The sequence below is a fragment of the Branchiostoma belcheri genome, unplaced genomic scaffold, assembly GCF_001625305.1.
Source record: "Branchiostoma belcheri isolate BF01 breed outbred unplaced genomic scaffold, Haploidv18h27 scaffold37, whole genome shotgun sequence".
NCBI lineage: Eukaryota > Metazoa > Chordata > Leptocardii > Amphioxiformes > Branchiostomatidae > Branchiostoma > Branchiostoma belcheri.
The window spans coordinates 1,942-143,270 of NW_017803987.1; the positions used below are offsets into that span (position 1 = coordinate 1,942).

At 40.0% G+C, this 141,329-nt stretch overlaps 4 protein-coding genes across 4 annotated transcripts in view; 3 read left to right on the forward strand and 1 right to left on the reverse strand.

Moving 5' to 3' along the window:
- The first annotated feature begins 6,790 nt into the window (after nt 1-6,790).
- On the forward strand, nt 6,791-18,905 carry LOC109476213 (receptor-type tyrosine-protein phosphatase eta-like). Its single transcript, XM_019777096.1, has 8 exons — nt 6,791-6,917; nt 8,063-8,209; nt 9,036-9,125; nt 12,011-12,304; nt 12,736-13,029; nt 15,656-15,946; nt 17,801-18,097; nt 18,532-18,905. The coding sequence occupies exons 1-8, from the start codon at nt 6,863-6,865 to the stop codon at nt 18,903-18,905; spliced, it is 1,842 nt and encodes a 613-aa protein (XP_019632655.1). The 5' UTR covers nt 6,791-6,862.
- Nucleotides 18,906-20,081: 1,176 nt separating this feature from the next.
- Nucleotides 20,082-53,361, forward strand: LOC109476214. Its single transcript, XM_019777097.1, has 55 exons — nt 20,082-20,262; nt 20,698-20,988; nt 22,150-22,443; nt 22,893-23,189; nt 23,594-23,887; nt 24,673-24,879; nt 25,425-25,883; nt 26,835-27,011; nt 27,384-27,500; nt 27,690-27,836; nt 28,348-28,464; nt 28,729-28,839; nt 29,228-29,341; nt 29,828-29,944; nt 30,190-30,303; nt 30,687-30,818; nt 31,058-31,200; nt 31,544-31,726; nt 32,055-32,219; nt 32,636-33,056; nt 33,517-33,660; nt 33,828-33,947; nt 34,261-34,469; nt 34,972-35,059; nt 35,467-35,640; nt 36,212-36,325; nt 36,700-36,957; nt 37,445-37,635; nt 38,253-38,433; nt 39,129-39,251; nt 39,608-39,727; nt 40,504-40,749; nt 41,651-41,779; nt 42,168-42,290; nt 42,634-42,762; nt 42,968-43,090; nt 43,517-43,633; nt 43,951-44,070; nt 44,397-44,522; nt 44,798-44,923; nt 45,371-45,499; nt 45,769-45,891; nt 46,248-46,370; nt 46,746-46,868; nt 47,286-47,525; nt 48,148-48,270; nt 48,489-48,611; nt 48,963-49,028; nt 49,249-49,364; nt 50,002-50,060; nt 50,734-50,915; nt 51,749-51,920; nt 52,172-52,348; nt 52,726-52,852; nt 53,221-53,361. The coding sequence occupies exons 1-55, from the start codon at nt 20,082-20,084 to the stop codon at nt 53,359-53,361; spliced, it is 9,066 nt and encodes a 3,021-aa protein (XP_019632656.1).
- Nucleotides 53,362-59,132: 5,771 nt separating this feature from the next.
- Nucleotides 59,133-87,015, forward strand: LOC109476273 (coiled-coil domain-containing protein 60-like). Its single transcript, XM_019777160.1, has 17 exons — nt 59,133-59,394; nt 60,591-60,927; nt 69,718-69,828; nt 71,986-72,059; nt 73,326-73,529; nt 75,319-75,387; nt 75,788-75,949; nt 76,527-76,631; nt 77,334-77,433; nt 78,427-78,691; nt 80,971-81,130; nt 81,695-81,788; nt 83,040-83,140; nt 83,533-83,673; nt 84,157-84,315; nt 85,217-85,307; nt 86,753-87,015. Exons 2-17 carry the CDS (start codon nt 60,634-60,636, stop codon nt 86,858-86,860), a joined length of 2,238 nt encoding a protein of 745 aa, XP_019632719.1. The 5' UTR covers nt 59,133-59,394; nt 60,591-60,633; the 3' UTR covers nt 86,861-87,015.
- Nucleotides 87,016-105,386: 18,371 nt separating this feature from the next.
- The window catches only part of LOC109476272 (adenylate cyclase type 8-like), a 46,645-nt gene continuing 10,702 nt past the window's right edge, over nt 105,387-141,329 (reverse strand). Inside the window, exons 3-25 of the mRNA XM_019777159.1 lie at nt 135,656-137,591; nt 130,281-130,340; nt 129,272-129,961; nt 123,203-123,352; nt 122,347-122,483; nt 121,763-121,874; nt 120,078-120,205; nt 119,373-119,531; nt 118,605-118,770; nt 117,604-117,774; nt 116,769-116,969; nt 116,002-116,099; nt 115,375-115,576; nt 114,945-115,025; nt 112,196-112,371; nt 110,655-110,742; nt 110,066-110,107; nt 109,696-109,812; nt 108,692-108,832; nt 108,304-108,396; nt 107,666-107,780; nt 106,680-106,804; nt 105,387-106,286 (exon numbers count right to left, since the gene is read on the reverse strand). Of these exons, the coding sequence (XP_019632718.1) occupies nt 105,810-106,286; nt 106,680-106,804; nt 107,666-107,780; nt 108,304-108,396; nt 108,692-108,832; nt 109,696-109,812; nt 110,066-110,107; nt 110,655-110,742; nt 112,196-112,371; nt 114,945-115,025; nt 115,375-115,576; nt 116,002-116,099; nt 116,769-116,969; nt 117,604-117,774; nt 118,605-118,770; nt 119,373-119,531; nt 120,078-120,205; nt 121,763-121,874; nt 122,347-122,483; nt 123,203-123,352; nt 129,272-129,961; nt 130,281-130,340; nt 135,656-137,428 (5,502 nt within the window). The 5' untranslated portion in view covers nt 137,429-137,591 and the 3' untranslated portion in view covers nt 105,387-105,809. The remainder of the gene's footprint in view (nt 106,287-106,679; nt 106,805-107,665; nt 107,781-108,303; nt 108,397-108,691; nt 108,833-109,695; nt 109,813-110,065; nt 110,108-110,654; nt 110,743-112,195; nt 112,372-114,944; nt 115,026-115,374; nt 115,577-116,001; nt 116,100-116,768; nt 116,970-117,603; nt 117,775-118,604; nt 118,771-119,372; nt 119,532-120,077; nt 120,206-121,762; nt 121,875-122,346; nt 122,484-123,202; nt 123,353-129,271; nt 129,962-130,280; nt 130,341-135,655; nt 137,592-141,329) is intronic.

The window sequence follows — 141,329 nt, forward strand, 5'->3', positions numbered from 1 at the left end:
GCAAGCTTAATTCAGTGTAGGCTTAAATCGCACGCATCTGAATATCAAATACATAAAGCGATGTTTTATTCATCCTATAAAGATGGTAGCGTTCTGCGTATAACGAATTTCCTTGAATGAACTAGTAGCCATTATACCCAATGTTGTGTCAACAGAGACAACGTAACCTTAAACTTCCCCCCTCCCCCTCGCTTCGTATTAAACTTTCACGGTTGCGACGTGTCAAAAAAGTGAGAAAACTGGGCTAAAACACAACATTTTGACAAAACCCCTGGTAACACGTTGACTACCGGCGTTTCATCCACGTGCTCAGCGCTATTACACACGGACGGCAAACAGGACTTACCTTTAAACAATAAATCTGTGCGCCGGATTTTACGACATTGTTGACAGCGTCCGCCATGTTCTTGATCCCCACTCAACTTTGGGTCGCCTAGCAACAGGTGGAAAGCACACCGCCCAGAAGCGGCTCCTGTCGATCCTTATACGAACTGCAGGTAAGGCAGCCATAGCGTGCAATATGAAGTTTACTGTATCTAAAATGCTCAATAGATTGTTGTGATACTCATAAGGCCATGTTGATTTGATTATATGGATGACATCCTCCGGGAGCCCCAAAACCGATGCGCACGTGCGAATAAAAAAAAGTTTTGCAAAAAAAAAAGTTCTTTTCATTATGAAATCTACGTGGTCATGAGGGTTGAGCAAATGGCACAGAATATGGTTTAGCGAATAATCTAGTCTTCAAGTTCATTTCTTTACAATTTCGTCTTTTTTCGTTTGATTTTGGCATTCTACGACATTGGTATAGTTTTTGTTAATTTTTTTTGTAACTTATGGTATATTTTTGCTCATTTTGCAACTGTTTGGTACGATTTACAGTATGGTTGAAAACTTTTTTTTGGAAACGGTCGAAAATTCATGCGCGCGCGGATGTCATCCATATAATCAAATCAACATGGCCTTACTACATTTAAAAAATAACCAGAAACTGACTGAAATCCAGTTGTACTGCCCTAAAATCACTTTGGGTATCTTTTATATAAAAGGGTCAAGTTGAATACTCCAAAGGTTGGAAATTCTTAGAGGAATTTTATGTGCATGTATACAGGATGCTTATGCCCCCCCCCCCTCAATATATTGTGACCAAAAGCGAAATGGCTCCCCCTCTTTGAACTTGTAAGCATCCTACATCTAACCAAAACAATTCTGGTCAGATAAAATATATAATACGAAATGGCCTCCCCCTCTTTGAACTTGTAAGCATCCTACATCTAACCAAAACAATTCTGGTCAGATAAAATATATAAACTGCAGTTATATGACTACGTTGAAGGATAAACATGTTTATATAATATAAATATAAGGCCACACCAATTTGATTTCTTGGTTAATGGATTTGCCCGCTTCATTTTTTTCTGATTTGCAAATAAAAATAAAAGTTCAGAATCAACAGCAACATGCTCATATTTTGTTTGCCCTGAAAAGTTGAAAACAGTCCTTTTCATCCTAGTTGTTACAGTTATTCCATCTTTCAATGTAGTGGTATCATTAAAAGTTCAAAATTCATTGAATTTTGAACCAGCCTGGTGTGTTGACTTCATGGCGCCTATTGTACCATTTTGGGCCATAATAGGATGCCTAGGCCTGTTTTTATTTTTTTTCGCCCGCCCGCTCCATTATTTTTGCAGAAAAATCCGTTAACCAAGAAATTAAATTGGTGTGGCCTAAGCTGCCTTCTCGAAAAGGTAGACCACTTGCGAACAGTGCATGCCTGTGTATTTATTATACTGTATGTAGGGACTGTATTGGTCTCACAATGCTTTACACCTTGTTGATTTAAAGTGTAGAAGACAAAATAAATAAACAAAGATGATAAAAAAAACTCTAGACATCATTATTTCTGCATAAGGCCACAGCAAGTAATTTTCATTGATGACATCAATGCGTGCATTTAATTTTCGCCTGATTTTGGAAAAAAAAAATTTTGTTGCCTTTTTGTTGTTTAATCACAATTAACCGCCCCCCCCCCCACACCTCTTGTCTCGGATATATTGGAACCCCCCAAGTAGTGTCGGAGTCATGTATTTGGCAGGATCATATGTCTATGGCTTGACCCCGGAAGGTTGGCAAGTTTTAAACTCACGTGAGATCAACAGTTTGAGCGTATATCTTTGATTGACAATTAATCCTATCAAACTGAACGGGGCTTTGCGACTTGCGAACGTCAGCCGATCCCTAAAAATCACGCAATGGTACCGAGAGAGCACTGAATGTATTACTGATAAAAATGTTAATATTTTGGGCTCACATACATGTATATATACACGTTTTTTTAATGTTACAGTTAAAGCATGATTCAGTCAGGTTCGAAATGTGAGTGTGAGTGAAATGTTGATATTCTTATCGACCAAGTACAGTCAATGCGCCGACACTGAATCGTGGCATTCCTCATCTAATTTGCAGTTCGGTAGCTCCTTAAATACCAGGTTTAAAGCTGTGCGTGACTACACAGTAATAGATGTCCACCCCTTTCCTATTCCCAGTATGCATAGCGCCAGGAGGTCGACAATGCGATTTATATTGCATCCTGGGAATGGGAAAGGGTGAATGGTGACGTTTGTACATTGCTATTTCTTCCTCGTCAGGACATGGCTGTCTCTTCCGCGTTCTTCTTGAGATACAATGCAGTCTCTTGCAATATTAATGCGACATATGAATTAAACGACCATATGGTCCATGGCGTATATGACTAGTGCATTTGCCAACTGCATGAAATAGAACGTTGCATTGATCTAAAAAACCAGATGTCACACCCTTGCCTAACGTTGAACCAGGCTTTTAGTTTTACACCTCACCTGCTCTTCGCTTGCTTGCCACACAATTGTCACCGTCGTATTGAAGCACAGGACTTACTGTAGTAGACGTCGCGCTATTTCACTTAAAGTAAAACATCTGCCACTATTTTGTAATGTTCTGTTTATATATAATTCATCGCGCAATAGGTTTACGACATTGGCAGCGAGTTGAGGGCATTCTGGGGTCGGTTCTGTTATACATGTAGAATCTCAAAAACATCTCAACAAAGAATGTGACCGCGCACTGACCAGAACAAGTCACCTCAGATTTCTGTTGACGAAAACATCCAACCCTCTTTGTCTTCTTATACATGTACGTGCGTTCCGCAGATCTTTACTGTTCACACATGAGAAAAGTCCATGCTAATGAGAAAGTAGAAAGACATCTGTCGGTGAAAATCCGAGGGTATAGACGTGACGGAGGGGTATGACTGACCTTGGAAAAATTACGTTTTCTATATGTTCGGAGGACAACGTTAACTTGCCCTATGCATAACCTAATATTATTCTTTGATATCCAACGCACTGATCTGATCATAACTATTTCATACCATAATGTGTATAAGGTGTATCTTGAATTAACATCAACCTTTCACAGCAGTAAACAGTTCCCATATGCTAATGAGCGGTACGGTATGTGACTTGTGACACTGCTTTGCACGCACCATCTCATGAACACCACCAGAACACAACACGGAAACAATAGTTGACATTTTTTTCTCCATTTCCTCGAGTGCAGTAGTGGACATTTGTGCGTTTGTAGAAGTCGAAAAGGTTTCTTCAGGCACCTTTGCTACAGGTGACAACAGTAAGTCTCAACGGTGTCAGTAGTTGCAAGTTCAATCACAGGTACGTAAACACATACTTGCATGGGCGTTTGCGGGAGCGCGAGAGAGGTATAACGTTATATATTCTAGTAGCAGCAGACACTCAGGAAATAAGTAAAGTCTGTACTATGCATGGTAGATATATACCTTCATCTTTAATAGTTTCTGAATCTGTTCCGTTGGAGTAACAAAAGAGAATGTATTGATCACAAGAACATTACGAAAGAGACAGTCCTATCCTGGCGAGGAAGAAATACAAATGTATCTGTATCTGTATAGCCGGCTATAACCGCCCTTCGGCGTAACACACCAGCTTCTGTATCTGTATAGCAGGCATAACCGCCCTTCAGCGTAACACACCAGCTTCTGTATCTGTATAGCAGGCATAACCGCCCTTCGGCGCAACACACCAGCTTCTGTATCTGTATAGCAGGTATAACGGCCCTTCGGCGTAACACACCAGCTTCTGTATCTGTATAGCAGGTATAACGGCCCTTCGGCGTAACACACCAGCTCTGCAGGCACGCGGCGCGGCGGCAGCTGGCTACATTATACCAAACTACACCTAACCCTTAAATAACTAACACTAAACACTGCAAGCATCTCAACAATTTTATGACCACGTATTGACTAGAACACGTCATCTCAGAATTAGTGTGCTCCGCTTCAACAGATCTTTACATGGAAATCACATTGCGTTCAGACGCAAATCGCGATGCGGGAAAACCGATTCGAAACCACCTCTAGAAGTGGTTTGGGATCGAAGCGCTTTCAATGTGATTTGGAACGTTCAGATGGAGCCACTTGAGATCGGCTTCGGGGTAAACCACATGTAAAGCGCCTTCACTGACTTCACATGAACACGGCCTTAGAGCATGGGGTATTGCTACAAACGGGGGGCTGTGATTGGCTAGAAGTTGAGTAAACATGCACCGTGCACGTGAACAGAGTTTTCCAGAAATGGGGCTAGAACAGATTAGTTCCCGGTCATAAAACCTGTTTTTTTTACATGTTGAGAGGACACCGTTAACTTGCCCCATGTATAACATATAATATCATTATTTTATATCCAAGGCACTTTGTATCTAGATCTATTTCATACCATAAGTAGACTTTGTTTTCGGAAGATAACAGTCTTTTCAGGTGTATCTTGAATGAGAGCCAACCTTTCGCAGCAGTAAACAGTTCCCATATGCTAATGAGCGGCACGGTATGTGACTTGTGACACTGCTTTGCACGCACCATTTCAGCGCCCTAATGTACATCAAAATCACCCCCAGAACACAACAAGGAAACAAGTGTTAGTTTTAGTGCTCCATTTCCTCGAGCACTGCGCGATTCCTCTTTCCCAACTGGACATTATTGAGTTCGTTAAAGTCGAGGAGAATATTTCTGCAGGCGAATTTGCTACAGGTGACAACAGTACTACCCAGCAGGTACATTTTTGTACTACCGCTCTCTATGATAGATGTATAGTGTTCCGTTCCGTTTGTGCAGCACAAATAAAGCCCCTACGGGGGGTGGGGGGGGCAATTTGGTTCCAAGTGTGCAATCTAGTTCCAAGTTCACGGGTAGGTTTGCTTACTTGCGTGGGCAGGAACATGAGTCAAGTATTCTACTATATATACGTATTAGACACATAGATATATAACAAAATATATACTTTTGAAATAAAGTGTATAAAGCGTATTATCTTAAAAAGGTTTCCGTTCATAGCTTGGTGTAATATAGTATACACGAGTCTCACTATACGACACAAAACTTGGTAAGGCCTGGGAGTAACTTTTTTTGCAAAATAATAAGTAAGTTGGCCATGGCTTCTCACGAAGTGTGTACTTTGTCTATTACTAGTATTAGTAAACAAAAAGCCTAGTATTAGGGTAGGAATCCATTGACTGAACACCAAGCCAAATTCACCAAGTCAAATCTGCTTGTTTATTCCTCAGTCACTCACTAGACATCCTTCGTCTGAGAGGGCTTTTTGTCTTCTCTCGTTGCGCATGCGTGTTTGTCTACATGTTAACGATCCTATAACTATCAACACATGTTACAGAAAACCTTGGCGAATGTAATAATGAATATGTGATGGTAGATATATAGCGATTTCATGTCGTATTTACGCCATTGCTACCGTTGAGAACGGTGATAATGACGTCAAACACGTCATAATTGATACTTCACAATTTTCTGAGGATTTGGTAAGGCCACACCAAGTAAATTTTATGGATGACGTCCGCGCGCGCATTGATTTTGGCCTGTTCCTAGAAAAAAAAACAAGAAATTCCGCTTCCTGTAACAATGACTCGAACAGTCACGACAGTGCCACAAATTGTCAGATTGACGTGAAACCCGTAACGCGAAAACAGGACAGGACGACAACTTCTGTTCCACCTGATTTATTACTGTTTCGATGATGAATAAAAGACTTCTTGCTTGTTACACTGTGTCACCTTATTCAATTTGTGTCCTAACATTTGTCGTCTCTTAGTATTTTTCTCATCTAGGCATCTTGTTTTTTAGGGCCCTTCTTGTTTTTTTCTCGCCCTCTCGCATTAGATTTAGGGTCTGCAAAGGACGTCATCCATAAAATTTACTTGGTGTGGCCTAATCCTACGATAACTAGTTGTTGATACAGGGGGCGGGTCCTAAAAGCCCCCATCCCCACCCACCCGGTCCCAGCATGAACACACACCCGGGCTTGGACAGGGTTAAGGCAGACATGTTCTCAAGAACATATTGTGCAGTCATGCTCACATGTGCAGCTAACAGAACGGGCAATACACACACACACAACTTTTACTGCTCCTGACCACTCATCAAATGATCCGGCCCTTAGATATTTAACGTTTTTTTATATATCCTTATAACATTAAAATACATTTTCATTAATCATTTCATATTTTCCCCACAGAGAATCACACCATCAAATTGTGTCTTTAATATTGGTCGTAACTTCTATCTAGTCCACAATATTTAGCATTAACTGTGAAAGTTCTTATCAAGCGTCATATTTAGCAAAATGAAGACAGACGGAGAACTTTGAAGTGTTTAGTGTCGTTAAAGTGAAGGATGATTCTATTTTGTTTATTTTCTTTCTTTCAGGCCCAAAGTAGACCTCTGGAGGCTAAGGGAACAAATCAATGAATTGTTGAAACAGCACATATCACAGACACGAACATGAATACAGCATTATTACATGCAGAATTGAGACTGTTGCTGTTTGCCATTTATGGTAAGTGATTTATCACTTGCACTATAACTAGAGAAAACACATTGCCATGAATTATTATAAGTTTTGTAATGTTTTGTTTGTATATCTCTTTCGTCATTCATTTATCTGTCATCTTCTCCCTTTGGACTTATTCTATTTCATTACATACCATGGTGTGGATGATGTATGCTGTTTCCTCTCCTTCCCTTGTTGTTTTGTAAAATGATTCAACTTCTTTGGGTCAACTGATTTTTTTGAATTTGTCGTATAGAGGAACAGGGAACAAGTAATCACAGGCGTTTTTTTCTTTATTCAGGCCTTTGTAACCTCTTTTTTTATATCAATCATAAAATGTACATCTGAAATTTGATATGGGTGTGCCTTTATGATATATACCCACACAAATTGATTAACACTTTTGGCACACATTCCTTCAAAATTGTTCAAAGGAGGATGTTGTAACTGTATTTGGAAGGGATCTTTTTATGATTTGATCACTATTAGTTTTAATATTGTTGGGTTTCACTTCTTCTTTTGGGGCAGTATAAAACGAACTTACCCACTACTATAATATATGGATTCTTCTGTTTTACTAGTAAATTGTTTTCTTATGGTTAGGAATAGTGTGTGTGAATAGTGTTGATTTTTGTTATCATTATTAAAGGAAAAAGGTTGCTGGCTCAAATCCCGGTATTTCTGTTTAATTTAGTTATTTATCACTGCTAATTGATATCCAATTTTCATCTCTGTTGGGTTTTGGGAACACTTTGAAGTGTTGAAAAGCACTACATGGAATTTTGAAAATTATTACATTTGGAAAGTATTACATCATGGTGGTTGGTAAATCTTTTTGAATAGCAGTTTCATTCGTTCATTCGTCTGTCCAAATGAAATAAAATCCGCCTTGAATATACCTGAAATGTTGCTGTTTTTATTAAAGCGCTAAAATGTGTGTGAATTACTCTCAAGCGCGTTGAATGCTTATTCTAGAACATTCAAACCAAACAACTGATTCAAAGCGGCCTTAAATTCCCAAGAAAATATGCAATTTAATTTTGCATTATAAAAATATTGTAACAAAATTGAGATTTGACTAGGATAGTTTTATTGATTTAAAAGTTGAAGTGTTGCTATTAAAAACAAAAAAAATATCGCATGCATTGCAGCGGTCACAGCAGGGAATATGACTACAGCAGCGGCAACAACTGGACCGCCTACAGCACAAACTGAGCCACCAACAACGTCAACTGAGCCACCAACAACATCAATTGAGCCGCCAACAACACCAACTGAGCCGCCAACAACATTTTATGGTTTTCTAAACTCAAATTACAATATTTTGCTTGTGAAGTTCCCATCTTTTGTCAATATTTCAAGTCAACATGTCCACATTAATTATGCAAATGACCTCTATTTTAACATGATATATGCATATTACAGTTAACCTTTAAGTAACTTAAACAAGTCTCATGGTATAAAATTCCCATCATTCACCATTGACAAATCACAGAATTTTCAAATCAATTATGCAAATTAGGTCATTATTTACATAATCTGCCGTAGATTACATACATTACATGTACTATTATGTAAAACACTGTAATTACAGAATTTCTCTTTCATCAACATACTCTCTTTAATTATGCAAATCAAGTCGTCATTTGCATAATTTGCATTTGATTATGTAGAAATCTCTATAAGCAACCTACAAACAAAAAAATGATGAAAATACGTTGTTTCTTTTTGGACTTATCGGCTTTAAACGATTTCGTTAGAAACTCCCCTGCAATTCCAGAACAAGCTACTAGGGGGGACAAAACCCACACCACTTATTCCTGACAGGAAAAGCTATCTGTCACCAAAAATCCAAGACCATAGCATGTTCAGGACAAAAGATACAAAAGAAAAAAACGGAAGTTCTGCTGCAGTACCAAGGTCAGCCAACAGGAGGCCCATATTTGACCTTTGTCTTCCTACGAACTACCAACATACCAAATATCATCACAATCCATAAAGGCGTTTTAATTATGCTGACTACAAATGTGCGGAAACACAAACAAACACACAGACACACACATACACACAAGCACGCCAAAAACAATGCCTCCATTTTTTATGGAGGTAATGATCTACCCACAGGGCCAGGTGGGCCGACCACAACACTAGTGCCGATTGCAACAACCCAGCTATCAACGACAGCTACACCAGGAACAACGACTCGGATATCAAGTATGTTTAAACTTTACTTTCTTTCGTTACAATAGGATTATTTTAAGTGACTGATTTTGTGTAAAAGTGAATCTTCTGAGATCGTATTTGGGGCGATGGACTTAGGCCATGTTGATTTGATTATATGGATGACATCCGCGCGCGCATGAATTTTCGGCCGTTTCAAAAAAAAAGTTTTCAACCATACTGTAAATCGTACAAAACAGTTGCAAAATGAGCAAAAATATACCATAAGTTACAAAAAAATTAATAAAAACTATACCAATGTCGTAGAATGCCAAAATCAAACGAAAAAAGACGAAATTGTAAAGAAATGAACTTGAAGACTAGGTTATTCGCCAAACCATATTCTGTGCCATTTGCTCAACCCTCATGACCACGTAGATTTCATAATGAAAAGAACTTTTTTTTGCCAAAACTTTTTTTATTCGCACGCGCGCATCAGTTTTGGGGCTCCCGGAGGATGTCATTCATATAATCAAATCAACATGGCCTTACTTAAAATGATTTTGGTAGCAATCTATTCTAGATCTCACTCTTTGCACTACTTTCCGACGATAATGTCGACGATAATTCCAACAGCACTAGCAGAAGGCATTTGCAGATTCCATTGCTGCATGGGGGTATAGACTGTTGGAACACTTCATATTTAGTCGACATGATTGATTTAGGAACAATCCATTTGTGCGGGAGGGAGATGTGATGAAGCCACTTGCTGCATTTGCCCTAGAGCTCTAATTGGCCGAGTTTCAAGACGATTCTATATGCATATGTTGTAAGATTTCCGAGGTACTCGAACTAGGTCGTTTGTGACTCTAAAACCTATACTTGAGAGGTCTTTCAGTCTCTTCGATCTATGTTTCATCACAAGGCCCCTTCGAGTTCAAACCTTTCAAAAGATATCTAAAAATTGACCTGATAGAGAGGCCATCTACCACTTCTTGATTTGCTTTTGTTTTCCTTGTTTTCTTATGCTACGTTTATTTGATTTAGTGTTAATATTGCTTTCTTATGTTTATCCTTTGCTTTTATGCATAATAACTTTTAATAATGATTTGACTAATGAATTTTTTGTTCAATTTGACATATTTTTGATAGTCTTACTTTATTGTTTAGTCAATTAGATAGTTAGTTCGTCCTGTTATCTCTATATTTTTTTGTATCTATTTTGATTTAATTTGTTTCCTTGTCACTTATTTACAATACACGTGTGTATAAAGTGATCATAAAAACAATTGAATTTTAGGAGAACCCACTCGATAAACCGTTAGGTTTCCTGGGTTCTCCCGCACGTTTGGTTGTACATATTCATTACATACTGTTTTTATTTTTATGTGCAAACTGAAATAAACAAACATTAACAAACCTTGACATTGTATGTGGTATACTACCCCACACTAATTTTCTTTTGGCGTTTTGTCCCTAAGTGAGGCTTAAGTACTTCTGATGGTTCTAGTCGGTAGGAAACGGGTCTTGATCACGTGTGTGGCGAAAAAGCCACCTGTTAAGACATCTGTTCATGTCGCTTCTAATTACAGTAACTAGAATTTTGAGGTTTTAAGCTTTTGGTATACTGGCCTTGTCTAGAGCCCAAGTCGGATACCCACATTACATAACGACTGTGAAATGTGATGGTCCTCCTACTCTAAACCTTGAGAGTCAGTAATAATTAACTTCGCCAAGAAGGTTATGTTTTCAGAGGCGTTCGTGTATGTGTGTGTGTGTGTGTGTGTGTGTCTGTCTGTCTGTAAACACGATAACTCGAGAAGGCCTTGATGGATTGTCTTGATACTTGGTAGGTGGGTAGGTCTTGATGAGACCTCAAAATGATTAGATTTTGGACCCCCTAGCGGCTTGTTATGGTACTGCAGCTGAACTTCCGGTTTTTATATCTCATGATCTAGACATGCTATGGTGATGAAATTTGAATGGTAGGTAGCTCTTGTGCTTGGGAAGAAGTGACGTGAGTTTGGGCCCCCTAGCGGCTTGCTATGGAACTGCAGGGATATATTCTTGAAAATATTAAAAAGAGGATAACTCAAGAACCGGTTGACGGATCGTCGTGATTTTTGGTATGTAGGTAGCTTACGTGATGCTTAATACAATTATGTGACAATTATGCAAATATGGATGTAATTTGCATAATTTATGGGGAAATTATATAAATCAGCTGCATTCCATGATAAGACAATTGAAGCTTGTGACATTGGTAATTGACAACGAGAGAAACACAGGCAGATATTGATTATGTTAATAATGACTTAATTTGCATAATTAATGAAAAAATTATAATTATCTAATGATAACTGTCTGGAATTTCATACTTGTGGTATTTTAAAGTTAATTTGAGGTGAACATCATTAAACATAATTTATTCAAATCAGGACCTCATTCGCATAATTTATTAGGAAATACTAGAATGCATTGTTTGTTATTACAAGACTGTCTTTTGGTCGAGATTATGATAAAATGATATAATTCATGAAAATTAGGTTCCTATTTGTTACATCAGGGGGAATAATCTATTGTATAATTTGTCAGTCATAAAGATTAACATCATTTGGCGAAGGTATGAGATCGTGGAACTCTAGTTGTTTCTGCGCTGTTGCAGTGTACGGATAACCCCGAATTTATGCTCTAAGGGGTGATTAGAGTGGAAGTTTAGATATTGGCCAGTATGTGTGGGTTTGTGGTATATCTATACCTGCAGGGACTCGTCCTCTTCTACTGTTGATTGCACCAAAAACTGAGGTTAATGACCTATTGTCTTTCTCTTCAAATGTGAACATTTGAACATACAGGATCAAGATCGTTTACATGTTATGAGAACTCATGAGCGTACGCCTTCTAAAAATGATTTCCATCAATTCTCAATGTTTGTATAGTACCGAATGGTCCCCAGAGCTTCACTGGTGAAACTCAAGGTACAACTACCATTGGCCTGAGCTGGTCTCCACCTGACACAGCCAACAATGCAACATTTGCCAAGTACAGAATCACATCTACTCCATCTGGTGGCGCCAGTCAGACTACAGAGAGCTCTGACCCTACTGCCACCAGCACCAGTCTGACAGGACTGTCCCCAGGTGTTCTGTATAGCATCAGTCTTGTGGCTGTGAGTGCAGATGACAGTGTAGTCAGTGCAGAGGCAGCAGGAGGACCTCTGATTGTCCGGACAAGTAAGTTTTTCAGACTGTGCTCTACACTAGACGAGCCTTTAGGTTAACCTGCATGTCAGCTATGACTCAAGAGCCTGGCACCTTTTTGACTTTGCGGTAAATGAGACTGCAGCTCTCCGTATGCACAATGTCTTTAAATTCCTTTATTCCGACTATTATGGACTCTTGTTTCCCTATAATAAGGCTCTTTTTATCAACAATTTGGTGGGTAAGTTTCTTTTCCTTCCGATTTAAAACTTTCTTTGTTTGTTTGCCTTTCGTATCGATCCGGCATGCCTACTTATATTTGAATGTTCCAGATTCAACTGCCAAAGAACACTTAGATTTAATCATGCAAAATGTAGTGCGAACTTAATCTAACAGGCTGATTATCTATTATAAAGATTTGTAAAAAAATACATACATGATTTGTTGTGTACATGTGCATCTAGATCCAAATGCACCGGAAGACTTCGCTGTCACAACCTTTACCACAACAACCATTGATCTGAGCTGGACTTTGCCTGACAGTGCGAACAGTGCAACCTTTGCCAAGTACAGAATGACATACTCTGCAAATGGTTTTAATCAGACTGAAGAGATCTCTGGCACCACTGCCACCAGCACCAGTCTGACAGGACTGTCCCCAGGTGTTCTGTACAGCATCAGTCTTGTGGCTGTCAGTGAGGAACCCAGTCTTACAGTCAGTGCAGAGGCAGCAGGAGGACCTCTGACTGTCAGGACAAGTAAGTTTTTTCAGACTGTGCTCTACAGTAGATGAACCTTAATCTAAATTGCATGGCAGCTCTTAAAACAGAGTGTGATATCTTCCTTGCCACTTCTAACCAATAATGTTTCTAGATCCATCAGTATCTGGAATCACATGCAGCTTGTGCTACTGGAGGAGATACATTCAAAACTTCACTGCAAATTTACACATTTACCATACCTTGCACAATCGCAAAACCTGCTTTCGTTATTTTTGTTTGTCTGCCTGTTGTTAAATACAGCCTCTATCTCATAACACGATAATGAAAATCGGCCAAGGAAGGGTCTCAATTGGCTCAGTGCCACTAACTTTAATGTTCAACCATTGTCACAAGGTTGCTTAAAGCTAGCAATGCCAAATGTCAATTAGCAGTATTTTTTTGATATACCTGAATTGGATTTCCTATTCTTAATGTTTATATAGAACCAAATCCTCCTCAAAGCTACTTTGGTGACGCTCAAAGTTCAACAACCATTAGTCTGGGCTGGTTTGCTCCTGCCAGTGCCAACGGTGCAGAGTTTGACAAGTACAGAATCACATATACTCCATCCGGTGGCGTCAGTCAGACTGAAGAGATCGTTAACCCCGCTGTCACCAGTGTCAGTCTGACAAGACTGTCCCCAGGTGTTCTGTATAGCATCAGTGTTGTGGCTGTCAGTGCTGAGCCCAGTCTTACAGTCAGTGCAGAGGCAGCAGGAGGACCTCTGACTATCAGGACAGGTAAGTTTTTCAGACTGTGCTCTACAGTAGAGAAACCTAAGCTTAAACTGCATGTCAACTCTCTTTGTATATCCCTACACTATTCTCTCCTACTTTCTAATGGTTTTATGTAGCCATCAACGTCTGGTACTCATACGCAGTTTGTGCTACTACTGCAGTACTGGACGAGAAACTTCAATAATTCCCTCGCAAAATCTTGTCATTCTTCAAATACTGTTTTGTCTAAAATATACTTCCCTGTTGATAGTAAAGACCTTTACCCCGGAGTGACATTTATCTTTCCTGTATGAAAAGCACTTAACAGTCATCAAAACTTTGCTCTTACTGTCAATATCAAGTACTAGTATCAATCACCAGGATTGTTATACTTTTGTAACCAAAAATTATTTCAATCTATTCACAATGTTTGTATAGTGCCGAATGCTCCCCGGAGCTTCACTGGTGAAACTCAAGGTACAACTACCATTGGTCTGAGCTGGACTGTGCCTGACACTGCCAACAATGCAACATTTGCTAAGTACAGAATCACATATATCCCATCTGGTGGCGCCAGTCAGACTACAGAGATCTCTGACCCCACTGCCACCAGCATCAGTCTGACAGGACTGTCCCCAGGTGTTCTGTACAGCGTCAGTCTTGTGGCTGTCAGTGCTGAGCCCAGTCTTACAGTCAGTGCAGAGGCAGCAGGAGGACCTCTAACTATCAGGACAAGTAAGTTTTTCAGACTGTTCTCTAAAGTAGATGAACCTCAGATTAACCTGCATGTCAGCTATGAATCAAGAGCCTCGCACCTCCTTTCTAACTTCGCAGTAAATTAGACAGCAGCTTTCCGTATGCACAATGCCTTTAAATTCTTTATTCAAACTATTATGGACTCTTGTTTGCCTGTGATGAAGCTCTTTTTATTAACAATTTGGTAGGTAAGTTTCCTTTCCTTCTGATTCAAAATTTTAATTTCTCCACTTGTTTGCCTTTCATGTAGATCCGGCATGCCTGCGTATATTTGAATGTTCCAGATTCAACTGTCAAAGAACGGTTAAATTTAATTATGCATAATGTAGCACAGACTCGATCCATAAAAACTGATTATCTTTCATGAAGATATGTAAAAATGCATACATGATTTGTTGTGTATATGTTAATCTAGATCCAAATGCACCGGAAGACTTTGCTGTCACAACCTTTACCACAACAACCATTGGTCTGAGCTGGACTGTGCCAGACAGTACCAATGGTGCAACCTTCGCCAAGTACAGAATCATATATATCCCATCTGGTGGCGCCAGTCAGACTACAGAGATCTCTGACCCTACTGCCACCAGCGCCAGTCTGACAGGACTGTCCCCAGGTGTTCCGTACAGCATCCGTCTTGTGGCTGTCAGTGCTGAGCCCAGTCTTACAGTCAGTGCAGAGGCAGCAGGAGGACCCCTGACTGTCAGGACAAGTAAGTTTTTCAGACTGTGCTCTTCAGTAGATGAACCTCAGGTTAACCTGCATGTCAGCTATGACTCAAGAGTCTGACACCTCCTTTTAAACTTTGCGGTAGATGAGACTTCAGCTCTCCGTTTGCACAATGTCTTTACATTCCTTTATTCCGACTATCATGGACTCTTGTTTCCCTATAATAAAGATCTTCTTATTAACAATTTCGTGGTAAGTTTTCTTTCCTTCTCATTCGCGACATTCCCCACTTGTTTTCCTTTTGTGTAGATCTGGCATGCCTGCTTATTATTGTATGTTCCAAATTGAACTGTCAAAAAACTTTTAAATTTAATTATGCATAATGTAGCGCAGACTTAATCTAGCACGCTGATTATCTACTTTAAAGATTTGCAAAAAAAAATACATACATTACATGATTTGTTGTGTTTCTGTTCATCTAGATCCAAATGCGCCGGAAGACTTTGCTGTTACAACTATTACCACAACAACCATTGGTCTGAACTGGACTGAGCCTGACAGTGCCAACAATGCAACATTTGCCAAGTACAGAATGACATACGTTGCCAATGGTGACAGTCTGACTACAGAGATCACCAACTCTAGTACCACCAGCACCAGGCTGACAGGACTGTCCCCAGGTGTTCTGTACACCATCAGTCTTGTGGCTGTCAGTGCAGATGACAGTGTAGTCAGTGCAGAGGCAGCAGGAGGACCTCTGACTGTCAGGACAAGTAAGGTTTTGCAGACTGTGCTCTTCAGTAGATGAACCTTAATTTAAATTGCATGGCAGCTCTTAAAACAGAGTCTGATATCTTCCTTTTTACTTCTAACCAGTGCTGTTTGTAGATTTATCAGTATCTGGAATCACATGCAGCTTGTGCTACTGGATGAGATACATTTAAAACTTCACTGCAAATTTAAACATTTACCATACCTTGCACAATCGCAAAACCTGCTTTCGTTATTTGTCTGCCTGTTGTTAAATACAACCTCTATCTCATAACATAAGAAAGAAAATCGGCCAATGAAGGCTCTCAATTGGCTCAGTGCCACTAACTTTAATGTTTAACCATTGTCACAAGGTTGCTTAAGCTAGCAATGGCAAAGTGCAGTATCAATCTTGATATACCTGAATTTGATTTCCTATTCTTAATGTTTATATAGAACCAAATCCTCCACAGAGCTTCTTTGGTGAAGCTCAAAGTTCAACAACCATTCGTCTGAGCTGGTCTTCTCCTGCCAGTACCAACGGTGCAGCGTTTGACAACTACAGAATCACATATACTCCATCCGGTGGCGTCAGTCAGACTGAAGAGATCGTTGTCCCCGCTGTCACCAGTTTCAGTTTGACAGGACTTTCCCCAGGTGTTCTGTATAGCATCAGTCTTGTGGCTGTCAGTGCTGAGCCCAGTCTTACAGTCAGTGCAGAGGCAGCAGGAGGACCCCTGACTGTCAGGACAGGTACGTTTTTCAGACTGTGCTCTAAAGTAGAGAAACCTAAGCTTAAACTGCATGTCAACTCTCTTTGTATATATACACTATTCTCTCCTACTTTCTGATGGCTTTATGTAGTCATCAACGTCTGGTACTCATACGCAGTTTGTGCTACTACTGGACGAGAAACTTCAATAATTCCCTCGCAAAATCTAGTCATTCTTCAAATATTGTTTTGTCTAAAATATACTTCCCTGTTGATAGATAAGACCTTTACCCCGGAGTGACATTTATCTTTCCTGCATGAAAAGCACTTAACAGTCATCAAAACTTTGCTCTTACTGTCAATATCAAGTACTAGTATCAATCACCAGAATTTTTATACTTTTGTAACCAAAAATTATTTCAATCTATTCACAATGTTTGTATAGTGCCGAATGCTCCCCGGAGCTTCACTGGTGAAACTCAAGGTACAACTACCATTGGCCTGAGCTGGACTGTGCCTGACACTGCCAACAATGCAACATTTGCTAAGTACAGAATCACATATACCCCATCTGGTGGAGCCAGTCAGACTACAGAGATCTCTGACACCACTGCCACCAGCATCAGTCTGACAGGACTGTTCCCAGGTGTTCTGTACACCATCAGTCTTGTAGCTGTGAGTGAAGATGACAGTGTAGTCAGTGCAGAGGCAGCAGGAGTGACTGTCAGGACAAGTAAGTTTTGCAGACTGTGCTCTTCAGTAGATGAACCTCAGGTTAACCTGCATGTCAGCTATGAATCAAGAGCCTCGCACCTCCTTTCTAACTTCGCAGTAAATTAGACAGCAGCTTTCCGTATGCACAATGCCTTTAAATTTCTTTATTCAAACTATTATGGACTCTTGTTTGCCTGTGATGAAGCTCTTTTTATTAACAATTTGGTAGGTAAGTTTCCTTTCCTTCTGATTCAAAATTTTCTCCACTTGTTTGCCTTTCATGTAGATCCGGCATGCCTGCGTATATTTGAATGTTCCAGATTCAACTGTCAAAGAACGGTTAAATTTAATTATGCATAATGTAGCACAGACTCGATCCATAAAAACTGATTATCTATCATGAAGATATGTAAAAATGCATACATGATTTGTTGTGTATATGTTTATCTAGATCCAAATGCACCGGAAGACTTTGCTGTCACAACCTTTACCACAACAACCATTGGTCTGAGCTGGACTGTGCCAGACAGTACCAATGGTGCAACCTTTGCCAAGTACAGAATCATATATATCCCATCTGGTGGCGCCAGTCAGACTACAGAGATCTCTGACCCTACTGCCACCAGCACCAGTCTGACAGGACTGTCCCCAGGTGTTCTGTACAGCATCCGTCTTGTGGCTGTCAGTGCTGAGCCCAGTCTTACAGTCAGTGCAGAGGCAGCAGGAGGACCCCTGACTGTCAGGACAAGTAAGTTTTTCAGACTGTGCTCTTCAGTAGATGAACCTCAGGTTAACCTGCATGTCAGCTTTGACTCAAGAGTCTGACACCTCCTTTTAAACTTTGCGGTAGATGAGACTTCAGCTCTCCGTTTGCACAATGTCTTAACATTCCTTTATTCCGACTATTATGGACTCTTGGTTGCCTGTAATAAAGCTCTATTTGTTAACAATTAGTGGTAAGTTTTCTTTCCTCCTGATTCGAAACATTCTCCACTTGATTACCTTTCGTGAAAATCTGGCATGCCTGCTTATTATTGAATGTTCGAAATTCAACTGTCAAATAATGGTTAAATCTAATTATGGATAATGTAGCACAGACTTAATCTAGCACGCTGATTATCTATTATAAACATTTGCAAAAAATACATTCATACAATATTTGTTGTGTACATGTTCAACTAGATCCAAATGCACCGGAAGACTTCACTGTCACAACCTTTACCACAACAACCATTGATCTGAGCTGGACTGTGCCAGACAGTACCAATGGTGCGGCGTTTGCCAAGTATAGAATCACATATATCCCATCTGGTGGCGCCAGTCAGATTGAAGAGATCTCTGACCCCACTGCCACCAGCACCAGTCTGACAGGACTGTCCCCAGGTGTTCTGTATAGCATCAGTCTTCTGGCTGTGAGTGAGGAACCCAGTCTTACAGTCAGTGCAGAGGCAGCAGGAGGACCTCTGACTGTCAGGACAAGTAAGTTCGTCCGACTGTGCTCTACAGTAGATGTATCTCAGGTTAACTTGCATGTCAGCTATGACTCAAGAGTCTGACACCTTTTTAACTTGCAGTAGATGAGACTGCAGCTCTCCGTTTGCACAATGTCTTTAAATTCCTTTATTCCGACTATTATGGACTCTTGTTTGCCTGTAATAAAGCTCTATTTATTAACAATTAGTGGTAAGTTTTCTTTCCTCCTGATTCGAAACATTGTCGACTTGCTTGCCTTTTGTGTAGATCTGGCATGCCTGCTTATTATTGAATGTTCCAAATTCAACTGTCAAATAATGGTTAAATTTAATTATGCATAATGTAGCACAGACTCGATCCATAAAAACTGATTATCTATCATGAAGATATGTAAAAATGCATACATGATTTGTTGTGTATATGTTTATCTAGATCCAAATGCACCGGAAGACTTCACTGTCACAACCTTTACCACAACAACCATTGGTCTGAGCTGGACTGTGCCAGACAGTACCAATGGTGCAACCTTTGCCAAGTACAGAATCACATATATCCCATCTGGTGGCGCCAGTCAGACTACAGAGATCTCTGACCCTACTGCCACCAGCACCAGTCTGACAGGACTGTCCCCAGGTGTTCTGTACAGCATCAGTCTTGTGGCTGTCAGTGCTGAGCCCAGTCTTACAGTCAGTTCAGAGGCAGCAGGAGGACCTCTGACTGTCAGGACAAGTAAGTTTTCCAGACTGTGCTCTACAGTAGATGAACCTCAGGTTAAACTGCATATCAGCTATGACTCAAGAGTCTGACACCTTTTTAAGTTGCAGTAGATGAGACTTTAGCTCTCCGTATGCACAATGTCTTTACATTCCTTTATTCCGACTATTATGGACTCTTTTTTTCCCAATAATAAAGCTCTTCTTATTAACAATTTGGTGGGTGAGTTTCTTTTATTTCCTTATGATTCGAAACATTCTCCACTTGTTTGCCTTTTGTGTAGATCTGGCATGCCTGCTTATTATTGAATGTTCCAGATCCAACTGTCAAATAACGGTTAACTTTATTTATGCATAATGTAGCGCAGACTTAATCTAACACGCTGATTATCTACTTTAAAGATTTGCATGATTTGTTGTGTTTCTGTTCATCTAGATCCAAATGCGCCGGAAGACTTTGCTGTTACAACCATTACCACAACAAACATTGGTCTGAACTGGACTGAGCCTGACAGTGCCAACAATGCAACATTTGCCAAGTACAGAATGACATACGTTGTCAATGGTTACAGCCTGACTACAGAGATCACCAACTCTAGTACCACCAGCATCAGTCTAACAGGACTGTCCCCAGGTGTTCTGTACAACATCAGTCTTGTGGCTGTGAGTGCAGATGACAGTGTAGTCAGTGCAGAGGCAACAGGAGGACCTCTGACTGTCAGGACAAGTAAGTTTTGTAGACTGTGCTCTTCAGTAGATGAACCTCAGGTTAACCTGCACGTCAGCTACGACTCAAGAGTCTGACACCTCCTTTTAAAATTTGTAGTAGATGAGACTTCAGCTCTCCGTATGCACAATGTCTTTAAATTCCTTTATTCCGACTATTATGACTCTTTTTTCCCAATAATAAAGCTCTTCTGATTAACAATTTGGTGGGTGAGTTTCCTTTCTTTCTGATTCGAAACATTCCCCACTTGTTTGCCTTTCGTGTAGATCCGGCATGCCTGCTTATTATTGAATATCCAAATTCAACTGTCAAAGAACGTTAAAATTATTTATGCATAATGTAGCGAAGACTTAATCTAGCACGCTGATTATCTACTTTAAAGATTAGCAAAAAAAGTACATCCCTACATGATTTGTTGTGTTTCTGTTCATCTAGATCCAAATGCGCCGGAAGACTTTGCTGTTACAACCATTACCACAACAACCATTGGTCTGAACTGGACTGAGCCTGACAGTGCCAACAATGCAACATTTGCCAAGTACAGAATGACATACGTTGACAATGGTTACAGTCTGACTACAGAGATCACCAACTCTAGTACCACCAGCATCAGTCTGACAGGACTGTCCCCAGGTGTTCTGTATAGCATCAGTCTTGTGGCTGTGAGTGCAGATGACAGTGTAGTCAGTGCAGAGGCAGCAGGAGGACCTCTGACTGTCAGGACAAGTAAGTTTTTCAGACTGTGCTCTTCAGTAGATGAACCTTAATTTAAATTGCATGGCAGCTCTTAAAACAGAGTCTGATATCTTCCTTTTTACTTCTAACCAATGATGTTTGTAGATCCATCAGTATCTGGAATCACATGCAGCTTGTGCTACTGGATGAGATACATTCAAAACTTCACTGCGAATTTAAGCATGTATCATACCTTGCACAATGGCAAAACCTGCTTTCGTTATTTGTCTGCCTGTTGTTAAATACAACCTCTATCTCATAACATAATAAAGAAAATCGGCCAATGAGGCTCTCAATTGGCTCAGTGCCACTAACTTTAATGTTTAACCATTGTCACAAGGTTGCTTAAGCTAGCAATGACAAAGTGCAGTATTTATCTTGATATACCTGAATTTGATTTCCTATTCTTAATGTTTATATAGAACCAAATCCTCCACAGAGCTTCTTTGGTGAAGCTCAAAATTCAACAACCATTAGCCTGAGCTGGTCTGCTCCTGTCAGTGCCAACGGTGCAGAGTTTGACAAGTACAGAATCACATATACTCCATCCGGTGGCGTCAGTCAGACTGGAGAGATATTTAATCCCGCTGCCACCAGTTTTAGTCTGACAGGACTGTCCCCAGGTGTTCTGTACAGCATCAGTCTTGTGGCTGTCAGTGCTGAGCCCAGTCTTACAGTCAGTGCAGAGGCAGCAGGGGGACCTCTGACTGTTAGGACAAGTAAGTTTTTCAGACTGTGCTCTATAGTAGATGAACCTCAGGATAAACTGCATGTCAGCTATGACTCAAGAGTCTGACACCTTTTTAACTTGCAGTAGATGAGACTTCAGCTCTCCGTATGCACAATGTCTTTAATTCCTTTATTCCGTCCATTATTGACTCTTTTTCCCCAATAATGAAGCTCTTCTCATTAACAATTTGGTGGGTGAGTTTCCTTTCCTTCTGATTGGAAACATTCTCCACTTGTTTGCCTTTTGTGTAGATATGGCATGCCTGCTTATTATTGAATATTCCAAATTTAACTGTCAAAAAACGGTTAAAATTAATTATGCATAATGTAGCGAAGACTTAATCTAACACGCTGATTATCTACTTTAAAGATTTGCAAAAAAAATACATCCATACATGATTTGTTGTTTTTCTATTCATCTAGATCCAAATGCGCCGGAAGACTTTGCTGTTACAACTATTACCACAACAACCATTGGTCTGAACTGGACTGAGCCTGACAGTGCCAACAATGCAACATTTGCCAAGTACAGAATGACATACGATGCCAATGTTTACAGTCTGACTACACTGATCACCAACCCTAGTACCACCAGCATCAGTCTGACAGGACTGTCCCCAGGTGTTCTGTACAGCTTAAGTCTTGTGGCTGTCAGTGCTGAGCCCAGTCTTACAGTCAGTGCAGAGGCAGCAGGAGGACCTCTGACTGTCAGAACAAGTAAGTTTTTCAGACTCCGCTCTTCAGTAGATAAACCTTAATTCAAATTGTATGGCAGCTCTTGAAAAATAGTCTGATATTTTCCTTGCCACTTCTAACCAATGATGTTTGTAGATCCATCAGTATCTGGAATCACATGCAGCTTGTGCTACTGGATGAGATACATTCAAAACTTCACTGCAAATTTAAACATCATGCCTTGCACAATAGCAAAACATGCTCTCGTTATTTGTCTGCCTGTTGTAAACAATACAATTTAAAAATACAACCTCTATCTCAACATGATAAAAAAAAATCGGCCAATGAAGGCTCTCAATTGGCTCAGTGCCACTAACTTTAATGTTCAACCATTGTCACAAGGTTGCTTTAGTTAGCAATGACAAAGGTCAATTAGCAGTATTTATCTTGATATAACTGAATTGTATTTCCTATTCTTAATGTTTATATAGGACCAAATCCTCCACAGAGGTTCTTTGGTGAAGCTCAAAATTCAACAACCATTAGCCTGAGCTGGTCTGCTCCTGCCAGTACCAACGGTGCAGAGTTTGCCAAGTACTGGATCACATATACTCCATCCGGTGGCGTCAGTCAGACTGAAGAGATCGTTAACCCCGCTGTCACCAGTTTCAGTCTGACAGGACTTTCCCCAGGTGTTCTGTACACCATCAGTGTTGTGGCTGTCAGTGCTGAGCCCAGTCTTACAGTCAGTGCAGAGGCAGCAGGAGGACCTCTGACTGTCAGGACAGGTAAGTTTTTCAGACCGTGCACTAGAGAAACCTAAGCTTAAACTGCATGACAACTCTCTTTGTATATCCCTACACTATTCTCTCCTACGTTCTGATGATTTTATGTAGCCATCAGCGTCTGGTACTCATACGCAGTTTTTGCTACTACTGGACGAGAAACTTCAATACTCCCATCGCAAAATCTTGTCATTCTTCAAATACTGTTTTGTCTAAAATGTACTTCGATGTTGATACAAAAGACCTTTACCCCGGAGTGACATTTTTCTTAGTTCCTGCATGAAAAGCACTTAACAGTCATCAAAACTTTGCTCTTACTGTCAATATCAAGTACTAGTATCAATCACCAGAATTGTTATACTTTTGTAACCAAAAATTATTTCAATCTATTCACAATGTTTGTATAGTGCCGAATGCTCCCCAGAGCTTCACTGGTGAAACTCAAGGTACAACTACCATTGGCCTGAGCTGGTCTCCACCTGACACTGCCAACAATGCAACATTTGCTAAGTACAGAATCACATATACCCCATCTGGTGGCGCCAGTCAGACTACAGAGATCTCTGACCCTACTGCCACCAGCACCAGTCTGACAGGACTGTTCCCAGGTGTTCTGTACAGCATCAGCCTTGTAGCTGTGAGTGCAGATGACAGTGTAGTCAGTGCAGAGGCAGCAGGAGGACCTCTGACTTTCATGACAAGTAAGTTCGTTAGACTATGCTCTACAATAGATATACCTCAGGTTAACCTTCATGACAACTGACATCTTTCTATTTAGTTCTCAACACTGATGTTTTGGTTAGCTACCAGTCTCTGTATGTATATTATACATGCAACTTCTGTTGTTTGATGAAAGCCATTCAATACTTCCGAAGTTTTGGTAATTACCTGGCCATGAAATCAAAACTCTGTTAATATTAGTACATAAAAGAACATCTCAACGAAAAGAAAATGATAAAGAGAAGCCAGAGGACGAATAATCACCTGAGAGAGAATTAGGTAGGCTGATGTCAGCATGTCAGTCCTTCTACAATCACGACATTCGTCATATCTTATCCGAAGGACATACATATACTATAGAGTAAATTAGATTGATAGGACCCATGACGTCACTTAAACCTAAGGTGGGATAGGCAGTCATCAAAAGTGAATATGCATTTGGGTCAAATATCACCTCTACGCATGCGGGACCGGTAGAAACCAAAGGATCCTTTTGTAAATGGGATTTTGGATTAAAAGACAACACAACTGAAATTACTGTATTTGTCCTTTAAGGCACGCTAATATACCCTAATGATATGTCGGAACACCTCGACAAGGTCCACGGAAAATATATCATACGTACGTAGGGTAATACATGTGTATGTCACCAAGTCAAGCCGTTCACCATTATAAGAAGAATTCGATTCATTACTAATCATTTATGGATGCAGTTACGTATTTTAGACATATTCAGTTAAAATTGTATTTTCCTGTGTCATTGCAGCGTGCCCTGGAAGCTACTCATATCTTGCATACACTAACCGGTGTTACCGTGCCTATGACAGCCCGAAAACCTACGACGAAGCTTTGGTCGTGTGTCTAGCAGACGGCGGCACTTTGGCCATGCCTCGCGACAGCACAACCAATGACTTCCTCATCGCTTTGAAAAACAATGTGAGCACCACCCGATTATTCCGTTTCGGGCTGCATCGTAGGAATGAAACGTGGAATTACGTAGATGGCGGAGAGTTAAATTACACCGACTGGGCTGATGGAGAGCCGAATAATGCAGGTGGAAATGTACAGTGTGTCGAGTACTTCCCTTCATACTGGTTCAGCAGCTGGTTCCGCTACGAAAATAGAAATAAATGGAACGACGGGATTTGTTCTACAATCACGAGTTTCATCTGTGAAGCTGAGCATGGTAGGTGACGGAATTTGATGTTGGAGGAGGGGATTACGGCAATGTGTTTTTTTTAGATTCACGCTATACCGTATGCCGTATGTACGTTTTTTGCTATAGCGCTAGGTTTTCAGATTTGTCATTTAAATGGTATCTATTTCGTTTAAAACTTACGTATATAAATGAGCTGTGAATTGAGGTATACATATGTCCATAACAATTTAGTTAGAATTAATCATAAACATGTGGCATAAATTTGGTAGGTGAGAACTGGAATGAAATATGCACTATATGCTCGCATAGGTAGCCTTTGCTAGTTCGTGTATTTTCTTTTTCGTTATTTTCCCTTTTAGTAGTCACAACAACACAGCCGACCACAAAAACAGTCAAAACAACACAGCCGACCACAACAACAGTCACAACAACAGAGCAGACCACAACAACAGTCACCACAACAGAACCGACCACAACAGTCACAACAACAGAGCCGACTACAACAACAGTCACAACAACAGAGCCGACCACAACAACAGTCACAACAGCAGAGCCGACTACAACAACAGTCACCACAACAGAACCGACCACAACAGTCACAACAACAGAGCCGACCACAACAACAGTCACAACAGCAGAGCCGACTACAACAACAGTCACAACAGCAGAGCCGACTACAACAACAGTCACAACAACAGAGCCGACTACAACAACAGTCACCACAACAGAACCGACTACAACGATAGTGCCAATCAGAACAACTCAGCTCTTAATGACAGCTACAGCAGACGCAACTAGAGTGACGGCTACGAAAGTTGGTATGTTTTGCATTTTACCTTCGCCAGAAAGGTTATGTTTTTGGAAGCGTTTATGAATGTGTGTGTGTGTAAGTTAGCAACTCATGAAGCTTTAGATGGATTGTTATAAAACTTGGTGTGTTAGGCTTTGACCTATCAAAAAGGATCAGCTCTGGCGGCTTAGTACTGCAACAGCACTTCAAACTTTGATGTGAATGATGTTTCGTGTCTGGACATATATATGCCAGGGTATACTTTTAAAGTGGCAGATACCACATTAACAGGGGTTAATAGATTGTCGTGTAACAGGGGTTAATAGATTGTCGCGATTTTTAGTGTGTAGGGAGCTTAAGTAATGGCTTCTATAATCAAATACGATAAATCGATAAACCTTTAAAGGTGCAGTGGCCACAAGATCCTATATATGCATTAGGTACTTATTTTGCCTACAACTAGGAAGACTGTGATATAAGTTGAACTTTGAGAAATTGCTAAATGTATCGAGGACAAGAGACATAACTACAATTGGGAGGATTATTCTGGTTAAAACACTTGGTGTTTCTAAACTTATCTATAATTGTACGGTTCTGTCCGTTGGCGTTCACAAGATAGTAAATGGTTATATTTTCAAGTTTATTTGGGATGATAAAATGCCTAAGGTGAAAATGAAGACGGCGATAGGGAAGAAAGAACAAGGTGGTCTAACGATGATGGACTTTTCTATTAAATTCTTTATTTCTTTATTTGAATTTACCACATGCAAAAACAAGTGGAAGGGAGGACAAAACAGGTGTATCAACGCCTTTACAAGTTGTCCTCCCAATAAAATGTAAATGTAAAGCCCTTAAAATTTAAGGTGACATGGATTAAGAAACTTAAGAAAAGTAAAGGCTGCGCATATATGTCTAGACAGTGGGGGAGAAATTACACATAATCATATACAAATCTGTACAATGCCAACTCTCGTTCTAGTTGCCGACTGTGGCTGCCCGTTGCTGCCCTCCCATGCTGAAGTAAGTCTAACCGCAACGACCTCTGGCTCCGTGGCAACTTACCGCTGCAAGACGGGATTTCAGTCCGCGAACGGGACCACAACGCTTACCTGTGGCAGCGATGGGGAATGGAAGGGCGTACTGCCAACTTGTGAAGGTAGTCAAAGATATACATAATTCATGATTCATTTTCGGAATGCCATACATGTACCTGTTATTACTATTAGTTATATATGTTGTTACACATCCATGTTGTTTTGGAGTAAAGAAATATATTCAACATTTTATGGCTGATCTAGATCACACAATGCAGAATTCTAAAGAAGTTTGCCAGATCGACCAACAGTACGTTGACAAAAAATTCTGATGGTTGATTAGTTATCTAGATGATTGTTCTTATGGTTTATTGATTTCAACATTCGCCTGTCAAGTGTAAAATAATAATCGTGTGATCCAAAATACACTTTCACTAACCGCATAGCAATTACGTACCATTATGAGATTATGGCCTTTCGACTTAAATCTTCAGCAATGACCCCCTGCATCCGGTTCTGTGGGTTTGGAAGCTGTTTTGTCGATGGCGGCATTCAGAAGTGTGACTGCAACACAGGATATGGATTTTTCGGCCTTTCCCAGTTCTGCCTAGGTACGCTCATTTACTCTTTCGACTATCACACTGCAAATATATGTTCCAGGAGATTGTTTCAAAAGTATGTACTTTAATATGCTACTTCAAAGCAATACTCTTTGAATATTAGATATTTTTAGGCAAATCATGCCCTTAACTTCGTGTCAGTTTATCAGTTTTTGAAGAAAGTAATACGTTCTTTTGCAGATACCAATGAATGCGAAGACGGTTTGGACTATTGCTTGGGCCGGCCAGCCTGTGTGCCTAACGCGAGGTGCATCAACTCTCCGTACGGCTCGTACACGTGCCGGTGTCCCAGTGGTTATATTGGTGACGGGAAGACCTCATGCGAAGGTTTGTAACATCGTCATCATCTTACACTGCATCAAAAATTTGATCCACAGTCAAATCGTAGTCAATGAAGGTAAAGTTGCCGGAATGTGGATGGCAGATAAATGTGAAGAAAGGAAACAAGCCAAGACTCTGATTTATTGCTTTGCCTTTTACTTTGATGCGGTGATGTATTTCGTTTCTTTTATGTGTGATGTTCCCACTGAATCAAAGCCATTTGTACAATGATTGAAATCTATAATCTTTCATTAACAAATAGATGTCATAATAGTTAGCAGTAAACTGAGCACAATATAGGTATCATTTCTTGATTACCAAGGCTTATGATGTCCAAATTGGAAAATGTAGGAATCTTGTTTTTTTGGGGGGGGCGCCTAGTTTTCTTGTCGCCCTATCGCATTATATTTGGAATCTGTGAAGGATTTCATACATAAAATTTACTTGCTGTGGCCTAAAGTTCCTTCAGTAATGAGGATGAAATGTCTATGCTGATGAAAAATCGTTTGATTTTCAGATGAAGACGAGTGTTTGTCGGCTCCATGTTCCGAGTTTGCCAACTGCACCAACACAGCCGGCAGCTACACCTGTCAGTGTCTGGACGGATATGTGGGGTCTGGCACGGTTTGCACAGGTCTGTATAGAGGCCTTTTATGATTATTATGACCATTTTAGTAATAAAGATCACGTATGGTGAATTGCATTGCAAGCAATTCAATGAAGGACTGAATAATACTTTCGGCTAAGTTGTTGTTCGTGAGTGTTCACAAAAGTACTAAAGTATTAATGTGCTATAACTTGTCAAATGTCCGACTCAGAACCGTTGGTATCAAGAGTAGCAATGCAATGTTTTCACATGACTGATGTTCACAAAATTTCTTTCTATTGTTCCATATAGAAATCAACGAGTGCAGTTCCAGCCCCTGTATCGGTGGAACGTGTGTGGATAGGATCAACGGGTACACCTGTACCTGTCGTGAGGGGTTTGCTGGGGAGAGGTGTGAAACAAGTGAGTGTGTTTGTTATCAAATATTATTATCGTTTTCTACAGACAAGAAAATCTTTATTGACACACCAAATATACAATGACTTTCACAAGGTCTTCAACTAATTTACAAACAAATATACAAGAATGTGGACAAATCAGCATAAAATGTCACATGAAATGTCAACGTCATTTTGCTTCTTAGAACATAAAATGAATAATGATATTTTGTAAAGAAATGTGTCAGAATAATTTTGATACATAACGACCATGATTATCATCAGCTGCAAAAAGGTTTTAACATATGAACGGCAAACAACTTTTGAACGAATTTCATTATTATACATATCGCTAGAGTACATCAGTATCTGTTGGATTTAGCAGTATTCAGATTCCTTTTTATTTTTTCTAGATGTCAACGATTGTGAACCTCCACCCTGCCTCAACAATGGGACCTGTAGTGACAGGATTAACACCTACAGCTGTGACTGTGTGGACGGGTGGGAGGGAATCAACTGTGAAGACGGTAAGGTATTTCTCCAGTCATGAAGCGCGATATAAACTCAGTTGCCGCATTATCCGCATTATAGCAGCGCCACCTATACAGTAGAGTACTGCCCTGAGGAAGCTGGCAAACGGTCACAGAAATGTTGGCTTGGCACAGAAATGTTGTGGAGCAAGATTGCCTTCCTTATTTCTTTGCTTCCAGTGGTAAATTAACTGGTATAGGACGATAACTTTAAAGTGTGAAGGGCACGAGAAGGAGCCATTACTACAACCGTAAGCTTTTCATTAGCCAATTTGGCAAAATAAACGGTACAGTACTAAATCATTAATTAATCAATCAATCAATTAATCAATCAATTAATTTTTATTTGTGCCACTCTCCCGGTGTTTAACTTAAACTGCCTCTTACAATAAAAGGCGGACAGAAGTTCAAGACTTGTAAACCTAACGCCACCCGCAGCGATGTATAACAAGGTCGTGTTATTTGTCTCTTTGTTTTTGACAGACATGAATGAGTGTACGTCTGATCCTTGTCACCGCCATGCTGACTGTGGAAATACAAACGGCTCCTTCATCTGCACCTGTAAACAAGGTTTCCATGGAGACGGATTTGAATGCACAGGTAAAAAAAGATAACGCCTTATCGATACAAATTGTTTAAGAATTTACGATGATACAATCCCTGACGATTATGCATGAAAAATCTTAAAGATTGATTTTTTTTCATTTATCATACAGCTTCGTTGTGTTGCACATTGTCGCTCAGCATTCTGAATATTCACACAACTCTTTTATAATAGAAATTGATGTCTCTATTTTGTCTCTTTATGTCTCTAGAAATTGACTATACGTTACTTACTCCAACAGAAACTGATGAGTGTGCGTCCGATCCCTGCCAAAATGACGCAACCTGCATAGATGGACTTAATAAGTATTCCTGTGACTGTCCAAGTGAATGGCAGGGAGTTAACTGTGAAAGCGGTGAGTACCATTTGGACACAAAAACCAAGGACAGTGGTAATTTTTAAACAGAATGCTTATGATGAATTCATTTTACCACTGTGATGCAAAGACGAGAATCAAAACCACTATATAAGAACGACCTAAGGTGTTGTGTTTGTATGTGTGTGTGTGTGTGTGCATCATTTCCAAATAGCCTACTTATATTGTACAGATTACTAAATTTTTACAAAAATCACCTAATCATCAGCAGCAATATCAGACTTCATGGCTATATGATAAACAGTCTTGTTGTAGTGGTCAAAATCTGCATCGATTTCAAATAACACAGTCACGAGAAAGGTTTCTGCAGAAAATGATATCTGCACAGTAGATTGCATGGTCCTTTGTATGTTTGCCTGCAGATGTTGATGAGTGCCTCCGAGAAAAATGCCATCAGAACTCAGCCTGTAACAACTCACCGGGAAGCTACAGCTGCACATGCAGGGAAGGTTTCTATGGAAATGGCCTCACACAGGAAAAACTCGTGTGTAGAGGTAAAAAAAATATCTTATCAATTTTAATCTGAATCCTAGGAAAAGGCGTTCAGCTCTCAGCATACCTGTTAATTTGAAAATTTTGTCAACAAAGGTAACACTCCAAAGCAGTCACAGCAAATTTGTGATCATGGTGTCAAAATGATGTTGAATGGCAAACTGTTCTTCAATGGTATGTTACGTATCATGTATACCAGTGTTAACCTCTTTTTAGTTTTAGAATTTGTGTTTTATTTCAGAAACCATCCTTTTCCCTTACGGTGAAAAACAAGGGGACGTGTTGCTGCCTGACACAGACGACCGCAAAGACATCTCTCTGCCCTCTCTGATTGACATCAGTGTAGGGTTCCCTTTCTTTGGAGATTTCTACTACAGCCTTTACGTAAGTTCGCTTTTCTTCTCACTACCTAGATCTATAGAACCTTTGCTACATTGTTTAGTATTTTATTAAGATATTATCATTATCGGAGCTTTTACGTTTTTCTTCAATAATTCAAAATTATTCACTGTAATCTGATTTTTATCAGAATTTGTCTTACCCTTTCCACTTCACTCATGACTGACGGCCTGTGGGCTGAATTGAGCTTCCCATGAATAAGGAATATAGTTCAAAGAAAAAAAAAACATGGATGGATAGATAGATAAATAAATAAGTAGATAAATGTGTAGATATCGAAGGAAGGATGTCCTGACATGAGGATAAAGAGATTTTTTTCTCTTTCCAGTTCTCCGATAACGGGTTGATAATATTCCCACCGACGGCGCAGTCCCGTGCGCGGAGGGAACCCTACCCGAACCCCAGTCTGTTCAGGAGGAACCAGACCGTACAGGCAGGATTCCCTCCTATGGTAGCAGCGTCATGGGGAGATGTGGATCTCACAACGGACGTGGGGAAAGTCTGGTATCAGGTAGATAACAAAAGAAGACTCTACAGTATTAAAGTAAAAACAATTGTTCCACCTTACTCTTATTATTAAAATCTTGGACGTAAAAACTACTATAAAACGTAAATTGTATCTCTCATCTTATGATAGAACTATATAGAACTTTATCTTAGAAGACCAACATGTCTCATAAGTATTACCTGTTACGAGACAATACAAAGAAAAAAACAAAAACGAAAAACAGAAAACTACTGTTTGCCTATAATCACACTCAGTCTTGTACATGGGTCAATACAATGTATCTGTACTTATCAACTTGTTAGCACACTTTTTCTCTTCGCTTTCTTACCAGGTGTATACTGATGACAACTCAGGTGATAATTCCACACAGACAGTGTTTGACATGGTTACTACGAGGATGTACCAGTCCTTCAGCGACACGTTTGTGCCCACCTGGGTACTGGTGGTGACCTGGGACAGTGTACCCTCTGTCGAAGCGATGTACACAAAACAAGACGTATGTCTAGCACCTTAGGTTTAGGCAAATTACGCAAATTATAGAAAACTATCTATAGTAAAAGAAGCATTAAAGTCGACCTAGAAGATGTTATGAGGCAGGTGAGTTGTACGTTTAAGCCACACTAAAATATGAGTAAAGACGGGCCTGGGGTTTGTCGCGTCAGTGAAGGTTGGATATCCAGGTAATAAGATACGCCCAAAATAGTTACTCACCTTAAACTTGAATCGTTAACTTTCTAACAGTTTCTATTTTTTTCTTTAATGTCTGATGGGACATTTATCTTTTATCAAATATGCCTTTTAGTCGAGCTTACGTTTAATGTTAGAACTGTGTATCATAAGTGCATGCGCAGCGATGTTACGTTAATAACATTTCGATCAGGGTACATCAATTTCATGTTTCTTTTTTTTTAGCCAAACACATTCCAGGCCGTCCTGGCCACCGATGGATCAGATTCCGTCGCTTTCCTGACCTATAAGGAAGACGAAATGCTGTGGACCAATGAAACCCAGGACGTTCTTCTCGGGTACAACAGCGCTAACGGCGTCAACTTCGAAAACATCCGGCTGGCAGATCCGTACAGACCCGACCAAGTCAACGGGAACACGGGGCTGAAAGGACGATGGGCGTTTAAGTTGGAGAGCGAAGCCACACGGAAAACGAACTACAAGAAGCTGTGTCGTGACTGGTACAAGACAGAGCCAATCCCTTCCGAGTGGATTGTAGGAGAAGGCCTGTGTCCATGCACACTGCTGCAGGCACTGAGGGACCTACGCTTTACCCCTGTTAAATTGTCACCCCTCGACATCAACCTCTTGTTTCAGGTCGATCAAGGTGCAGAACATTTTTACGTACTGTTTAAAAGAAGAAAAGTAATGTTAAACACCGCACACCTGGCTTCTTAATCTTGAGCCACTCATTGGTAGCGAGGCATGCTACATGCAGTTGTCATGTACAGTTTTTGTATTTACGTATTTGTTTGATGATTGGTTTATGATGGGTTTAAACCCATGGAAAAACTGTTGAAGTATACAGTTTCTGAACATTTTTCAAATTATATATATATTTCTGACTGCCCATCACAATTGACAGTTGACATAATGATAGCTTTGAAATCAGTGGTTCGATCAATGAGAGAGTAATTTTATAGATATTTGCATTTTTATATTATTCGCATTTTTACAATTTCATGCGGGTGGTCGGGGCTATGGTTTGTACATGTATTGTTCATTAGCTATTCAAGACATCGACGATGCTATCAGTGCATATCCATGGTAACTTTCTTTATCTGTAGATCTGGAAGTTTGCTTCAGCCCACTGTTTGCCAGCCCGACTGGTTCCAGTGTAGACTGTTGTTACAAGTTCCTGGCCCTGAACACTGAGATACCCCTGGCTGGAAGTCACCACAGATATCAACGGTTCTCCCAACTTCACACTGGTAATTACAAATATTTTGTTGGTCCAGAACTATTTTCTAAAGATGACATGATAGATACACTGAGGAGCTTACTTGTTTGTTGGAAGAAACAGATTCTATGAAATCTACATGTATTTGACAATATTTTAAGCTTTTAAAAAAGCTTAAAAATATCCATTGTCTTTCAGACTTTGACGTGAATCCCAAGTCCTGGTGCTGTAGCCTGTCTGACGATGAAGACTTCTGTAACCTGTACTATGAAAAGAGGCCTCCAAACAGCTGTTCTTTCTACAGGCCACCGCGTTTAGGTACGCCTTACAGATGCTACAATTTTTCCGTGAATTAGTTTTATGATATGATAGGGTAGCTAATGATTTATTACCTAGCAGTTGATATGTCTTTATTATGAATTTGTTTGTCCTGTGTTCTGTCTTCTACTACCTTTTGTCTACGTTGAGTTTCTTTTTTCCTTTCTCACACAATTCATTTGATATTTTCCCCTGCTCTTGCTTGTGCATTATTATCCTTGTTTCGCAAGTAAGGACTGCAAACTGGATTCAAGTTGACATTTTAGCACTTTTTACCAGGTTATGTTAATGTAAGACTGTTTCCTTTTTATAGCCATAACGTGGGGAGATCCTCACATGAAGACACTAGACGGTCTCGCCTACACGTTTAACGGGTTAGGAGAGTTCACCCTTGTCAAGACGAGTGGGGCCAGTGTTGAGTTCAGGCTGCAGGGCCGCACGGAAAAAGCCGTTGGTACCCAGGGAGCTGCAGAAGCCACGGTCTTTACAGCATTTGCATTCAAGCAAGATGGCTCCTCAACGGTAATTTCAATAGAATAGTTCAAAACGCTCTTTTATTCACAGTGATTTGTTTAACACGTTCTTATGACCGTCTGCCGTCTACTACGAGGCTGTAATGACTGGTCCACTGTGCATTAAAGGTAGCTGTTACTATAATTTCACAGTGCACCGAAACTGCTAACAATACGGTTCCAATTGTTACAAATATTCGGTTCCAGATGTAACGTATTTTTATATACTATGTATTTTGATAAACATCAATATTAAACTGATGCGGTCCCAAGTGTAAGGCATTGTCAAATACATATTGTTAAAAAAATACAATAAAGATGAAACAATTCTCAGTTATTAAGAACGTGATTCCAGACGGGACTGAGTTATTACCCCATTTGTCACGGTTAATGACTGAAGTTGGTTTTCTTATACATTGAGCACCCACGCAACATTTCTTGGTGAATGTGAATACAAAGTTATGCTTCCTATTATTGTTTATGGATGATTACTACAGATTTTTTTTCATTAGGTTGAAATGGGTATGAACGAAAACAGGGCTAACATGACACTAATGGTGGATGGAAACTCCATCAACATCACTGACCTACGGCAGAACGGTAAGGTGTAAGGCTTACATTTTCCAATAGATAGGAAAAGAAATCGGCCGAAATCCCTCCTTAAGCCATTGCGGCTTTTGGTTTATCCTACCAATAGACTCTTAGCCTGGGTACAATCCTAGTTAGTTAACGTCCACTCCTACAGTCGCTACTAACCAGAATCTTACCAATTGCTAATTTTTCCATTCACATTTTATTGAAGATGGTACAAGTAGCAATATGCTTGTAGAAAGCCATATCCTCAAAAACATAAATACGAAATAAAAACAAAACAATAACCTTGGAAAGGAATAAAGTTCCACATACATTAGAAATTAAAGATGGATAATGTAAAACATCCATAAAGCCTAATTAGAATTCTAATTACAATTTATAACAATGCATTCTTGTGATGTTTTGTTATGCAGGTGCCCAGCGTTTCGTTAACGTTACTCTTCAGTACAATTTCAACTCGAACCAGACCAGTGTGGTCGCCTCCTTCTCTTCGGGAATAACAGTGACCGTCACGCTCCAGAAACTCATGCTGAATGTACAGTTCGGAGCGCCGGATTCTTTCGAGAACACTACACGAGGCATGCTGGGTATGTTGTTTACTTTCTGGTAAACAAACAAAAAAAACGTATATATGACTGGTCTGCTGTATAGAAACAGAGAAAATTATCATATAGATGGAATTATTAACAAACAGACAAACTACGGTCCAACAAAATGACAAAGTACATGTCATTTCATTCAGCCCTACAAGCTTAAGTAGAAACGAGCTATTTAATCAATGTAGGGCTTAACTAGAAAAGTAACATTTGCAAAGCAAGTGCGCCATGTTTACCTTCGGACATGGTCTGCTCTGTTAATTCTTACTCAACACATTCACATACATGTACATGTATTGGTGACAGGAGCCTAAATGCCTACTATGAAATTGCAACATTGTATGTAACCCAACACCAGTTACTATGGTGACAGACGTGAAACATAAGAGGCCATTGGCCAGGTCAGAGGTTAGTGTTTGGAACAGAAGAAGAAGAAGAGGAAGAAGAAATGGAGCAAAAACAATATGTTTTCCTTCGGTAAACATAATTAGTTATTGTATACTATTTTTAGTTAGTTATTAAGAACAGTTATGTCAATTACAATTTACATGTACATCCCTAGGTGTTTGGAACGACAACATTTTGGACGACTTCACCTATCCTAACGGCACGGTACTGCAGGCACCTGAGGACAGAAATCTGACAGAGGAAGAAATCTTCCCGTGGGGATTATCATGTACGTAACACGACCATGGCATTGATTATGTATGTTTACATTTTCGATGCGTACGAGCAATTGTGTAGTATTAGATAGGCTAGCAAATAGCACTGTATACTGTCTTTCATACATTTCATCTTAATTCGACCTTGATGCCAGCATGCAATTTTAAATACAGTCTAAGGCACTTGGTTACATACCACACAAAGAAATGTCATACTCCTTGTTTTTGCATTTTTGCATTTCCAAAGTTGGTATGAACTTGTTCTTTGAATATATAGAATATATACGGGCAGGGTAATTTCAATACAGGGTCTTCAAGGCAAGTCTTTTGTGTCTTTTACATCAATAACAATAACAACATTAATGCAGTATTATTTTCTTGTTTTCAGGGCAAATCAGAGAAGACGAAAGTCTTTTCACCTACGAGGATGGGCAAAATGCCACTTCATTCGCCAAACCAAATTTCAGGCCGAAGTTCCTCGGCCAACTACTAGCTGCTGTTTCCGCCGAAAAAGAAAGCGAGGCTGAGGTTCTATGTGGCACAAATGTAGAATGTCTCTTTGACTTTCTCAGCACAAACGACACAGAAGTGGGAGAACAAACCAGATCAAGTATTGTGACTTTCGATTCAGACGCAGAGACACTGGGTTAGTCCACGACACACTTTTCAAAGACACTTGTTATTTTTTTTACAATTTCATAATGGAGCCCTGCATGGAATTAATCAAGATACAAGCAAAGGTACTCTTGCACTGTAAGAGAATACATAATTTAAACAGACATAGAAATGAGAATGACGGAAATCCTTGAAGACACCGTGTTCACTACTAACATAATCATGGTATTTCTTCCTTGCAGCCAACTTTCCACCCAACATCACAACTAACGCCACAGTCAATGGAATAGTTGGACAGCAGGTGGAACTACAGGTCATTGCTGTTGACCCTGAGGACAATCCTTTGAGATATTCCATCGGCAACAACATTCCTGGGGCAACTATCGACCCTGGTATGTATGTTGTCCAATATGTGGTAGCTTTTGTCATTGGGTTGCAGAAATTTAGCAAACTTTGAATTTCATGAGGGACCCTCTAAATACTATGAAGTCTGAAATATCCGATCCTTCTTTTTTTAGTTAACGGAATCCTACAGTGGACTCCCAGAAGCCTACGACCAGTGCAACTAGAGATTATTGCCCAAGACAACAAAGGTGCTTCTTCGTCGACCTACCCCATGGTGAAACTCTGCAATTGTCAACACGGTGGAATCTGTAACTTTGTCACTAGAGACTTCACTGGAGATATCAACCCTGTGGGAGGGTTCCAGGTTTGTCTGGAAATAAGTTTAGCCCGTCAAGACATTGTTGGTATAATTCAAAATATCGGCTTACCTTTCTTCTACTTCAGAGCTACTTTCTCTAACCTTTAACCTACAGGCAAACGATGTAACCAGAGAGAATTTGCAGCCAAACAGCTTCTTCAGGGTCGAGTGCTATAATTAATATAACGACATTGAATGATAATACTTTGAGCTGTTAACCTTTCAATGCAAGTGCAACGTTAACTGTCAAACTGTCTTTCATTCGAGTAATATTTCCAAATCTGTACACTGGGGTCGGGACATTATTTAATATGCTCTGTTATATAAGCGTTTTACCCGCATGAGGCATTGAGCACACTGCCTTTGATTCGGTTGGATGCACGTCATGTATTCATGTAAATGACTGATTTCGAGATTGAGAGATTGAGCTTTCAGTTGTTATTGTTACCTGATTATGCTAGTATATGTAAATGCAGCAATTGCACCGTACGATACATTTCACAGAGTATGCTACACATTATGAAATAAGTATTGTATAGCTTTCGAAATGAAAAGAATGCAATGAATACAGTCTAAAACGCAGCACGATAAAAATAACATCTCTTGATGTTGTTTTTAAACAGGTTGTTTCCTGCTCGTGCCCTGAAGCCTGGACAGGAGAGTTCTGTGAGACTGATAAGAATGAATGTGAGGAGGACCCGTGTTATCCAGGAGCGGCATGTACAGATATGGTAGCACCTGAACATGGCTTCGAATGCGGACCATGTCCTAACGGTCTGCATGGGACTGGGGAGAAGTGTTATGGTCAGTAGGATCAACATTTTATTTTTTCCTAATGATAATGAACAAATGCTGTATTTATTTTAATTATAACAAATTGTTCGATTATCCATTACACTAGTTATTGATAAGTGTTGCATGTGCCCAATCGGTTCCTTGGTCATGCCGCCGTGGCCAAGGACATTACAAAAGTGCAGGAAGTCAACGAAATGCGAATGTGCACATCACTCAATGTCGCAATGCCAATGATTTTACGAACCTCCTGTCACCAGACCAGATCAAACAAAGATAGTTCCCGTCCTCAAAGTTTACACACTGACCACTTGCGTTCCAGAAAATATTCGTCGACTTTTCAATGCAATGGTGTTTGCAACTGGCTTTTTAATATTACGTGTTGTGTTTCATTTTGCAGATATCAATGAGTGTGTGCAAGGTCAGTTCTGTGAACAGCCCCATAACTGTGTGAATATCCTGGGCAGCTACACCTGTGGCTGTGATCTTGGTTACACCCTAGACAGCAATGGACTCAACTGTACTGGTAAGCGACGGAGTTGTATCATATTCTTTAAGAGCCAGTAGGACAACGATCATTTGGCTAAAAAGATATATACCAGATCTTTGTGCGCCTATTTGAACTTCATTGGTAAATAAATTTGAAACTTAAATTCTAATTTTCGCAGGCAATAATAACGTATGGAATTGTATCATTTTTTCTCTAGATATAGACGAGTGCGTAGAAGGCACAGCTGGTTGTGCAGTTGAGGCAACATGCACCAACACAGAGGGAAGCTTTATTTGTACCTGTACCACCGGATATACTGGAAATGGATCCTACTGTGCAGGTGATTCATTTACCTAATCAATTTTCTATGAAACATCAACTACTTAAACCAGAGTAATTTCATTTGGGTGAAATTGGGTTTAAAGAGAAACTGTTTAAAATCAGACCCAGTCATTGGTGCCCTGAAAAAGGTCATCGAAACGTTTAATGCAGAAACGACCTAGCGGGTTGTTGCACGTGTATATTACATGTTCTCTCCCAAGTAAGAAATGTATTCCATATGAACCTCTGATGAGAGGTAAATCACTTCTTCATGTGATTTAAAGAAATACGCGAAAATATTTTACATTATTGTATACATCATTTCCGTACTATCTATATTGTATACATCTATCCACTTACTATTCTTTGTTTCAGATGTTGATGAATGTACAACTAGTTCTTCCTGTGATCGCCATGCAGTATGCGACAACACTGTTGGATCCTACACATGCACATGTAAGGCTGGCTATGAAGGTAGCGGACGCAGGTGTGAGGGTAAGTTGTATCTACCCGTTGTTACTGTCCTTCTGAAGCTGAAGGTCTTGCAAAACTAAGTAAGCCAGTTGTTGTAACATAATCCAACATTATGTCCTTTTGACAAACGCGGCACAGCTGCCAATCAATTGTGAAGTATTTTGCTAATAAAGGTAACTTTTGTTAATTTTGTTGACACTAAAATATCATTTTGGACGGTTTTTATAATCCCTGTGTACATATTGTCCCTTCCGAACACTGCCAACACCACCAAATTCACCTGTATACAACTTGTGGCAGAGTTTGCCACTCAATCATCGGCTTGTTCAGTCACTAAAGAAGGCGCAGAGACCATCCTGGACCAAGCCCATCGTCTACTGAGACGGGAGGAGGCCGATGATGATGTCCCTTCCTTGTAGTATTTCAAGAAAAGGGGAAAGAAATGTAGATGAATTATAATGGCAACACACATGTGGCTTTGTATGTGTAAAGTTTTATTTTGTAAACGATAGATATAATCACAACATACATACCATATAGTTAGTGGTAGTATAGCTTCATATGTGTGTCTTCAATGATAAAAGATAGATCTAGCATGGGCATGACAGTGATAACACAAACTTTTTTGTTTAATCTTGTCTCCTCTATCAACATTATCAGGCATTTTATCAACATTAAAGGCAATGATACTTCACCTTTAGACTCTGACAGTAGTATGACCTGTATGCTATAAGCCCACGTATACTTTCAGTATTGCTAACCAGTTGTCTCCAATGTGTTCATCTTATACCCTACAGACCAAGATGAGTGTGTTGATCCGGACATCTGCCACACGAATGCAAGATGTACCAACTCCATCGGCTCCTACAGCTGCAGCTGCAACTCTGGTTACCGCCGAGAGGGGGCAGTGTGCACCAACGTGGATGAGTGTGAAGAGCTACTGGACAACTGTAGCCCGGGGCAGGGGATCTGTACAGATAACCCTGGGTCCTATAGCTGTGCGTGTAGGGGTGGATATGCAGGAGACGGAATCACATGTAAAGGTTTGTTACAATTTCAATGTTGTATTAGCCTCTCCTTGTGAGTACACTTTATGTAAAGAAAGAAATTGTACATAACATTGACAGATGGATACAAAATACGACCGGTGTCACAGCGATCTCGCCCTCCCGGGCTTTCGCCCTCCCCGTGACAAGAATCTCTAGAGACTTCGCCCTCCCCGCTAGTGATTTGGTCCCCCTCGAAAACTTCCGTTTAAGTACACAAATTTGTTGAATAATTCCAATCATAGTATTTCGGTAAATTATAATACATGTAATCACTCTCAAAACTATACTACAAATGATCAGCTCAAATCCTGCGTTGTTTGGGTGCCTATGCTGTTGAGCATAGCAACAGGTAATACTTCAACCAAAGAGGATACTTTCTTGCTTCAACCGAACCCGTACTAATATCGTTAGGATTGTTGAATCAAATTTGTGTACTTGCCATACCTGTGGTACGGTGTAAAAGACTTGTTAAACTAAGGGGAGGGAGGGGGGAGGGGCGAGATCTACGGAGGCGGGGCGAAATCGCCAGCGATCTCACCCGCCGGGAGAGCGAAATTGCTGGGGGGCGAGATCGCTGTGACACCGGCGCGAAAGAAGTTTTAGTTTAAAGAAACTTGTTTGTAAACAGTTCGTCATTAGTTGCAAAAAAAGCGCTCGGAACTGAAGACTAATGATATTTGAGTAACAGGCACCATCGAAAGGCCCTTTTGCACATTACTATTATTATTATTGCTTTCAGGAAATGCAAGTTTCGTTATCATCTGGAGAACATGTACACTCGGTTTAACTACCAGTATCATTACAAAGTAACGAAGGAATGATGCGTCTGTAAGCTGTAGTTCCACCTCCTGTCCAACATTTAGATTATGTAACTTACTTGATTGTGACTTTATAGATCTTGACGAGTGTTCAGATGATGCTCTAAACAACTGCACTGAGAATGCGGATTGCGCCAATACGGAGGGCTCTTATAACTGCCTATGTACAGAGGGGTACAAAGGGATTGGTACAGAGAATTGCACAGGTAATTGGGATTAATTCTTTTCTCAACTTCTGATGAGCATGGGGTTTGTGATATTGGCATTGTGCAGGTGTACAGTAAAATTGGTCATGAGATCGTGTGGTCACGGTTTCTATTGATATTTCTGACAAGATGCTGTGTTCTTGAAAAAGGCACTTGAGTACAGTTACGCCTACTTTTCTCACTCCACCAAAGTGTAAAATGGGTCCCTGGCTTCGGTTGAGGAAAAGGCAGTGAAAGAAGAGGGGTGGCCTACGCATTCCAATACAGTGCCTTAGACATAGTGAGTTACAAACTTAGTGCCCTACGACCTTAAGAATTCAATAGGACTCATTTTATCATGTCCAGTCTACCGTCCGAATCACATATTTTTTTCTTTCAACCAATACAGATGTGGACGAGTGTAAAATTGGTATAAATAACTGTGCTCAGGACGCAACTTGTATCAACATTCCGGGATCGTTCACGTGTTCGTGTAACGAAGGATTCGTCGGAAATGGGATTCAGTGTGAAGGTACTAACCAGTTTACATGTCTAACAATAAATGAGAACGTGTGATCATCATGAAGAGTAGATTCCAGTTTCTCTAGAAAGATGACATTCTATACCAATACCCCTTTTATAATTGTACATGTAATAGAAAATGATAAGTTAAAGGAACGAATGTTTTATTGAAAAGCAGAAAGGTGTCAACAATCCACCTGCCATTTTGCACAATTTTTGTAAGAATCTACATAGAAAGGTAAATGAATCTGCATGTTATATGAAGTTGAGGCGATTATTATGCAGGTTACAATTGAGACGTTTCTTTGGTTAATTTGTTAACTAGGACACGTAATTACATTTCGTTGCCGCAGACATTGATGAATGTGCAAGGGGAGAAGCTGACTGTGACATCGACACAAAAGCCGTCTGTACCAACCTGATTGGAGGCTACAACTGTACATGTTATAATGGTTACGAAGGAGACGGAAGGCACTGCACAGGTAGGAACACGCCAGTATAATTCACGCGAGTATGATTCAGTGGCTTATGTAGCTAGTGGTGACAGCGACAAAAAAATGTGATATCAAAAAAGGCACAAAGCCGTGTAGATGTAGAATGTTTAAAGGATTGTAGAAAAAATCATGCGTCGTCAAAAAAAAATCATAATTACTTGGAAATAAACTGATGTGCATGTCGCATTCACAGATTTAAATGAGTGTATGGCTGACAACGGTAAATGCTCTATGAACTGCACCAACACCGAGGGAAGTTATACCTGTAGCTGTGAGGATGGATACAGGCTGGCGGTCGATGGTTTTAAGTGTGATGGTACATTTTACTCTTCCGTTAATAAAGCACATAGATTAATGGTCACCGAAATGATTCGGCGACTGTCTAAAATGCAAAATTAAAATTACATCCAGGACGTAACTTTGTATTTAGGTAAATGTAATTTCTAGGTTAAGTATTTAGTGTCTTCGTCGCAAGTTCCTTTGCATCTATTATTGTAAACTTATCTATTAGTTATTTAGATTAATGTATGCATTCTGTTTAATAATCTATCGTACTATATGACCTGTTGTTCTGATGATCAGTGTATTTCCATCGCATTATTTGTTATCTACGATCGCTTCTTGATGGTCACTAAGGCGTATCTATTTTCGATCGACCGTTCTTTTGTATTTCATTTTTTAAAAGGTTGTGTTATCTTGGCTTGTTAAATAAGTAAACAATAAGAACAACGTATTTCTGTAGATATTGACGAGTGTGCAGAACAGCTGGATGACTGTGAACAAGCCTGCACCAACACTGACGGTGGATTCAGCTGCTCGTGTGTCCCAGGATTCATTCAAGTTGGGGACTCCTGTGAAGGTGAGGAGCTTTTCACCTAAACGTCCGTTTAACCTTTAGGCTACGAATTATTCGAAGGCAGCTGCTTGGCACAAAATGTGTAATGATTTAGGCCACAAGAAGATGATAAAAAGGCTGAAAATATTGTTCTGCTCATACAACAGGTATCAGTATATGCTCCGAAGGCTCTGTATGGTTGGATGGTTTAACATGTATGTTACCGCATCCACTACTGACCAAAATTAGCGGACGCTACTTGAAACATTTGGCAGATTTCAAAACCTATGTAGTTACGAGTACATGAGTTAAACACTTTCTGCAATTGAATAATTCTACAGCTTCTGAAAATTGCACCAGAACCGTCTGCACGAATGCGGACTGCTTTGTGGAGAATGGAATCGAGAGTTGCCTGTGTTTTTCTGGCTACAACATCACCATCGATGCCACAGTTTGCACTGGTAAGCCTGATGATAGCTGTTCAGTACTAGGGACATAGAAACTCGCCTTTGTTAGACTATGGATTCATGTCAAAAATTAATCAAAGCAATATTTCATGTTTACTCTCACACAAAAGAAGCAAGCCCTCAAATAAATTAATGTACAATTAGTAGGTGTGATTAGCAACCTGAGGTTTGATTTGCCTATTTATTTCATTTTCTAAACACGTACTAGATTTGTTTCGAAGGATTCTGATGATGGCAAAAATGTTTTGTTTCCCAATATGATTTATCTCTGTATAGAAAATTATATTGAGGTACATGTAGTAACGTTGTTTGAATTTTAGACACCGACGAATGTTCCAGTAACACCCTAAATACCTGCGACCAGTTGTGTAACAACACAAACGGAGGTTACACGTGTGGTTGCGACAGTGGCTACATGATTGGTACTGATGGTCGACAATGCACTGGTGAGATATCATACTTGCATCTGCATTCTCCAGTATGGAACTAATCATGACATACGTACAGTAACAATGTTTGGATTTTTTTAGATGGATTACTACTTGTGTGCCATGTCACTCATGAGAATTTACTACATTTTCTATATCAGGAATTTTTTTTCAATGATAGGGAGAGGTTTCTAGGTTGGGCTACGTAAATTGAATCGTGGCAAGACTATGATAGAATTTCACCATGTTCTGATTGCACGGTTTGAAAATGATTTCTTTCCACCTCTTGGCAGACATTGACGAGTGTTCAGATAGCAGCCTGAATGACTGTGACCCTAATGCCTTCTGTAACAACAACCAGGGAGGGTACACCTGTAGCTGCAGACAGGGCTACACCGGCAATGGGACATCCTGTGAAGGTACGTTAACATTCTCTAAGCATTACGTACAAACTCAAGATACTTTACCATGTTCCTTGACAGTGACGGTTGACGAATGTTATGGTCCCCACTGTATCTATTGAATTCAACCGAAACGGTTTTAAAAACATTTGAATTACAACGCTGGGGTCCGGGTAGAGTCCCAGACTGATTTTTTGACTTACCGGTGCTCCCAGTCCCAACAAATTTGGCGCACCAGCTAAAATCTAGAAGCATCACTTTAAAGGTAGATCATCGTATCGAACCTTAAATGACAGGGCATCGCAGGAAAAAAATATGCTTTTGTACATAGAAATGCTCAGAGTGGAAGTATCACCATTAGAGAGTAAGAAAATAAGTATAAGCTTTGCATGGTGTAAAAACATTATACTACATGCAAGTTTTCAAGCTTTTGTTTTTTGAGTGTATGTATAAATTTCCACGCAGATTACGATGAGTGCACATTCGGCAGTCGAATGGAGAATTGCAGTGCGAATTCTCAGTGTTTCAACTTCAACGGTGGTTTCAACTGCACCTGTCGGGACGGGTATACAGGAGACGGCTTCTTCTGTGCCGGTACGTTCTGTCGTTCTTGCTTACAAAAATATATAACAATGATCAATAGTTTTCCAAAACATTTCAAACAATAGGCATGAAAGCTCATCTGTGTTGGTATAAGCCGCGATGAAATAAAGATTAAACCCTGAACAGAGACGGGGGGCGACACAAGTTATCTGGCACATATGACCCGCTACTACGGAGTCAGCCGAGAATTCATTGTATTGCTGGTAGTTAAAGGTTAGTCTTTATATCATAATTTGTATGTTTGATGCTATCATCCATAGATGTGGATGAGTGTACCGGTGATTCATCACACTGTCATGAGCAAGCAGTATGCACAAACGTCCTGGGCAGCTTTGAATGTACCTGCAAAGATGGGTACAAAGGCACCAGAGCAGCATGTGAAGGTACATGATCATGAGATACGCTAACCCTGTACGGTTACACATGGATGACAGTCCCTTGGTGATTTCGTTATCAATGAACATTGGAATTCGAAAGTGTAATTAAGACATGGAATCAGTAGCTCGGGAAGCATTCAGCAATAAAATTGTAATACCTCTGGAGTATGATTTGGTTAGTATAAGTTATCAAAGATAGCTGGGCACGTAGTTGTCCATATAATGATACGCCTGCGTACGTGTAGTATTACCAATGCCTAGTTTTCACAACCATTAATGCAGATTAATTCGGAATATGACAAGGAATGCTTGTTTTAACATGACTGACTATAGTTCGTATTCTTTTGGATTTCTTCTTTAAGACATCGATGAATGTGAAAACGGAGTGAGCCAGTGTGACGGAAACGCAACTTGCACCAACAATGTCGGTTCCTATACCTGTACATGTGACGCTGGGTATACAGGTACAGGGAAAACGTGTACGGGTAAGTAATCCTCATCTTATTATTTATTATTATTCATATACGCCTGGGGTCAGTTTTTGCCCCATACGGTGGTTTGAGGGTTAAATCGTACTCGCTGCCCAAAACTGCATTATGTAACATTAGGACGATACGAGTAAGCTCATTTTTGGTGGATTATTTAAAAAGTAAGTTAAATCAACCCTAGCCCATTGCAAGTACATAACAGTAGCGTTTCTCCACAACGCATTAGACTATTCATTATTGATCACTTAATATTGTTGACCTTAACTGTTTAGATATGTGTGATGTGTATGACAAATTAGAACCCTGTGTTATTTGTATGTAGCCTTTACATGTTTTCAATGATAAGTAATATTAAGCCTACTTCCCTGCCAGATGTGGACGAGTGTCTAAGTGGACAGGATGACTGTCATGAACAGGCATCATGTCGAAACACGGAGGGCAGCTATGTATGCTCCTGCAATACCGGTTTTACAGGCAGCGGGACGAATTGTGAAGGTTAGCTGGTGTAATACACAAAACATATGCGATTTTGTTCTGTCACACAATAACTCTATTAGTTTAAATTCTGTTTTACATTTCGTTTTAAAGAGGTTTGTTTTGCTTTATAACTCTTTCCAGAACAGCCACCTTCTCATCTCTCTTTGGTTACTTTAATTTTTATATTGATATATGTATCTATATAACATTTTCTTATTTTAAGTCTCATAAGTCATGAGTGGTGCAATAGAAGTGACATTATCTTCTTCTTTGTTTATTTACCATGCAAGCTAGAAATACAATTTGTGCCACTGCCTCAAAGATTAATTAGTAAATCCCTCGTGTCTGCTAGTGAGTATACATGAAAAAAACGGTTCAGAAATCATTTGATTTTTTATGTCACTGATGCTAACGAGTTGGATTACCATACCTCAGATGAACACGAATGTACACAAGGCACAGATACTTGCACAGAAAACTCGGTGTGTACGAACACTATCGGTTCCTTCACGTGTCCCTGTAAGCCTGGTTACTTCGGGAGTGACTGTGTGGATGTTCATGAGTGTGAGGACGGCATTGACAACTGTCATGACCACGCAGACTGTACAAACACCCCCGGTTCCTACAGCTGCACGTGCCATTCTGGTTACTTTGGAGATGGAACTGTCTGTACAGGTTAGTACGATTCTTTCATAGTTTGATACAGTATTGGCTGGGGAAGACCAGCACGCTCGTCAGCGCCTGCACGAAACCCTGATTTTTCACGGTTTTCGTTAGATGTTTGGTCACCGTGCATTAGAATTTTGCCTGTTACAGAGGATATCTTTTCCAACATAACATCTGGAGACCATAAACTTATATGCGCAAATGCGATATTATATGAGACATTCTGCCGAACTGCTATACGCACAATACATTCCGGATTTCGCGCAGTGCAGTACGTTCTACCAACTTGCTGGGAAGACCTAAGACAGGTTGAGAGCTATTTTTCTTGTATGGCAAAGATTTTAAGCAAGTGTGCATTAAACACACAATTTAGCTGAAAGATGTGTATTCTGAGTGTATCTCTGTACACCTGTATGAGCACTGTTTAATTCCACAAGACATATATATTTTATTATTTATTTATTTCTATCGAGAGCAAGAGGCACGTGGTGTAATAATGACTAGCTTTAACATTTTAACATTTTATTTTGCAGAAGAATCCTAGAAGACACGTTCTTATGACTTCAGTATCAACACGATAAGGCGTGTTCAGTTTTATTGACTTGAGTATGTGATTTCTTTCTTGTATCAGATATTAACGAATGCGAAAACGGAATGAGTCATTGTGATGGGAACGCAACTTGCACCAACACTGTCGGTTCCTATACCTGTACATGTGACGCTGGGTATACAGGTACAGGGAAAACGTGTACGGGTAAGTAATCCTCATCTTGTGATTTTATCATTCTGATTCCTTCCTTGTTATTTATGCATTCTATACGGTATCTAGAACATTGAGTCTTTTACAGACATTGGTGGTTTATAGATTTGTAAAGTTCTTTGCTTCACGTCAACGTACCAACGTTTCAATGACCATACAGTGTCATCTTCATCAGAGCTGATATGACGAATTTTCTGACTATTGTTTTCTAGATTTTGATGAGTGTGCAACAAACCCGGACATCTGTGATGACAACGCTAACTGTACGAACACTCCCGGCTCCTACAGCTGCACATGTTATTCTGGTTACTCTGGAAATGGAACTTTCTGTACAGGTGAGAAAATATTTGAACGTGTTGATAAATATTAACCAGTGATGTGTTGAAGACAAGTTCCATCTATTGTAGGAGTTGTATTTTAGCTTAGAGTCTTATCTACTAATATTCATTTTGTACAATGTGCTTTTGGTGGTTCAGACCCAACCAGCTGAGCCTGCCTAAGATTAACACAATTATCATTGCCAATAAATACAAATACGAATACAAAAGTCCTAAAATTTCTGTGAATAGATACAATATCCATAGAACAATAGCCATAATTCGTATATGGGATATATTGCAAACCATGGCAAAGATAGTAAATCTAAAATAAATGGAAATGATATCAAATCTTTATATAAACCACAGTAATAGCAGTGACGAAAGGAAGCACTCCAACAACACCAACATCAATGACTGTCACTTCAGAACCGCGTGAGTTCAAAACCTTATTTCATTTTAATATCATCTCCTGATTTATTTTGTACGTTAGATGTTGTTGGCAGGAATGGCTGTTACATTTTACTATAGACAATGATGTCTTTTTTAATTTTATAATTTCACCTGAAGATCGCGATATATTGTACCAATCCATGTCATTATGTGTGTTATGTTTTTTTTTTATAACGGACGTGTGAATTTTCGTCTTTCATAGCAAAACCGCGAAAGTTTGTACCAGCTCAAATAACGATGGAGAAAACGTTTAGGGCTGAATACAATGACAAGACTTCAGCAGAGTACATGGAACTATCATCGCAGTTGAAAACATCAGTGAGTTTTACCTTGTTTATGTGGCATTCCCACTTGCCACTAACTCTTCCAACCTGAAGTCTTTAGGCTTAATATCCTGAGATGATCCCTGAATAGCTTCATCAGGTTGGTAAGTCACTGAAGAAAGGGACTCCTTTTAGACAACCAACTTGTTCTATAACGTTATATGCCGAAGTTTTGGTGACCGTCTGTCACCTTCCTCATGGTTATTCGGACTGGTTAAAGTACAGCACAGGTGTCGCTGCTATAGATGCGTTCCCAAACGTAAAATATTTACATGGATAGAGAGAACTGTATCTACAGTACGGTCCCAAACGTACAAGCGTGTAAAACGTACAAAATTGTTGTTAAATACATGTCACTTGGGTCTGTAAAAAAAGTCGTCTCATTACTCTAATCCTGAGAAGATAGTAGCGCTCTGAGTTGACCCGCGGGGTTAGTTGTTAAATCAGACGCCCTGTTATTGCACAATAGTCTTCTGTATCTGTATCTGTATAGCCGGTATAACCGCCTTTCGGCGTAACACACCAGTCTTAGCCATGTATAACCAATTTCATAGGACAATATAGGTCGTGTAGTTTGCATACTTGTTCAAAATCACTGATGTTAACATCTTGTGTAATATAATTTCCACTAGCTCGCTGTCATCTACACCGGAATTCCTGGGTTCGTCGAGATTATCATCATTCAATTTGTGTAAGTACGGGCAAACATTACGTTCCATTTCATTACATATATGTATGCTTCGAATTCATAGAAATTTCAGATACAATGTACTAGGAACCATGCTACCTCTAGATACCTAGACCGTTTTTTTTTACCAGATCCAAAACATTTCTGGGCTGTTATCGCATACATGTACTTGCACGCGATAAACTTGCTTACTTACCCAGCACATCCCAAGTCCTATCATGATCAGCTCCCGCTCAGTATGTCGCCTCCAGGACGGTCCCTCCTTCTTCTCCTTATGACTCGTAAATCCGTAGTCTTCACCAGACTTCTTTTGCGGGCTGAATAATCGTAGAAATCGGCCTAAAAATGGTATTAATAGGCCAGAGAAGGTAGCCGGCCAGAGAAGCTCCATTTGTCCATCACACTCCTCAGGTACACAAAGGACTCCACCTCGACTGTCTCACTGCCTTCTGCATGTGATTGGGATGTTGATGAGTGGTGGCGTTAACTTTTAGGACATCTGTTTTCTTCTTGTTGATCTTGAGTCTAACTCTGGCCGCTGTTGAATCCAAGTGGATAGTCTTGTCCGGGACCTGCACCTGGCTGTGGTAGTGCGAGAGGAGTGTTACACGTAGATGCTTGCACGCGTTGCTTTTTGGCAAAGAATGTTGTTACATCTTTGTTCTGTTAACCTTAGCGCTGGCAGTGTAAAAGCCAGATACGCAGCGGTTTTTGTCGTGGAAGACTCTCAACCTGACAGCATCATCCAGGATATGGCTAAGACGAACCTTCAGCAGGCGATCACTAGCGGCAGGTTTGCCCCCACACTCCAGGTCACCAGTAGTGACAGCCTGCAGCCGACTGTGCTTACGGAAGAAGGTGGGTACTGTTGGATGACCATCGTAAAATGCCCAACCAGCAGCATGTGATCATTATTATTTAGTAGCAGTAATAGCCGTTAAAAGGAGTTCTCTCTAGATCTTTTTGTAAACTTAATGTTGTATGAAAATGTTGCTCTCTGTTTCCCTGTGTGTGTGTGCGTGCTTGTACTTATGTGTGTGTGAATGTGTGTGTGTGTGAATGTGTGTGTGTGAATGTGTGTGTGTGAATGTGTGTGTGTGTGTGTGTGTGTGTGTGTGTGTTTGTTTCTGTGTGTGTATGTGTGTCGGTGTGTGTGTGTGTGTGTGTGTGTGTGTGTATGTATGTTTGTGTGTGTGTGTGTGTGTGCTCGCGTGTGTGTGTGTGTGTGTGTGTTTGTGTGTGCTTATGTGTGTCATCTTGTATTCTTAACTTCTAATTTGGTTATAATTAAGCTCCACTTACTTTCTGCACCAAAAGCGTCAGAGATTATTTCTGTTTTCTTATAGTACATGCGGATATAGTACATGATCTTCATTATTGTTTGCGCTTACACTGCTACTTGAGGACAGGCTTAGTATTTATAGACCGCTTTCTCGGAAGGACAAGAAAAAATCTGTTACTTCCAGATTCGATTCGGAAGCATTGTTTTGGGTGGCTGAGCTGTGGGCTTGTACATCTGTTTGTCAGGACTGAGTAGGTTTAGAGCACGTGGGTTGGGGGGGGGGGGGAGGCAGAATGACAGTAGGTCAAATGCCCACAGGAATTAGAGGGGCATGGATAATTTAGAAAACCAATTATTGCTTGCTTTCAGGGAGTGTGAAGTATCCGATTTCTTGTTTAATCTGCTGTAGAGTTGGAGCAAGTGGTTGGAGGATTCTGCCAGGATGTGCAGTGTGGGGAGGTGGGCGTGTGTTCACGGACTGAGCCGTACCCTGGAGCTGTCATAGCGGAGTGCCTATGTCAGGAAAACTACTGCAACACGGGGACCTGTGAGTACAACGTTCAAGAGGGACCGAAATGCACGTAAGTATCAAAACTACCCACGGATAAAATATAATAGTCAAGATGATTTTTATGTCCACCACAACAGATAATTAGTGAATTTTAAACTGATACATACAAGAAAGTCATAGCTATAGGTTGGTCAAAAGTCAAACTTATCCTAGAAAGTGATAGATTTCTAGATTTATGTTGTATTGTGCTTTGCTGTGATGAATAGATAGTGTAATTTGTGTAACGTTTCATCCTTGAATACCGCTTGCTACAATGAACAGCTGCCCGGCAGTGCAGGGCACCTGGTACGGCGGGGAGCGATGTCAGATCCGTTTGACCCAAGCGGACGTGATCGGTATTGCAGCAGGATGTTTGTGTGCGTTGCTGGTGGTCGCCCTGCTGGTGGCTGTATGCATGGCCAAAATTAGGTCCAGACGTTCGGCAAAAAAAGAAATGAGGTAACGCTAGCTTGCCTTCTCCTAACTGTTTTCCCCATTCCGTACATTTCTATATGAACTCTTTGCATAACGTTTTTTCCTTTTATGGGGAATTGAGATTTTTAATTTGAGATCTTTCCATGCAGAGTGAAAGTCGTTATCCCTGCATATTGTAGATGCCATAGAAACATGGATTGTATTTTCATGATCAAACATACTGATTCAGACCCCCTTTCCTACCATGGGATGTAGGCATGCCGTTGTAATAGTCCATACCTAATACAGCTATGTGGCTGAGCTCAATTCTCTAACCTACGTTACCTTTGTTGTGATTGACTGATCATTTCTTAGCATAATTTTAGGTACTGGGTTTACGTCAACTATGAATAATCTTGTAGGTACAGGGTTAGCACACCTCCCGTCACCCTACCCTACTACCACACCGCCTCACAGGCACAGCAACCGTTTCGTGACCTTCCGGTCACTGACCTGAGTGAAGACCAGGACGACTACCTTTCACCTGTGGTAAATGAACATTTTAGCTTCGTGAGTTAACGTTTAAAGTAGCCTCACTTTCTCCCGAGTGCAGAAAATTGAACAATATTTACGTATGAACACAAACGTACAATGTGTGCAACTTTATACATACGAAACTTGATTTTCATTTCACTTGGAGTCACTCAAACTTGTGTTTCCTCTAATGTTTTTATGGTGAATTTGGGACGTTCTTGTCGTCTGGTGTTGTCGTATACGTAGAATTTGATGATGGGATCAAACTACATTGATAAACAAAAACTCTATGAAATATATCCTAATGTTCTATAATTTCGTTGAGTGTTTGATGTTCCGAATGTCCAAGGGCAGTCGTGCCGAATATTTGATATTTTTCTTAGCATGTAGATGCTGATATGTTGCCACCCACATACACGGACTCCCTAAGATCCGGGGGAAGGCGTTTCTTTAACCCAACTGTGGAGAATATACCGACTGGAGAGGTAGGCCTCAGCTGGGCTATTTTGGGGACTACCATTTAGATAGAATGACACTTTGGTTGTTTCTTATTCCTCAATACCTTTACCCTCTATTGTTAGTAGTTGTTTGTGCATGTTTTCATTTGTCTTACCATTCTTTGCTGTGTTTTTGAATTTCTTTATCCACAACAGTTAAAGATCCCTCGCCCATCGGTGATGAAACCAGTTTCTCCTGATCACGACGAAGATGAAGGCTGTTTCCAGGTAGGTTATATCATTATGATTTTGCACTACATGGTCAAGAAGTGGCACTATTATTGTTTCTTTTATTTATTTATAAAAAAGTAACCTAGTTGTTCAGTCTATTACATTTACTCTGTTTAACCACAGTTCTAAATAACGGTTACTTTTCTTTTCTGTCAAGACCTTTGAGTTCAAGTTCTGAACACGAGGAACTGCCAGCGAGGAGCCAGTAACCAAATGAACATCAGGATGACTATGATTTATTAGTCTTACAACGAAACAAACCTATAACCAGGAAACAGTACTGTTGACAAAAATTTGATAACAACCCCCTTTTACCTATCAATCAATCAAGATTCAGATTCAAGATATCTTTATTGAGCTATCGCAGTAAAAATATCCCTGAATTGCAGTCAATTTACAGACAATCTGTTTTAAAAACGCTCACAAAGACATATAATATTGCACATAATTCTGAATCCTTTGGTTAAGAATACTTGTTTGCAGGGAAGTATATTACTGCTCGTAAGACTAAGATCTTTTAGTTACAGCATAAAAACGTTAAAAAAATGTACACGCAATATCAGGAGTTATTCAGTCAGTCAATCAATCGATCAATCAATCTATCTATCTATCTATCTAGATATAGATATTTAAAGATATAGATATATAGAGAGATATAGAGAAAAAGATATATGTTCCCTACACAGTCTATTTACAAAACGTCTAGTTTGTTGTTCACGATATGGTTACATTTCACAAAACTTTGATATGCAGATATATTTAACAAACCAATGCCATGTCCTGTTTATATATTCATCAAGAGCATGTTTCATTCTGTGATAATTCCTAGGAAATTGGAATTGAAAACAGTAAGTAAATATTAGAGATGCTTTATGTTTGTTGTTACTCAGAATCAATAAAGAGAGATGCAATTGAAAAGTTAATGTTACAAACGTTTAGAAGTCGAGATATGATACTGATATATGACTTACGAGAATTGAATGGTAAACACGGCGGCTTTAGCAGCTAATAAGGACACTTGGATATAATCTACAGCAAATGCTTTGCAGAAATCACTGAAATTTAGCTGAAGAAGTAACTGAAATTTACCATCTTTTTGTGAATACTTTAAAGCTATTATATTACAGTAAATGTTTTACTTTCGAGGATAACTGTTAACAAACAAACAAAAAGAACAGCACTGAAGAACCTTGTATGCAGCATTAGTTCAGGTTCATTGCAAAATAACACCAATATACCAATACAGGCAAGTAAAATGGCTGATATAATTAGTCCATTTCTCCGAAAAGATATTTGAAGGTGATTCTTTGGTTACTGAGCATTTCAGACACATTTTGATTCTTATTATACTTTTCCACAATATTCGGTCATTATGAATGTAATCAAAGGTCTACTGTGTTATCTGTGAGGGCATAGAAAGTAAGGGAATAGAAAATGATGTGTATTAATATAGGATTCTATTTTCAAGTCCTTTTGCACAAGTTGCAGTATCAAGACAAGACGCCAGGTGGCAGTGGCAAAATAATTGAAGGAAACTGAAAACAAATGTTTGGACAAGGCTGTCGCCTTTGTCAGTCACTCAGATGAGCAAACAAAAAGGGGTCATTAGCGGGTAGAGGGATCATTAGCAACTACACAATGAAATGTTCTCTAAAATTTATATTACATAAATATATAAAGTCACGTGTCCACAGCACTTGGGTCATAAAGCTGATATGATGAAAACTGAGCGATTCAGTCGAAATTTCTGGTGAGTTATTTTCATTTTGAGTCGGAGTTTAATTTTCTGTATGTACTTTACCAACTCAGATGAACTTTCATGCTAAGATTTTGTGTTTCTTATTATAGATAAAGTAGCTTAAGTCAAGAAAAAATTATGTTGTATTTCTTATTACAGTCTGGAAAATATTAGGGCCAGAACATGTAGGTATATATCAAGGGTTCTCTTTTTTTTCAAGATTTTGGACGAACTAGTGACCCTACAAATAAAGTTTAACAATGTAAAACTGAGACAACATCACATTTTGATTATACAGATATACATCGCATATGCATGTCAAATAACTTTTTCTATTGCAACGAAAATGAAGTTAACATGCTGGAAATGGAAAACAATTCTACAATGTTTTCATCCTTAAAATGACATATCGAAAATTTCGGTGAAATGGTCTACCAAAAAAGACAGCTGAAAACTGAAACGACTTTGTCTCCCAACATCTGCTCGGAGATTAGCCAGGCTGGTATCTGTCCTTGGTGCTGATATCACCAATTTCACACTTCCCATAATGCCTAGTAACGGTCACGGATATGCAGGGATATGACGTAAGACCACCCCCCCCCCTTCCTCGATGTAATATTTCCAACAAATTATATCGACAAACTGGTCAACTATTGTTTTGAATTATTTATCTAGTACAAAGCACATGCCATAATTGAATTTTTGTTGGAATTAGAGAAAATGACGTACTTTCTATCGTTCCACCTTCTACCGAAGACTCTCCAACTCGGTAATGCATGCGACCGTGCGAGTAGGAGAGTCTTCGGTAGAAGGTGGAACGATAGAAGGTACGTCATTTTCTCTAATTCCAACAAAAATGCAATTATGGCATGTGCTTTATATGACACACAGCGGCCTCTTTCCTCTCCTTCAGGCGTTGCAAAATTTACCCTTCTAGTTTTCTTCAGTTCCATTACAGTAAACCATGGCAAGTCCTGGTAACAGCGCTGTACCTGTATCGTCCATGTCCTGATCAGAGGTGAGTGACAATGTCCGAATGTACTGCCGCTCCTGATCGTATCGTAGGAGTGACCTCCGCGCGTCACCTTGGTCTGCTCACTGTAGTAATACCTCAGGTTGGTTTTGTCCCTGGTGGAAGGAACCATGCCGTAGACGTGGACCCAGTTACAAAGATGCAGCATCATCATAACTCCTGAGGAAACACAAATAATGTCGCCATGTTTTGTACAGACAAGCGGTAAAATGACGGAGCAACATAGCATGGAATATTAAAGGATAATATGATTGCTAACGTTATCTATTATTCATTCACTATTATCATATAGCCGGGTGGCGTTGACCGATCAGACCTCAATAAACAGCATATTATACTATTCTTGGTGGCGTAAAGTCTATTAATGAAGGAATAACACAATTTCCTGCGTCTAGCATCGTAAGTATCGGTCGAGAGATGTACAAACATTGAGCACTACAACCTCTTGGAAACTTAAAGAGAATACGAAAGCAATTATTGTATGCAACACGACATTTAGCTAGTACACTCGCATGAACAGAGTTCCATAACTGGACTCCAAACAACTGAGAGCAGTAGGTTGTGCAATAAAACAGAATATTTTAACTGGTCTGATGCCGTCTGTTTGTGCGTTTGCTACTTTTTTTATTCTTGTAAATGAAACGTTAATGAACCCATAACTCAAAGCAACGTGCGAGAAAAGTCACTACAATTTGCATGTTGCAACATATACGGTCTCACAGCGCCACCTAGCAACATTGGTTTATACTGCAACAAGACCCTTCAGTATACAAGCGAGAGAGTAGTGTACTAGTACTGTGCTATTTTTCCGGCATCTTTAGGCCATGTTGATTTGATTATATGGATGACATCCACGCGCGCATGAACTTTCGGCCGTTTCCAAAAAAAAAAAAAGGTTTCAACCATACTATAAATCGTACAAAACAGTTGCAAAATGAGCAAATATATACCGTAACTTGCAAAAAAAAATATTGGAAAACGGTACCAATGTTGTAGAATGCTAAAATCAAGAGAACACGACGAAAATGTAAAGAAATGAATTTGAAGAGTAAATAATTCGCCATACCATACTCATTTGTTCAACCTTCATAAACACGTAGATTTCATAATGAAAGCAACTTTTTTGCCAAACTTTTTTTTTTAATTCGCACGCTCGCATCAGTTTTGGGGTTCCCAGAGGATGTCATCCATATAATCAAATTAACATGGCCTTACTTAAAAAAAATATTAAACGTCTTGTAACGGTTAAGACACTCCCTGTCTTTGGCAGAATATTCTCTCCAATTCCCAGCCTTTCTTCTTTAAAATGACGCTTTAGTTACATAAACTACATGGACTACAGTATACTGTGCATTTATATTTAGCGTATATATATACGTGGTGTGCAAAAAGCACGAAATTTCTGTTCATAATTCTAGTAGTCTCTTCGTGTCCCAACCGGAACTTTCATTTGAAAGAAATTCTCTAAACTTTTCAAAAAGTACTCTCCAGACATGGGCTCTGGCTTATTTTTTGTGTGTTAATAGGATTTTTTAACGGGTTTTCTTTTCTCAGTGTACTGGTACCTTTTTTTGTGCCAGCCATGCAAGTGCAAAAAAGAAAGCCCAATAAAAAGCCTGAAACACGTCAAAAAAATACGTCAAAACCCAAACCTCTGCTTGGATTTTGGTACATATTTTTCTAGAAAGTAGCAGGGCAATGTTCATATATAAGTCCATGTTTTTGCATCACCAGTAGTCAATAACAGTATATCAATCCCACTAGCGCTTCAACGATCAATATGAATTCGACTGTTCGATCGAAAATTGAATAAAAGTTAAGATTTAAGGACATGCAGAAACAAGATTATATGAATGAACTTTATTGCTCGACAATCGTACATGGTACAATGTGTGGCAGTAAGACAACAATACTACAAAATTAAACTATCTTTACATTACTTACTACAAACTACTATCTATACAGTATATGGGTTACAATATGTTCATGTATTGATGATATGGTCTCGCTTATGGAATAAAGTGTACAGAAATTGGCCTACGTAAGCAAATATGGTAGTTGGACATGACAATAATTTATATGGAATGTATCGTACTGTGTACCAGATAGGATGAACTTTTTCTTAGTAGTAACTAGTAATATAAGAAAGCATGGGCGGACGAATCCTTATCCTGTCGACGTAATCTTATTTACGGTGGAGCAATCTAGTTAATCAGAAAAACTACAAGCCTTAACAAAAGGAAATTAAATCCAAACACTTGAAGACGGGGGTTTGTTTTGCACACCTGACTTCAGTGCTGGTCCGATACGGGAGGTGCGCCCTTTGTTTGGTGTTGCCAGGCGACGTTTCAATCAGCTCTTACTGGCTTTGTCGACACCCCCTCTGGGTAGGTCGAACTAGATAGAAGTACTAGAACCAGCATAAAGTTTGCATGGGACAATATGCTGAGATTTTCTTTTTCTTTTTAGTAAATCTAGCCCGAAGTTGCAAAGCTGGACCATAAAGCAGCGAAATAGCACTAAATAAACATGAAGAAATTAATTCCCTGGTTAGATGCATAATTTTTTTTGAAAGGGCTACAAAATCAAAATGTATGATTTAGTGATTAAAAGTAACTTTGTGTAAATTACATGATTAAGTCTATTTCTATATCATATCATATCATATCATATCATATCAGAGCATTTGTAATACTGACCGTACAATTTATCTAATCTTTGGAGGAATATTCATTATTGGAAATTGAAGACAAGTTCGTCTTCAAGCCGGAGGGAGGGAGTTTACATGGTGGAAGAGCTACTCAGGTGTTCCAATGGTTTCTAGTTCGCCCTGTGGTACTGAATCAGTGTCGGTCACAAATGGTGGCACCGAGTTTCGAGAACACTTCAGCTACTACAGGCCACCAAGCGATTGGGTACCGGCGTAAATTGTATATTCTAGCGGCATAACAGACGCAGGTGAAGTGGGGAAGTAAGAGCGACCTTCACCGCAGGCACGGAAGAAGTGTTGACGGGACAGCCTGCGATATTCCCCCGAGACCTTAGCGTGACTCCCTCGGTAAGTCTCAAGACGATCTCGATATCTCGTTATCAAAAACATTGCAAAACTGACCGATTTAGCAGCATGCTAGCTGCGATTTTCTGATAGTGATAGCGTTTCTGTATAAGTCTATCTTCGTGTTATGCTCAGAGTAACAGAGGGGTCATATCTAAGACTAATTTCAGTATTTTCTTTAAGTTTGTAAATTCGTGTCTTCTCAAAATGGCGGAGCCCCAAAAAACTTTTCAACTTCCAAGTTTCAGGGAAAAGACTCGAATACGTGGCGACTTTTGACTTTTTAACTTGAGGACTTTTGGAGAGAAATCTTTCTGTTATGGTACAGTTAATCTTGAAGTAAACTTTTTGGTACAGAAAACTGTGGAAAGGTTCCGTCTTTTGGATAGGTCGGGGGAGGGGGGCACTTTGTTTTGACATCTTTTCAATTCCATACACAGTATGTCTTAGAAGGGGAGATGAAATCTTTAGAGGAAATTCTTATGGGGGAAGGAAATTCTTTTTCACGATAGATAATCCACACTGATCTCATTGGTTGGTTCTTGACTTAATTAACTTTATTCATCAACACGAAAACAGTCAGGGCTGGGTGGAAAATTTTAATATACTTAATTCAGAGACAAAATAATAATTCACTTCTTGAAACTGTGTGTACCAGGTACCTTCAGATTTTGTATCTGTATCGATTTTCTAAAATTGGAACCAATTATATTGGTATCATCATACAACATTAGGCCACTTTATGATATTTCATAATATGAATGATAAATAATCGTCAGTTGAAAAATAAGACACCTTTACCATGTCTTTGGGAGTGTTTGTATGTGTGTCTGTTTGTCTGTCAATACGATAAATAAAAAGACTTAGAAAAATTGTCCTGATATTTGGTCTTGATGAGGGCCTTCATGCCCTTTTTTGTAAGGCGTTAAATCAGGCCTTTTTAGTCTTCGTAATTCGTAGGCAGCCTCTGCAAAAATCAACGTAATTCGTAATAGGACATTTAGCCGCAAATCGTTAAGTCATAATCAGCTCTGAGACTTAAACGTAATTTGTAAGCGGTGGCGAAAATTTTGCGTAATTCGTAATCACTAACCCCCCCCCATGCAGGCCCTCCTTGATGAGACCTCGAAATAATTAGATTTTGGGCCCCCTAGTGCCTTGTTCGAAACCTGATGTAATTTTCTGTCATTCCTTCACAGATGAGGTTGCGTTCGTTGCGTTGGATGTGAGGCGCGGGAATCGATGATGGCTCCCGCCAGCACGGCGCGACACGACCCGCGCTCGTACGTCCAGGTCAAGTCGCTCCCCATCCCGACGCAAAAAGGCCTGAAGCTCCAGGCGCGCTCGGAGACCGTGTACAACCCGACGACGCCAACGAGAGAGGAGGTTTTCCGCGAGAACTATGGCAGGAGGCTGAAGCAGACCACGAGACAGGGCTACCGCTCGCGTATCGATAAACCCTACCAGGAGCTGGGAGGTCCCATCCACTTAGACGAGAGAAAACTGATCTTGTCAGCTTTGGGACAGCTGAAAGAGGTTAGAAACTACATGGCTCTAAATATTTCTTTTCTGCATACTTACAGTAGTAGCCTGGTTACCAAACCTATTATAGCTCCCGAGTCCTACATCCTCTCCGCAAATAGAGGATGAAAATATATTACCTGTACCAGACAAATTTTACTACTAACACTCATTTTCTATCCCTTTCACTAGTTTCAGCAAAAAAAACTAGAAGGTGGACCTAGCCTAGTGCCTAGCTGTGTAAACTAGCAAAGTTAAACTGTATATTAAGGAAAATAACTTAAAGTTGCTTTAATTAAGGAAACAGTATAAGGAAAATTACCTGTACCAGACAAATTTACTAGTAACACTCATTTTCTATGTCTCTTTTACTAGTTTCAGCCCAAAAAAACTTTGAAGGTGGGCCTAGGCCTACACGTAGTCTAGTCCTAACTCACAATTTGTGAACTAACAAAGCTTTAAACAGTAAGGTATAAAAATGATCCAACCGACAGCTTTCTATTATCATCCTTAATTCTTACTCTCTGGTTCTACAATACATCCAGATGTCATATCTGATGCCATTGTTAGTAAAGAGACTGAACAGACACAGTAATTACTTGCACTGATACTACTGTGTCCTTTAACCACCTGGTAGAAAATTAGCTCCAACTCATTTGAGGCAAAGAAATTAGAAGACAGGAAAACTGAATTAGTCACACTTTCTTGTCTTTCACGCCAACAATGTTCAGGGAAAGCTTGAAAATGAAACCTATGCAGCCATTATTATCTGAGTAAATCAGTTAGAATAGAAAGACTTTAAAACATCTAGCACATCGCCTTGGAGAAATATAAAAAGAACTCTGCAGTCAAAAGTGCAGGACAATCTCTTATACACAATAATTTATAGAAGCATAAATATATGTTTTGAAGCCTTTTTTACGACACAGTAGATCAATGTAACATTTTTGGATATGTTTATACATCTTACAACATTGATTTATAACCACTTAAAATATCCATGCAAAATGTTAGCTCAATTAACAACGTGGTAAAAAAAGTCTGTTGAATTTACGTGACTTCAGCCTTGCCCTCCCTTCTCCTTTGTGTTCCCTTTACAAGTACGCTATACAGGTGACAATTGCCTTCCGCACGTAAACCACGATCAAATTACCGCTAAATCCAAAACAACCTGTTACACTGTAACACGATGTTTCCCACCGCATGGACCCAGTGCGTGTGTAGGTGGGAGGTTTTGTTTTCTAAGCCCAATTTTCTTGACAAAATCTCTGTGGAAAAACAGCAAAAAACTCTGATTGTTATGGAGGTTTTGTTTTCTATAACGTTAACCCCAATTTTCTGGACAAAATCTCAGTGAAAAAACAGCGAAAAATTCTAATTGCTATGGAGGTTTTGTTTTCTAAACGCCAATTTTCTGGACAAAATCTCTGTGGAAAAACAGCAAAAAATTCTAATTGTCATGGAGGTTTTGTTCTCTAACCCCAATTTTCTGGACAAAATCTCTGTGGAAAAACAGCGAGAAATCCTGATTGTTATGGTCAGGGTTTTGGTGACAATGTTGACAAAGCTTAACACCCATGTAAAGATAGGGATTACATGTATTAAGGCCTCACCAGGGAATAGGAGTCAAACTCAAAGTTTGTTTTCTAAGCCCAATTTTCTGGACAAAATCTCTGTGGAAAAACAGCGAGAAATTCTGATTGTTATGGTCCGGGTTTTGGTGACAATGTTGACAAAGCTTAACACCCATGTAAAGATAGGGATTACATGTATTAAGGCCCCACCAGGCAATAGGAGTCCAAGTTGGTGCAGAAATCTATACTAGGTAAATAATGACAAGAAAAACATTCAGTTCACTGTAGCAATAAATCTAAAGCAGTTGCTATAAAATTGTGTGTTTTTCATTGCTTTAAAACAAAACTTTCATGTCCTTACATTAATACAAAATGAACCAGGCAACTACTAGTAATATATATAGACTACAAATTAAATGTTTCAGAATTTTGTCCAGTCGTTTGATTTTGTACTATGTAACAATCTGTTTGGATATATTAGCCTTTATTAACATATCCGTTTTTTCTCTATCTTTTAAAGAAATTACTTGTGTTAATGGTAAAAATTGCAAGGTTATAGCTTTGTGAACTTTCGTGAAGTTTCATGCTAATCTTTGTAAAATCCAGGTTTACAAGTTCCAAACTCCACACAGTAACACACATGCACAAATCTCCTGGATACCTCTCAAACCGAGAGGCATGTTTTCCAAACAAGAGCAAAGTTCCAGCACAAATGTTTGCGTAATAGCCGGAGCGACACGACAAGAAGTGTCGCAGCGTGAGAATGAAGTGCTCGCTTTTAAGGTACTTCCGTTGTAAAAGCTTTGCCGTGTTTGGCCAGGTGACGCCGCAAAAACGGTCCGCAAACTTTACACAAACTCTCGCATGGGATTCCAACATCTTGTCCTGAAGGGCACTTGAAAAGGAAGGTTTGAACGAAACTGACAACTGTATTCAAAAACTTAGAATTTATAGGCTGCATGTTTAATAACTGTTCAAAATGGTCCCAAATCTTAGTAAACAAACAATCCCATGGGATTCAGGCATGTTTTCTTGAAAGGTATGAATATTGTGCAAAAAAAAGGAAGGTTTAAAACTTATACCTATGTTCATAGCTATAGGTTTACAGAATGAGAAGACTCCAACTGTATTTTAGATATTTAACTTGTTTTTCTTTCGTCCCTTGTTAACAAAAATTCTGCAAAACAAGTTTGAAGCAATGACAGATTTACACCTACTACTTTAATTCCTGATTTTTTCATCACAGTTAACAAATGGACTTTCTTTTTCCTGCACCTGTTGCCACTGTGAAAAAAAGTTCTGTGAACATGTCCACTTTTCTCAGACCGTGACATTTTGCTACTGTGAACATAGTGAATTACAGTATACGTAATTCCACTGTGTTACACTGTATCTCACCGTTGTCTAGCAACCTGTTGTGCACAAAATGAGGTCAACCTACCTTTATAGACTGTTTCATAATTGTGTTTGTGTAAGCAGTTATTACCTTCGCCAAGAAGGTTATGTTTTCAGGGGCGTTCGTGTATGTGTGTGTGTGTGTGTGTGTGTGTCTGTCAACACGATAACTTGAGAAGGTCTTGATGGATTGTCTTGATACTTGGTAGGTGGGTAGGTCTTGATGAGACCTCAAAATGATTAGATTTTGGGCCACCTGGCGGCTTGTCATGGTACTGCAGCAGAACTTCCGGTTTTGATATCTCATGATCCAGACATGCTAGGGTGACGAAATTTGGATGGTAGATAGCTCTTGTGCTGGGGATAAAGTGACATGAGTTTGCGCCTCCTAGTTGCTTGCTCTAGAACTGCAGGGGGGTTTAATGGACAAATGTTTAAAGGGGGATAACTCAAGAACCGATCGATGGATCATCGTGATTTTTGGTATGTAGGTAGCTTGAGTGATGCTTGACATAATGATATTACAATTATGCAAATAGGGATGTAATTTGCATAATTAATGAGGAAATTCTATTTATCAGCTGCATTCCATAATAGGAAGTTCAAGCTTGTGACATATGTTATTAAGAATGAGAGAAACACAGGCAGATATCGATTATGCAAATGAAGACTTAGTTTGCATAATTAATGAGAAAATATTATAATTGCATAGTGGTAACTGCCTGGAATTTTATACTTGGGTGTTTAAAAGTTAAGTTAAGGTGAACATAATTAAACATGACTTATTCAAATAAGGACCTCATTTGCATAATTTATGAGAAAATGTCATCATGGCATTCCTTGTTAAGATAAGACTGTCTTTTGGTGGAGAATATGATCAACAGATATAATTCATGCAATTGAGGATCCTATTTGCATACCCGGATTAATATATAATTTCTTAATCATAAAAGCTAACATCATTTGGCGAAGGTATGAGATCGTGGAACTCTAGTTCTAACCTGGAATTACAACAGGCACCCTACAGTGTTGTTTGTAGTAATTAAAGTTGTCAGTCAATTTACAGGGTCGAAATTCGTTTTTGGGAATAGGTGCACTGGTGCACCCAACCTAAAAAATTAGGTGCACAGAAAATATTTTGACTGCACCATATATAACAAAACCTAATTACAGATCTTACTGCTCCTCTTTTGAGCTTGAATCTAAAATGGGAGCTAACTTAAAAATCTTAAAGTTAAACTACTAACTGCTAACTTCAAAATCTTAAAGTACTACGGCAAAGGTTTTATTTTTTTTCTGACACTTAGATGCCAGGAATATCCTGTATATACTAATTTATACATTTAATATGTACAAAAATACTTACAAGAATATTTAGGTGCACCAGTGCATCCTCAGAAAAAAATTGGGTGCACAACTCCAATTTTGGGTGCACTAAGGTCTTTCGAGCCCTGATTTAAATCAAATCTCTTTGTATTGATTGGTTGGGAGTTTTGGGAGCTTGGAGGGCAAGTTACACAATGTACACATACACATACTGCAAACAGTTGATGGTATCTAATAAGAATTATAAGTAAAATATAAAAGTAAAGGTCGTCTAATAGCCTTTTTGAGGCCACAAGGGCAGTGGGTTGCCAATCCAAACATTAAAACAGATTTTGTTTTTACTAACGACTTGATTGTACACAGTTGCAACATCATTTAAGAGGGCCTGCAAGGGGGGTCCCAACAATGCTCTACGCTGAATTCGGAAACCTCTAGATTACGCTTTACGATAAATTCCAAGTGGCTACAACGCATTACGTAGAATTAAAACGGCCGATTACGCTCTACGGAAAAGGGCTTGCGGGCCCCCATTTAACTTGCACTGATTTGAAACACTAAAATCCATCAATGAAGGTTAGACATTCAGGTAATAATACTAGTATATGAAAGTAACTTCAAGTTACCTAAGTTCCTTGAAACAACTGGATAAATTTTGAAAACATGTACTCAGGCTATTTTGAGTGTGAATCTGAAGAAAATCCTCCTAGACTTAAAAGTATTCTGCACAAAGACCAGTAGCTTACTGTCATATGAGTGGACTGTGTTTCCCATTAACTCAAGAATGGTGGATTTACAAAATGTACTTATATCTGACCAGCTTGTAGTGTTAGTACAGTATAACAATGGGAAGGTAAAACTAGAGATTAAAATGCACCAGGTTTCGGTCCATTTTAGCAGTTAGAAAAGTCACTGCAGCCAGCAAAATGAATATTCCTGGTAAAAATATTGTTGCATTGAAAACTGTTCCAAAAAAAAAAATTGAAGGGGGGGGGTTGAAGAGCTTGGATTTTCTACTTTTTGACTCCCCTTTCGTTAGTATCCAAGGGCCTTGACCCCCTTCATCCAGGGGCCTTAGCCCCTTAAAAATTCTATCCAAGCGACTTGACCCCCCTATAATTTCATCCAAATCCAGGGTTAAACCCCTTCAATCCAAATCCACACTCACTAACCCCCTTATGTAAAACCCGACCTCTTCAACCCCGGCCCCCCTTCTCAGTTATTTTTCTGAATCAGCAGAATATCTTTTGATGACTTTTTCCAAGTTGGATCTCCTTATAAATGTATAATTGTTATAATTCTAAGTTGCTACTAACCTTCGTCAACATATATTTACCAGGTTTCATATTCTGCCACTTTGAAAAAATAGTGATGAGATATCTCTAGTACAGCAATCCTAGGTATGCACCTGTCAGTTTAGATATTATTATATGCCCATCTGGGCAAGAACATGCAATAAAGATTCATATCATATTCTTATTTATTAGGAACTGCATATTATACTGGGAGTGTTGCATTCAAAATCTCTTTAGACACATTTTTCAGGGTATTAAATATTTCGCTAGCCTCGGTAGCAGGCTTATAGAACTGGGGGTTTGGTGGTCTTCGCTCGGCTGTTTTCTGATTAGCCCAGTTCTAAAAAACGGGAGTAATTCCACCAGGCCGGCTATGTTGTCTATATGCAATCAGAAAATAGCACATAAAAGCTCCCAAAGACCATGAAGACCCCAAAACCCCCAGTGTTTGGCATGCTATGGAGGCTAATATTTCGCAACTTGTATAATGTAAGTGCGCAATTTTAAGGAAAAATCAGCAAAATATTGACGAGTACACTTTGTTTTCCCTTTCCAATATCTATATAATTGAAGGCTCGTTAATTCATTAACTACCTTACCTAGATAGCGTACAGGTGAACATAATGAACACTGTCTACAAAAGCTTGTGTACATATTGACAAAATAGCCAGGATGTTTGTGGTAAACATTTCACAAAGCCGTTAAGCCGTGTCAGAGTGTTTTCGTCCTGACATCTCGCGTTGTGTAGGCGACATTGCGAGGGTTTTGTTGCGTGATGCTCATTAAAAAGTATGCGGACAGTTGGCGTATACAACTGTCACTAGTGTGTAACCTAAAGCAAAGGACAAAAATGTAGTGCGTAAATCCAAAGAATATTCTTTTGTTCTGAAAAAGAATGATTGACATTTGCTATATAACATACCACTACTGTCTAGTACTATTTTACTAGCAAGTTTTAGAAGGCTCCAATTCTATAACCAGGATATACATTGTACTGAATTGAGCAGTCTCTTTTCTTTCTTTCGTATAGTTGTAACTAAACATGCCTTCTTAATAGTCTCAAAGGAAATTTTTCTAGAAGAATCCAACAAATTATGGAATAATCATATTAGCTAGTAAGAGAAGGAATCTTTATTATTAGAAGTTGCAAGGAAAGGTTGATACATAACATCTGTGTCCATAATATCACCAGGGTCCATAATATCGCCACCTTGAGAAACAGTGTGCTTAAAGATATTTTTACTGCAACATACTTTTGGCATGCACTCCTTCACACATCAAATGTACATGTACATACCTCAGAGGTATGTTGCAGTAAAAATATCTTTAAGCACACTGTTTCTCAAGGTGGCGATATTTTGGACCCTGGTGATATAATGGACACAGATGTTATAGAATAATTTGGAAAAGAATAAGAAGTTGTACTCAAACTTTAACCATGATGTTAAAAAGACATAAAATAAGGAAAAAGACATTGTCTTTGTAATTTTGGAATTCTGGCTTTTGCATAGGCACAATTGTATGTAAGTACAATGTAGTTAGTCAGTCATCACTGTAAAAAAAAATCTCATATTTGATTTCCTGCAATGTCGCATTAGATGGACTTATTCTTCTAATCCAAGCTCCATTCAGTCTTCTCTAATTCAGTAATTGTGCTTTAGAGTAAATACAAGCTACTTAATCCGCCACGGTGTATTCACCGCTAAAGCACGTCTCCATGGAGGGTTCCACCATTACTTAACGCAGTGCTTTGAACCCTTTCACGATCACTGAACTGTCACGGTAAAGTTCTCATTGTATAGACCGTTCCGCGCCCCGTGATGTGATTTCAAAAGAAAGGGGCACAATATGGGGACCTCCTTCAAGGCACTCAGTTACTTGTGGCAGGTTTTTGGTTTCAGATGACTTGGAGCTTGTAAAAATAATTATTTCGTCTCTGGTAAAGGTTTGGGACAGTTTCAAGTTAGGATGTCTTTCTGCAATTAAAGTTAATTTCTTTCACGTCTGCCAAGAAGGTTATGTTTTGTGGCTAGTGTTATTTCAGGTAATTTTCATCTACCAATAATTGCAGAAATTAACTTCATAACATTCAAGGAAAATGTTCGTAATTCTATTCTTGAATACAGACGTCTATGTTAAAGAAAAAAGAATGGTTTTATTGTCCAAACAGTACCCGTGCAGTCGCAGCCTTTATACGGCTGAATTGATGCAGGGTATCACATACATTGTAATAATCAATACAAATGACAAAGTTACAATAATCAAATAATACACATGATACACATATTTGTTCTACAATTATTTCTTGTGGAACTGTCGCAAGGGTCTATACGGCTGCCATTCGGCGCCACAAGGTGACCTCAATACGACTTTCCCCAACCGAAGTTAGGTACCCATTCACACCTGGGTGGAGTGAGGAAATTCATGTAAAGTGCCTTTCCCAAGGGCACAACGTCGGGCGCATGTTCAGACATGTCGAGGGTACGACGCGGAATCGAACCCGGGTCTCCCCGCTTCATAGTCGATTGCTCTAACCACTACACCACCCGACGCATCATGTTGTGTTAACAACTGAATTTCTTCTGTAGGGCCATCCCGAACTTTTTCCACAGTCCCTCACTTGGCAATAATGACAGAACACTGTTGATTGGTTGCTATTTGCTCAATCACTGAGGCTGAAATAAGAAGTTTGAACAAGGTGGAAGATTATGTTACAGAATGAGATGTAGTCACTAAGTCAGCTAAAACTAATTTTCCAAGAAATAAAAACTGTGAGTTTAAACTTCAAACATTGTGTCCTAAAAGTGAACCTCCAGAAGTCATCAAATGTTACATGTATTTAGAAGTAAGGTGTACCAAAAATTTCTACCCAATGCAACATTTTAGCACCTTGATTCGAACTATACTCTTTTAAAAGTATCGCCATGGAGTCAATAATTTTGGATTGAAAACTTTCACAGTCACACAATTCATGTTTCTAATATACACAATTCTTCATAACAGATTTATAATGACTATTCAATTTTATTTGTTGAGGAATCTTTTCAGACATGTATTTTGATTATTATCATGTAACCTGTAGTTTGTTTGTCTCCCTTATTAATTCCATCACGATCTAATGATGAAAAGATACAAACTTTCAAAAGGCTCAAGCAAAAAAAGAGTTACAGGTAACATTTTACTACAACTGATTAAGTCATTATGATTTTCTTTTCCAGCAAGAGGCAGTGGACCGAGCCTTGGCAGATAAACGGAGGGAGGAAGAGCAAGAACGGGAACAGCAGCTTCTAAAGGATGCAGAAGAACAGATACAGCAGCAGCAGAGAAGGGTTCGCCATGTTTGTCACTTGTCTTGTCTCTTCTGTCTCTTCTAGTCTGTGTTACACAATATCTCACTGTCAGGGGCTGACTGGCCATACACATCTAACACAAGAAAATCATTGATTTCCCTTTCGATTCCTAGAACTACCAAAAAAATGAATATATATAGGAGCTCAGGATTGGTTGTCACTACGAAAATCAGTCCTGACCAATAGGAGCTCAGGATTCTTTGTCACATGGAAATCTGTCCAATAGGAGCTCAGGATTCTTTGTCAATATGAAAATCAGTCCTGACCAGTAGGAGCTCAGGATTTTTTATAACTATGAAAATCAGTCCAATAGGAGCTCAGGATTCTTTGTCACTATGAAAACCAGTCCAATAGGAGCTCAGGATTCTTTGTCACTGTGAAAATCAGTCCTGACCAATAGGAGCTCAGGATTTTTTATAACTATGAAAATCAGTCCAATAGGAGCTCAGGATTCTTTGTCACTATGAAAACCAGTCCAATAGGAGCTCAGGATTCTTTGTCACTAATGAAAATCTGTCCAATAGGAGCTCAGGATTCTCTGTCACTGTGAAAATCAGTCCAATAGGAGCTCAGGATTCTTTTGTCACTATGATAATCAGTCCAATAGGAGCTCAGGATTCTTTGTAACTATGAAAATCAATCCAATAGGAGCTCAGGATTCTTTGTCACTAATGAAAATCTGTCCAATAGGAGCTCAGGATTCTTTGTCACTATGAAAATCAGTCCAATAGGAGCTCCTGATTCTTTGTCACTATGAAAATCAGTCCAATAGGAGCTCAGGATTCTTTGTCACTATGAAAATCAGTCCAATAGGAGCTCATAATTCTTTTGTCACTATGATAATCTGTCCAATAGGAGCTCATGATTCTTTGTCAATATGAAAATCAGTCCAATAGGAGCTCAGGATTCTTTTGTCACTATGATAATCTGTCCAATAGGAGCTCAGAATTTCTGTCACTATGGAAACCACAGCCTCCAACACCATGACAAACAGTTTTCAGTCTGACAATAATATAATCGGTCTGTCTTTCCACCATGTGCACAAAAGCATGTCAAAGAAACAACCCCACATTCATAAGTAACTTCATACCAAACCTGCACTTGACAATTTGCTTAAGTTTAGATCATTTCCTTCTGGTTGTTTCTTGCAACAGTTTATAATTAAGAAAAGAAAACAGGTTGATACGGAGGAAAGGGATGCATTCCTTCATACACACACACAAGGACCCTATCTTGGCAATCTTAATCCACTCCTCAGGTAGCACTGAAGCATCTCTTATCATTCTCTTCACATGGGGTTCTGTTAGGCCACACCAATTTAATTTCTTGGTTAACGGTTCGCCTGCTTCATCTTTTTCTGATTTGAAAAAAAAAAAATTCTGGTTCAGAATCAACTGCAAAATACTCATATTTTGCCCTGAACAGTTGAAAACAGTCCTTTTCGTCCTAATTGTTACAGTTAGTCCATCTTTCAATACACTGTAGTTTCATTAAAAGTTCAAAATTCATTGTCTGAATTTTGAACCAGCCTGGTGTGTTGACTACATGGCTCCTATTATACCAGTTTGGGCCATAATAGGATGCCTAGGCATGTTTTTATCTTTTTATTTTTTTCGCCCGCCCGCTCCATTATTTATCTAGAAAAATCCGTTAACCTAGAAATTAAATTGGTATGGCCTTATAAGAAATTCTCTTCTAGATGCATCTGGAACAAGAGTCTTCAGTCGGTATCTTATGTCACATGTGCTGAATATGGACTGATCTTAGTTCAGGGTGTGACGCAAGGATCAAAATGGCAGGACACCAGGCAGTCTCTAGGGTTTTGCCTGAGGTTTCTTTTCAATTTATGAGGATTGTTTTGTAATTAGTATCTTTTCATTGCTGTAGGTAGGAGTTAAGGATTCTGAGTTGCTTTTGTGAGAGTGAATCAGACTCTTATTCAAGGCATGGGGAAAGATTCTGAAGTAGTTTTATTTTAGGGTTGTTAATGAGATATCTGACTACGTACTGTAATATGTGATAGTTTCATGTATGACTGTTCAAAGTCATGTGGTAGATACAGTCACAACATGTTGTTACAGTTGATAAATATAGATTATATTAAGTAACAAGTTGTTTTTTTCTTTTTCATCGCAGACTGCTGCCCAGTTTGTCTTGAGGAAACAGAAAAAGGAGCTGAACAGTCTCAACAGCCAGTTTAAGAAACAGAGGTAAGAAGCAGCAGATGATGAACTTGCAGAATTGTCGTCCATGAATTTTATTATAAATCAGTGTGGCCTAGAGCTGTGTACCTAAACAAATTTTAGGTACAGGTACAGGTACAGGTACACAGGTTTAGGTACAGGTCCGGACCTGAACCTGTACCTGAACAATTCGACCAATTTATATGCTCTTTTGAACTCCTTCAATAACAAAAAAAAATTAATAAACTCGATAGTTAAGGTTTATTCTTTGTTTATGGCGAATGTTCAGATAAAATATAGGCAAAACTAAGATGTTTTTATTTTCATGAACACACTGTCCTTACACAGAGACCCATTGTGGACCAGCTATTTACACATTTGAGGTCACATATAGGCATAAAATTGGTGTGAAATTTTTTAGGTACAGTACCGGTACTGAGGGATTAGGTATTTTGGACCTGTACCTAATCAATTTTTCCGGTACAGTATCGGTACTGCGTACCGGTACACAGCTCTAGTGTGGCCTTATACTGAATTTAAAAAAAAAAACATTCCACTGTCTGTAGGTTCCCGATGCAGTCAGTGAGGCTGGGTAAGGGTCTGTTCTATCCTAAGGCCACACCAATTTAATTTGTTGTTTCTCGGATTTGCCCTGTCCGTTTTTTTCTGATTTGCAAAAAAAAAACCAAAAAACTTTGGGTTCTAAATCAACTGCAAAATGCTCAATGAAAGACATATTTTGGCCCCAACGGTTGAAGACAGTGACTGTCCTTTTCTTCCTTAAGTTGTTAATAAAGTTTTTCAATGTAACAATGCAATTTAAAAGGTCAAAATCTATTGTTTTAATTATAAACCAGGCTGGTATGTTCACTTCATGGTTTGTACTATAACATTTCTGGCTATCATGGGGTGCCTTGGTCTGTTTTTTTTTCGCCCTGTCTCTTCATGATCATATTTTTCTGAAAAAAATCTGAGAAACAACAAATTAGATTTGTGTGGCTTAATCTCTGTGGTTCTCCCCAGGTCCCTGATGCAGTCAGTGCGGCTGGGTAAGGGTCTGTTCTATCCTAATGTCTGTGTTCTCCCCAGGTCCTTGATGCAGTCAGTGCGGCTGGGTAAGGGTCTGTTCTATCCTATAATCTCTGTTGTTCTCCCCAGGTCCCTGATGCAGTCAGTGAGGCTGGGTAAGGGTCTGTTCTATCTATTAATCTCTGTGTTCTCCCCAGGTCCCTGATGCAGTCAGTGAGGCTGGGTAAGGGTCTGTTCTATCATTATGTCTGTGGTTCTCCCCAGGTCCCTGATGCAGTCAGTGCGGTTGGGTAAGGGTCTGTTTCGCCTGATGAATGACGAGGAAGCGGCGCACGAGGACGCCCAGGCCGAGCAGACGCGCCGACAGGAGATGGAGAAACTGTCGTCATGGCAACCACCAACGGCGGGTTCCTCCTCCGACGAGGAAGACTCTGATGATGACTTGTCTAAAGACGAGGACTTGGGAAAGTAAGTTTTCTTAGCTGTGGTTAACGTCTACTAAAATACCTCCACCGGTTCTCATATATCCAACACAAGATGTCACCGGTCAGAATTATGCTTAGACATTATATCAAGGCTTAAACTTGATTCCCTGTTTTTAGTTCAAGGCTCGAAATACTTTTTTCTGTATAACAATTGCCACAGGTGTATCCACAACTCAAGCCCGCAGTAAACACACACAGCTGTTAATGACTTTGAACCAGCAACCTTCTGTCTCCTTAAGCTAATCAACCACTCTTGATTTGACGCTACGTGACAACGTATTTGAAAATCACTTACAAGCCAATGTTACTAGATTTTTCTGAGTTAGCACTCTTACAAGTCTAATGTGGCTGCCAAATTGGTCTTTCTAGTTCTCCTCAGGACAATACTGACTGGATAATATATACTTTCTGCTGCTAAAAAGGAAAAGTAGTCCATAGCCTTTCTTTCAGGCAATACATAGGGGCATTGTTGGAAAAAGTAGCTTCGTGAGTCAATATCAGAAATCTGAGTGTCACTGACTGTAAGGAAAATTAAAGTAGTAAAGGGGCTACAAAATGCTAACAGGTGCTTCAGAGTTTGATTTGAACTTAAAAGAACTTCAATAATTATCTATTGATTCAATGACTCAATGAATAATGAAACTTATTTCAGAGAAGAAACTCTTTACAATGTCACTGAACAACAGTGCGCAAACGATTGTTGCTAGGATGTGACTCAATTTGCGATAAAAAGTTCCAAAGTGTAAACTAATTATGGTGTAATTTATAGGGTGCAAGTAGATAGATGTAGGCAGGAGTGATCGTTAACTGTAATTAACGTGAACATTAATCAATATTAACGTAAAAATTAATCAATATCAATGTGAACGTTAATCAACAAGGTTTGACAGAACTTATGGCAACATGTTGGAATGGCTCTGTAGAAATTGATTTAACTACAAGTAATCGTAGAAGTTGATCTGGTGAAATTCCTGTAGTGCTTGAAAACTAAGTGTCCACAAAAGTGTGTTATAAAACCAAGCAATACCATATTTATCAGGGCAATAAGAGCATGTCAATATAAAATTGTCATTTTTCAAACTTGTAAATACATGTAATTCAAAAATGCATTAATACTTTAAGAGCATGTAATATTACATTGTCATTTTTCAAACTTGTAAATGATTAAAAATGCATTAATACTTTAAGAGCATGTAATATTACATTTTCATTTTTCAAACTTGTAAATGATTAAAAAATGCATTAATACTTTAAGAGCATGTAATATTACGTCGTCATTTTTCAAACTTGTAAATGATTCAAAAATGCATTGATACTTTAAGAGCATGTAATATTACATTGTCATTTTTCAAACTTGTAAATAATTAAAAATGCATTAATAATTTAAGAGCATGTAATATTACATTGTCATTTTTCAAACTTGTAAATGATTAAAAAATGCATTAATACTTTAAGAGCATGGATTGTCATTTTTCAAACTTGTAAAAATATCAATACTTTAAGAGCATGTAATATTATATTGACGTTGTCATTTTTCAAACTTGTAAAATAATTCGAAAATGCATTTACTTTAAGAGCATGTAATATTACATTGTCATTTTTCAAACTTGTAAATAATTCAAAATAATAATTATTTTACTTTTTCAGAGATGCACACTTGGATAAAGAAATATTGACAGCTGAGTAAATTGTGATACAGAATCATGGTGCCTATGTCTTTTTGTTATAATTGTTATATCATAACGTTTTCTGTTCTGTTGTCTCCCTCCCAGGTTTTTCCAAACAGAAGTTCCAGAGGGGAGCAGTTCGAGAACAAAAAGTGCTGCTACGAGTCATGCTGGGTAGGTGGAACAAAATAAAGACATAGTTGAAAAGAAAAAGTTGGAAGATTGAGTCGAACTCACAAGTCTGTCAGTTGGATTATAACGTTACATGTAAATTTCTTACCATCTTCAAGAATATTTTATAAAGAAAGTTAATATGTGTTGCACTTTTCTTTCTAGAATTTGACAATAATAATATTACAAAACAATATAACATATATGATAATAAAACATTGTCAATTGCTTGTTCAACATGAAATACCACAGTGACTGTATACATAAGGCTTACATGTTGGTGAAGTTAGCAGCAGTGAATTGAGTATTGCCTTTGAATCTTACATTTGCTAACTTAGAATCTTTGATTGACTCAAACTGCACATCATTTATTAATTTCTTTCCTTCTGTCTTATTCCTACAGCACAATTGACATCGCGGCCCAGTCGGAGTTTGCACCGTCCGTTCGCACACGTTCCGCCGTCAGCACGAAGAAGAAGAAAGGTCCGCACAGCGCCCCTCCGCGACCTTTCACCCCCTGTTACTCCAACATCAACGCACACCAACCTGCAACACCCATTGAGCTGTAAGTCGCTGTGTTTGAGGTTAAGGCTATGTATCTAGTATGTATGTAGACAAGTATTATTTTATAGTAATTAGCAACCCTGGACCTCAAGTAACCCTGGACCTCAAGTAACCCTGGACCACGCTATGGTCCATTGTTGTTGTTTTTTTGCTTGTGGAAAAGAGCTAGGGGAATTTCCGGGTACAATGAAGCTGTGAATACATATTAGTTTCTGTCTCAATCCTAAGGAAGTCCAGGCAATGTTCCCTGACTGAGCCATTTTGAAATTTTCAGATTCTGAAACACTGTATCCTGCATTTTGAGTGACAAATTTTTACAGCTCTTTCCATATCTTTGATATACACACGGATTTTTGTGTCTCAAAAGTGAAGGATTTGGCAAAATTTTTGCCTGTCTCGAACAGCAAAATTCTACAGTTGAATGATGAAATGCTAGACAAATGTTGGCTAGAACACTCACAGGGTACAGGTACAGATCCAAACCTGTGTACATTTTGTACCTGTTCTAATGTACCTAACATTGGTTTATGTACACAGCTGTACTTGTTTTCTAACTCCATTTTTTTCCCCCGTGACAGAGAAAGTTTTTTCCGTCAGCTGTGTGCTCTGAACTGGATCCTGGAGTCCATGTCTCTGGAGGGTCCCAGTGTCATGATGCCCATCTCTTCATGTTGGGACCTCAAGTAAGAAAACTGTTTCATATTGTAGTATCATGATTTCAATAGCATTGAATGGTCGAGTGGCTAGGGACACAATATCGAGAGGTGGAGGTTCGATTCCATGCACAAGATGGAGAGGTGGGGGTTCGATTCCATGCACAAGATCAAGAGGTGGGGGTTCGATTCCATGCACAAGATTGAGAGGTGGGGGTTCGATTCTATGCACAAGATCGAGAGGTGGGGTTCGATTCCATGCATACACAAGATCAAGAGTGGGGTTCGATTCCATGCATACACAAGATCAAGAGGTGGGGGTTCGATTCCATACATGCACAAGATCGAGAGGTGGGGGTTCGATTCCATGCACAAGATCGAGAGGTGGGGGTTCGATTCCATGCACAAGATTGAGAGGTGGGGGTTCGATTCCATGCACAAGATTGAGAGGTGGGGGTTCAATTCCATGCATTCCTTTGGCTTAAGACATTGGGAAAGCCACACGACTTTCCTCACTCCACCCAGGTGTAAAATGGGTACCTGACTTCAGTTGGGGAGGTAAAAGGCGGTGGAAAGAGAAGGATGGGCTTCACCTTCCAATACAGTGGTCTTCACAATTGGTTTACATCCCACTGCCTCTACAGCCTCAAAAAAGGCTTTTATATATGGGACTACCTTTTTTCTGTAATCAATATTTCATTCATTAATATTAAACATTATGATAATTTACAGGGAACCCGGAGGTACGAAGACAACCCAACAGAAACTGAAGAAGGAGAAAATGACGGAGACAAAGTGGGCCCAGTTCATCTCACAGCCAAGAATAGACAGAGTTAGACAACTTACTGTTGTTGTTTTTTTTTGTTATGGAAGATTTTTAGTGCTATGGAAGAATTCAAATGTATTTTCAACACCAAGATCGAATGTATTGGTTAAACATTACACATCAAATTTTCGACCAATCTTCTGTCTTCTTCAGTCTGTTTTGCTATCAGGTACTCAGTTGTCTTATAAAAAAGGATCAGATAACTGGTCAAAAATATATCTTCAGAATCTGTTTTAAAGTGGTTGAACAGTAATTATGCTATTTCTTATTACCAACAGAAATAAAATTTCATCGCTCATATTTTGCATTTGTAGCAAAACAGACTGAGTTTCAAACCGGCTGCTGTAATTACTACAGTTACTGTAACTGTTCTTCTGTAATGTTAGCTTCATTTTCGAACTTGACCTTCGTCTTTGCTACCCCTACTTTTCTACTAAATATTGTGCACAACCACATACCAAAACAGACAAAATTTCAAAATTTGGAATGTGGTCGAACAGTAATAATATGCTATTTCTTTTTACCAACACAAATAGAATTTCAATTTGCTCATATTTTGTATTTGTAGCAAAACAGACTGAGTTTTAAACTGGCTGCTGTAATTATTACAGTAACTGTAACTGTTCTTCTGTAATTTTAAATTCATTTTCGAACTTCACCTTCGTCTTTGTTACCCCTACTCTTCTACTAAATATCGTGAACAACCACATACCAAAACAGACAAAATTTCAAAATTTGGAACGTGGTCAAACAGTAATTATATGCTATTTCTTTTTACCAACACAAATAAAATTTCATTGCTCATATTTTGCATTTGTAGCAAAACAGACTGAATCTTAAACCGGCTGCTGTAATAATTACAATTACTGTTCTTATGTAATGTTAACTTCATTTTCGAACTTGACCTTCGTCTTTGTTACCCCTACTTATCTACTAAATATTGTGAACAACCATACCAAAACAGACAAAATGTCATTCTCATATTTTGTGTTTATTTAGCAAACCAGACTGAGTATCAGACTAGCTGCAGGGTCTCGTCGACCGTCTAGCGCGCGGAAAGTCTCCATCGCTCGCTCGCCGAGCGTCAGCAGTCGTCCCGGGAGTCACAGCTCCGGTCGGGTCTCCCCAGGACCCCCCTCCCCCAGTCCCGTACCCCCCACCCCTCCCACCCCGACGGTGACCACCAGCCCGGTAACCGCTCCAGACATCGTGGTTAGTGAAGATGTACCAGAGGCAGATGAAGTGGATGAGGTGTATGACAAAGGTAGGTACATGTAGCAGGAATATTATGAAAGTTTCTATGCTTGTTTGTTGCTTACAGGGCTCCAGACTAACTTTTTAACTTTAAGGAGCGCCAGTGCTCCCAAAGTCTATGGGCATCACTATGCAGGAATGTCTTCAAGTTTTTACCTCTGGAAGGAGATATCCTTACAAATGTATATGGGAAGGTTACCGTATTCTTTTGAGTTATTTGAACTTTGCAGCATAGTGGGTTTGTCGAATGTCTTTGATTTTTGGTATATGATTATTGATTGGGGTCCAGATGATGCATTTTGTTTTTCTTTCTGTGTACCTGATTGTACAAATCATATTTATATTTTCAGGTATTAAAATAGAATAATTTGACCCCTCAGAGTGGAGTCAATAGCCATTGTCCACATTATAATAGAAGTAATGTCATGTTAGTCTAATTGGCTATACCAAACTATCGGTACTTTAAGGATGGAAGGTGGTAGTGTAAACCTGTATTTAACTTTGTATTCACAGCTATAATAATTGCTATAATATTAAGTTTCATAAATTCTATGTTGTTTGCTTAATGTCAATCATTGCAATCAATTTTTTTTATTGCTAATGTGTAATACTATGAAATTTTCAGGGATCCAGGGACACCTGAAAAACAGCTGCAGGTCACAGACCTGAGTGTTATTTTAACTCATAAAATAAACAAAAAAATAATTGATCAGAAATGAAATCATATGGCCATGTAGAAACTGTCTAGTTCTTCCCTTTTCAGCCAACACAAGCAGATCTAGAAGGAGTAGAAAATACAGTAGGTCCAGAAAGGATGGCAGTAAGTCAGAGGAACACCTCAGCACCACACTAGGTCACCAAAACCTACACAGTTATCACTAACCAATCTGGTGATAATTGGACGTCTGTCAATTTAATATTCACCAATTTCACACTTCCCATAATGCCTTGTAATGGGCACGGATATGACATAAGACCACCCCCTCCCCCTTCCTCGATGTAATATTTCCAACAAGTTCTATCAACAAACTGGTCAACAATTGCTTTTAATTTTTTCTCTAGTACAAAGCACATGCCATAATTGTATTTTTGTTGGAATTAGAGAAAATGACGTACCTTCTATCGTTCTACCTTCTACCGAAGACTCTCCTACTCGCACGGTCGCATTACATATATTAGAATGATAGAAATTACGTCATTTTCTCTAATTCCAACAAAAATGCAATTATGGCATGCGCTTTAAGAGAAATAATTCAAAGCAATAGTTGACCAGTTTGTCGATAGAACTTGTTGGAAATATTACATTGAGGAAGGGGGAGGGGTGGTCTTACGTCATATCCGTGACCGTTACTAGGCATTGTGGGAAGTGTGAAATTGGTGAATGAGGGGAAATTTATTTATGTCCTTAGTAAAAATTTGTAAGATGTAATACTTAGAAGTGTCATAATTCTACCTGGTACAATGTAGATTAAGACCACCACATGAAGAAAATAATTGAATAATTGTAGAATAAATGCAACATTCAGTAACCTCTGAGATACATGTATGCGGGTTGGTGGAAAAAGGAGTCCAGTCCGATTGGCGGAAAAAGCAGTCCAGTCCGATTTGGGGGTGGAAAAAGCAGTACGGTAGTTTCTACGAAATTCTACGAAAGACCACACTCAGGCACATTTTTTTCTTGTGTGTGTACTTCTAGTTTCTATGGGTACTTCAAGTTTCTATGAGTACTTTGAGTTTCTATGGGTACTTCAAGTTTCTATGAGTACTTTGAGTTTCTATGGGTACTTCAAGTTTCTATGAGTACTTTGAGTTTCTATGGGTACTTCGGGTCTCTATGGGTACTTAGAGTTTCTATGCTTTTTCCACCCCCAAATCGGACTGGACTTCTTTTTCCGTCAATTGGACTGGACTCCTTTTTCCACCAACCCCATGTATGTTCATTTCATCAGAAAATGATATCCACTGTACAGTTCAAGACATTCTGAAAAGGCTTTCGATGGCACGATGTTTTTAAATATTAATGTGGCAGTCTTTCAGTACCTGGCAGAATTAAGATTATTAAATAATGATAATGAATAATTGGTGGATAAAAAGGCACTAAACCTGGAATAATTTCACAATGCAAGGAGGTAGCAAGGTCTTAATGGAGGAATGAAGGTCACTGAAAACGTAAAATGTACCATTGATAAAAATGCTTTAAAATTTCTCAACAACAGACCAACAGCCCACATACATCTGGCATGTTTACAAGTTTGTAATTTTCTGGAATGTTCTGTTATTTTTCTACAGCCCTTCTGAAGTTCCTGTCAGATATCAGTGCAGACTTGCAGAAGGAGGCTGAGGAGGGGTTAGCGCAGGACGGAGACTTGAGACCGGGGAGCGCGGAAGACTCTGCCTCCAGACGGGACACCCCCACTATCACAATCAATTCTCCCAGGGCTGTGGACAGGTGAGGAATTTGTTATCAAAAGTTAAATGTTGAACACTGAAGAGATGATCTTTCACTCAGAACCTTGTCATAACTAGCCTGGGTGCTAGACTGTTTGCAGGGCCTACATAGGCCAGTTCCTTGACTCCTGGCCCCAATAAAATTATACCACAGCCCCCCTCAATTAGGCCCTGATTCACACTCGTCTGGCTAACTCTGGGCAGTAGTGTGTTATGGGAGTCTGACATCCAGTCTATGTCATAACAGGGAAGGCTCTACAAGAGAAATTACTCTACTCTTGCTCTTTGAAATTCCAACATCTCAATAAACAGACCACAGTTTAACATCCTGTCTTAAAAAAGCCTTTCCAGTAATGTTGGGTGAGCAACAACAGCCGGGATTCAAACTCACAACTTCTTGGTCCATATAGGCAGGGCCACTAACAACTGGACTACGCAAAGACTACATGTAGTACTGTACCATATTTCAAACTAATATAAACTTTTAAGACATAGTACAACTACATCCATGACTTAAAAAATTACCCTATAGTAAGCTCATTACATGTGTATATTTCTTCCTCAGAATGTCCATGCAGACGGTGGGGAGGGGGGCACGAGCCATGATGGCGCTCAGGAAACAGTCGCGTGCTTACGGCATGCCAGGATCCGCTCGAAATGTAAGTCTGGAAAACTCTTTTAAAACACACAATTTGGTGTTTCCCAAATGTAGTTTAAGTGAAGAATTGACACACAGTAACATTTGTGGCAATTATACAACTTCTGATGTTTCCTCAGTCTTGAATTGTATTCATCTAAAGTTAAAAGTCTGAAATATGTACTAAACTACAATGTAATTCTAAAACCTATTGTTAACAACAATCTTCTTCAAACCTTCTTCAATGTTGTTGTATTTCTGAGCAGCTGTCCTAACATTGAGGATTGATATACCAGTAAGTCAAACATAAGATGTACATGACTGTGTTGTGTAATATGTGTAAGGCCACACCAAGTAAATTTTATGGATGACGTCCGCGCGAGCATTGATTTTGGCCTGTTCTGTAAGAAATCCCGCTTCCTGTAACCTGTTCTGTAAGAAATCCCGCTTCCTGTAACTATGACCAAAGAGTCACGACAGTGTCGCAACTCGTCAGATTGACGTGAAACCCGTAACGCGAGAACAGGACAAGACGACAACCTGATGTTCCACCTGATTTATTGCTGTAATGATGAATAAAAGACTTCTTGCTTGTTACACTGTGTCACCTCATTCAATTTGTGTCCTAACATTTGTCGTCTCTTAGTATATTTCTGATCTAGGCCTCTTGTTTTTTAGGGCCCTTCTTGTTTTTTTTCGCCCTCTCGCATTAGGTTTAGGGTCTCCAAAGGACGTCATCCATAAAATTTACTTGGTGTGGCCTAATGTCTAATGTTACACAAACCACCTGTTTTTCTAGTCTCTTAAACTGTTCACATAGTCTGCACTTGCAAGCTTGTACAGTATGACAAGTTGGCGATCAAGTTTGGATTTCGAACAGTCCCCAAGTTGTAACGTACACATCTAGTTGAACATTGCACTGTAAAACACATTGATGCAAACAGTTAAATTTACACATGCTTAATTTATAGGACTGATGTATAATTCATTGTTTGATAGTAAAATAAGTAGTACCTGTTTTATTACATTAAGTTTGTTCTTAAAGTTTGACATCTGTGTTCACATCATTGATGTCCTGTTCAAGGTTCAAGGCATGAAATTTCAACCAACTGTGACTTGACTTGGCTACATTTGAAAGCAGTAGAAAGGAGTAGAAAGCAACTTACAGTACTAGTATAAAAAACTTACACAGAGTTTTGTTGGAGTTTTGTAATTAGGATTGCCTGTTGTGTTAGTATAATTTTTTAAACATTTGTTGAACTTCTGTCACCAGCCCTCCCCCACAGATGAGGTGCGTTCACAGCTTGCTGACTACAGACTCAGGGGAACCCCTTCCACACCCTCCACCAAATCCCTGCCTGCCAGACCTCTTAGGTACATGTTCCCTTTAGTAGCCTCTCAAAATTTTCAAAATTCCAACTACTAGATAAATATAATAGTAAGTTAATATAAATTAAAGTATCTTTTACATTTATCATCAATTTATTGAAGTCGGGTATGGGACCTGATCAGAGGCTCAGAGTGTCAAAAGAAATATTATTGTCAATTCTACCAATTCTGGCAATGCTAACAGATATACTGATTCGAGTCTGTAGGTTAAAAGATAATTTAAAAAACAGTTAAAACTTATCAGTTTGATTCATGTCACAGTGACTTTAGATTTAAGTGAATTGACTTGAAATTTAGGAATTGTATCTGGGAAAGCACCCAAAAATCCTGATTGTAGTCTTGTATCTAATTATCCATTGCGTCCCATGCATTCCCAGCTCGCCAGCGTACTTTGCGCTGTACATGGACTTCCCGAGCGTGCGGCAGCAGGGCATGCCGCTGGAGATGAAGCAGAGGTTTGCAGACGTCACGGCTGAGAAGTCCCTCACTCTCCACGACAATCTGGAGGCTCTGGACAGGTGAGGTGGAAAGATTGTTTGTTTTTGCATAACCGGTAAACTGGCTTTAGGCATAACACACCTGGTCCAGTTTTGTACATGCACGCACATCCGGTACAAGCTGCGTAAGACCTGACTGTAAGGTTTGAACCACTCACACCGGGAAGGACCCCTACTCTTTTCGATAAGTGCAGCGGGATCTTAAACGTGCGTGGGGTGTGGCTGTCCCAAACACGGGACCTCCATTTAACGTCCTATCCGAGGGACGTCGCTAACCAAAGCTATAGACTAAGGTTCTCATTTACACCTGAGTGAAGTGAGGAAAGTCGTGTAAAGTGCCTTTCCCAAGGGCACAAGATCAGTGACATGGGTAGGGTTTGAACCCGTGACCTCTTGGGTGTGAGCCGAACACACTACCAACTGCACCACACGACCCCACTGTTCATCTTTGTACAATGTAAAAAGATACAAGGCTTATTAATAACATGTACTTGTATTCTTCAGGAAAAGAAAACAGAAGTGTGAGACTAAGTTCCGGACGCTGGGCCACCCGACCAGTTTCTTCCGTGCGGTGGATAAGATGAAGACGGCGGTGCAGGAGGAGGAGAGACGGGAGCAGGAGGAGTACGAGAACCTGCGCCGACAGAAGGTCCACGCTCCATGGTGGGTTCTGGACTACTGTCATCATTTTGTATTTTGTCATAGCTGGGCTGTGATAAAGTTTGATATGGGTGTTCCAGCCCGTGTAATAACTGGTACAGCCTGGGTTCTTTATGTGGGCTTCCAGATATTCCATAGAATCATTAATTTTAAACGCGTTTCATCTAAGCCACATGTACTGCTTTCAAAGATTCGAATACCCGATTTGGACGTTGGAATTAACGTTGCATTTTTTGGTTTTGGACACCAAATGTTGCCTCATTTTGGATTCTTTGGTGGGTATGACATAAATAAAATACAACACGGTGTATATCGCATCACCCTTGGTCCCAGCCCTCCCGCAGGTTGGATCACACTCCAGCCTTCGTCCGATCTGACCCGCGTGAGTGAGTGAGTAAGTGAGTGAGTGAGTGAGAGTGAGTGAGTGAGTGAGTGAGTGAGTGAGAGAGTGAGTGAGTGAGTGAGAGACTGAGTGAGTGAGTGAGTGAGTGAGTGAGTGAGAGAGTGAGTGAGTGAGTGAGAGACTGAGTGAGTGAGTGAGTGAGTGAGTGAGTGAGTGAGTGAGTGAGTGAGAGTGAGTGAGTGAGTGAGTGAGTGAGTGAGTGAGTGAGTGAGTGAGTGAGTGAGTGAGTGAGTGAGTGAGTGAGTGAGTGAGTGAGTGAGTGAGTGAGTGAAAGAGTGAGATGTTACATGGTTGACGAGTTGGATTAATCTGTTGCTTAGCCTGTCATTCTTGTCCCTTAGGTTCTATAGTTCTGTGTCATATGGGATTAGGGTAGAGATGTCACTTCCAGTTTCTTCCAGTGGTGTCTAGTATCTGGATGGACACAAGAAGTACTGGAAGTGCACAGATTAGGAAGTTGAAGTTACCAGACTTAGTGTAAGGTGTTTTTTTCCCCCACAGGTATAAGGACCTACAGGAGAACCTGCCACCAAACATCAGGGACGACAGATTCTGTCTCAACATCCTGGAGAAAATCTCCAGATACGGCATTGTAAGTACAGGGAACTAGTTATTTCTAAATGAAAATATTCATGAACACCCCCAAACTAGTGCGTGTGGACGAATATAAAAAGATCCAGCAAAAAAAAAAATTATGCTAAACCACTGGGATACAAACTTTGGTATTGTGATTTTGCGATAGTACAGAGTGACTTTTACAACATGCTGGCCTTTTTGCGGCATTTACATGTATGAGTCAGCACTGTACTGAGTTCTTGAGTTCTGTCGAGCTTCGGCAGCCTGGGTGCCACCTCCCGTAGTTACTGCCGGCTCTCTATTGTCACCAGATACCATGGACTACGGAGGATGGCATCCAGGCCAGAGCCTTGGATTTTTTTTTTTAAGCAGGCAAAAATCAATGCACACATGGATCCATAAAATTAAATCAGTCTTATTAAAATACCAACTTTCCGTCCTCCCCTGCCCAGGTCCAGTTGGACGGCATCAGCAGAAGGTACAGTCCTCACCAGTTCCTCAAGGTCCTGTCCACACTCCGGCCATGGGAGCTGTGTGCTCCTGATATCAGCTCTGCTATAGAGGTACGACATACCCCCAGTATTTTCTTCATTGTTAGAAATCTTTCCTTTAGCAATTTAGCAATAGGAGAACATGAAAACAGTGGGCTAGTCAGAGGAAAACTTGAATCTATATTATTGGGAACTCACTGCAACTGCATAGACTTTCCCCTTAAGAACATGCACTGTTTAATATTAAGGCCACACCAATTTAATTTGTTGGTTCTCGGATTCGCCTCTTCGTTTTTTTCTGATTTCCAAAAAAAAAAATTGATTCTGGTCCTGAATCAACTGAAAAATGCTCATGTTTTGCCCCAAACAATTGAGGAAAGTCCTTTTCTTCCTTACTAGTTGTTACAGTTTTCCCATCTATCATTGCAGTGGTATGATTAAAAGTTCAAAATTCAATGTTTAAATTTTAACCCAGCCTTTTGTGTTGACTTCATGGCTCATTTCATAGCATTTAAGCCTATAATAGGATGCCTAGACCTGTTTTTATTTTTATTTTTTTTCACCCTGTCGCTTCATGTTTTTTCTGAAAAAATCCGAGAACCAACAAATTAAATTGGTGTGGACTAACTGATAATTCTATATGACTGATGAACCTCTTCAACGATGTTAGAAATCTTTAAGTAGAAATTTAGAAATAGGAAAACATCAAAAGAGTGGGCTGGGAGGAAAACTATTAATAGGAATCTAAGTGTTGACATTTCTCTTTGAATCATTATTCCCAAATCAAAGGACCAACAATTTGAGAACAACTGCAATCTACATTGTACATGCTAAATGTTATTACTGTATGTAAACATTATATAATAATTTCTTTTCTAGGGATCTGAAAAACAAGAATTATGTTGATCTGATGATTCACAAAAATCTATCATGATTATGAATATTCATCTAAATCTTTGTCTTTCCACAGTTTGTTCGAGAGAAGATCATTGAGATGCCAACAGAGGATTATGAAGAGTGGCTGGACACCAGACTACAGACCAGGGCCAAAAGTGCTCCCCCTGGGGGGAAACGGTAGCACTGCAGGACATTTTCCAGCCACGAGATGATCCCTAGGAAGTTTTGTAAGGCCACACCAAGTAAATTTTATGGATGACGTCCTTTGCAGACCCTAAATCTAATGCGAGAGGGCGAGAAAAAAAACAAGAAGGGCCCTAAAAAACAAGATGCCTAGATGAGAAAAATACTAAGAGACCACAAATGTTAGGACACAAATTGAATGAGGTGACACAGTGTAACAAGCAAGAAGTCTTTTATTCATCATCGAAACAGTAATAAATCAGGTGGAACAGCAGTTGTCGTCCTGTCCTGTTTTCGCGTTACGGGTTTCACATCAATCTGACGATTTGCGGCACTGTCGTGACTCTTTGTTCATAGTTACAGGAAGCGGAATTTCTTGTTTTTTTTTTCTAGGAACAGGCCAAAATCAATGCGCGCGCGGACGTCATCCATAAAATTTACTTGGTGTGGCCTAAGCCACAGAAATGCAAAGAAAGTTCTGCTGCAGTAACTTAGAATTACATGTTTCTTACTTTTCTAATATTGTAGTTTTAAGTTACAATTTTGCCTGAACCATTTGGTACAAAGGGGCAGTGCGCATCTCTGTTTCTATAGCCCTTGGGCCACACAGGCCACTACAAATGGGGTATATATCCCACTGTCCAACTTGAAACATATTTCAATCTGCAATTTTCAGCTTGTGAAATATGTATGATATCTTCGAGCAAAACTTTTATAAGAGTGCACAGGCAACTTATATCAATGCAGTAAGATTATACAATGGATTGTGTACGCACGTCGGCAGAACGTACTGCGCCTGCGCAGAACCCCGTATTTTCGCGTTTTCGTTGGTCAACGTTGCATCAGAATTTTTCCTGTTGCAGAGGATATTCTTTCCGACACAACATTTGGAAACTACTGTCGAAATGCTAACCTTATATGAGCAAATACAACCTTATATGAGATGTTCTGCCGAAATACTGAGTGCCAGTACCTGAAAGTACCCAGTATTCTTTCAGGAAAAAACATCCTTGTTGAAGTTTGCATATGCTGCTGAAAAAAAACGTAACAGGGTCATTTCTTAAGGAATAAATTGAAATTCTGGCAATGAGATTGTAAAAATGCAAGAAATGTATTCTTTGTTATTTTGTCAGAAAATGCAGTTTTTGACTACTTTTATTGGTGCCATTATGCTACCATAAAGTGCTGCATGTACCTTCGTGCTACTCTCCAAGCAGAGTTTTGGGTTATTTTTGACATGTTTTTAGACTTATTTATCAGGGTTTCTTTTTTGCACTGGAATTTTTCTTTCACCCAAAGGTTAGATGAAAGAAACCCTGATAAAAAAAGTCTAAAAACATGTCAAAAATAACCCAAAACTCAAACATCTGCTTGGAGAGTAAATCTGTGCCTGTCAACAATGCATACTGTTGAGAAAGGGATAAACTACAAAAGTGGGAAAATGGCTTTCAACTTAAAGATTATAAATTATGAAACTTTCAACTATTTTGCAAAATTACGCATCAATTTTAGTAACATATTTCACATGAAAGCCTTTCTAAGTTCTGTATTAATTTTGTCCCGTTGGTGATGTAAATATGAATGTACAACTATTGTTACAATTGTAGACTTTTGTAAATATTCTATTGTCATATTGAAAATGTTATTGTTTTATTGGTACATAGTTTTATTGTACTCATGAAAATATACTTTTTTTCAAAAGTATGATAAGAATATACAGCAATGTAAAAAATATAGCTAGTGACAGTTGAAATTACTGTTTGTAGAGCTAAAACATAAATTTTATCTTATATATTAGAAAAAATCCAACAGAAATACAACTGTAACAGTTACAGTTATTCTAATGTGTTGATTTAAATTTTTAAAAAATATAAATTGTTGAATGTGTTTTGTGATGAAGAAATGCTTGTTTGAAATAAATTTTCTGGACGTTTTTTTTAGTGTATGTATGTGTGTTGTAATCTACATGCATCCACATGTACTATTTAAAACATAAGGCCACACCAATTTGATTTCTTGGTTAACGGATTTTTGAAGAAGAATAATGGAGCGGGCGGACGAAAATAAAAATAAAAATAAAAACAGGCCTAGGCATCCTATTATGGCCCAAAATGGTACGATAGGAGCCATGAAGTCAACATACCAGGCTGGTTCAAAATTTAAACAATGAATTTTGAACTTTTAATGATACCATTGCATTGAAAGATGGAATAACTGTAACAACTAGGAAGAAAAGGACTGTTTTCAACTGTTCAGGGCAAAATATGAGCATTTTGCAGTTGATTCTGAATTTTTATTTTTATTTGCAAATCAGAAAAAAATGAAGCGGGCGAATCCGTTAACCAAGAAATTAAATTGGTGTGGCCTAAGCGGCCAAAAAAATCTCCAAATTCAACCACTCGTACAAATCCCATTTGTGAACCAAGACTCATATTAAAAATTCCGTCGATAAAACAGTTCTTTCCTGATAAATTCTCGGTATTTTGGTAGTCAGAAATAGTCTCAAGGTCAAGAACGAGAGCGGGAATGACCAGAAGTAAAAACCCCCATAAGAGCCCATCACGTTTCCCAACTCGCCAAATGGCCAAATCTGGGAATGAGCGAGGCTTCTTTAGCGAGATACGGACCTTTTCGGAACGCGGGCTCTAAAACGGGGGTGTGATAGGGAATGGATTTCCGCTTTTTAAATTTTTGAAAAATGAAAGTTTTGACATTTTTCGGCCTCCATGTTTTTAGAGTATATACTCCTTATGGTCTTCATTATATTCCTACTTATTCTCTTCCATCAAATTTGCTTTATTCTCGAGTTATATGTCAAAACGTGATTTTGCGATCAGCTGATCGCTTGCAGAAGTGGTCAGAACATTTGCAGAAGCGAACTTTTCGCTGTCGATCTCATTACCATATGAATGGAAACCAAGCAGATGTCAGACGTATACTCATGCAATCCCTCAGAAAGTTACGATATTACCTCACAACGTCTGCTTGGTTTCCATTCATATGGTAATGAGATGCGAGCGTGCGAATAAAAAAAAAGTTCGTCAAAAAAAGTTGCTTTCATTGTGAAATCTACGTGGTATATGTAACTGCTATGCCTAAAGTAGCGTTCGGAAAGGCGACGACCGTTCTAAGAAAAGGCGACGACCGTTCATAAAGGCGACGACCGTTCATAAAGGCGACGACCGTTCATAAAGGCGACGACCGTTCATAAAGGCGACGACCGTTCATAAAAGCGACGACCGCTCTGAGAAAAGGCGACGACCGTTTACGAGACGGAAACCAGTGCAACGCCGACCCGAAACAGCACCCCGACCAATCTAATCTGGACATTGCTCCGAAATCGGACATTCCTCCAGGTTTGGGCGTACACTCCTCCAGGTGAGCGGACGTTCCTCCAGTTTTGATCGTACATCCCTCCAAAATCGGTACACTTCTCCGCGTGATTGAATATTTCGCCGACACGCTCAAAACTGGAGGAACGTCCGCTCACCTGGATGAGTGAACGCTCAAACCTGGAGGAATGTCCGATTTTGTGAGGAATGCACCAATTTCGGAGCAATGTCCAGATTAGATTGGTCGGGGTGAACAGGCGCCTAGCTCCGCGGACGAGGAGTGGCTTCCCGGACCGGTCCCTTCCTCTGAAGTTACTTATGATAATTGTTGAATTAAATAAAAACTAGTTCGACTCAAGCAGTTCCTTCTCTTATTCTTACTTTGTCGGTGACTTTAAATCGGTTCAGGATTACGAAGATCTCGTGGATCGCGCGGGCGCTACTCGGGGCGGTAGAAGTTTTCCGCCGCCCGGCTTCAACCAGGCAACCGGTCGCTGTAGGCACCTGTTGTGTGTTTTGCGCGGTGAGAATTGTACCGTAACCGCGCAAAACTCCAACCGAGACATAGTTAAGCCAGGCAGCGGAGAGACACTAGTCTAAAGGGACCACAGAGCCTCGAAGAGGGCCCGCCCTATCTACGATTGGACTCGGGATACGTTGCGAAGACGTTACGAAAGTGAAGTTTTGTACATGGATCAAAAGCGGCCCCTAGCAGCCGTTGAAGAACTGCAGCAATACATTGGCCCAGTTGCTCCTATTACTGCAGTGATGTTTTATCGCCGTTGTGGGGCGCTTTTGATCCATGGCGCTTTTGATCCATTTTAACGTGTCAGAACTATAGAAGCAGGGTTTCTTTCTGAATAGAAAGGTAAGTGACAAGGCAGCCGTTTGATTATTCTTTAATCCTCATTGATTTAAATACAAAAAGTCAATGCACTAAATTAAGGAAAATAACAAGGAAAGATTGTAGCTTTCTGAAAGAAATTAATAAAAGGGGAGGGCGCCAGGAAAGGCGTTAGCTCCAGAGGGCGAAAAAACACAAAAATTTACCGAATAGTTGATTGACCCAAAATGTAATTTTTGCATTATTAAGGATATTGTAAGGTATATCAAACTGAGAAACACTCGAGACAATATTTTGTTAAAAGCATAGCCGCAAATTGCAATTCAGAACTGTGTAAAGTAAAGGTGTATTGTGTTCAAACCTGTTAAAACCAACTGTAATGCTGTCATCTATTGAAATAAAAGACTAAAGGAATATCTTAGAGGTCGAATGATAAATTTGTGAGGCAAATAATGGTATAATGAAAATGGTGTTGGTCTATTACGTTATAAAGCTTAGCAAAGAAATGCAAATTATGATGATTCATTAACAAATGAGATCACACCTGTGTCTAAGCTAATCTGATATAATTACTTGATTGACAATATGCAAATTCTGGTAATCTCTTGTCAGGTGCTAAGACCACGTTTCAGGAAGACAGCCAGTACGCATGGAAGGGAGAGAGCTCCGGTAAAATTCGTCTTGGAAGACGCGTTACGCACGTTTTAGGTGGTGAGTCGCACTTAACATTGTCCTCTATATTGTCGTTGCTACTTAAACCGAACGTATTGTAATGAAGTGAAGCTAAAACACAGAATGGTGTGAAGTATTTGTGGCGACCGGGTTAGAGGGGTTCAAGCCTGCACTTAGCAAAACGGCCGTTAAGGGGCGCTTTTTCAGAGCCGCATTTTTCAAAGTTTATTCACCTTTTACTACCTTATTTTATCAATATGAGCTGTGCTTAAATGTTGTTTGACTGATGTTTGAAATGCATTTCATGTGTTGTAATGGTAACCGTTCTGAAATGAGGTATTTCATGTCTGATTCAATTTGCCATTGGCTATGATTGTATGGTGTTTCTTCTGTAAACATGCGTGTTAACTTTTCATATTGATTGTTTTGATGTATAATATTTTATGTGACATGTATTATATGTGATTTTCTATGGTCATGATATTCTATGTGTACCTTTTGTTGAATGTTCTATTAAACAAAGCATAAACTATGCCTCAATTGAAACCACAACCCAAATCAGGTTTTTAGAACTTTAACAAATGATGTGACTATTGCAATGTTTGATGCTCTGTGAGTAGTTATATTTAGCCTGTGATCTTTCTTTACACCTTAGGCTTGACATTGTGGGACTTGTCAGCTATCCTGTGTTCCTGTCCATATTCTTGGAGGACCCGCCTGTGTTTCTGAGGGACCTGTCACCTATCCACGAGACAAGAGAACATCGGACTTGACTGTGAGTCTACTTTCATTTATGAACTCTTTCAAAAATTGGGTCTGCCTGCCGCGATGCGTAATCAGCCATTTTAGATTTGCACAACGGGACACCGGATCGTTCTATTCACCATTAAACGTAACGTGTGTAATAAAACATCCAGCCTGTACAATTAAGTGAAGCGTAATACGGGGTCGTTGCTCTGCAGAATTTCGCACCTTGCTATTTGCATAATTTAAAGTCGAACAACTCTGATTTAATGTCAAGTGTAAATCGTGGTCGCTGCCTTACAAAAGTTAGCGTGCTAAGCGTGATCAGGACCTTCCATGCAGACCCTTAAAAATGACAATGAAAGATGTTGGGAAAGGGCATGTTTGCGATCCTCTGAATTTTTGTTCTAAATGCCATTGTTGAAACTCAAATAGACCTGGCCCTCCCTGCTATTTGTTGTCATTTCTGAAAGAGTTCACATTTCTAACTAATACCTAGCTTAAGGTTGTGACTAATAATTTTTATTGCAAATATGACGGAGAACACAGTACATTTTCCTATTGAGGAGAGCACTTTTAATATGATTGTCGTTTCATTCTGTATAGCAATGGGATATGTTCAACAGAATTTGTGATCAAAATGTTTTCCCTGATATCTTCTTCATTATGATCCACATCCACCCTTTTAAAAAAACATTTCTATAATGACAATTGTCCTTCATGTGAAGAAAAAAATCTATATGGTGACACAAAACAATCGATAAAGCAACAATTAACAATGTTAAGGCAAATAAAAGCATTCAAAATGGAAAATTACGATAAAGTGAAGAGACATTTCATAATGATCCTGAATTCTAGCTGTAATGTTTACTGGTGAAGATAACATGCACAGTCAAGATTTGGCATTTGTTGGTATCTGACAAAATTGTTTTCTGATTTTTCAATGTATGACAGTGCAAATGCAAGGTTTGTAACTTTCAAGGAAGGTCCAGAATATAATCTGTTCAAAACAACCACAAAACTTTATTTTGATTCCCTCTTTTCAAAGTCCTTTCTGAAAAAAAAGTATCCTTTGTGTGAAGAAATGACAATCCACATGATGAAGCGAGAGCAAAAAAAATCAAACATTCAAAGATGAATAATGCAATTTTTAAGCACAGTCAAACATGGTTAGAAATTAGATGAAACAAAGACATTTTTGTGATGATAATGATCAAAATTGAACAATTCTTTGATGAATCATAATATCCACTCTGACCCGGAGTGCTCTAAATCTCTAAAATATATTACATGATTGTATAAACATGAGATTTTAAGTGCTTTGCTATATTTTTCCACTGCAACGTGCTTGCCATTATAAACAAAAAACAAACAAATCTAGACTCTGATTTACCTAAAATTATATGTGTTTGTCTCTGGTTGTCAAATAACAAGCAGGATTGTTCATATTTAACAAAATATACAAAATTTAATTCAAAACACATTATTAGGTGTTCCACAAACTCTTTTGAAGCAATGATGGAGTCGATTTCTGGGGAAATACTTTTGGTCTCATAATGACTGTTAGAAATATGTCCTATTTCTTTACAGAAAATAGAAAAGGCAATGTAACGGTAAATGTGCTTTTTTTCTGTAGAGTGAAATGTACTACAGGTATTAGCTGTGTGTGATGTTTGAAAGGAAGGAATTGAGTTACGGAATCAGCAAAACAAAACTCTTTTTGCAAGGATTAATAATTACTCTGTAGCTGCTTTCATTTTTGTAACTTTTAATGTAGCCAAGTCACAGATAGTTTAGGTAGTATAACTTAAAGTGATAGGTTGATAAAAGTCCAGTGTCCAGCAGGTATGGCCTTGACAGTGGGTCAGGATCTCTTTCCTGGTCCCGGTGGTCTCTGCAACAGATAGAACATTAAATATAAGGATCACATAGTTACTCTTAAGTGACTTTCTAAGTTAAAAGTAGTCATTTCACAGGTAGACAGGCTGTTGTAGGCTTTAGATGTAGTCAAGTCACAGTGAGAGGTCCAGTGACCAGCAGGTATGGCCTTGACAGTGGGTCAGGATCTCTTTTCCTGGTCCCAGTGGTCTCTGCAAAAGATCAACATTAATACGAGGATCACATACTCTCAAGTGACTTTTTTAGTTAAAAGTAGTGTGTAATTAGTTTTAGAGAATGAACACAAATGACCACTCTGGGTCCATCCTTGTTGTACGAATCTGATTTTTTTTTTTGCTGTGGTCATGTCCAGACTGTGCTCCCATTTATTATTCCTAAGTTTGAAGAGGATGCCTCAATCTGAAATTACATAAATCAAAGTTGACAGTTTTACTTCAACCCAAATGATCTGACCTACTGCCCTGCAAAATTTTGGCCCTTGCGTAACTGAGCTAATAATCCTGACCACCACAAACAAGTACATTCAAACAGGTGCCTCCTGAATTTCTGCGAAGTTTCCATGCTGTGCACGCTTTTAAAGTAGTCCATTTTTGGCAAAATATCGTGAGGTATATTTTGCCCAACAAGGGTACTTAAAAAGCGTGTACAGCATGGAAACTTCACAGTAATTCAGGAGACACCAGTTCTATTTATACTTGTTTGTGGTGGTGGACTTTTAGCCAGTTGTGCAAGAGCCAATATTTTGCAGGGTGTTAAGTTGTCATTCGCTTAAAAAGGCGGATCTGAAGTAAAACTCACCACTTTGATTTGTAAAAAAACTTCAGATTAATGAATTCAGAACTCAGGTTCTAATAAGCATAATCTGAACATGACCACAGCAAATTTAATGTCAGATTTGTGCGGCAAAGATGGCCCCAGAGTTGTACGTAGATAGACTGTTGAGTGAGGGGTTTTATATAGTTGACAATATGTAAAAAAGCTTCCTAATTGAAATGTAGCCTGTGTTTAAGGTGCAGTCAGTAGACAGTTGTCAGTGTTAAAGCGTGAAAGTAGTCTGAAAAAACTTTGGGTTTTGTTTTTGCTGATTCCTTGTGAAGTCTATTAAAAAAAAACTAATTGGCACCCTCACCTGGTTAATTAATTGAATTAAATTTTCCCGCCAAAAAACTTAGTATATACAGCACTCTAACCTTGAACTTGTGCCCCCCTCCCCACTCTTCCTGCCCACCTCCCACACTTCTTCCACAACTCAGAGTATGTTAGTTACACTGTTCTCGGACTTCTTCGCACATGTAGTCACCACACTCTGCTACACAAACACAGTTCATCGAGTGCAGTTTTTCCACAACTTGGACTTAGGAATAATCTCCGGCTCTCCTGGTCAGTCAATTGCACTGGTATACTGATGTGTCGAAGCATCAATGTCTCCGAAAAGACATCCCCCGGGGAGTACACTTAGTGCATTGACCGACCAGGAGAGCGAGAGATTATTCTCAAGTCTAAGTGGTGGAAAAACTGCACTCGATGAACTGTGTTTATGTAGCAGAGTGTGGTGACTACATGTGCGAAGAAGTCCAGAGAACAGTGTAACTAACATACTCTGAGTTGTGGAAGAAGTGTGGGAGGTGGGCAGGAAGAGAGGGGAGGGGGGCACAAGTTCAAGGTTAGAGTGCTCTATATACTAAGTTTTTTGGCGGGAAAACTTAATCCAATTAATTAACCAGGTGAGGGTGCCAATTACTTTTTTTTTTGGCGGGAAAATGGACTTTGGCAAGAAAATTTAAGTGCACACAAAGGTCCAAATCAACAATTTTGAAGAGGATATTTTATAAAGAAATTAATGTGGCCAGCTAAGATACTTTTTGGGCAATTTGGCTAAACGATATGAAAAATTCTTCCATGACACTAAAAAAAATATCATGAAGTCAGGATGCATTGAAAGGGCCGACTAAAGGTTATTAGAAGTTTTTTGGCATGAGAAACTGTGTACGGGTCGAAAGCAACAATTTTGGGGCAATTTGGCATCGATTCCACTTTACGATACAAAGAGGATAACAACGTGGAGTTAATTCAAAGCTTTATGGCAGGAGAATTTAACTGTGTATAGGTCCAAAGCATTTGTTGAACAATTTTAGGGCAATTTGGCATATTCAACTAAATATGAAAAATTTTTCAGTGATGCCAATAAAGTGGAATTGAAGTGGCTGACTAAGATACTTTTGTTATAGAGGTCCAAAGTGACAATTTTTGGGCAATTTGGCATTCAACTAATAATAATATACGATACAAAGAATTTTTCAGTGTCCTTTGTCATGGAATTAAAAGATGATTAACGTCAAAAAGCTGAGACCTAAAAAAGGCTTGCCGACCCTCAGAGACGTGAATTGGGCAAAAGAGAGAACTGCGAGTGCAAGTGTGTGCATGTGGAGTGCTGTCTCACCCCCATGAAACTCCTTCCTCTACGCCCCCGCCGTTCTGCTTCGCCCCCGCCCCGTTCTGCTTCGCCCCCGCAAAAAATCTGCTTCGCCCCCGTCGTTCCTCTACGCCCCCGGCGCAATTCTGCTTTGCCCCCGTCCTTCTGCTTAGCCCCCAATGGCGGCACAGCTCACAGTCGACACGAAAATCGTCTGCAAAATAACAATAAAGGCCGTGGCGCCAAATTTAAAGTAGCCCATGCTCCGGCAAACATTCTGGACCACCTTTCTGCCAAGTGGCGTTGCACAAATCCTTCCCATTCAAAAGTTTACCCCTACCTCACGGCCCGTCAGTGGTTCTTACGTTTATAAGTACTGGCGTTTATAAGTACAGCCGTGAGTGAAATTTCCCGCCAGTACTTATAAACGTAAGAACCACTGACGGGCCGTGAGGTAGGGGTAAACTTTTGAATGGGAAGGATTTGTGCAACGCCACTTGGCAGAAAGGTGGTCCAGAATGTTTGCCGGAGCATGGGCTACTTTAAATTTGGCGGCACAGCCTTTATTGTTATTTTGCAGACGATTTTCGTGTCGACTGTGAGCTGTGCCGCCATTGGGGGCTAAGCAGAAGGACGGGGGCAAAGCAGAATTGCGCTGGGGGCGTAGAGGAACGACGGGGGCGAAGCAGATTTTTGCGGGGCGAAGCAGAACGGGCGGGGCGAAGCAGAACGGCGGGGGCGTAGAGGAAGGAGTTTCATGGGGGTGTGTCTTGTGTTAATAAGGAAACATACTCACACCTCCCCATCTTCTTTTACAGTGCTCAGGTTGAGATCTGCCAACAAAAGTCAGGTCCTTCATTCTGCTATAGTCTGGTCTCCGGATCATCCACAATGTCGTCTTGAAGACAGAGAACACAAGTCAGTGTATTGAAAGCAACGATTGGCGTGCTAAGAAAATGTTTAAAATGTTGCGCTATGGTCACACCAATTCTTTGCAGAATTGCAGAATTTCAACAAAGCTATGCAGTCTAGGCTAAACAATTTTAGTCCTCCTGGCATCCCTCAACTGATACTCCAAATAATGTGAGCCACAAATTCAGTAGAATGGCTGGTTCACAATACAATGAATTTTAAACTTTCAATCAAATCACTGCATGGATAAATAGAAAAATTTACAGTAGCAACAAAGTCAAGGACTGCTGGTGCCAAAATGTCAGCATATTTTTTGGGGGGGAAACCATTAAAAAATAAAGCAGGCAAATCTGAGAACCAAGAAAGACCATTAAAGATTGGTGTGGTCTAAGATTCACTGTAAATTACGATTTTTCACAGTACTTTCGTATTCACTGTTTTCACGGTCACTTCTGTGCCACGAACTTATCATAACCGTGAACAAATAATTTGCCAACTTTCTTTTTGCTGCACCTGCCGCCTCCACATAAAGTGATTTACAGTAATTTGTGTATCACCAACTGCAGGAAATATTGCCTGCAGCAAAAATTACTAATAAGGTATAACTTTAAATTGTGAATTAAAGATCTTGGTAAGTTCCTCGATACTATTACAAAATGTTATCTGCCAAATGTCTTAACTCACAACATACCATTGATAGCAAAAAAATTGTGTCAAACAGGTACGATATTTTGGTATCAAATGCAGTGAAGGTTTGTCTTCAAATTTGAATTCTGTCAGAAAGATGTGCTATAATCTCTTTCAGTCTATCTTTGAAGAATTTGACTTCTTTGTCTTTGAATCTAGACAAAGTGGGCAAAAATATGACACATTCCATCATCAAGAGAAAAACACTGCAGAACACTTTTCTTCACTGATCTGTCAGACTGTAGAATCTGACACAAGATAAACCATACCTGTTTATGTTTGGGGAGCATTAAGTTTATACATTATATCAGTGTTAATTTGTATTACTCTTAGTATCAATGACATTCAGGCAATGCTGATATGTTAATCAAAGAATATACAACCGATATATATCTAGTATGGCATTTGTTTGGAAAGTGTCAGGCAAGTAAAAGTCTCACTGAAGTGTAAAATTCAATGTGGTTTGCATTGTCTGTTGACTGAGCATCAGTCCATCCCAGTTAAAATACTGTTTACTTGAAATTAAAAAGCATGGAAACATCCAAATGTTTCAAACTTTCATATTTTGGTAAGAAATTTAATGCTTTAAATTTGCAAATAAAACCAAATGAAGCTGAATATCACATGCATTATTTTTTTTCTTTTGGAGTGTATAGCTAAGTCTACTGACTGTCTTTACTGAAGAAAAGAAGTGGATGCTTCTTTAAATGTCTGATAGTTTTCAAAATCTATCCAGTTGCTTGAGTAACAGTTTTCTGCTGAACATGCATCTCATCACCAGCATGTTTAACCTCCATCAAATCAGATGTACTTATTGCTAAATCTGATTACATTTTACAAAAAAAGGATGTAGCCAACCTAAAAAAATGTTTATATTCAATACAGACAAAACTGTCACTGATGGCACTTATGTAGGTTTAGCCTTTTAACATGTCAACCTTTCAAATGTATGTTTGGATTTATACAAACTTACCAGTTCAATGTCTTGGTCTTCTTCTGTGCTGTGTCTCAAATGTTCTCTGTGTCTTCAAGTCAACTGGTTTGCTTTCATTTGGTCTGCATTGGACAGGAGTAGCCGGTCATCACAGGTTTCTCCCAGTCAGCACAGGAACGTCAGGACACACCTACATGTAATAAGGAAAGGGTAATTACTGTGATGCAGAAACATCCCCCATTCACGGAATGGCCATTAAATGATAGATAAGAAACTTGAACAATTGAACTATCCCTTTGCTTATCAATAAATGAAAAATGCTGACATTGATTAAAAAATCCAGGCTGTGTGTTATTTCTTTAAAGTTACAGTGACTGTAATTCTGACATATTATTAGCAACAGAAAGAAGTTGCCAAGTATACTATATACAGATATAACAAGTTGCACATCCTCAAATACACCAAGCAAGTGGAATTTGCAAAATGCAGAATTAAGATTTTTCTCACCTGATATTCTTGTTGACTCAGTCTTCTAGGGTCGCCTGGTCTGGTCTGGTCCAATCCAGTTTTGTCAGGTTCAGACAGGAATCATCACTACTACAGCAGTCAGCAGCCACCTAACTATGTAGAGATACCAAGTTACACACTTGTCTCAAATAATCAAGTAAATGGTACGCAAAATGCAGAGTTCTAATTTTCCTCACCTGGCCTGATACTCCTGTATCTGATCACCTGGTGCCTCTGCCATCACAAGTCTGATCTCATCTGGACAGGAACACTTGCAGAGCTGGCAAACCCTCAGCACACAGCTAACTACAGAATCACATGAAAACAAGGTCAAGTTACAAGGTGTTATCAGCCCTGTCATACACAGACAATAAAAAGCTTAACGACTACTAGTAGACCAGAAACTTTTGATGCCATTCTTAAAGAGCTTAAAAGTCATGTTTAAAACATACAGCTAATACTTAAACCACCTAACTGTATAAAGAATTACAATGAATTTAGGGTATTGATGAGAAAAATTGTGCCCAGGAGGAGACTTGTCATACCGGTATATTACAACTTTTAAGACTTGCTATGCATTTGTAGACACTCAAGGGTACTCTGTACAGTTGGTTTAATTTAACACAATGTCATGTATGTGAATATTACACTTAGGCCACACCAATTTAATTTGTTGGTTCTCGGATTCGCCTCTTCCTTTTTTTCTGATTTGCAAAAAAAATAAAAAAATTTGATTCTGATTTTGAATCAACTGAAAAATGCTCATGTTTGCCCCCCAACAGTTGAGGAAAGTCCTTTTCTTCCTAGTTGTTACAGTTTTCCCATCTATCATTGCAGTGGTTTGATTAAAAGTTCAAAATTCAATGTTTAAATTTTAACCCAGCCTTTTGTGTTGACTTCATGGCTCATTCCATAGCATTTAAGCCTATAATAAGATGCCTAAACCTGTTTTTATTTCTATTTTTTTCGCCCTGTCGCTTCATATTTTTTCTGAAAAAATCCGAGAACCAACAAATTAAATTGGTGTGGCCTTAGTCTAACTTTACACATGTACATAAAATTACATGTATTTTACAGGTTTACGTGTATTTTTGATTTCATAAACTTGAGAATGTTTGATGTTTAATTAGTTGGTTCTACGATTAAACAAAAAACAAATCAGATGCATGTAACAACATTACAGAAATCCTATCCAATACCTAAAATTATTGAAGCTTAAAAATCAGACTTTAGGGCAAAAAATGAGGATTTTGGGGTTGACACAGAACCTGAATGTTACAAGTACATGTTTTTTTAATCAGGAAAAAAGACTGCCAAATCCAAGAAACAACAAGTTAAAGTCAGTTTCTTTGTCATTTCATCCCAGTCTGAAATACCTAGTGAGCCAAATGAAGAAAAATGTTGCATGCATATTGATAGGCAAAATTTCTAGTGTTTTCCATGAGGGAAATTCCCACAAATATTCTACCCATGTTTCCTTTCTGTTTCACAGACAAGGGGCAAAATTATTAGACCAGGTATACAGAGACAAACGTCCATTTTTTTTCTCTTGAAAATTTAACTCAAAGAGTAGCAATACCGAACTGTGATATTCTGGGAGAAGACGTGAAGAGTGAATATCACAGTGAGGTATATTGAAAAAACAACGACACAAAACTACACAAACTATCGTGTTGCATTCTCAAAATCACACAAATTTACCACGAATATACCAAACCGTGTTGTTATCAGTTTGTGGGAAATAAATTCTACGGCACGGCTTGTTGCCTTACCTTGTGAAAACTCGGCCCTCCCCACGACCACGCCGCCATCCTTCGGGCGCCATTTTCTCGTCTTCTCCAAAATCCACCACGTCAGGAAATCCGCCATTTCTTCGCCCAAAATCCAGAAAACGGCACAGCTCCGCCTTAGAACCATCCCCAAAGTTTTCTTCTACAAGTTAGAATGAAGATTTTTCGAACTGGAAGCCGAAAATGTACCAAAAAGTTGACAAATAATTCCTGGTCTTCCTCGCGTGGCTCCGACAGACGCAGACTGAGTGGACCGTACCACGTGTGATTTTTACACAGGGGCGCACAACAGCTGGTCTAATTTACCCTGATAACCACAACTACTTTACCGCCAAAAATCAATCCCCACAGAAAAATAATGACTCTCTGCTGAAAATTTCGGACTAGTTTGTTTCAAAGTAACACACAGGCAGTGTCAGCAGCAATAAGTATTCAATTTGGTCGAAGTATAGTAGCCGGAATCTGCTAATTCAATCAGCCTCGGCACCACATGTTTCTAATGCAAACGGTACCTGTCCTTGGTGCTGAACGCCATCATCATAGTAAAACACACAGTATGTATGGTGAAAACCACGCGCGCTCGCTCGCTTTTTGAGCGTCCGTAAAGTACAGGGACTTGTTGAAACTGGCCAAACCTTACAGAAAAAATGGCGTGCACTTAAGGAAGGTAAAAGTGGAACTGTCAACGGTCTACGCGTACACGATAAATTCACAATGGCAGCGGCTACATGTTACGTCGCATTCGGGCAAGTTGATTCCGCCTACATGAAAACCAGGCACTAATATAGCTTATTTACGCTTTTCATAGACTGCACCGATTACATACACTATATGCTGTTGTATATGAACAATTTAGTCGTCTGGCTACGAATTATGTAATATCAAAACGGCCGATTACGCCCCAGGCTTGCAGGCATTCTTTCCAACAAGTTTACGTGTAAACGGTGCCTGTCCTTGGTGCTGAACGCCATCCGCACAATGTTAAACACATAGTGTGGTGAACACCACACGCGCACTCGCTTTTTAAGCGTCCATGAAATACAGGAACTTGTAAAAAGGTTGGACGAATCCTACGAAAAAATAGATATGCTTTTGAGGAAATTAGAGGTCGTATTGTAAACGCTTTATTCCAAATTCACAACGGCTGCGGCTAACGTTATACATGTATGTTATGTTGCATTCGGACAAGCTTGCTCCGCCTAAATCCAGGCATCATATGATTACGCTTTACGTAGACTACACCGATTACACTCTATATTGTTGCATTTGACCAATTTTAGCAATCCAGATACGAATTTCGTGGGGCTAAAACAGCCACTACCGTGTATGGAAGTCCATGGCTGCTGTACTTTCACCAGCCACTGGGCGGCGCTAAATTGAGACCATGTCACTTTTATTACAATACATCATAGACGCAGTCAACGTGCGGTCATGATAAGCAAAATACACCTTGAAGTTTGTAATGATTTTATTCCCACTAAACAAGCGCAATCACGTCAATATTTTTCCTTTGTCCTTTCATCACCGAAAGGAATATTCTAACGAAGATAGGGAGTGTCTTAACCGTTACAAGACGTTTAATATTTTTTAAGGAAAGATGCCGAAAAATGACAGCTCATATTTGGCCGGCACATTACTAGTGCACTACTCTCTCGCTTGTTTACTGAGGGACTTGTTGCAGTATAAACCAATGTTGCTAGGTGGCGCTGTGAGACCGTCTGTTGCAACATGCAAATTGTAGTGATTTTTCTCGCACGTTGCTCTGAGTTATTGGTTCATTAACGTTTCATTTAGAATAAAAACGCACAAACAGACAGCATCAGACCAAGTAAAATATTCTGTTTTATTGCACATAGCTCGTCGAAGCACGCACTTGTTCAACAAATTTAACAATATACACGTGGAAAGATAAATAACCAACAAAGCTCTGTTTATACATTTTCAGTATCTTTATATATACAAATTTCGAGTTTGAATATTTCCTGGACCCACAGAATGAAGTGCGATTCAGTAGAATGTGCGTTTTCTGCTAGTGGATGCTTTACAAGAACAGGTGATGGCAAGGTTTAGAGTGTTCCTGTTTGCAATAAGGCCCCAATCAGTCGAACATACTGTATTCATCGTAGAAGTACCAGTAACTAGGATATTCACCAGTTTCCCATCCCCAGAATGCATTGCGAAATTAGGGGTCTAAACCTCCTTTGCATAGGACAGGAAGGCATAGGAATGATCTTGGTGTGGTGAAGTTTTTGTTCTTTTCAACATGGAACATGTGGTTTGTAACGTTACAGCATCAAAATAGCATTACCACGATAACGTTATAAAAAAAATCATTTTCTATTTGTTGTCAGATTCAACTCATAGTAATTTAATTAACCTTGAGCATAAAATGCCCCAACACCTCAAAACACACTGAAAAGCAAGCTGTTTAACGTCACCAGGATCATTCCGATGTCTTCCTGCTCTATGTATTTGAGGTTTAGACCCCTGTTTTCGCAATGCACTCTGGGGATGGGAAACTGGTGAGTTGGAGTTTTCTTTTGCACAACCAATAATGTTTTTCACCTGTTTACTCTTCGATGCCTATCACACATCGTCCTCAGAGCTTATAAAGAAGTACTAAGGTCCAGAAGGGAGTGCTATTTTCCCAAAGATTCTGCTTCAGTGAATACATAACTAGCCGACTTTTTTTTGCAGAATTTCGCTTGTGCGAGTTGTGCGGCGCATGTTTGTAAATCGACACCAATAACGATATCATTTTCCCCCATGGCGAGCCACAATTGACACATCCGAAAATTTTGGATATGCTCAAACACTTCAAGTGAATATAACATTTTTTACTAAAACTATAAGAGACAAGCACACCAATAAGTTAATTATTAAAAATTTACTTACTTTACTTTGTTCGATCTCTATAGCTAGCTTGGATGCTATAATATCGGGATGTCTAATGTAGGGAGCCACAACCAGCTTTATTCTGCGTGTTTTGATTTTCCCTATTGGCATGTAAATATTTATTTATTTAACAAATAATGAGATTACACCGCTAATTGAAAATGTAATTAGATTACGCCGATTTTTAATGCCTATATTTTCGGCATAAATGACGGGCGAAAAGGGTGCCAAGAAGGCCATTTATTGTTATCAAGATATAAAAGATCACAAAATAATACGATTTTTTTTCCTTATCGCCCCGAATTTAGGTAAGTAACATAGCTTTCTTATTCAAAACATAGAGCAATAGGGGTAGCACGATGCATTCTGGGATAGTTTAAATGGTATTTTTGGGTTTGTCCTGGATTCGATGCGTTTTAAGACTTGCGTGCATTGTGGGTATTTAACTGTACACTGTACAATGAAATGTATTTTTCTCTTGCAAAAATTGAATTAATGTCTGTCGGAATAATATAGCACTCCCTTCTGGTCTCTAGTACTTCTTTAAGAAAAAAGACAACTCCGACATCCTAGGTCATACAAGTACCAAGTTGTTGGTTTCACCAACCTGATGAAATTATTTTCGGAACCACTAATAAATTCCAAGCAAATGTTGGGCTTGGAGACTGTAAAGTATTCTGATGGCTGCACTTCTCTGACAGTACCAAAAATGTGGAAAGTTCATCTGTGTTGGTAGACGTCATAGTGAAACAAGTTTGAACAGCAATAATTTCCAACACAAGAAATAGACAAAGACTGAGTTATACAGTCGAAAATTTGGAGTCCAATTTCTTTTGTGTTGGATATTGCAGTTCAAACTTTGTTTCATAAGTACCAAATATGGTTTGAAAGTTCGAAAACGTTACGATCCTCCATCCAACATCTGCTTGGAGATTCGATTCTGCACTTGCTCAAGTTTGCACGATGTTTATGGCGTCGAAGGCTTGATGATAAACTTTGTATCAAAGACAGTGATAGCTACCAAAAATCATCAGTCACGTTTCAAGAGACTCACAACACAGAAATTGTTTTAGCACGAAAGTTTATCTGTGTTGATATACTTCATCAACATGACGAATGGCTAAACTTTTATTTTCCAAAACATACGAAAATTGAGACGGGGGGAGACACAGGTTATCCGGCACGCATGGCCCTCACGTGTTCCGACGTCACGTCCCGGAGGTAGACGGGTCCAAAGGCTGATCGACGGAGTTAACCGAAAATTTGGGTAAGTCCCAATTTTCTTATGTGTTGGAAGTTCAAGTCGTACAGAAATAGTTTATACTCCGGAAGTCGTGATCTCCACAACGCCGGGCTTTCTTCTGATTGGTGGCAGAGGAGTCATTTGTAATCCCGGCGTGCCCTGCGGCAGGTCGAGGGTGGGCCTCGTCACGTGCTCGTGGGGAATGTTGGGTAATCTGGTATGGCCGTTAAAGGCGGGTGAGTCTGTGGTGATGATGGGCGCGGAGTGTCTGCTTTTCTCTTCCGCTTTTCGTTTCTCGGCTTCCAGGCTCCGTTTGGCTTGAGCGTGTTTGGAGCGAACTAACCCGCACACGATTGTAGCCAGAGTCGTGTGGGCTGCACCGGTTCTCTTCAGCCCGGAAACCGGAATTCCGGATAACCTGCTGTAGCACTTGTCCTTACCGACCAGGAAGTACGTCCGGATTTTATCCTCGAACCCCTTGACGTGGATGTCGCCTCTGCACTCGAACTTGAACCCTCGAGTCACTAGGATAGCGTAGGTCTCCTGTGGGACCTGTCACAGAAACAATTTTAGCTATCTTATGGTCAATTTAATACAAGGGCCCAATTTCATAAAGGGAAAAATATCCCCTCTTAAGTGGTTTATAAAAGAGTTCAACCCTTGAGATATAGTTTTAGACATAGTTTCGATCAGACAATTACATTTTATTTTGTAGATTTTGAAGTCATTTTGTATCATTTTCAATGTTCTTTTATTCTTGTTATTTGCAGTCCCAAATCCAAACATTCAAACCCAGCATGAATGAGGGCCACCCAGAAACAATACTTCCGTCCTTAATCCAAACATTCAAACCCAGCATGAATGAGCGCCACCCAGAAACAATACTTCCGTCACGAATCCAAACATTCAAACCCAGCATGAATGAGCGCCACCCAGAAACAATACCTGTATTTTGCCGGTGACTCCATTGCTGTCCATCCTGCTGGCCAGGTTGACGGTTTTGCCCCAGATGTCGTACTGTGGTTTCCGGGCGCCGATCACTCCGGCAACCGCCGGGCCGTGAGTTAGACCTGGGCAAAACATCAAGAACACTCAGCCACCCCCTCTAGCGAAACGTACAGAAACTGCAACGGGACAGCACAGACAGACAACCCAGAGAAAACCTGACCACCTATTTCAGTAAAAAAAATGTGCACAGAAAGTTATAAGCTACGTTATATAAGTAAAGAACAATGACTAATAGACACACTATTAAACATATATTAACTTCATTTAGACTTGGTTGCTGAAAGCATTTTAGCTTTTCGTTATAACAATGACCTGTATTATACTAAGTAGTACATCTAGATCTATTAGATCTATCTGAAAATATAATCAAGTCACCACCTCTGCAAAGGGCTGGCTAGTTTGACCATGTTAATTAATTTAAGTCCTTCCTTATATAATTTTTGGCAACGTCTCAGGGAGGAGCCTAATGGTACAGTATTGTGTGTAGTTTGCAACAATTCTAGGAATGGTACAGGCATTTTGTCCACAGGAATGGAATGTCCACAGGCATGTCTCTGACCCACATCTATGCCCACATTCCTGCAAACCCTTGGGTATACCGCTCTGCCCCGGATGGCCCTACTTCCTGTGACCCCGGGGCCCGTTCACTATACACTCAGGGGAGGAGTGCGCTGTATCTGTCTAGACTTAACAGGTACCAAGTCTTCCTCAAAATCATGAAATGATGGCAGTGCCATGCAAACAATAACCCTAACAGCAACCACCGTCGCCATGACAATGTATGTTTTCATTGCCAGTCTTGTCATTAACCCAAGCATTAAGAATCCTGTCTATAGTTGCCACGTATCTACAGTAGCCCAGTACATTACTAGTACTAGGGTCATAACTGGTAGTATATATTATAGTCTAACTGCTGGTTTTACCTATCTTGAGTCTGAAGTTGTTGAAGGAATGTGTGTTGATGTCCTCCAGGACTTGCTGCATGGCCAGCGCGTAGTCTGCGAGCGCCACCAGGTGACTGTACTTGTCACTGCACTCCTGAAGTAGATACATAACATACTCAGTATTACAACAGGGCTAGGGCCCAATCACACACTTATTCACAACAAAACTCCACAACGGTTGGTAGAAGTTGATTTATGACTTGAAATGATTTAAAGGAAACTAGAGAAGTAACATTTGCTAAGCAAATGCATAATGTTTACCTTCAGACATGATCTGCTCTGAAGGTAAACATTATGCATTTGCTTAATGTTTACCTTCAGACATGATCTGCTCTGTTAATTCTTACTCAAACATATTCACCTACATGTACTACTACTATATGGTGACAGGAGCAGAGCAGACCATGAAATTGCAAGATTATGTAACCCAACACCAGTCACCATGGTGACAGACGTCAACAAATCATGTCATTGGTCAGGTCAGAGGTCACTGTTTGGAGAGGAAGAAGAGGAAGAAACTGAGCAAAAACAATATGTTTCGGAAAATATAACACGCATATATGATACATTACACAAGTAGACGCGTACGTAGAGTTAGACATTTTATTTAGACTCACCTTGTTCTTGTTGCTGAGTCCAGACACTGCCATGTAGGTACTGCCGATACTTTTGATCTTTTCAATTTCCGCAAATCTCTTCTCCCCGAGCAGCTAAGTTAAGAGAACAAAGGAATGTCAAAATTACCTAAAAATGAAGTAATTACCAAATGATTCGGATGGCTGGCGGCATAAGTATAAAAATTCTCGAAAAATAATGAAAAATCAGTTTAAAATTTTTCATTTTTGAATATGAGAAAATGCTACAGTTGAAGTATTTACTATCATTATTATATATATTCTGAGAAATATCATTGATTTTTTGTGAAGCCCTAGTCTGGAAATACGTGGCCTCCCAATAAAACGTACGGACAAAAAGCACGCACGGCGGGTTGTGACCGAGGCTTACCTCATCAAAGTCTGCGATGATCTCGTTGAGAAGACGAAGGCACTCGATCCCCTGGTGGAACGTCTGCGAGTAGAACTCGGCAAAGTTCGGAATGGAGGCGAACATGACGGCCACGTTGTCGTAATCTTCGGAATACAGCTCCTGTCGGCAAGTACAGCGGTTAACCTTCCTTTCGTCTTTTGTATAATATCTATTGCACGATTCACAATTGAAAATATCAGCACAGACACTAAAATGTGCACAATTGATTTGATTAAAAACACAGGTCCAATACAAAAAACCCCAGAGAAATAGTAAAGTAGTTACAAGATAAATGGGTAAAACCTAGACCTAAGACGGGCCCTTGTTTAGAATGGACAATCACACTATCCCTCCAAGTCTGGAATCCAAACATTCAAACCCAGCGTGAATTAGGGCCACCCAAAACAATACTTCCGTCCCGGATCCATACATTCAAACACAACATAAATTAGCGACACTCAAAACAAAACATATACATTTTCGTCCTGGATCCAAACATTCAAACCCAACATAAATTAACACCACCCAACAGCACTTTTGTCCCGAATCCAAACATTCAAACCCAACATGAATGAGCGCCACCCAGAAACAATATTATACTTCTGTCCTTAATCCAAACATTCAACCCCAGCATGAACGAGCGCCACCCAGAAACAATACTTCCATCACGAATCCAAACATTGCAACCCAGCATGCATAACCACCAACCAGAAACAAAACGTATGGCGTTTAACGTTGTTAAAATAAGTTTTTAAAAAACTTGAGTGCAGCGCTACAAAGTCCTTTTTATTGCATTATATGTTGATGAAGAAAAAAATACTTCCGTCCTGGATACAAACATTCAAACCCAGCAGAAAAAAAGCGCCACCCAGAAACAATACTTCCGTCCCGAATCCAAACATTCAAACCCAGCATGAATGAGCGCCACCCAGAAACAATACTTCCGTCCCAGAAGGTAACTACACAGATTGTGCGGTACTGACCTCGTCCTCCCGTTCCCTCTCCATGTAATACTGTGCGACGTGTTCAGGTAAGATGTTCTGGAGCAGCTGTTTGTTGTGTTCTCTCAGGTCACTCATGTCGTCAAGCTCCTGTTTACTCTGCATAGAGTAACACAACCATTGATTAAACAAGCTGTCAGGCAGTCACCAATACGTCGGATAAAAAAAACCCATTTGGTTGATGAATAAAGAACATTCTTATACAGTTTCTGACAGAACCTGGTGAATTATTCAGTGATGCATTATGTCCATAATCTAACTTAAAGCATCTAAACTGTAGGAACTTTAAAACTTGTAAAATTTCAAATTTTAACGTTTTGCAAGACTATTTGTTATGTTCAAGTTGACTTACCTGTAACTTCCATAGAAAGTCTAGTCTGGCGTTTGTTTCCAGCTGCAGAAAAAAAAGAATAGAAACTTGCGAAAATGTAATAAACATTGGGCATATTGTAATAAACAGTACATGCTGACAAATATTTCACAACTACTTAAATGGTAGTCTTTGAAGATTTGTGACAAGGATGGAACCAGTCATGTTTTTCTTTAGGCCACACCAATTTAATTTCTTGGTTAATGGATTCGCCCGCTTCATTTTTTTCTGATTTGCAAAAAAAAATCAGAATCAACTGCAAACTGCTCATATTTTGCCCTGAACAGTTGAAAACCGTCCTTTTCTTCCTAGTTGTTACAGTTATTTCATCTTTCAATGCAGTGGCATCATTTAAAGTTCAAAATTCATTGTTTAAATTTTGAACCAGCCTGTTGTGTTGACTTCATGGCTCCTATCGTACCATTTTGGGCCATAATAGGATGCCTAGGCCTGTTTTTATTTTTATTTTTTTCGCCCGCCCGCTCCATTATTTTTCTAGAAAAATCCGTTAACCAAGAAATTAAATTAAATTGGTGTGGCCTAAATGTGATACATGTACAAAAATACACACCTGTCTACCGTGGTAGAACACTGCTAACAGAAACATCACCATGGCAACCACAGTCACCCACGTCAGCTCCACCAACGCCCCGTCTCCACTGCATAGAACGGATAGAACAAACGCGATAGAACATTCTATATAGAACACATTGTATAGAACACACTCGATATCGGCAGAGCAGTCTATACGGAACACAGTCTGACTAGAACATACTCAATAGAACAGTCTATATAGAACACATCCAGGATAGAACATACTCGATAGAACATTCTATATAGAACACATTGTATAGAACACACTCGATATCGATAGAGCAGTGTATATGGAACACAGTCTGACTAGAACATACTCAATAGAACAGTCTATATAGAACACATCCAGGATAGAACATACTCGATAGAACATTCTATATAGAACACATTGTATAGAACACACTCGATATCCATAGAGCAGTCTATATGGAACACAGTCTATAGAACATACTAAATAGAACAGTCTATATAGAACACATCCAGCATAGAACATACTAGTACTCGATAGAATAGTCTATATAGAACGCATTCTATAGAACACACTTGATAGAGCAGTCTATATAGAGCACATTGTATAGAACACACTCGATAGAACAGTCTACATAGAACACAATTCTATAGAACACACTCGATAGAACAGTCTGACGTGTATAGAACACAATCTATAGAACACACTCGAAAGAACAGACTCGATCGATCGCACAGTTTTGATAGAACAGACTCTGAAGAACACACTCGATCGAACTCGTCAGCCCTACATACACTCGATAGAATACACTGTTCATATAACGTGTACACATTATTGTTGTTGATTTATCCGGAAAAGAGTGAAGCATGGTTTATTAACTTGTCTTTGACTTTGTGCAATGCGACGAGAACAACTTTACACGAAGTAAATGTAACTGCACAGTCTCTTCTTTCTCGACCCATTTCACCAACTTTTAACCTACACCTGTCCTTAGTTCTGAAAGACTATCATCTGGATTGTTCTGGCTACTCTCCTCTTTTTCTACTTTAAGAAAAAGGAGTGGAAGCAGTATTTTTATACTTTTTAGTCTCTCTCTCTGTGTGTGTGTGTGTGTGTGTGTGTGTGTGTGTGTCTGTCTGTCTCTCTGATTCTGTCTCTCTGTGTGTCTGTCTCTCTGATTCTGTCTCTCTCTTTCTCTGTGTGTGTCTCTCTCTCTTTGTGTGTGTGTGTGTGTGTGTGTGTGTCTGTCTCTGATTCTGTCTCCCTCTTTCTTTCTTTCTCTCTCTCTCTCTCTCTCTCTCTGTGTCTGTCTCTCTGATGATTGTCTCTGTCTGTGTGTCTGTCTCTCTGATTCTGTCTCCCTCTTTCTTTCTTTCTCTCTCTCTCTCTCTCTGTGTCTGTCTCTCTGATGATTGTCTCTCTCTGTGTGTCTGTCTCTCTGATTCTGTCTCCCTCTTTCTCTCTTTCTCTCTCTCTCTCTCTCTCTCTCTCTCTCTCTATGTATCTATCTAGTAGTATCTATTGTCCATCTATCTGGTGGGGAGCCTCACCCGTTCGCCTGGTACATGATCTGGTCGTATCTGTAGAAGAGCCCGCCGTGTGAGACTTGTATCAGCAGCGCCTCCACCAGGGCCATCGCCAGTACTGCAGACAGCTTCACCAGGAAGTTCAGGTGCAGGAACACTGCGCATGTGCAGAACCCAAGGCTTCCGCACAAGAAAAAGTACTGGAAAAAACAAGAGTGCAGAAAATTTTGTGGCTGATGGTAAGGATCTCGGTACATTATCATAGCTGTACTGTTCTACGTAGCCTTTGCTTTCAAATGCACAATTCTGTTTAAGGCTACAGCAAGTAAATTTTATGGATGACATCCTCCGCAGACTCCAAATCTAATGCGATAGGCCTAGGGCGAAAAAAAACAAGGCGGACCAAAAAAAAACGTAAACGTAAAATTCGTATGTTTCCGCGTAATGGATCGTATGTATGCCGTAAACTTCGTATGTTTCCTGGTAAGGATCGTATGAATTCTGTAAAATTCTGATGAATTCTTTGGCACCCCTGTGTATGCTATCCTCTTGTCGATCTATAAAGCCAGTATAAATCCATACGTCGTGGAAGTGGACTAACGGCAACCATAAAATCGTGAAATCAAAAAGCTTTTAAGCTTTGTCCTTCAATTCGTAAATGGGGCGGTCAACATGACCTTTTAGCATCGGCAAACAGCTTAGCAAAATCTTAGAAAAGGGGGACGAATCTGTATTATTAGTATAAGGCCATACCGACTTAATTTTAAGGACGACATCCTCTGAAGACCACCAAACTAGTGCGCGCGGGCGAAAAAAAAATCCGGCCAAAAATAAAAATGCTACTAATACAAAGCTGGTATTGTGAATTTGCAGCAGTACATAGCGACGTATACGACAAGCCGGCACATGCTGGCTTTTGCGGAATTTATGAATCGGCACTGTACGTACGTATACGTATGTACTGAGTTCTTGAGTCGTGGAGCTTTGGTGCCATCGGTGCCATTCTCCAGGGTTACCACCGGCTCCGTGCTGTCGTTAACTACCATGGAGTACCCAGGCCTAGAGCCAGGCCAGACGTGATCTTTTTTAGAATAGGCGAAAATCAATGCGCGCGTACGCGTGGATGTGTGGCCTTAGTATAAAGTACAAAAAAACATCTAAGCCTTAAAGCCTTGTCGTATAGGTATAAGACTCGGGGGTCAGAGTGACCTACAAGAAAAGGTCAAACGTCTCAGAGAAATCTCTCAAAAACGACGAAAGCCCTCTTTATGAAACACAAATCAAGAAACCCGTAAGCTTTTTTATACTACAAACTGTATTTGATATCAGGGCGGTCGACATGACATATACAAACGTCGGTCAAATGGCTTTGCAAAATGTACCAAAAGCGATGGCTAAGGTATTATCAGATTTACCACACACGTGTACACCTCATCAAATGTACATAAAAGGATCCAGAAAATATGATGCTTTTATGCGACCAGATCTTCTTTCAACTGACGTAAGGCCACACCGACTTAATTTTATGGATGACACCCGCGCGCGCATTGATTTTCGCCTGTTCTAAAAAAAAAAAAGATCACGTCCACTGAGGCTCTAGCCTGGCTCTAGGTCTGGGTAGCCATGGTAGTTAGCGACAATACGGAGCCGGGCACCCAGGCTACCGAAGCTCCACGATTCAAGAACCATACGTACAGTGCCGGTTCATAAATTCCGCAAAAAGCCAGCATGTGCCGGCTTGTCATATACGTCGCTAAGTACAGCCGCAAATTCACAATACCAGCTTAGTATTCCTGTGGTTTAGTAGCATTTTCATTTTTGGTCAGAATTTTTTTAGTCGCCCGCGCGCACTAGTTTGGTGGTCTTCAGAGGATGTCATCCATAAAATTAAGAGGGCGTGGCCTGACCTAAAACAATGCACTGCATCTAAGCTAAGAGTTGTCCCGAATGGAGTCCACCAAATGCGTAACAGATATAAGTGGGTGTAAAACTCGCACTGAACCTTTCAGCTTAAGTGCTTATTTTTTTTTCGGACGGCAAATAACATTAAAGACAGAGATAGGGTTGACCTATGCAGGCATATCTTGCACTTTATACCTGCACTCAAGATAGCTTTACGTAATATATATGGCTTTGTACAAGGCCACAATATCTCATAGTGGAACAACGTCTCTAAGTGACACCGTGGAACACTATAAGATTGTTTTCAACATACGGTTGTCTACAGAGCTACACTTGCATGTATAGCCAGCTGAAGGTTTGACATGATTAAGACAAAAACTAGAAGGGTACAATCTGGGAAATAACAGCAAATACATGGTGTTTGCCTTCACATATCCTCTAGTCTAACAAACTAACTGCTCTGCTTATTCTTACCCAGGTACATTCACATATCATGGTGACCAGCCCCCTCTATGTCCTGCAATTGCTACATAATGTGATCCAAACACAACAGGGTGTCTACTACATGTACAGTACATACGAAGGCCCACAACGACACTTCTATACACCTCTTCCGCAGCCCTTCCACAGTACAGCGCGCTGCCAAGGGATATACCTTCCATACACCTCTTCCACAGCCCAGTGGAAGAGGTGTATGGAAGTGTCGTTGTGGGCCTTCGTAAGTATAAGTTATCATGGTAAAAGCCGTCTGGTACAGGTCTTTGACCTTATTCGAAAAAGCAAGAGACTACCCGAGAAACTACTTCCTACTAGAGAAAAACAAAAACGACGAACTGCCGTAACACACGCAAGAAAAATAAGCGACACTTACCTGTGGTAAGTGGCACTGCATGCTATCGGGGTTGATCTCCGTCCCAGTCACGTTAGATGGGGTGCTGATGTCACATATAAACTGGAATTTTAAAGGACAAAATTTGCATATTAATTTGCATATTAATTTCCATATTGGCGAATGATAGCAGAACACAATCCTGAATAAGGTTACAATGATACCATTTAACATTCTGCTGCAGTACCAAGGTCAGCCACCAGGAGGCCCATATTTGTCCATGACCTTCTCCTTCCTAAGACCTACCAACGTACCAAATATCATCACAATCCATAAAGGCGTTCCGAAGTTATGCTGACTACAAATGTACGGAAACACAAACACACACACACACACACAGACAGACACAAAGACACGCCAAAAACAATACCTCCATTTTTCATGGAGGTAATAAACCAAATTCAGTTCGTACCACGTTTGAGATGGGCGCCATGAAGTTGACTGCGATTGCGCAGACCACCAGACTGTTGCGGGCCACCAGAGTCTCGTGGAACCAGCAGGACAGCTGGCGCATGCGCCGTGAGCAGCGCTTGAACTCCTCCGCCATGAAGATGATGAAGACGATGACGTAGACAAACAGGGACATGAGCAGGACGATCGCCAACACGTACGTTCTGTGGGACAAAAAAAATTAACGGCTCTCAGTGGCCAATGTGCAACAACATCAAACCTTACAGTCCGGTCTTACTATGCTTGTACTTGACAAAACTGGTGTGCTACGTCTAAAGGCGGTTTACCGGTTATGCAAAACAAACGAACAAAAAGTAAGGGGCCATCTAAATCAGGGCATTACAACCATATCCCTCAACAGAGACGGGGGGCGCCACAGACATTCTGCAACCTATGATCAACTGCTCACGGAGCCACGTGTGTTATTTGCGTGACGTCACGGAAGCGGTGGATTGCTAATTCCTTGATAAAGACTGGAGTTGTACAGTCAAAAATTTGGGTGAGTCCAATTTATTGTGTTGGATATTACAGTTTAATCTTGCTTCATAAAACAAAAAAAGTTTTTAAATCAAGCTGTACATGTTGATACCTCGGGATTATACAGAGCTGCACGAAGGCGATGAAGACAAGGATGACGAAGGCACAGGAGATGTTGGACTTGATGACTTCATCTCTTAACTGGTGGTACTGTAAGACAAGGGAGGGAAGTATTTATGTATTATTGCACCAAAAATGCAGAATGTCTTGGGAAGTAGGGAACAATTGTGGCAGGTGTTGGAATCCATACAATGAACACGTGGTAGTTGGCCGTTGGAACAGTCCCCCTAGCTGTTATCACTACCTCGGTTGGGTTAAGGCCACCAAGTCTATGGAAAAGTAGTATTCTATACATATGCTTGTAACTTTTGATAGCTTGGTTCCACAGCGACAAAACTTCACACAGTTTTAGTAGTACTTGAAACGCATTGAATAAAGGGCACTTCAGTTTTTCTACACCTGGATTTTGAGTTAGAAATACACATTTTGGTTAAAAAAACAAGTCCTTTATTTCATGAATTTACGCGCAGGCGGTAACAATACCTTCCATGAGGCCAACCCCATACAGGTTATTTCTGTCCTAGGCTATTTTGTTTAAAATGGGTATTTTGTGTTAGTTTTGTGTCAAAAACACAATATACAGCTATTTTGGCCATTTTTGGTTGAAAAAATCGCCACAGTAAGAAAACATCCAAATTTATGCAAAATAGCATCGGACAATTCTAATAAGAAAGTGATTATACATAAACATGGATTACTCTAAAGTTTAATTCTTAAAACGTCTAAATTAAAACAAAAGCAGCAAGCAGAATGTCTCACCTTCTCCTCTACATCTGGGTCCTTGAATCTGAGCGTGGCCCTGGAGATGTGTTCTTTGCTCATCCTGTCGCTGGACCGGACCTCGATGGAGTGTTCTATGAGGCGGTGAACCTCCTCGCTCACGCCGCGCTTCACCGGCAGACACTTGGCCAGCCCGTACGGCAGCAGGGCCAGGGTACCGTGCACGGAGAAGGACCCGTGCTGCGAAGAAAAAAAAAGTCCCGTTCCACTAATTTGAAACATATGGCCAGCCAACTTAGTTTAAACGACAAAAATGTAATAATATTTACTTTCACATGGTCTAGCCTAACAAAATACTGCTCTGTTCATTCCTACTCATTTATACATTTATATATATGGTGACGAGTCTCTCCAACTCTGTCCTGCAACTTGCTACATAATGTAATCCAACACCACAGGATGTCTACTACAGTTACCATGGTGACAGCCGTCTGGTCCTGGTCATTGACCTTTTTGTTTGGAGAAGAAAGAGAACAAACTAGAGAAGTAACATTTGCACAGCAAATGCATAATGTCTACCTTCGGACATGGTCTACTCTGTTAATTCTTACTCAAACATATTCACATACATGTACCACTAGTATACGGTGACAGGAGCAGAGCAGACCATGGAATTGCAACATTACGTAACCCAACATCAGTCACCATGGTGACAGACGTCAACAAACCATGTCATTGGTCAGGTCAGAGGTCACAGTTTGGAGAGGAAGAAGAGGAAGAAACTGAGCAAAAACAATATGTTTTCCCTTGGTAAACATAAATATATGTATTTTGTTCTGTGAAGTTAAGAATAATTAGGTGTTTTCTACCTTACCCTGTTGCTCTTAAACCCTAGAATGTTGGAGAAAGGCATCTCGGCGCTCCAGGAGGATTCTGATGGCGTCATGGAGAAGGTCCGACCCCGGAAGTCCCGCTGGATGGAGGAGGCGATACTGGAGATGCTGTCCTGGGTGTGGACCGACGGCCGGACCTTCGCGGGAGACAGCTAAAATAAAATAAAAAAGAAAGTTAGAGTGATCTCGAACCAGTTTAGCTCAATGAAGAGCTAATCTACCACTGGTCGTGACAGAGAAGACAGACGCTATGTACAGTATTCACAGGTTCATTGTACCAGGGAAATTTTCCTAGCTCTTTTCAACAAGCACAGTGAACAGTGGACCACGGCTTAACGTCCCCTCTGAAGGACTGCGACCCTAAACAGTAGCGTGTATGTCGGGTGAGCGTCAACAGCCGGGATTCGAACTCCCAACCTCTTAGTCCAGAGGCAGGATAGCTAACTACTGGACTACGCACGCTACATGTACTACTGCGGGAGACAGCTGGCAGAGGGGGACATGTTTGAAAAGTTTGAGAATCAACATCCTCATTGTGCTGTCGACATGCTTTTTTATATATTCCAACATCTAATCACAAGACATGGTGACGGCACACAAGTTTTTGGCGACGTCTCAGGGAGGAGCCTAATGGTACAGTTTTGTGTGCAGTTTGCAAAAATTCTAGGAATGGTACAGGCATTTTGTCCTCCGGAATGGAATGTCCACAGGCATGTCTCTGACCCACATCTATGCCCACATTCCTGGAAACCCTTGAGAAGCCTCTCTACCCTGGAATGGAATGTCCACAGGCATGTCTCTAACCCACATCTATGCCCACATTCCTGGAAACCCTTGAGAAGACCTCTCTACCCTGAAATTGAATGTCCACAGGCATGTCTCTGACCACAATATATGCCCACATTCCTGGAATACTATATCGAACGTTATCACATTGTTATATCACATATATACGAAGTATGATATTAATATTGTTACCAACCTCAGTATTGGAGGTTGGTTTCAGAAGCCCCTCGTCGATGGCCTTGATGAGGTAAGACCGCATACCCTTCTCTCGGAGTAACTTGGACCTCTCCCCGCCGCTGTAGTCCTCAAACTCGTAATCAGACCCGAGGCACCTTCGGGTGGTTTCCGAGACGTGGATTCTCCTGGGGAAACATAGGAAAACATGGAAGACAAACCACAAAAGGCGCACTAACATGACGTACGGACCCCCCACGAAGCCCAAATTTGCACGTGACATTGCTCTCAAGAACGGTAATCTGCCTGCCAAAAATCATGGACGTCAAATTATGCCGTCCAGAGTTATTTTGCTAAATCCGCAGTCACTCACAATGCGGCGAGACAATTCCCTAGTCTTTCTGACGAAGACAAAGATGGACTACAACAATAACATCCCTGTCAAAAAATGGACTTTTCCAAATTTTAATCGTCGTGGAAGAATGGACTCTTCCAGAGAAATCCCTTTCATAATCCAGTTTTATCTTTTTTTTATCATCTCATGGAATTCAAGTCGGGTTATACAATGGATCATGCACGAATTAATCTACTCGTAACATGCCCATTTGTGTTTTATCCATACTTAATCCATACTTCGGTCTACTATCCACACAGAATATATATTCCATACAAAAAAAATATGTAGGCATAAGGTAAGGATAGACATCCTAACAATTTCCAAAGTAGGTTCTTTCACAACATCATTTAATTTTCTGTCCAATCAAAAGTCTTCTTACAGACGTTGACCTACCCAGGCAGCCCACTAGACTCCATCTGATTGGCTAGATCCACGTCATTGGACCAAGCATCAAACTGCCACTTGCGCAGGCCCAATACGCCGCAGAGTACGGAGCCGGAGTGAATGCCAATGCGCATGTCCAGATCAACCTTCCTCGACTCTCGGACTCTCCTGTAGATAAAAAAAAAATTGTTGTACCACGAGAATTTTTTGCAATTTCCTTCTTTTCTAAAAAAGAATTGCAAAATGCAGCAAAAGTCAATGATGAATTGTTGCGAATATGATTTGACAAATTCGTCTGCGGTAACCACGTGACATTGGAACATTACGAGTTTTAGTGTAGGTATCAAAAATTATGTTTAGCCTTTTTCTGTTAAAATTTCATTTATATCTTTTTAGTCATGTTGTATTTTCAAATAAACTATTCAGAATAAACTATAATACGTTGATTAATAGATAAATGAATGTATATATACTACTGCTGTTAGTGTCCCGTCCCCAGTATAATGGTACGCTCCAAAAAGTGGTCGGTTATTAGTGAGTGGTCGTGTATTCTAATAACCGACCACTTTTTTCATTATTTACCACTTACGGTGTTACGGTCTGATAACCGATGGGAAATGGAGACTTCTCATTGGTCGACGTCGCCCGGCTATACCATAATGATAAGTCCGATTCTCTGGGAGGAAATTCTCAAGTTGACCTTGAAACACTGACCTGATGACCTTGATGATTTGTAGGCCCATCTCTACACAGCAGTGCGCATGATCAGGCCGCGGGTCTGGTAACCCTGCCACGCAGAAGTAACAGTCCCCGAGCATCTTGATTCTCAGGCAGTTGTTTTCCTAAATGCAAAAACAAATAAACAAAGAACAAACAAAGGTGAAAACAGCAAATAACAAACACGATGAGGTAAACATCAACATGAAAATTCACCAGCAAATTTATGGAAAAGTCAAACTATTTCGTAACGTGACGTAAGAACCGTGAATACGTAATCATGTTCATAAATGAATAATTTGACATTTTCATAATGATAATATATCTTTATGCCATAGTTCAAGAAGTCTGTCGTTATATGTGTCTGGAGAATGAGAAATATTGCTCAAATTTAAACTCGCCAGAGAAGAAGTGTCCAAAATGTCAGCCAAGGCAACAGCGACCCGGAGTAACCCCATAAGCATTCAATTCGGCTCTACGATTCGGGCTTTTTGGAGGGGCTTATACGTGATTTTTCTCCGTCTATCCAATCCGTTTCTACGAAGGTGGCGCACATAAAACCAAGTACAGAGATAATGTGGTACTAATATGCCATCAGAAAAAGGCTACACATTATAAGCCTCCAAAAACACGAGTGGTAGAGCCTACTAAGCCTAGAGCAAGGTCATGGAAACATACATAAGATGTGGAGGACACACTTCAAGGCTGTAAAACAAATGACTAGAAGAAGTTCAAAGGAACCTTCGAGGCACCCTGACACTACGCGAGGAAAAGGCTTAAGGGTTTTAGGTGGTACTGGCCATAATGGATCTTCTAAAGAGTTGTATAGAGTCCCCTGCGGGAAAACAACTAGGAAAACAAGGTCTGTTTTATTACAATCATTATTTTATTTTCATCGTATTTTCATATATATCCATTATCTTTAAATCTTACGTTTTTTTATTGTTTAATCTTATTTTTTATTTCATTTTGTACTTTTATAATTGTTTTATTTTTGTATCCTTTTTTTCAATTGGAATAAAATGGGAAGGAAGAATATTTCCGTATCCGAAAAAATAGATACCTTACATTTGAAGAATGTCCTGGCGGCCGTTCACTAGTTTCCCATCCCAAGAATGCATTGCGAAAACAGGGGTCTAAACCTCATTTGCATAGGACACGAAGGCATCGGAATGATCCTTTTGACGTTTAACAGCTTGTTTTTGAGTGTGTTCTGAGGTGTTGGGGTATTTCACGCTCAACGTTAATTACATTACAATGGGTTCAATCTGCAGACAACAAATAAAGAATGAATTTTTTGGAATATGTGGTTTGTAACGTTATAGTGGTAACACTATACTGATGCTGTAACGTTACAAACCACATGCTCCATGTTAAAAAGAACACAAAAACTTCATTCTCTATTTGTTGTCAGATTTGACCCATAGTAGTTTAATTAATGTTGAGCATAAAATGCCCCAACACCTCAAAACACAATGAAAAGCTGTTTAACGTCACCAGGATCATTCCGATGCCTTCCTGTCCTATGCAAATGAGGCTTAGACCCCTGTTTTCGCAATGCATTCTGGAGATGGGAAACTCGTGAAAGGGGATCATCCTGGCGATCAGTAAATAGGTGGGCAAAGACAGACCCAGATGGAAGGAAAAAGTCATGACCTTGTGTCTCTCTCTAAGAAAGTTACCTTTGCTAGTTTGTCAAACCGCGCGAAAAGCTCGTTCAGCGTCTTCACCACCTCCTGCGCAGTGGACCGTGCCGACCAGTCCGTAAAGCCCCGGATGTCCGCGAACAGGATGCTGGGAAATAGAACCATATGTATCAGGTGAATTCAAAATGGCGGTATAAAAAAACAGTAACGTAGCTGTTTGGCCAAAAGATGTAAACGTTGGACTCACCGTTACAAATGGGATAAAATAAATATACCTGAGCCAAGGGGTTTGTTACAATAAATGTTTTTTATTGTCCAAACAGTACCCGAGCAGTCGCAGCCTTTATACGGCTGAATTAATTCAGGGTATCACATAATAATCAAGACAAATCACAACAATGAAATAATACACATGGTACACATGTGGAGTTGATGGATATTAAGCATAATAATTACGTAAATGAGACTACAAATCAAAGACTTTCACCCTACATGAGGCATTTAGAATTGTTGCAATTTTCCTGTTTTACTCATTATTGTGAATTTCTAACTGATTCCTAAAACCTAAAACCTAAAACATAAACCTAAACCTAAACCTAAAACCTTCCCATCAGTAGTACCTGACGTTCTCGTATCTGTGGATGTAGACTGTCCTGAACTGTTGGTGCTGCACCTCCTCATCTTCCACCTCATTGGACAGATCGTTGATCATCTCCAAGGCAACGAACCGTGGCAGGATGGACAGCAGAAGTCTCTCCTGTCGGCAGGGGGAAAGTTCAGTCATGATAAGTCGCAGATCATGCAGTACGAGGAAAGAGCTAGGGGATGCTGTAAAACTGTCTTGCTCCAGGCTCTATATGGCAAGCTTTTTGGCTTCTCAGTGTGGTTTTGTCGGGTGGCATAGAAGTTCTCAGTTTCTAGAACGACAACGCACAGGATAGGAAACTAAATGCCAATATCTCATGATATAACGTTACCATTAGGAAAAACATTCACATTAATTCATAAGTCTGGTGGAGACCAGTCTAACCCATGATCGGTTACGCCAGTCCGCTACCATACCAAAAGCCTGTCTCAGCACCCCAATCGATGTAACAAGGAAGACATGCGACAGACGAAGGTTAATTAATAACACTAACGATCTTGAATGTTATATATTTTGAATATAAAATACAATGGCTCGCAGATATAGACGGGAGCGACACAGCTCCGATCCTGCTCCTGTGCTACCATGCGTTCAACTGATCATGGAACTTCCGGTCAACCGTATATATGTTCGGAAACCGCAATGCATTGTGGGATACGCGTGCTGACCGTCCTCTGAGTTACCCTAGAACTAGGGCCTGACAAATTCTCCTGGGCGCAACTCCTCCGTGGCGCTAATTTAGATAGGCGGGCGAAGGGCTCTTGGCTGCCGAAGGAAAACGGCTAAAGGCCCGATACTAGTTTGGCACCCAGGGTACCTCTGAGTCTAACCTGTCTCTGGTTCTCCTTCTCGATCTTGACCCGGCACTCGATGCACCTCCGCGTCTCCAGGAAGGCGAGTCTCTGCGCGCGGTCGGTCAGGTAGTTGGTGTAGAGGCCCGCTAGGTTCACGCACACGTACAGCAACAGGTTCGCTACCAGCTGCGGGGGCAACAAGAAGTCCAAGATCTCATACCTCCATTTTTTTAAATTCCAACATTTAAAGACAAGACATGGTGACGGCACACACAAATGTTCAAATGGCAAAACGAAGAAAGCAATACCGCTATGAACGAATATTAAGTTTTCTGTAAAACGGTCTACCGCTATTATTTTCCTGCATATCCCCGATCATTCAAAACAGCCCATACAAAGTAGTGACGAAGAATTCGAAATCTACATCAGGGCATTACAACTATCCCTAAACATAGACGGGGGGCGCCACAGACTTTCTGTAACCTATGATCCACTGCTCACGGAGTCACGTGTGTTATCTGCGTGACGTCACGGAAGCGGTGGATTGCTCATTCCTTGACAAAGACTGGAGTTGTACAGTCGAAAATTTGAGCGAGTCCAATTTGTTGTGTTGGAAATTACAGTTAAACCTGCTTCATAATTCGAAATCAATTTTCCTCTCTATTAATATAATTCAAACCTTTTATTAACAGAGACTATTATGGATTGAATACTTGACTTTAAAGCAAAGCGTGGTTTTCCTTTGAGTGCCTTTGTATGTTTTTTCTCTTTGGGAACACTATTTCAATCTTTTTGTAAATTTACAAAAGCTCGTGTTGCTGCCTCTGACGTCTATTCAGTGTGAGATCACACACATTTGCTGGCTTTAGAATCCAAGTGATCCATGAGACCGAACGGAGACTAAGCCTGGGAGGATTAACCACGTACGGAAGAAACGTAAAACGCATCCTTCTTCAGAACTTCACAAAAATAGCTTGGCCCTATTTGTTTTATTAGCTTATGGGAGGATTTTTCTGTTGGTTTTTTTTATACTTAGACTTAGTTTACGGTATACAATATGTATCTTCTGATTAGAGTAAAAAAAAAATTAAACACTTAAAGGCTTGTACCAACAACGAGGTCTTGGTCAAACATCTAGATCTGATGCATCCTTTAAGGTTGCCAGATCGTACATAATGCTAACGTTATTTAAGAGAGGGGCTTTTGTGTTATTCTTTCTCCTTTCTTTTATCTGTGTGAGACAACATTTGAGCACGTGTAACTGTTAAAAACACTCGTGTATCTTTCTTTTCCTCCTTTTTATTTCATCCATAGCAACATTTAAGGACGTATAACTGTCAAAAACACTCGTGTATCTTTCTTTTCCGTCTTTTTATTTCATCCATAGCAACATTTAAGGACGTGTAACTGTCAAAAACACTCGTGTATCTTTCTTTTCCGTCTTTTTATTTCATCCGTAGCAACATTTAAGCACGTGTATCTGTCAAAAGCACGTGTGTATTTTTCCTTTCCGTCTTTTTATTCATCCATAGCAACAAGACTTGAGTCCATAGCAACAAGTAACAAGCACTTGAGTCTTCTGTACAATACACCCACGGATGGTTGAAACTGACGGACAGCTAACCAAGGATCACGCAGTATGTCTTTTCTTTTGAATTATTTTCATTTCTAGCAGTATTTGAGCACGTGTAACTGTCAAAAACCACTTGTGAAGTCCTACGTAGTCTGTGGTACAAACGCCTACATGTGGCTCACGACTTCTGTCTAAGGCCTTGTTCACACGGAAGCGCCTGAACCGCGATTCGGGTAAATCGCATTCCTCACATCTGGTCCACGTGCCACACGTTGCTTTCAAACCGTGTCCGAGAACGATTCTTCTAAACTGCATTCATTGTTGTTTGATAAAAACACGCAAGGTAGCGTGTTATCAATGTCAGAAGTCATCGACGAAATATCACCCCGCAATCTATGACCGGGTCAATATGTAAAGTAACCCGGTGAAGTCACATTGGAATAACATTGCGTTTAATAACATTGCGTTCAGAGGCAAATCGTGATCCGGTGAAACTGGTTCGAAACTACCTCCGGAGGTTGTTTGGGATCGAGGCGCTATCGACGTGAATTCTTGTGAATTCTTTGTAGTTATTAGTAGCATTTGCGCTCATGGAGCTGTCCAAAACATTTGTGTTTACCCCTTCCTAGTCTGTTGTACGATACACACTCACATTTCACTCATGTTTCTTCCAATTACAACCAAAAATCATACCGTACACTAGTCCTTTGTCCTTTCATCTTTATCAGCACCATGTGCACGTGTGTTTGCATGTGGAACGGTCAAAAACCTTTGTGACTACTCCCAAGTATCCTTGCGAACAAATAAACATCTTCCGCCTACAACATAAAAAGCTTATAAGCACGCTGCATAAGCGTGTACAAACAACGTCTAATGCATCTTCTGGATATACACGGTTGGCAGATCCTCTCGGACATAATACCCCACTTAAGGTTAGCCTTTTAATAGATGTGCTTTCCTGTATCGAGTTGCTTACGCTCCGTATCACGTGGACCCATACGTGACATCTTCACAGGCCCTGTTTTAACTATATATATGGCGGCGATCACATTGTGACCGTAAGACCACCAAATTTTGATTTGTTTGAGCCTTGATTGTCTTCGTCAGGAAGACTATGAAATTGTCTCGCCGTATTGTGGGTGACTGCGGATTTAGCGGAATAACTTCTGAAGGCATGATTCGACGTCCATGATTTTTGGCAGGAAGATTACCGCTGTTAAGACCGACGTTAAGTGCACGTTTGGGCTTCGTAGGAGGGGGGGGTCCGTACGTCACTGCAGTGGACCTTTTGTGTTTGTGCCTTGTTAGCAAAATAACTTGAGTATATTTAAAAAGATGTTAATGATTTTTGGTAGGCAAGCTACCATTCTGGAGGCCAAGGTCAAGTTCGAAAACGGGCCTCGATGCAGGATATAAGAGTATGATTAAAAGACAAGAAAACACACGAAACGTCCCTTATCTATGGAATTCGTTGTGGAAAGGGGGCCTAAACTGAGATATCGAGGGAAACACTCTTCGGGCATCTTAAAGTAGAGTGGACTCATTCCTTAAGCCAACCGACATCTATCACGCAGCAGTCGTCCCTCAGTAAGACATCTGGAGGCCCATTGCTCCCGTTTAGAACCTTTTACAGCCATTACAATCTTCGTACACTTGACGAAGCCCACATACCGGGCAAAACTGGTTCTGACTGCCTGAATCAAAGCTCTTTTAGTCATTTAGCCTCTGTACATTTTAAAACCCCACAGGGCGTAAACGGTCGTAACAGGTTGAATAATGCGAACTACTAGTATGCAGCTCCAGATATCTTACTAAGGCCACAGCACGTAAATTATATGGATGACATCCTCCGCAGACTCCAAATCTAATGCGAGCGAGCGAAAAAAACAAGGCCGAAAAAACAAGGTTCCTACATTTCAAAATTTTGACTCAATCATTGTACAGATGCTTTTGATTCAGTGGGAACATCACATATACACAGCCAACATCACATATCAATGCATCAAAGCAATAAACAAAACATTAAATCAAAGCCTTTTCTTGTCTCCTCTCTTTTGTATCTCATACTTGTTTTATGAGAGTATTACATACTTTAGGTAGATATCAGACTGTTAATAACATTGTAGCCTCAAGAAAAATATGTTCTAAATTTGTATCTCGTTAATGTGGCGTGGATCATGATTATGATTTTGACATTTTGGTTTGTATATTTCTGTTCAGCCATTTATATATGTTGTATCATTTGTTGACATTTCAGTTATACTGATTTTCAGTTATACTGATCTCTGTTAATTTTTCTCAGCTATGTTGCTTGATTGTATAATTTACTTTTATACAAATTGCTTTATGTTTATGTAATGTGTCCCTGGGCCCTCTTGGAAATCAACAATTTACTGTTGAAGAGGCCACCCAGGTGTTTATAAGATGAAATAAATAAATAAAACGGTAGACAATAATGAGAAAATTGTTTCCTGTGCAAATAAAACGAAAATATCTCCCGACCATCAACCAATTTTATGTACACCTGTTTCCCGCCATATTTGGTTAGAAGCCCCACTTTCTGTGACGTCAAACGGCAGTACCTTAGGCCAGTTACCATGGTTACAAAATGCCGCCAAAGTCCGAGGGATTACGGTTCGCTGGGACTTAAGTAAAGTGGAAAAGCAGGAAAAGGTTAGAAGTGAACCATGGAATCATACAGCGTGATATTACAAAAACAAAGTAAACCAAGCTTATTGTACAGATTTTGCAAACATGGAATACATTTCAACTTCGACATTACAAATCCCATACCAAATCTTAGACCTTTCGCTTCTTGTATAATGACGCAAGGACACGCGCAAAATTCACATTTTTGGACAGAAAATAGCAAAGAAAAGCTACGAAATATGCATTTTGAAATTAATTTACCCCTACAAATGTTGAATATATACATGGGCGTCATCAAGCCAAGTTTTGAACTATTATCATTCACTGAATAATTGTAGTTATTGTGTACAAATAGGGAAATATATGAAAGAATGTTTAGACCTTACAATGGTAGAAGTGAGAAGACCTTACGAAAGTCGCTTACTCTACTTTGTTGCGTAACGAAAATAAAGATTTTTCGTTAATTTTCATTACTGTGGTTAAAATTTCCGCAAATCCGCTTTTTTTTTTTAGCTGATCTCCAAGCTGAAGCAAATGTTTAGGTGGAAGATCGTCACATTTTCCAACCGCCTGGCTTTTCTAGATCTTACAGTCAGGTAGCCTCCACAGCATGCCAAAAACTGGGGGTTTTGGGGGGGTCTTCAGGGTCTTTGTGAGCTTTTATGTGCTATTGTCTGATGGTATATAGACAACATGGCCGGCCTGGTTGAATTACCCCCGTTCTTAGAACTGGGCTAATCAGAAAACAGCCGAATACCACCAAACCCCCAGTTCTATAAGCCTGTCACGGAGGCTAACAGTTAGGGGTGTACGTGTAGCTAAGAAGAAAGCTAGTCAATCCAAAAATCGCTACCACATGATTAAAGAGAAAGAACAAAGGGACACCAGCATTAGGCAGGATCTTGGATCTTGTTTACGTCGTTAGTGAGCGACTGGGCCATTAGCAGCGCCACGTAATACTCGTATCTGAAGTATCTCCATTCACACCACAGCACTCCACGTGAACTCAACAAAAACCAGCAGATCCTCTTGAAATTGGACAGCCATAGAGAGGACTTGGGCCGACGCTATCAAAGGGCGTCTTGTCTTTGTCAGAAACACGTAATTTCTCGCCTTGTATCCACCCTAACTATCTCCGGTTCGCTACTCTGAAAGATTCTCTTTAGAATATTCGGAGAGTTTAATAAGAGGGTGCAGTTTTTCAAGGCACAAAGGTTGGACTTTTTTATGAAAAAAAAAACAACAACGTTGAAGTACTTTCGACAACCACCCATTGATAGAGTCTTTGCAATGTCTGACGTAACTATTGAGTTATTCTTATCATCATAACGTCTTTTTTCATTCATTCATTCATTCATTCATTCATTCATTCATTCATTTATCCATCCATCCATCCATCCATCCATCCACTCGTTGCTTTTCTGTTAAATATATTAAGTACATGTGCCTAGATGTCTAACCTTCATCGATGTAGCAAAGACTCCATAATACTGTACTGCGCATGCATATATCTTAACACGAGGTTGGTCAATTACATAATGAGAAATAAAATGTTATTCAAACCATAAGAATTTGACTCCCTGGAATTTTCGACGGAATCTTCCAGTCTCCTTCTGAGCTATTTGACCCAAGTGATGTAGTCATGTGATTTTTCCGCACGTGTGACGTCAGCACTGGGTCAAAGTTCGTCAGAAGTCGGTACCGCAACCCCCCCCCCCGTGACAGCCTTATTAGGTCATTTTCCAGGAATTCATCGTTTTCACACAGCCTTATTAGGTCATTTTCCAGGAATTCTTCGTTTTCACACAGCCTTATTAGGTCATTTTCCGTAAATTCATCGTTTTCACAGCCTTATTATGTCAAAATGAAGACTTTGGGCTTACCTGTCTTGCAAAAGTTCCCGGCGACGCTGCCTTGACCAAGGACGCCTGGCAGACCAGGTGTAGCAGCGAAGTCATCCCCCCTGCCGGAATGGCCCACCCCAGGGGGAAGGGGACCATCGTGTACGTCACCAACACCGTGAACAGGCCCTGCCACAGCCCGTCCTGGAAGGTCGGCGGACGGCTACCGCCTGTGTCCACCTGGAGTAACACGGCCTCCAAGGTCAGCATCAGCCAGGTGAACAGGCCGGCGTACCGCATGTATCCTCGCGCGAAGCCCTTCCTCCACTTCACCAGCGCGCAGACGATAATCTCGCACAGAACAAAAATGGGAAACAGAATCTGCTTGGCTAGGGTGAACCTGTCTTTTATAAAGACGGCGTAAAACAGGAATGTAACGATAAAGTTGACAATGTCGATAAAGTTTAGGAAAATTAGCGATTTTTGGCGCTGCCTGAGAAAGTAGTGCTGGTAGAGAGTCTCTAGCTCTTCTGAGTTGAAGGCGTTGTTTAGTGTCGGTATGATGACTCCGCGGTAGATGTAGCCGACGTGGTTGAAGAAATTTGGCGGGTTGGCGACGCCGTCTTTTTCACCAGCTCTTCCCTCGTTCCCTCCTTCCGAGCTCTCGACATCGGGATGAACCTTTGTTGCCGGGAAGCTGGTGGTGCAGGTGGAGATCTTCTTGTTGATTTCCTGGAATCAATCGTTTTATACGTATACAGCCTTATAAGGTCATTTTCCTGGAACTAGTCATTTCCGTAAATCCCTATCAGGTCAACCTTGGCTTTGTTGATTTCCTGGAATTGATCGTTTCACATAGCCTTATCATGTTTAATTTTCCTGGAATTGATAGTTTTCATACAGCCCTATTAGGCCAACATAGGGCTGTATGACAACTATGAATCCCAGGAAAATTACATTGATTTCCTGAAATTAATACGTTTCATTCAGCCTTATTAGCCAATTAGGTCATTTTCCTGGAATTACAGTAGTGAAATAACAGCAGACCTACCTGTATGTATTCACCGCTGACTGAAATCTTCTTGCTTGGCGAAACCACCGTTCCATCTTTCTGTAGCGATAAAATCAATGTCTCTATTTCATTCTCTTTTATTTCTTTATTCATTGATCAACATGAAAGACACAGCAAACAAAATCGTAATGTTTACCATCACATGGTCTAGCCCAACAAACCACTGCTCTGTTTATTTTTACTCAAACACCTTCATATTCATGGTGACTAACTCCTATCGCTTGCTACATAATGTCTGTATATCCTTTTCTTTCATTTTTTTATTCATTGATCAATATGAAAATGTGCAAATAAAATCGTAATGGGTACATTCACACGGTCTAGCCCAACAAATTGCAGTTTATTTTTACTCAAAAACATTCATACATTCATATACATGGTGACCAGCTCCCCCAACTATATCCTGCCACTTGCTACATAATGTAATCCAACACAACATGGTGTCTGCTACAGTTCCAGTTGCCATGGTGACAGACGTCTGGTACAACACAATGACCTTATATTAGGCTATTGGTAATCGTTACCATATAGAGAGAGAGAGCTTTTGGAGGCGGTATGGGCACGGTATTGGAAGGCGGAGCCCATCCCTCTCCTTCAACCGCCTTTTATCTCACCAACCGAAGTCGGGAGCCAGGAATCGAACCCATAACCCCTCAATTTTGCTAGCCTAGCTACTCGGCCATTCGACGCCACTTCAAACATCGACGTCACTGCAAAACTGTTCGTCACAGCGATATTGGCACTAAGCCTTGGGAAACGTTCTCTCTTGCGAAGAGAGGCTACGAAAACGTCAACATCGGGCAGCCAGGTCAGCCAGTTCACCACTCCCAACCCAAACACGCACAAATAACGAACGTGTGACGCCAATAAGGTACTTACAGCAGAGTATTACTGAACAAATATTAATTGTGGAGGCTCTTGTACAATGCCCTCTCTAGCAGGTATGTCGCGACATGCTAGTCATGATCGAACATTGCCGGGAGACCGATTTCAATAAAATTTAGGCAGATCCGGCGAAAAGTGGCGAAGTTACAACTTTATTGCCAAATTCCGTTCGCAGAAAACAAAGGATGGAAAGAGGACAAATGCAACAAAAAAACTGGCGTCCATTTGGCGTGTGGTTTATTATATTTGCTCGCTTCTTTTGTTCATTAGCGCAGAAACAACATTGGGCGTAAGAAGTTATATATCGTTGTAAGTGCCAAGTGGGTGACTGAAATATATAGGTAAATATATGGCATGTTGACCTAGTATTGACGTTGCTGGTATACGTGCTACAAATGTTGCTATTTTGGACAAACGTTCCCGATCCCTATCGTATCCAGAACTGTGCCTATCCAGTTCTATACCTGAATGGGTTCAGGTTAGGATCAGGCACGGTTCTGGATAGTCGTCGCGTATATCCAAGAACGTAGATTTGCTTCCAGGCACGGTACGTTCTGGATGCGCTTGGACCATCCAGAACCATGCCTGAAAATGGTTCTGGATAAAGCACGGTCCGTGGCACAACAAGCCTGATTCATTTAGAAACGACAATGAGACAAAAGCATTGCCTGTTTCATGCTGTATATTGCTGTATGCTCGTTGTTCTTACAATATAAGGCAATTTTATGGATGACATCCTCTGAAGACCCCCAAACTAGTGCGAGCGGGCGAATAAAACAAAATTCCGGCCAAAAATAAAAATGCTACCAAACCACAGGAATACAAAGCTGGTATTGTGAATTTCTAGCAGTACATAGCGACGTCGACGTATACGACAAGCCGGCATATGCTGGCTTTTTGCGGAATTTATGAAACGGCACTAGTAGCTGTACGTATGTACTGAGTTCTTGAGTCGTGGAGCTTTAGTGCCATCAATGCCATCCTCCAGAATTACCACCGGCTCCGTATTGTCGCTAACTACCATGGACTACCCAGGTCTAGAGCCAGGCCAGATGTGATCTTTCTTTTTCAATGCGCGCGTGGATGTCATCCATAAAATTAAGACGGTTTGGCCTAATGAGCGAAAAAAAGACTTAGAAAACAGATGCAGATAGACTCAAATGGGACAAAATCTCCTGTCCACTAAAATACAATATTTCATATGTTCCTCTCTAGCTAGCACTATCACTGTTTCTTCAGCCTTAGCTTTGTGTGTGCTTTTACATAAGGTAAAAGGCAAAGCATGTGGTAGTGACTACATTAAATGGCGTGCAAGAAAAGCATTAAAGAACAGGGCACATCTGGTCTTGCCATCTATAGAAGTGTCTAGTCACCACCAGACCTTTCGGCGGGTTGCGAAAATACTGTACATTCAATTATTTTAGCGATGGTGTTGTTTTTGTGGGAAAGGGAGCTTTTCAGAGTATTTGAAATTCACGGTTTGAACAATTCTTTAGTGCAGTAGTCAAACAAGGGATACAAAAAGCAGTTACTGAAGCAACTGGATATGATTATGGAAACGGTCAGGCGTTTCAGCTAGTATGCATTAGCTTTCATCAGTTACCAAAGGAGAAATACAGGTTTATAAGCACAAAATATTCATTGACATGCAAATGAAGTGAAGACATTTTTTGGAAGTGGTCTCTCAGTCACTGACGAAAGCTAGTGGATACTAGCTGAAACGTCTGACCGTTTCCAAAATCATATCCAGTTGCTTGAGTAACTGCTTTTTGGCGTATCGTATTACCTGGATGTCTAACCTTCATCGACGTATCAAGGGATACATATTTTGTGGTGCACCGTCGCAAGGTTTCTGTGCACTTCAAGAGTATGTATCTATAGAATGGATACTTTAAAATGTGATTTATATTACCTTTATGTAATAGTATCTGCGTATTCCGTTGCAATTTCTCTTGTGGTACGAGTTTGAAATAAATTAATTTCTCCTTTTTTTTAATAACAGCGCAGAGAAGGGTCTTTTGGAGACTACCATAAAAAGTAAAAATACCGTAATCTTTTCCTAAGTGCGTCAATGAAGGTTAGACATCTAGGTAATACGATACGCCAAAAAGCAGTTACTCAAGCAACTGGGTATGATTTTGGAAACGGTCAGACGTTTCAGTTAGTATCCACTAGCTTTCGTCAGTGACTGAGAGACCAGAGGTGAAATCTTTTTCCTAAGTGGTTTTGTAGGAAAAAAACAACAACTAAAACATCCGTGACATTTGCAGACGAATTGTGTACTGTTCAGGTGAAATCCTCAACAAGTGAAATATGCGCCACCCACGCAAAAAATCTCACAAAAGCCATAAACTCAAGACCGTCGTCTGGATACTTTTCCTCAGGGCATTCCCTTTGTTTCATGTGCACCATACACAAACTGTCTGTCTGCAGGAAAAGACCATGCTGATTTAATCGTATAGATGACATCCTCTTTGAAACCCAAAAATGATGGGAGCGTGGGAATAAAAAAAAATTGGAAAAAAATAGAGAAGTACTAGTAACATCTGCAAAGCAAATGGATAATGTTTACATTCGGACATGGTCTGCCCTGTTAAGTTTTACTCAAACACCTTCACTACAAGTATATGGTGACAGGAGCAGAGCAGACCATGAAATTGCAACATTTTGTAGCCCAACACCAGTCACCATGGTGACAGACGTCAACAAATCATGTCATTGGTCAGGTCAGAGGTTAGTGTTTGGAACAGAAGAGGAAAAACTGAGTAAAAACAAAATGTTTTCCATCGGTAAACATGAATATGCCTTCGTAAAATATACGTTGTCATGAAGATTAACAAATGACGAAACACACAGAGTATGGTATGGCGAATAATAGACTCTTCATTTTCTTTCTTCACATTCTCTTCTTTTGGAATTGGAATTTATTTTTGTCATTCTACAACATTAGTATCGTTTCCAATATCTTTTTGCAATTTATGGCATATCTTTGCGGCTGGTTTGTACGAGTTACAGTTATTTTTTTGGGGGGGGGACGGACGAAAATTCATACGCGCGTGGATGTCATTCGTATAATCAAATAAACATGGCCTTAGGCCACACCAATTTAATTTCTTGGTTAACGGATTTTTCTAGAAAAATAATGGAGCGGACGGGGGACAAAAAAATAAAAATAAAAACAGGCCTAGGCATCCTATTATGGCCCAAAATGGTACGATGGGAGCTATGAAGTCAACACACCAGGCTGGTTCAAAATTTATACAATGAATTCTGAACTTTTAATGATACCACTGCATTGAAAGATGGAATAACTAACGACTAGGAAGAAAGGAACTGTTTTCAACTGTTTAGGGCAAAATATGAGCATTTTGCAGTTGATTCTGAATTTTTACATTTTTTTGCAAAAAAAAATGAAGCGGGCGAATTCGTTAACCAAGAAATTAAATAGATATTATTTCAGGAAAGAAAAGCAGTGCGTTATAGGTGTATATCGAAGATAGGGATATCCGTAACGTATTTGTTCGGCTTAACCACGATGGTAATTATAGGTTTGGTCGGGGATGAGTGTTGTCGTCTCTTACGGTTGGAATCATTCTTTGTTGAAGTCGCCACCGAGTATTTTAAAGCTATACACGGGGTATTCACTATATACATTGTGGAATATGTAAGAACTGCATTGGAACTAGGTTAGGGTTTGGGCACCTGGATTAGACTTAGGGTAGGGTAGGGTAATCTACAACACATTTTTTAAACGGAGTGGTTCAATGCAAGGCCTATACGACCACTTCTCGGCATTGAAACTAGAAATATGAGAGAAAGATGGCTATGTCAAGAGATGGCGATGGCGGTGAACGTTTGATTTGAAAGCCTGTAGATTGTAGGTTGGTGGGAAACACTTGTCAGGGGGGAATTCCAAAACGGCACCAAAGAACAAAAAAAAATGAAACCATAACCAAATAACCAAAAGACATGTATCAGAAACGGGAAGGTCTGTTCAACAGAAACCGAGATGGACAAATAATATAACGGTAACAAAACCTACGTTACTCCACAATTACCTATATAACATTGGGGGAATCCAATACAAACTGGAGTCAGTTTTCTGGTCATTCTTTTCAAGTAGTAAGCTGAATCAATACTATCCCATAGCATATTGATATCTCTGAGGCAAAAATGCGATGTCGCTAACGGAAAATGGTTGTTATGTACCATAGGCTGGTTGTAGCCGTGGTTGTGGTTGGTGACAAAAACATAAAGAGACGCCTCGCGTAGCTTGTTTTGGGGCTATTTCAAACGCTCAAGGTATGAAATAATGACAGAAATGTGCCAAGAAACGGCAGTAAATGCCAATATCAGATTTTTTAACCCAGAATATTGTCTTTTTTGTTTTTTTTTTGTTCTGAAATTGCAGAAAATGATAAAAATACTGATCTATATACAGTATAGTTTCATCAGCCTGCTGTACTCACCTGCATCTCCTGTGTGAGCCTGGTGAGCGCGGTGTGCCACAGGAGTTTACTTTTCACCGCCCGGCGGCCCATGGTGATCAGCTCCGGGACCGCGTCCGTCTCCTCCCCGCGCGAACTGGTCGAGTCCTCCGCCCAGCCGCTGAAGAGCGGCCCGGTGGACGCGACGCTCTCCTGGCGGGAGTCCCACCTGAGCGAGAGCTGCTCGGAGGTGGCGCTGCCGTGCCGAGAGTCGTCCCACTTCAGCCGGTCCGACGGCTCCGACGCTAGACTGTCATGCCTCCAGGACGGGTGGCTCTGCGCAGGCGTGACCCCGGACCCCGGATGTAAGGACGAGGCGAGCAAAGGATCCTGGGAACACTCCTCCTCCTCCTCTTGAATGACTACCTGGCTCCAACTGTTGATTGACACATCTCTAATGATTTCGTGTTTCGATACAGACAGGTGATTCTCTCCAGTTTCTTTAAGTTTTCCGGCTCCTGCCCGTATGTCGAATTCTGGTAAGCTCGAACAGTTTTCGCTGCCCGAGTTCTTTTTGTGTGGCGAGTTTTCCCTTGAGCGCGTGCTCTTGTTGCTCTCCGTGGAGTTTGTGCGAAGCTTGCGTAGATGCCACGCTCCTTTCTTACGGAGCTCCCGCACGTCTTGTGGCCAGAGCTGCCCAGGCTGCTCTAATCCTAACGGGGTACCAGAAGTCGAGTTTCCCGCTAGTTTCGCATCAAGATCGCCTCGTCCTAAACCGTTCGTTTCAGGTGGTTTCTTTGTATCTATCTCTTTGGCAGAAGCATTTACCACTTCATTTCTTTGCAAGCAGCTGTTATCAGAATTGTTTTTATTCGCATTATATTCGCATTTTCCTTCTGGGTTGACAGTTTTAGTCTCCTGTTTCATCCGAGATGGGTCAGAGCTCTCCTCGGGTCCAACCTCACTGCTGTCCCGGAGAGAGCCGTGCCCAGCCGCGGCCTCGATATCAGCGGTCGGACTCGGGCTCGATCTGCCTTGTAACTTGTACGCCTGTCTCCTGTCTCTTACCGAGCCCCGAGGGCTGGTTGCCAACCCGGTAACGTTGTCATGGGAACCGTTGCTATGGTAGAAGTTTGTCACGGCCTGATTGCAGCCGTGGTGAAGATGAGGGGAGTTGAGGTTGACGTCAGAGTTGACGTACTGTTCCGATGTCTCTGTCTCCCCGCCGGCCTCACAACCTCCCCCGGTCTCACTAGAATGGCTTTCGGTGTTTGGCTCGACGTAAATCAGGCTTGAGGCCTGGCGGGGAGGGCTTTTTGGCGCAGAATCGCAGTTTCCCGCCGTATCCAACGGGGCCACACAGTGTCCTTCAGAGTTACCGTTTGTCAAAACGGCGTTTGAATTTTCACTCAGGGATTTTTTCCCTCCATTCCCACCTTGCGATAAGCTCGCACTTTCCGCTTCAGAAATCCCGGTAATCCCATTGTGGCCGTGGCCTTTCTCACCGGGCCTTGTGTTTCCCGAAGTCGTGATGTTTTTGCTTTTGTCACAATCCCCCGAAGGAGAAAAGCGCGGGACGGCGTCTCCCGGGCGCGTTCGACCGTCTGATTCTGACGTAGTCTCGGTGAAGGCTGCTGATTGGTTGACAGCGGTGAAGGCGGCTGATTGGTCGCCAGGCAACGCCGTTGGACGTGTATCTATGTAAAAGACCCCCAAGTTTCTCACATCCTCCCGGGAGGCCGTTACACAACCGGCGCCTGGAAATGCTGCTTTACCGGGCGTTATATTTTGACTGGACCCGTCACAGGTCGACATCTTTCTCACAAACCACACGACCACCAACCAAAGATCCGTTCACAATAAAAATCGCGAGAGAGTGGCTCTCATGTCATAACCCGTCTGTACTCAAGGGACATTTTTTTCATATAGGGGAGTTCCATTGATGCTGTCTTGGGGGAGTCACCAGCAGGTAGATTTCCTGAATCAAAACAGAGTAGGGAAGGTTCGTTAGGAAGAGTTTTGCGGGAGTATTAAAGTTAGCTTCGTTAGATATCACATTTTTCTTATACATTGTACTTATACCTTATACTCAAGTGACTGGCTGATACCTGTATTATATTCATCCGCTGTAATTCAATATCTGAATTTATCATTACTATAAGTGATATACATGGTCTACACAAGACATGAAATTGGCCAGGATTTTCTGGGGGTGGGGGTAGTAACTAAGGGACCACCGGAAAATTTTAAAATTGAACCTTCTAAAATGGCATTTCCTGCTTTTTTTGTAGGAGATTTCGAGGAAAAATACAGACACTGACATAACTGATTCAGACAGTATTTTAGGCCACACCGACTTAATTTAATGGATGACATCCTCTGAAGACCCCCAAACTAGTGCGCGCGGGCGGATAAAAAAATTCCGGCCAAAAATAAAAATGCTACTAAACCACAGGAATACAAAGCTGGTATTTTGAATTTGCGGCAGTACTTAGCAACGTATACGACAAGCCTTTCCCAAGGGCACAAGATCGGCGGCATGTCAGGACTCGAACCCGGGACCTCTTGGTTCCGAGTCGAGCACTACGCCACAGTGCCGCTACGCCACACGACCCCACAATGTTTGCATAATGTATATGTAAAAGCACATGTATGTAAACAAACAGTTTTTTTTTCAGGAATAATGGATTTGTCTGACTCGCGTGTCCTTATGTACGGGTAAGAGAGGTGAGGTATGCAGACAGGATATTAAAAGGACGGGCGGACCGCACTAGAGCCACCCGCTAAAATGACTCGCCTAAGCTTTAAGCCGGTACTATTGAAAACAAATAACACAAAGCTGCACAAAAGGCGCTATAACGCGACTCGGAACCAAGAGGTCCTGGGTTCGAGTCCTGACATGTCACCGATCTTGTGCCCTTGGGAAAGGCACTTAACACGACTTTCCTCACTTAACTCAAGTGAAAATGAGTATTTGTCCCGTATTTGTTCTATGTGTGGGACACAACACTAGCAACAGCTGCCTTTGTTCCACGCGTATTGTATTGTTACAATCTCAATAAATAAATAAAAAATAATAATAAATAACTCCGCTAGACAATATGAAGTACATGCCTCCAACAGATCTCCAATTTTTGATACACATATTGACATGGAATTGTCCCATTGTTAAAATGGAAAAGCCAGAGAAAACCGTTATTTTCTACAGTACTATTTGTAAAAAAAATATTTAAATAAACTGTTTGCAAAATCAAGGTATCTGGTGTGTCATAAACACTTTTCAAACAAGCATTGAAAAATTAAACTTTGTCCTCAAAATTAAACTTGAAAATAATTTCATCAGGTTGGTAAACGAATGAATAGCAAAGCTCTTTGATCACAACTTTGGTCGTGAAAAATAAATGGTTGTGATCAAAGAACTTTGCTATTTATTTATACTTTGTCCTTCTAGGTTTAGTTTTTCCCACATAACACTGACATGGCTTTCTTTAAAATGATATCCAATAGGTACAGCATAAGAACAGTTATTCGTAATTTTCTTCAAAACCATTTGTAAAATCAAGGCTTGTGGTGTATCACAAGCACTAGACAAGCAGGAATTAAAACAATTGAAATTCGTCATTGTTTCTATCTCCATTCCCCCCCCCCCCACACACATAATCCTATAGTCCTAACAGTGCATGATGTTTCTGACTCAGGGAGAAGAGTTGCTGTTACAGTTCTACTCGGTAACCTGTAACCCAGGTGAGTGGTGATACCATTCAGGTGGTAGCACCGTTCACCTTGAAGTGACCTAACGGCCGTGTTACGTGCGTGGCGACCACTAAGTAAAAATTAAACAAAAAAAAATGACGTTACAATGGTATCTAAAATTAAAGCTACAAAATGGGAGCAGGTATTCGTAATTTTCCTCAGAACAATTTGCATGCAAAATCAAGACGTATAGTGTGTTACAACAAGCGAACATTTAAAAAGCTCTATTTTCTGTACATATATAACCCTGGCAGTACATAACATTACAGTGTTATACAATAGCTACAGTATAGAATCAGGTCTTCTCTATGTATACTGCCCACCTGATACCTAACCTGCCAACAAACCTTTTAAGGCCGTATCACGTATATGGGGACGCAGGATACGCTTTCCGTATCGTGACGTATACAGCTGCTACCGTGTCGTATCGCATTTCACCTTTTGCGTACGAGGAGAATTTGTTGTTGAGCGGTAAACCAGACAAGGCGAAGGTTATAGACAAGAGTTATGGTAGATTGGAACTCGCTGCCGTCATGTACGATACGGAAGTCCCCACTAGGTAGCTAGAGACCCGCGTCTTGAGTGAGATGTGCAAAGGTTAAGTGTGACAGGTCGTTAGGTGTAATATAGTCAGCTGTCGTCTGGGGCACGTATCCAGGGGTGCCAGAGTATACAGTGCAATTTTACGGAATACAGTGCAATTTTACGGAATGCAGTGCAATTTTACGGAATACAGTGCAATTTTACGGAATGCAGTGCAATCGTATTAGTATACAGTACAATTTTACGGAATACAGTGCAATCGCATTCATATACAGTGCAATTTTACTAATAAAATTGCACTGTATACTAGTAAAATTGCACTGTATAATAATACGATTGTACTGTATTCCGTAAAATTGTACTGTATTCCGTAAAATTGCACTGTATACTCTGGCACCCCTGGTTTCGGCGTAGCTAGCTATTGAATACGGGAAGGGGGGCCTTATGTGATATAGAGAATACAACATGGTGTATTCCGTATCAAGGCGTATGGCCGAAGACCATGAAACAATTGATAAGGCTATATAAAGATTAATAACAATATCATAATAAAATGATAAAATTCAAAACATACGAAATTGTAATTCATTCCCCTTCATTGTAATATCTGGTCTTTCCCTTATCCAAAATGCAAATACAATTATTTTATTTTAAAGTAAACGCAATAAATTCTAGCCAGTAAGTGTTATTAAAGTGTATTTGTTTTCTGATATGTTATGTCAATAACGTGATAAATTGGTGTAATAAAAATGAGGAATTTGCCTTTGCAGCTGTTGGGTTCAATGTTAACAATGTGCTGCCATACTTTCAGTACCAGTGAAATGTAAAAGTACTACCATGCATTCAGTACCAAGGACATGTAATAGTACAACCATGCATTCAGTACCAAGGACATGTAATAGTACTGCCATGCATTCAGTACCAAGGACATGTAATAGTACTGCCATGCATTTAGTACCAAGGACATGTAATAGTACTGCCATGCATTCAGTACCAAGGACATGTAATAGTACAACCATGCATTCAGTACCAAGGACATGTAATAGTACTACCATGCATTCAGTACTAAGGGCATGTAATAGTACTACCATGCATTCTGTACCAAGGACATGTAATAGTACTACCATGCATTCAATACCAAGGACATGTAATAGTACTGCCATGCATTCAGTACCAAGGACATGTAATAATACTACCATGCATTCAGTACCAAGGACATGTAATAGTACTGCCATACTTTCAGCACCATTGAAATATAATAGTACCACCATATTTGTACTGCGTCCCAGCAGTACCTGCCCTTGGTACTGAAAGCCAGGTAGCACTTTACAGTTAGGCCGTGTTGATTTGATTATATGGATGACATCCTCCGGGAGCCCCAAAACTCATGCAAGCGTGCGAATAAAAAAAGTTTTGCAAA

Bases quoted from the DNA above. Each gene is read 5' to 3' on its own strand.
- LOC109476213 (XM_019777096.1), top strand. From the start codon at position 6,863: ATGAATACAGCATTATTACATGCAGAATTGAGACTGTTGCTGTTTGCC. The intron at 6,918-8,062 runs GTAAGTGATTTA...CATGCATTGCAG, and splicing joins GTTGCTGTTTGCCATTTATG to CGGTCACAGCAGGGAATATG. The intron at 15,947-17,800 runs GTAAGGTTTTGC...ATGTTTATCTAG, and splicing joins ACCTCTGACTGTCAGGACAA to ATCCAAATGCACCGGAAGAC.
- LOC109476214 (XM_019777097.1), top strand. From the start codon at position 20,082: ATGACATACGTTGTCAATGGTTACAGCCTGACTACAGAGATCACCAAC. The intron at 36,958-37,444 runs GTTAGTCCACGA...TTCTTTTTTTAG, and splicing joins TTCAGACGCAGAGACACTGG to TTAACGGAATCCTACAGTGG. The intron at 49,029-49,248 runs GTGAGTTCAAAA...CGTCTTTCATAG, and splicing joins GACTGTCACTTCAGAACCGC to CAAAACCGCGAAAGTTTGTA.
- LOC109476273 (XM_019777160.1), top strand. From the start codon at position 60,634: ATGATGGCTCCCGCCAGCACGGCGCGACACGACCCGCGCTCGTACGTC. The intron at 78,692-80,970 runs GTAGGTACATGT...ATTTTTCTACAG, and splicing joins GGATGAGGTGTATGACAAAG to CCCTTCTGAAGTTCCTGTCA. The intron at 83,141-83,532 runs GTACATGTTCCC...ATGCATTCCCAG, and splicing joins CTGCCTGCCAGACCTCTTAG to CTCGCCAGCGTACTTTGCGC.